We start from the raw sequence: 144179 nt of genomic DNA on the forward strand, positions 1-144179 counted from the left end.
AACTCTGGAGCTCCTGCTTCTTTTTTGAATAGTCAAGCTGATATGATTCTTTTTTCCCCTCAAGTGCCGGGGGGAGAATGAAGATGATATGGTTTGGCTTTGTGTCCCCACCGGAATCTCATCTTGAATTGTAATCCCCACGTGTGGAGGGAGGGTCCTGGCGGGAGGCGATTGGGGGCTATTGGGAGGATCATGAGGACGGTTTCCCCCATGCTGTTCTCGTGATAGTGAGGGAGGGCTCGCGAGATCTGATGGTTTACAAGCGGCAGTTTCTCCTGTGGCTCTTTCTCCTGCTGCCTATGCGAGACGTACCTTGCTTCTCCTTTGCATTCTGCCACAATTGTAAGTTTCCAGAGGCCTCCCAGCCATGTGGAACTGTGGGTCAATTAAACCTTTTTTTCTTCATAAGTTACTCAGTCTCGGGTGTGTCTTCATAGCAGTGTGAGGGCAGGCTAATACAGGAGACAATGATGATATTATCCTTTCTGATTCCCTCTGTGTTGATGCTGATGTGGCTCTGGTCGATTTAGTCCATACCACAGTGATCTTCATAAAACCATCTCTGTGATTTGGGAGCAGTGTCATGTGTTGCTATTATGTGAGAAAATAGCATTTTTACTTCATTTTGGGTAGTCACTGTGGATTGATGTTTCCCCTTAATCTCCTAAAAGGAGAAGGGGGGATTGTAGAGAAGAAGGCTGGGAATGGCTAATCACCCTCCATATAGGCCTGGTGTGATTCAGAACAGAGCTTAGACCAGAGATTCCCAAACCAAAGGGAGCCTCAGCATTCCTGGGAGGGCCTGTTAAAACCTAGGTGGCTGGGCCTCACTCTCTTATTCTGATTCCTTAGGTTTGTACCAAGAGCCCAAGAATGTGCATTTCTAACAAGTTCCCAGGTGATGCTTGTACTGCTGATCCAGGGACCTGCATAAACCTGAAGTGCTGGCTTAGGCAGGTCAGCAGTGGCCTCGGCACTGCCCCACATAAGCAATTTCCCCATCCTAGAGCTTCCTCCACACTGCAGACAGTTTAAGGATAGAGACCATTTCTCATTCATCTTTGAATTTCCAGACTCCAGCACAGTGCTTGACACAGATGTGTTAAATAGTTGTTGAATGAATTAATGACTGAACTCTATCAGCTGATCTTCTTAGAATTTCTTACTTGAAGTGGGTAATCAGAGATGTTTTACTGAAGCTCTGGAATTACCTTAAATAGTATATTGGTTGCATTGAATGTAAATGATGAAATCACTGAAATTAATATTTTAAAAGACAATGGGCTGAGTGCGGTGGCTCACACCTGTGATCCCAGCACTTTGGGAGGTGGGGGAAGGGGGGGCGATGGATCGCGAGGTCAGGAGTTCGAGACCAACCGATATGGTAAAACCCCATCTCTACTAAAAAATACAAGAATTAGCTGGGCATAGTGGTGCACACCTATAGTCCCAGCTACTCAGGAGGCTGAGGCAGGAGAATCACTTGAACCCGGGAGGCAGAGGTTGCAGTGAGCCGAGATTGTGCCACTGAACTCCAGCCTGGGCGACAGAGCGAGACTCCATCTCAAAAAACAAAAAAACTAAAAACAATGGAGTAAGGAGAAATAAGGCAATATGCTCTCCTAAGGGTTGCTCAGGTTGAACAAAAGGAGCTAGGTTTTAGGAAGAAGCTGGGCAGAGGAAAGGTGAGCCTACCAAAGCGAACAAGGTGTTTTACCACCATTTGTAATAAGAGACAGAAACCTTTTGCAAAGAGTGTATTAAGAAGATGACCTGGCACATTTTCCCTGGAGGGTCCCATGCACTGAATCTCACAGGGCAGGGTAAGACATAGTTCTTGTATCAAGGGAGAGTTTTTGGCATGGTTTGTGACTTAGGGACTATGTAATATGTTGGCAACCAGTATGTAAACCCTGGAGATCAGCTCCTAGGACTCCTCTGATATGTGTGTTCATTCTTTTATTTGGATGGGAACAAAGGGAAGAATGGAGTTTGAGTCTGGTTTGGTTGGAACCTTCCATCCCTCATGACCTTATGGCTGTCTTAGCATGTGTCCTCTCCACATGTTGCTGGGCATTTTCTGCCATGCCTCTTTTTTTTTTGTGGCTTTCTTTTTCTCATGCTATCCTTCTGCTTGGAATGTCTGTCTCTAGTGTCCAACCAGCCTAATCCTGGATAATTCAGACTTAACCATTTATAACTTCCCCTAGCAGCTACCTCTCCCAGGAAGTATCTTTAGGTGTCTCTTCTCTGTGTTCTTATAATACCCTATGAATACCTCAATCACTCATTCACTTATTCATTCAACAATTATCTATTGAGTTCCTAATAGGTGCTAGGCATAGTGCTAGTCATTGGGGATATAAAGATGGACATGACATAGTTCTCATCCTTAAGTAGCTCGTTGCCTAGTGAGAGGATATAAATAAACAAGTAATTACAATACAAAATGCAAAGTCCTCAGATAGGAGTAAGCACTGTTGCTATGGAAATACCTAGAAAGGATGCCTAACTCTAAGTTGAGGTGTCAAGGAGCATTTTCTAGATTAGCAGTCCCCAACTTTTTTGGCACCAGGGGCCAATTTTGTGGAAGACAATTTTTCCACTGATAGGCAAGGGGAGGGATGGTTTCAGGATGAAACTGTTCCACCTCAGATCATCAGGCATTAGATTCTCATAAGGAACGTGCAACCTAGACCCCTCGCATGCACAGTTCACGATAGGGTTCATATTCTTGTGAGAATCTAATGCCACTGCTATTCTGACAGGAGGTAGAGCTCAGGTGGTAATGCTCACTGGTCTGCTGCTCACCTCCTGCTGTGCAGCCTGGTTTTTTTTCTTCTCTTTTTTTTTTTTTTTTTTTTTTTTGAGACAGAGTTTTGCTATTGTTGCCCAGGCTGGAGTGCAGTGGCGCAATCTCTGCAACTGCCGCCTCCCGGGTTCAAGTGATTCTCCTGCCTCAGCCTCCCAGGTAGCTAGGATTACAGGCGCCTGCCATCACACTCAGCTAATTTTTGTATTTTTGGTAGAGATGGGGTTTCACCATGTTTGCCAGGCTGGTCTTGAACTCCTGACCTCAGGTGATCCACCTATCTCAGCCTCCTAAAGTGCTGGGATTATAGGCGTGAGCCACCACGCCCGGCCATGCAGCCTGGTTTCTAATAGGACACAGACCGGTACTAGTCCATGGCCTGGGGGTTGGGGACCCTTGTTTTAGATAAAGAAACATCTTACTCAAGATCTAGCAGGTTGAATAGAATTTAGCCAGACAAAGAGATGGGAGAAGAGCATACCAATGAGAGGAGAAGCTTTTGCAAAGCTCATTATTTGTTTATATGATTAGCTGAAGACTGTAGACTTTGGGGGCTGAGACTGTGTTTTATTCCTTAGTCTAGCCCTAACTCATAGCATCGTACCTGGCATACAGTAGATGTCCAAGGAAAAATTTCTTGAATATGTGAATGAATGAATTAGCCTCTACTGCAATGGCTGTTGAGAGTACTAACCAGTAACCTCAGAAGATGATGATTCTTAGAAAGTGAACCTTTGTTGGCTCAATGACTCTCTATTCTAATTCTTGTATGCTCTTCCTATGTGCTTATCAGTTGGTTAGCAGACATTACAATGGCGTGGGCTCTACGTGCAGGTTCATTTCATGTTCTGAGTACGATTGCTGATATGATTTCCATGTAGCAGCAAAATGCTCCAACCCAATGCTTTGAAAACAAATGTGCAAATTCCGAAAAGAGGATTAATGCAAACAAGGTTAGAACTGACTGAGCATTTTAACACTGCAAGAAATATAAACAAATCAAACTGTGTTTTCAGAAACAGACTTCTTTTTTTATGATTGGAAAAATACTGCTTTTGTTGTTATTGTTGCCTCCATTGTCAGTTGCCTCTCAAAGTGTGTTCCGCTGTTAATGGAACAGCGAGGCAGGTCTGTAGGCCCACGCATCTACCCACTCATTGTCAGTGAGCACTGGATTTCTGAATCACCTGGGAAAATGGGAAATGATTAACTCAAAGCAAAAAAGATGACTTACATTTTCTGAATGAATGATAGTGATTGAAGTGCTAACTCCTAAGAGATTTGCAGAGGAGTTCATGCAAGGGGTAGAGAGCGTTCCTGTGTTCTTAGGAGTTGCTTTAATAAAAGGAGCCCTGGCTCGGAGTAGGGGAGGCAAAGCAGGCAAGAAGCAGTGAGTGGGTGAATTGAATAACTTGATTGGAGAATCTTTGTGCTACTCCTCTATGCCCTGATTGTGTGGGCTGACATCTGGCTGCAAATAGATGCTCAGCTAAGGATCATGGCTAACCACAGCTCGTAACAGTGCTTTGAAACTGAGTGCACATTAGAATCACACTGCAGTTTTAAAAAATACCAACCCTAGGGCTTCATCCCAAGAGTTCCCGATTTAGTTGGTGTGGGATAGGACCCAGGCATCAGTAATTTTTTAAAGGCTCCCCCGGTGCTTCTATTTGAAAGCCAGGATTGAGACTAATTGTTGTAGTGGATTAGGAGAGCCTCTTGTCAGCCAAGGAGCGGCTCCTTCACTATGAGCTATCCCTTGTCATGATCTCTCTTCCAGGACAAGAGCAGAGAAGGGAGTACAAGAAAAGAGAAGTAATTAAGGGTTTAGTGTGATCCTTTGAAAAACCCCAGTCCAGAGAGGCTTTAAGAAACATAGGTTAGGCCCACATTGATTGATATTGTTATCCTTGAAATTGAAAAGAGAATGTGGAGAATAATGAAGAGTTGGCAATAATGATGTGGCAATGGGTTATTGGCAAGGTACTTCCAGAAGGTCTTGAAATATATATGTTTGGCAAGAAACTCACTGATCAGATGAAGGGACCTGTAAAGTGAAATTTGAAGGGAAATAAAGATACTGAGGGAAGTGGGGAGAGGAACTGTGGAACTAGAGATCAAGGAATAAACTGCTATATGATTCATTTGAAAAACAAGGGAGGCCTCTCCAAGATCCCCAGGACAGACAAGGAAAAGGCACATGGATAATGCTCACAGGTATGGATGGTGACATATGTTTCGCAATTTCAGTTTAGAGAACTTAATATAATTTTTTTCAATTTATTATTTTAAGTACCACCAACACTGTTAGGGTGAGACTTACAAGTAGAACCCTCCACCAGAATTCTGCCCTCCAGTTACAGATTTCCAGAAGGTGTAAAGCATTGCAACATTCACATACTATGTTCCATCCCAAGCCTTATGAGGTCTTCAAAACCATACCACAGTATTCTTGGGGGAAAGTGTCTTCATAGAGAATATTTCAGCACTCATTTTAATAATACACCCTTAAGCTGTTCTAATTTGTGCCCATCTCAGTGCAAAATTCAAATTTACTTGAAAAAACAAAAACAAAAACCACTAGTCTAGTTCAACCTCAGAGGTCCTAGGTTTCTTTCCTTGATCATGTCCTATGCTAAGCTTCCATCTCGTCCCTCCTGGCTGGAGCAGTTAGGTTTACCAGAGCCACATAAGTGAGAGCTACCATTGGCCTTATCTTGGAAAGCCCAAGCTTTCTGGCATAAATGAACTCAGACCCCTTAGGACCCTAGGAATCTCACATGCCTCTGACTCCTTCAAGAGATGCAGCATCTGTATAACCAAAACGACCACCCTCTATTTTCCTGTCATGTCTTGCTTGGCCCTGGAGAGCACAGAGGGGAGGCTTCTGTGGATCACCCCTCTACCTTGTATACACACCTCCTAGAATTGGTGTCTCACTGCCTAACTATGGGCCAATGGCTCTGATCTGTAAACAGGATGTTGATACTGGATCTCACATAGTTTAAGCTTCTGCCAGTAGAATTTAGCTACCTTCCCGATATCTTCCTGCTATGTCAGAAAGCACAGCTCCTGAGCGCTCAGTACAGGAGTCCATGTGTTTAAACTGAGGGAAAGGACTTGATTAGCTGATACTAGTGCAAGAACCTGGCTGAAAGGGGTCATGAAGGCCCTGAGCATCTGCTTACAGTCTTTCCCTTTTCAGTTTTCAAAGTGTTCAAAAGGGTGGAGGGCCATGGCTTCTCTTTTATCCATGGAATGCCTTTTCTGGTGCCTTTTCTTACTGTCTCTGGCCTGACATGCTTGGGTCAGGTCAGAGAAGGGCTTTGCCTTAATGGCATGGTTATCCTCAAATCTCTCTTAGTATCCACTAAGCCTATAGGTCTTTGATTCTCTAAGGTTCATGGGAAATGGCTAAGGGGTGCTAGGAAAGATCTACTCAGGATCTGCTCTTACCCCATTATGATGCTAGCCATTTAGCAGAACTTGTACAGTATTTAAAAATGAACAATGTCAACTCTGATTCTTCCAGGCAGTTCTGAACTTTGAGAATGAAAGTTCACATGCCTCAAAGGTCTTATATAATTTGGTTTCTAAAGAAATTAGCACTCCAGATATTTCATATCATGATCATCCTTTTTATCAATTACTAGATAGTGTCTGGAGCCCCCAAGATCCCTTGTGACCTTTGTCTAAAACTGAGAAAATCTACTGAGTGAGCAGCAAAACTGTCTTTTCCTTGTGCCTCTTAGCATCTGAATCTGATACTTATCACTTTTTAAAACCTGAACCAAAAACCATTGTCTCTGGTAAGCAGTGTTGGGCATTCTGAATCTAGAATTTGGGTTCGAGTTTCCTTTGCTGTCTATTTAAAAAAAACAATTGTTCATGCAAGTCTAAATTTTATCTGAAATTTTATTCTTCACAGTGCAGGTGCTATGGGGCTCAGCGATACTAAGTGCGATGTTTTAAATGGTTACTCTTAGAAAGAGTGACTCATCTCAACTTTCCCTAAGTGGTCATGTATTTTGCATATCTATTCTAGAATGCTCTAGGCCCACGGGCAATGCACATTGCACTCACAGAGGGCATACACTTGGCATCTGGCTTAGAATACTCTCCTTAGCCACATCTTTATCTGCTTGGCTACAAAACCGAAACTTTCCGTGCTCTTGGGGATCTGTTTTAGACACTCTCTGGAGTTAAAATGAATGAGCCAGTGCTTGAATATTTCCTCTTCCTGTTTGTGTAGCCTTCTGCACATAGGTAGCGACGGTAACTGCCCAAATGTGTTGCAATTGCATTTGGACTTGCAGAGCAGGCCCTATGGATCCAGCTCCCTCTCACAGATACCCTGGGTTTGATGTGCTCTTCTCTCCTCTGACTCCCACACCCACCACCAGTTTTTGCCTGACTCTCATTCACATCTGTAGGAGTGGGCGGGAGGCTTTAGCACTTAGGCCACAGAATCTGAAGCCAGGATGAGGGCACAGGTGCTGGCTCTCAAGTGTCCTTAAAGACTCCCTAACCAGCACCACTGAGCTCTAAGTATCTCCTTTCCTTGTGGCTTCTTCCATCCTGGCCTTTCTAGATCCTGTGGGTTGAGGTCTGAAGTTTTTTCCAGCATGATCTACTTCCTGGAAGGCTGGAGACCACACAAATCCTGGGCCGATTCAGCTTCCCAACCTTCTCCAAGTGGCTTCTAACACTGGGATACCAAAAAGGGGTTGTCCACTGAGTTTTGATTGTCAACCAAATTCAACCACCAATTTTGCCTATTCCCTTCCCTTCCACAGCCATAGGATGTTACGGGATGGTGATATAGTTTGCATGCTTGTCCCTGCCCAAATCTCACGTTGAATTGTATCCCCAGTGCTGGAGGTGGGGCCTGGCGGGAGGTGTTTGGGTCATGGGGGTGGATCCTTCATGGCATGGTGCTGTCTTTACCATAGTGAGTGAGTTCTCATGAGATCTGAATGTTTCGAAATAAGTGGTACTCAGCCACTGCAAAAACATGCCAAATTGTAAGGACTATCAAGGCTAGGAAGAAACTGCATCAACTAACGAGCAAAATAACCAGCTAACATCATAATGACAGGATCAAATTCACATATAACAATATTAACCTTAAATTTAAATGGGCTAAATGCTCCAATTAAAAGACACAGACTGGCAAATTGGATAAAGAGTCAAGACCCATCAGTGTGCTATATTCAGGAAACCCATCTAACATGCAGGGACACATATAGGCTCAAAATAAAGGGATGGAGGAAGATCTACCAAGAAAATGGAAGACAAAAAAGGCAGGGGTTGCAATCCTAGTCTCTGATGAAACAGACTTTAAACCAACAAAGATCAAAAGAGACAAAGAAGGCCATTACATAATGGTAAAGGGATCAATTCAACAAGAAGAGCTAATTATCCTAAATATATATGCACCCAATACAGGAAGCACCCAGATTCATAAAGCAAGTCCTTAGTGACCTACAAAGAGACTTAGACTCCCACACAATAATAATGGGAGACTTTAACACCCCACTGTCAACACTAGACGGATCAATGAGACAAAGTTAACAAGGATATCCAGGAATTGAACTCAGCTCTGCACCAAGTGGACCTAATAGACATCTACAGAAATCTCCACCCCAAATCAACAGAATATACATTCTTTTCAGCACCACACCACACTTATTCCAAAATTGACCACATAATTGGAAGTAAAGCACTCCTCAGCAAAGGTAAAAGAACAGAAATTATAACAAACTGTCTCTCAGACCACAGTGCAATCAAACTAGAACTCAGGATTGAGAAACTCACTCAAAACTGCTCAACTACATGGAAACTGAACAACCTGCTCCTGAGTGACTACTGGGTACATAACAAAATGAAGGCAGAAATAAAGATGTTCTTTGAAACCAATGAGAACAAAGACACAACATACCAGAATCTCTGGGACACATTCAAAGCAGTGTGTAGAGGGAAATTTATAGCACTAAATGCCCACAAGAGAAAGCAGGAAAGATCTAAAATTGACATCCTAACATCACAATTAAAAGAACTAGAGAAGCAAGAGCAAACACATTCAAAAGCTAGCAGAAGGCTAGAAATAACTAAAATCAGAGCAGAACTGAAGGAAATAGAGACACAAAAAACCCTTCAAAAATAATTGAATCCAGGAGCTGGTTTTTTGAAAAGATGAACAAAATTGATAGACCACTAGCAAGACTAATAAAGAAGAAAAGAGAGAAGAATCAAATAGACGCAATAAAAAATGATAAAGGGGATATCACCACCGATCCCACAGAAATACAAACTACCATCAGAGAATACTATAAACACCTCTACACAAATAAACTAGAAAATCGAGAAGAAATGGTAAATTCCTCAACACATACACCCTCCCAAGACTAAACCAGAAAGAAGTTGAATCTCTGAATAGACCAATAACAGGCTCTGAAATTGAGGCAATAATTAATAACTTACCAACCAAAAAAAGTCCAGGACCAGATGGATTCACAGCCGAATTCTACCAGAGGTACAAGGAGGAGCTGGTACCATTCCTTCTGAAACTATTCCAATCAATAGAAAAAGAGGGAATCCTCCCTAACTCATTTTAGGAGGCCAGCATCATCCTGATACTAAAGCCTGGCAGAGACACAATAAAAAAAGAGAATTTTAAACCAATATCCTTGATGAACATTGATGCAAAAATCCTCAATAAAATATTGGCAAACCAAATCCAGCAGCACATCAGAAAGCTTATCCACCATGATCAAGTGGGCTTCATCCCTGGGATACAAGGCTGGTTCAACATATGAAAATCAATAAGTTTAATCCATCATATAAACAGAACCAAAAACAAAAACCACATGATTATCTCAATAGATGCAGAAAAAGCCTTTGACAAAATTCAACAACCTTTCATGCTAAAAACTCTCAGTAAATTAGGTATTGATGGGACATACCTCAAAATAATAAGAGCTATCTATGACAAACCCATAGCAAATATCATACTGAATGGGCAAAAACTGGAAGCATTCCCTTTAAAAACGGGCACAAGACAGGGATGCCCTCTCTCACCACTCCTATTCAACATAGTGTTGGAAGTTCTGGCCAGGGAAATCAGGCAGGAGAAGGAAATAAAGGGCATTCAATTAGGAAAAGAGGAAGTCAAATTGTCCCTGTTTGCAGATGACATGATTGTATATCTAGAAAACCCCATTGTCTCAGCCCAAAATCTCCTTAAGCTGTTAAGCAACTTCAGCAAAGTCTCAGGATACAAATCAATGTGCAAAAATCACAAGCATTCTTATACACCAATAACAGACAAACAGAGAGCCAAAGCATGAGTGAACTCCCATTCACAATTGCTTCAAAGAGAATAAAATACCTAGGAATCCAATTTACAAGGGATGTGAAGGACCTCTTCAAGGAGAACTACAAACCACTGCTCAATGAAATAAAAGAGGATACAAACAAATGGGAGAACATTCCATGCTCATGGGTAGGAAGAATCAATATCGTGAAAATGGCCACACTGCCCAAGGTAATTTATGGATTCAATGCCATCCCCATCAAGCTACCAATGACTTTCTTCACAGAATTGGAAAAAACTGCTTTAAAGTTCATATGGAACCAAAAAAGAGCCCACATCACCAAGTCAATCCTAAGCCAAAAGAACAAAGCTGGAGGCCTCGTGCTACCTGACTTCAAATTATACTACAAGGCTACAGTAACCAAAACAGCATGGTACTGGTACCAAAACAGAGATATAGACCAATGGAACAGAACAGAGCCCTCAGAAATAATGCCGCATAGCTACAACTATCTGATCTTTGACAAACCTGACAAAAACAAGAAATGGGGAAAGGATTCCCTATTTAATAAATGGTGCTGGGAAAACTGGCTAGCCATGTGTAGAAAGCTGAAACTGGATCCCTTCCTTACACCTTATACAAAAATTAATTCAAGATGGATTAAAGACTTACATGTTAGACCTAAAACCATAAAAACCCTAGAAGAAAACCTAGGCAATACCATTCAGGACATAGGCATGGGCAAGGACTTCAGTCTAAAACACCAAAAGCAATGGCAACAAAAGCCAAAATTGACAAATGGGATCTAATTAAACTAAAGAGCTTCCGCACAGCAAAAGAAACTACCATCAGAGTGAACAGGCAACCTACAGAATGGGAGAACATTTTTGCAACCTACTCATCTGACAAAGGGCTAATATCCAGAATCTACAATGAACTCAAACAAATTTGCAAGAAAAAAACAACCCCATCAAAAAGTGGGCAAAGGATATGAACAGACACTTCTCAAAAGAAGACATTTATGCAGCCAAAAAACACATGAAAAAATGCTCATCATCACTGGCCATCAGAGAAATGCAAATCAAAACCACAATGAGATACCATCTCATACCAGTTAGAATGGCCATCATTAAAAAGTCAGGAAACAACAGGTGCTGGAGAGGATGTGGAGAAATAGGAACATTTTTACACGTTGGTGGGACTGTAAACTAGTTCAACCATTGTGGAGTCAGTGTGGCAATTCCTCAGGGATCTAGAACTAGAAATACCATTTGACCCAGCCATCCCATTACTGGGTATATACCCAAAGGATTATAAATCATGCTGCTATAAAGACACATGCACACATATGTTTATTGCGGCACTATTCACAATAGCAAAGACTTGGAACCAACCCAAATGTCCAACAATGTTAGACTGCATTAAGAAAACGTGGCACATATACACCATGGAATACTATGCAGCCATAAAAAATGATGAGTTCATGTCCTTTGTAGGGACATGGTTGAAGCTGGAAACCATCATTCTCAGCAAACTATTGCAAGGACAAGAAACCAAACACCGCATGTTCTCACTCATAGGTGGTAACTGAACAATGAGAACACATGGACACAGGAAGGGGAACATCACACACCGGGGACTGTTGTGGGGTGGGGGGAAGGGGGAGGGATAGCATTAGGTATGCTAAATGATGAGTTAATGGGTGTGGCACACCAACATGGCACATGTATACATATGTAACAAACCTGCAAGTTGTGCACATGTACCCTAAAACTTAAAGTATAAGAATAATAAAATAAAAATAAAAATAAAAAAAGAAATATGTGGTACTTCCCCTCACCCTTTCTCTCTCTTGCTCCTGCTTTTGCCATGTGATGTGCCTGCTCCCCCTTCACCATCCGTCATGTTTGTAAGTTTCCTGAAACCTCTTAGAAGCTGAGCAGATGCCAGCACCATGCTTCCTGTAAAGCCTGCAGAATCGTGAGCCAATTAAACCTCTTTTTTTTTTTTTTTTTTAAATAAATCACCCAGTCTCAGGTATTTCTTTATAGCAATGCAAGAATGGCCTAACACAGATAGTCATCTTTTTCCTTCTTTAGGTACCACCTCTCCCCGACCCCCTAACCTCTCCAATGCTAGCAAGTGTGATCCTTAAAGCTTAATTTGCACCATGGGCAAGGTATAGTCCATGCCTATAGGTCTGGTGCAGGATGAGTCCTCCTCTACGCTGGTCCTCAGTGCCCTATTGTGGCCTTGAAGTTCCTGAATTTGCATTCCTTCTTTTCCTGTTTAATGTTATTAAGTGAAAGAAATAAGAGGGTGATCTCTGGTATGTAGCCAGAGTTCCTGCTGCAGCTTCCTTCTTAGAAATTACTTAAGAACCACTTCATATGTTTTTCCCTCTCTCCTGTCTTTTTTTCTACTGCATTCTATAACAAAGTTTCCAGACTCGGTTTATCAGCAGAGATCATTCTCCTTCCCTTCATATCTGATTAGAAATTAGACCTGCACAGTCTTGTGGCTGTTGGCACTCAGGAATGCTGGCTGGAGAGTCTTTACTGTTCTTTTTTTTAATTTTTTTATTATTATTATACTTTAAGTTTTAGGATACATGTGCACAACTTGCAGGTTTTTTACATATGTATACATGTGCCATGTTGGTGTGCTGCACCCATTAACTCATCATTTAGCATTAGGTATATCTCCTAATGCTATCCCTCCCCCCTCCCCCCACCCCACTACAGTCCCCAGTGTGTGATGTTCCCCTTCCTGTGTCCATGTGTTCTCATTGTTCAATTCCCACCTATGAGTGAGAACATGCGGTGTTTGGTTTTTTGTCCTTGCAATAGTTTGCTGAGAATGATGGTTTCCAGTTTCATCCATGTCCCCACAAAGGACATGAACTCATCATTTTTTATGGCTGCATAGTATTCCATGGTGTATATGTGCCACGTTTTCTTAATGCAGTCTATCATTGTTGGACATTTGGGTTAGTTCCAAGTCTTTGCTATTGTGAATAGTGCCACAATAAACATATGTGTGCATGTGTCTTTATAGCAGCATTATTTATAATCCTTTGGGTATATACCCAGTAATGGATTGGCTGGGTCGAATGGTATTTCTAGTTCTAGATCCCTGAGGAGGCAGTGTTTGCCTTGATGCCATCAAAGACCTCAGATACCTCAGAAAGCCCGAGGCTGTCTACCAGCTGCCTTCTTCCATCTACACCTGGCCCCTACCATTCTTCGTTCTTGCAGCATCTCAGAGGTGCAACCCAGCCAGGGTCAGAAGGTTCCCTCCCCACCCCCCACCTCCTCCTCCCACCCACCTCCACCGCAATTACTGGAGCAGTGCATCCTGGAATAGTTTCAGCTTTTTGTAACAAGCAGCTTTAGCAAATGTGCGGCCTGCAACTCCAATTGGTGGTTCTGATACATGGACCTAGTTTTTAAAACATTTATATAGACAGAAATTTTCACATATGCATGTACAACTTGATGGATTATCAAAAACTAAATATTCCTGTGTAACCAGAACCCCAGTAAAGAATCAGAATATTGCTGGGCATGGTGGCTCACGCTTGTAATCCCAGCACTTTGGGAGGCCGAAGCTGGCAGATCACAAGGTCAGGAGATCGAGACCACGGTGAAACCCCGTCTCTACTAAAAATACAAAAAAATTAGCAGGGCGTGATGGCGGGCGCCTGTAGTCCCAGCTACTTGGAAAGGCTGCGGCAGGAGAATGGCGTGAACCCGGGAGGCGGAGCTTGCAGTGAGCCGAGATTGCGCCACTGCACTCCAGTCTGGGCGACAGAGCGAGACTCTGTCTCAAAAAAAAAAAGAAGCAGAATATTACCAGCATCCCAAAGCTTCCTTAATCCTCCTTTCTAGTCACTCTGGATTTCTAACAGCATGGATAGCTTTACCTGTTTATAGATCTTATACTGTTGGAAGCATATTCACAGTTTATACAATTTTGTGTCTGACTTTGGTGCAACATTATGTTTGTTCAATTCATCTATATCATTGCATGTGGTCATAGATCATGCATTTCATATATTGTGTAGCCTATGTGTGAATATACCACATAAAAAATCCATTTTACTATTTTTCTCCATTTTTTGCTCCAGATTTTGGCCATTACAAACAGTGCTGTTGTGAACATTGTGCCTGCCTGTCTTCTGGCTGGACATAGGTAGGTGTTTCTGTTGGGTGGTATGCAGAAGTGAAAATGCTGGGTCATGATATATGCACATGCAGCTTTGGAAGATACTGCCAAATAGTTTTTCAAAGTGTATGAGAGTTTCAGTTCCTCCCCATCCTCGCCCACACTTGGTATTTTCTGCATTTTTATTGTAGCCATACTGGTGGGTGTGTGGTGGTATCTCACTGTGGTTTGATTTTGGATTTCATTTTGAGTGGCTCTGTGGCAGCCTAGGAATGAAGCTAGGGCATCAAATAAAAGATGTTACCGCAGACATATATCTGTTCTCGCTTTTGAGAGATGCGGCTGTATTAGTCTGTTCTCATGTTGCTAATAAAGATATAACTGAGACTGGGTAATTTATAAAGGAGAGAGGTTTAATGGACTCACAGTTCCATATGGCTGGGGAGACCTCACAGTCATGGCAGAAGATGGAGGAAGGAAGAGCAAAGGGACATCTTACATGGCAGCAGGCAAGAGAGCATGTACAAGGGAACTGCCCTTTATAAAACCGTGAAAGGCTTATTCACTATCATGAGAATAGCACAGGAAGACCCCGCCCCACAGGAAAACCCCACCCCCATGATTCAGTTACCTCCCATTGGGTCCCTCCCATGACACGTGGGAATTATGGGAGCTACAATTCAAGATGAGATTTGGGTGGGAACACAGCCAAACCATATCAGTAGCCTTTCTCCCCACTTTAGAGATATCTTATTTGTAGAGGCTAGCTTGAAAATCCAGAGTTCTTTAAGTCAGCCTACATTCTCAGAAAACATGCTATTGTTACTAGGCCTGGACACATCATGAAGTATCATGCAAGTGACTTTACCTGATCGATACACTCATTTTCTCTTCCATCTACAAACAATAGTGGAGTCCTATATATGCCAGGCACTGTTCTAGGTGTTGAGAGTACAGCAGGAAACCAACAGAAGGTAGGCTCTTCGAAGCTCACATTCTAGGGGACAGTGACAATCAACAATACAGTGAAGAAATAGATGGTCAGACAGTGACTGGCACTGTGGAGAAAAATAAGGCAAGAAAGGTTGAGGATCTCCAGGCACAGCTTTCAACAGAGTGGTCAGGGATGGCCTCACTGACAAGGTGACATTGGAACAAAAGCCTTAAGCTTCCATGGGAACAAGCTATGTGGGTATGTGGGGAGGAACATTCTAGAGGAAAAACCATGTGCAAATGTCCTAAAGTGGGAGCATGTTTGAGGAACAGCAAAGAGACCATTATGGTTGGAACCGACTGAGCAAGAGATGATGAGGTGCAGAAAAGGAGAAGGTTGTGCTGGGCCTGACAGGCAACCCAAGGACTCTCAGCTCTGAGTGAAACATCCTCAATGGTGCTCCAGTATCACCTTCATGGAGCCTCCCAGTATCAAATCTTCCTATCAACTGAGACCAGTTGGCTCTCTTTCCATAGCTTAGGATGTGTCAGGTTAGAATCCCCTCTGCCCCCAATCAAATCTTTTCTGGTCATTTAGAGGTCATTTTGACTGGCGCAGCAGAATGAGGAGGGACAAGGTAGAGTATGAGGATCTCACTTTTTCTGTGATTTGGTGAACAACACTGGAGTTTAAATGTTCCTAAGAGAGTCTCCAGGCTGTCCCTCAACACCAGGCCTCAGCAGCACATGGGGATGAACAGGGCACAGTGTCAGTTAAAATTCACAGTCTGTAGGATCCGCATTTCTCACCTGTGTCAGAGACACCTGGATCCCACCCTGCAGGCCCCCCTCCCCTACCAAGGGTCTGTTGGGGCAACTCCCAGAGGGAATCCAACATGTGCCCTTGATTTAGGCAAATGTAGCTGTGAATGTTCTGAAAAGGAATAGGAAAGAAGGGGCCTTGGTATCAGAATAGACTGAGCAGAAGAGAAAGACCCAGAAAAAGAAAGTAATAGTATATGATGAGGGGAGCATTAATCAGTTAATTGCAATGGAAGAATCTGGCTAAGCATTGGGGAAAAGAGAAAATTATTTAGTCCATAGCTCATATCAAAATTAACTTCCATAAAAATATGACAATAAAATAATGGGCAATTTTTTTTTACAACAGAGAAGGGGAGAGACTTTCTAAATAATCCAAAAAGTAAACCACCGTCATCATCATCAACAACATCTAATACTCTGTGCTTTACTTCTATCAAGTAATTTAATCCTCACAATCACTTTGGTAACATTAATTTTTCTCATTTTCTAGATGGTAAAATTGAGGCACGGAGAGGGTAATTTTTCCAAAGGCCCCAACAAGTGGTAGTGCCAGGATTCAAAGCAGACAAGTATGACTTCAGGGTTCCTATTTCTATATTACCACAAAAGAAAATATTGAGAGACTTGAATACACGAATTAAAAGCTGTGTGAAAAAAAATCATGTAGAGGAAAGGACAAATGACTGGCAGAGGAGGGGGAATCACACCACATATGTAACAGATAAAGCATTAATCTCCTTTACAGAACAATTTCTCGAATGTTAGTGCTCAGAACACCAGTGTCCTGAACCATGCCAATGGGTGTTCTGTGAGGAAAAAGAAAAAAGTCCTCATGGTCAATGAAGTTTAGGAAATGATGTGTTAAATCTGACCATGGAAGTCTTTTTTCCCCTCAGTTCACCTATTAACATCTCATGGGACAATAAAGCTTCTGAAATACAGCCCAGAAGATCTCATCTTCGTATGTAATGAGTTTCTACAAATCAGGAAGGAAAATATGAAAAATCACAATAGAAAAATGGACGCGAGAAAAAACAGAGAGTTCAAAAAAGAAAAAATATAAATAGCTGTAAGCATACAGAAGCATATTCAACCTTGTTATTAAAGAAGGAAAATGAAATACGGAGGTACCAATTTTTATCTTTCAATTGGGAAAAAAGGCTTATACCCAGCATTTGTAAGAGTAGGAGGAAAAAACCACACTCTTACAAAATCAGTGAGATTGACTAAACAAGTACAGCTTTTCTATGGGAGGGCAATTTGGCACTGTGTATCAAAGGTCTTAAAATATATATATATATAACTTGATCTAGCAAAATTCGTTCAGAGAAACTTATAAAGAAATATAGTAGGTCCTAGAATAATGTTTTGTCTGTCATTCAACATTATTTTCTTGCAACATTGACAAGAAAAAATACTGATTCCCTGCCGGGGCCACTGTCTGTGTGGAGTGTACACATTCTCCCCATGTCTGCATGGGTTCTGTCCATGCACTCCCGTTGCCTCGCACATTCCGAAGCTGTGCATAATGGGTGAACTGGCTTGTCTCAATGGTCCCGGTCTGAGTGGGTGTGGGCGGGTGTGTGAGTGCACCCTGCGATAGGATGATGTCCTGTCCAGAGTTAGTTCCCACCTTGCACCCTGAGCTGCCAGGACAGGCTCTGGTCACCCAAGACCCTGAACTGGAATAACTGGGTAAAAAATGACCTGACTTATTTTTATTAATCTTTTAAAAATGTATGTACAGCTCACATTTATTTTAATGTTTAATATTACAAGTGTTTGGGGTCTTTATTTAGAAGCTTGATATTTTAGTGACCAGAAATATGCTGTAGGAACTTAACTCTTGTTTATATCAATTAGCCTTTGGTAAAATTGGTTTCCTTATATGTTGTTTTGCTTAAAGTTGTTCCAGTTAAAGTCACAATTTCCAAGAACCTATAGGGGACATTAAGTGAGGACCTGCTGTAATTGGACAAGTGGGCAAGGATGTATGTACAGGGGAGTTCATTGCAGCATGATTTGTATTAGCAAAAATGTCTATTAATATGAGTCAATGAACATTTATACATTGAAGTACTGTGCACCTCTTAAAAACAGTGATATTGATCTGTTGTATTCCCATGGAAATATATCCAATGTATATGTAAAAATTATCAGATTACCAAATAACTTATAACTACCCATGTAAGAAAAATAAAATAAGATGGAAAGCATATATATTTAAATGTTAACGGTGATTAGTTTTCTCCAGTGGTTGAATTTCAGTTGATTTTTACTTTTTTCTTTATACCTTTCTGCATTGTCTAATGTTTTTTACATTGATCACTTGTTACATTGAAACTAAAAATGGCTATTCCTGTTTTGAAACATGACATTTTTACTACTCTGGAAAGGTGAAACACATTAGAGAACTAAGAGGATTTAATTCTTTAACGAATGTGAAGTTTTTTATTATGCTACTGAACTTAGCCTCAGCCTAATAAGCTAAACCCAAAGTGAGGGTGAGTAAGATTCAAGAGGAAGAAGACAAAGAAGCTTAAAAAAATCTGAAGTCTGTAGAAATAATAGATCTTTCTAAAAGGGATATAGAGAAAGAGGGAATTAACCTTCACATGGTTCAACTGCTGCATTGAATCATTGGCTTGTCAGAGGAAAAACCTGGACAGTTAACGGTTCTTCTTGTATCAGGCAGAGAAACAAGCAGATGTCAAATAGTGTTTGGCAAACGGACCTGCAGAGCCACCCTCCAGCAGTTTCTGAAGGAAATCTCAACTCCTTGTTCCTGAATTTGTAGAACAGGATCTGAGCCAACTCCTTCCCCCACCTCCCGCCTTTTTTTTTTTAACTAACCCAAAATGAACTCCTTATGCAAAGTTTGGACGCTTTCCAACCCACCCAGTGCTCAAGGTTGTCAGCCAGCTGTTGGCAGCTCACACTGACTCATTTTCTTTTCTCTTAAATGGTGCAGAAATATGTTGCTTTACATACAGAGGAGAAAAAAAAAAAGCATTGAAGGACCTAATTTGAAAATACCTCACATCTCCTAAAATCAGCCTTAAGACCTAGGTAGTTTATTTCCCCATTCATTCTGTGGTACTAAATGTGTTGAAGTGGGAGGGTCCCACAGAGAACTACCCTTTTTGTGATATGTAAAGGGAATTCCTCAGCAAATTCTCCTGGAAAGGAGAGAACTTGAATACTAATGAAGAATCTATCTCCCTTGCCATTCTCTTGCCACTGCCAACTGAAAATGTAGCATTTTATATTTATTTAAAACAGAATCTATCATAAAATAGATCTATTTTAGGAAATTGAATATTTGAAGAAATGTATCATCCTTACTCTCTATCATCCAGTCTTGTTGGGAGATAATGTAGCCTAGAGGTTAAGATCAGAAGCACTGGAGTCTGTTTCCTCGTCCATAAAATACTATCTACCCCCACTGGGCTGTTGTGAAGATTAAATGAAATGTTTTAGAAGTATGCAGTGCTGGCCTGGCACAGGCCAGTTAATGGAGGCCAGCAATAAACATGACTTTTACCGCTGGATCACAATCAACATAGCAAGCATCTTCACAGAATCCTTAGGTATTTAGAAACACAGGCATCACAAACTTTTTTTGTTGTTTCAAAATGTCTTTCTCGGAAACATCACTGTTTGCTAGGTTAGGAGGTAAGCTCTCCCACCCCCAATCTACCAGCCCCACTCACCAAGTGTTGCTGGATCTCTTACCTCACTACCACCACCCTCTGGGGTCAAGGATTCAGCCTTCTCTTTCCGGGGGTGGGAGTTAGGTTTTGTAAGGGTCGTGGGTTATTGACACAAAGGCCATCCACAAGGGGCGATCAAATGGGCTCAGCATTCTGGAGTCATGGAGGATCATCTGCGGCAATGTGAGAATGGGTCATGGGAGGCCCCTGCCCAGCCCCAAGGAAAAAAACAAGTGAGGGGGCAGAGCCGTGTGCTCGTGACAGGAGCCAGCCAGACTCACAGCAGCCTGCCTGGTAGTGGCCGCCCACAAATCTTTGAGCAGAAACTCTCTGATCTGCCTTTTGTCCTGAGCCTGGGTGGAAACAAAACTTCAAAACAATAACTTTTCCTTTCCCTCGGCCTTCCAGTCATAACAACTCTAATTCTTCTTCAGACCAAGTGGATCCTTCTGCCCACTAGGAGAAAGGGCAGGAAGTGCTGAAAAGGAAGAAAACACGGTGATGAGTATTTCAAGATCTTCTCTTCCACCCTCCCAATGACAGCCTTTTCTTAGTTCTGTGTAGCTGTTGGGAATGCAAGGAAAAAGGGAGAACTGGGAGTGTGGTGCCTCCTTGGGAATTTCTCTGGATGGAGAATACGAAATTGAAAAGCCAAGAGTTCCTGCTTCAGGAGTGGGGAGTAGGGACTCTTTCTCCATGCGTTCCGTGTCTTCAGAATAATTTCATGCTCAGCATTTTTGCCTTTTCTCTGAAGTCCTCCTCAAGTACTGGAAGAACCAAGAAATCACCATGACTCCGACAGAATTTGTTTTAAGCAAGACTCAATTTGTCAGCTGATGCCACAGCGACCTCCTACTAGACTGTGAGTTGCACAGGCTCAGCACTGGTTAGGAACTGCTAGACTTTCAGACAGGGCTGGCTCCAGTTTTTCCCTTTGATTCATGGATTAAAGTGGAATTTTCCAGCGAGGCTTGATCTAGGAGGAATCCTTCTCTTTTGGTCCACAAGTTCTCTTTATTCTGCAGAGGAATCCTACCCTGTGGCCATAGTTGGGCAGTCTCTGTCTATTCCATCAACCACCAGACCTCAGATGAGAAGAGAAATAAGCATCCCTGGCAGAAAGATCTCCAAATACAGAGTGGTTTTCACTCATTCACGCAAGAGTCACAGGCTCATTGATAACAGTGTATCAATTTGGGTTCTCCATTTTTATTAAATAATGTCTTATTACTATGAAAGTTTTCACATCTAAGAAATCAAAGGATTTTACAATTGTAAAAGGGTTGTGCAACTTTTACATCCTTTCTAGCATTAACAGCATTTTTAAAAAAATCAAATTAATAATAACAATATTTTTTATTTTTTAATAGACAGTTTTTTTCTATTTAAAAAAGCTGTAACAGACAAAATTTCAGCTGTTAAAATGTTTATTTCTTGATTTGCTAAGTAACAGTGAGAGTATTATTTGTTAAAAGTTGGACTTACTTGCATTTTGAGTACATGGTAATATTGCCATTGGAATGTAAATCTAAGAAAGTTTGATCCCTAAAATGCTGTTACCAGATGAAATGCTAAGTCAGACTTGAAAGTCAGACCCCAGTAATGATGACTAGTGTGAACATGGGATAATTAATGACTCTTTATTATGTAGGGACAGAGTAGTAGACCTTGAAATAGAACATTGGCATGGCGGCAAGGACACAGCAACATGAGATTTATGAGGACCAAGACTTTCCAGACTATGGGGAGTGAGTGAGCACCAGCCCAGGATGGCAGGCGTCACATTCATTTCCCAACCACTTCTTAAGGGTTATTTCTGTAGACAGGCAATTGCTGCGGTTGGAGTAGGAATGGAGAGAGTAGAGGAAGGATGCCTTGGTGTTTTTTCAAGTGAATACTTAAAAAGGTTCTTGAAAGGAAGGTCATTCTTTATTTTGCTTGGCTTGTTCTTCCTATTTGGAAAACTTCTCAACAGAATCTACTACCCAGTTTCTTCAAGTCATGCAGAGTCAAAGGACAGACGAGATAAAAATGTAGATCTTATTTTGCAGGGGTTTACTGGCCTCCTGTGTTTGCCATCTTACCAATGAGCCTTGTTAGGTAAGACAGCAGTAAGAGGGCAGCCTGTATTTAGAAAGTGCACAGTCACACACCTCACAAGCTGTGACATCAGTAGATCTTGGAAGCAAAAACAACTATGCTCATAGGTCTGATGGTATCGACGGGTTCCTATTGTTCCAACAATATCTGAGACTTAGATGCCAGGGAGTCTGCAGTTAGAATCCCCTTCCTTTTTTTGCATATGTATGTGAATGTTTCTTGCCTTATACTGGAGTACGCTAAAGAAGAACAGAAACTCAACGCCCAGCCTTTCTTTAATCTTACCCTCATGTCAGATATAAGAAAGAACGTTTATATTCCAACCTGGAGTTTTACCTGTAGTTTAGTTTCATTGCAGAGTTCTATTCGTGCTTTCCTCATACCAGCCTTGGGCTCTTTACTATAATGGGCCTATGGAAATTATTTTATATCATCCCCAATAAATAGTTTCCTGTCTTTATTACTAAATTGGGCGCTTGTCCCATTGTCTGGCCTTGAGGATTTTTCTACTAATAGTTGTTGAAAATAAAAGAAAGCCAAGTCTTTTGAAGATTTAATACCATATTATGGCAACTCTTTCAAAACTTTTGATGGAAGTACTTGGTAGAATATTGAAGACATATAATTATCATTATCAAAAATAATAAACACCTCTGAATTGTAAAATGTGAATTATATTTTGCCTGTAGGGAGCTTACAATCTATGCATTCAGCTGTAACACACACAAACACACCTTAAGCCAAATAAATCAATAATCTAGTGCCTAACACTCAGAAGGATTAAATGCTGTCACTGAGACCTTGGGTTTAGGAATAAAGGATGGAATTCTACCTCTGCACACAGTCCATGCATATGAATGTCAACTGCAGAGTTTCCTAGACTATTATCAAATGGAAGCAGTAAAAGTGTACCCCCTAAAAAGAAATCTCATGGGCTGGGCGTGGTGGCTCATTCCTGTAATTCCAGCACTTTGAGAGGCCAAGACAGGCGGATCACTTGAGGTCAGGAGTTCGAGACAAGCCTGGTCAACATGGCGAAACCCTGTCTCCACAAAAAATACAAAAATTAGCCTGGCATGGTGGTGCGTACCTGTAATCCCAGCTACTCAGGATGCTGAGGCTTGAGAATCACTTGAGTTCGGGAGGTGGCGGTTGCAGTGAACAGAGATCACACCACTGCACTCCAGCGTGGATGATAGAGTGAGACCCTGTCTCAAAAAAAAAAAAAGAAAAGAAAGAAAGAAAAAAGAAAAATCATGTTCATTCCCAATTTAGAGAAGTGGCATACTCCCTTTTTATTAAAATTCAAGTTTCAGGATATGAATTCTGGTTTGATAGTTGTGTCTTTTGCAGATAACACTCTTCCCTTAAAGGTTAAGGCTCGTTAGAACCAGGTTACAATAAGCGAGTATTTTTATTTTATTCCTTCTCATAAGAACAACGTGTTCAATCAACTACTTGCATAATTTAAGGCAAATTATTCTTCCAACAAGCCTACAACTACCTCCTCTGAGAGGGCAAGTGCTATACAGACCCATCTCTTGGAGATCTGATGAGCATTATGTATTTATTTGCTTGTGACTTGAATAAGATGCATGACCTAAGCACGAATAAGCATACTGCAAACATATTTAAATAGATCAATTTTTAGAACAGCATTTTCTAAGATTGTCACATTTATATTTGCTCCTCCCTAGTGCCTGGGATTGTTGACTGGCTCTAAGGTCACCAATAGGTATTTATTCTAGGGCTTCTGTTCAGTTTGACACAACAACCTTGCATTCTTTTTCCTACAAACATTCCATCACTTGTCCTAGAAATTATGTAAAAGAGAAACTCTAACTCAGAAACTGAAAAAGCAATTAAAAAAATTTTTAGAAAGGAGAAAAGAAATTTCTGAATGTAAGTGCTGGGGTCTAAAAGTCAGAGTGGATTTTCTGAGGCCTATTTATAATGGTTTAACCCAATCATGGGAATTTAAGACTGTACTTATCGAAAGTGGCTAAAAAATGAAAGAAACACAAAATGTTATTTTTTCCCCCATGGCAGGCAATAAGGCAAATTATTTAACATAAGAAACATACTTCTTTTTTTCTCTGTATGAGATTAGCTAACCGTCTCTCAACTCCGACAATGGCTTGTCAATCTCTCTCTTATGTGACAGTCCAGGAGCTGCCTTCTAGGATACCCACCAAATGGCTAGAGATGTATTAGTTGTATTCTTAAGTTTTACTTGATAATCTATTTTATGTTCATAAAGTTCCCTCAGTTATTTGCCTTTTCTTGTGGTAGTGGTGATGGCTCATCTCATGGTTGCTGTCTTTTTTTTTTTTTTTAAATAATAGAACGCCCAGAAAGAGGCTGAAAGAGAGTACCTAAGTAGCTATACCTATATAAAGGGACAGCTCCATCTGCTTTCTACCTGCTGTGACAAAGTCTTTCTGCCCCCTCCAGGCCTCCTATGTGTGCAGGTCAGGATATGGTTGGTGCCTGAGACCAGAGGCACAGTAGATGAAGGCAGGCACAATTTTGGCACAAGGGGAGGCATTTTCACCACCTATCAAATTCCTTTCCTGTCTCCTTTTTGTCTCCCTTCACTTGTGAGAGCCCTAAAGGGAAGCTGAAGCTGTAGCCCATTATCCACCCAAAGAAAAGCAAGAATCTAAAAAGAACTTGAAGGTCCAAAGGGGATTTTTCTGCAGAGGTAGCAGTAATTTTAATTAAGAGGGGAAAGCTTTGAAATGGGTCAGTTTATTATGGACATCTATTGGCCATTTGCCTAGAAGTTCATTTTCCTTGCCCCACGTTATGGGGTGGCCCCTCCTCAGAGGCAGAGCTGGAACAGTGAGACACAGAGAGGAATCAGTGGCCTGTATGGCTGTTGTGATTATCAGAGCCAGGTGGCCAATGTTTCAAAGTTAGAGAGGTCATTGACTTGGCAGTTGTCTGTGCAAGTTTGTATTCTTAAAGGACTCCAAGACCTTGGACTTATTTTAAGGGAGCAGGTGCCAAACTGCTACCTTGAGAAATTGATGCATACACAGTGAGCACGGGAATGGGCACAGGTTGGCATAGCTTAGTGGGTTGAGATTGCACAGAATAAACTGAGCCAAGTGATTGTAAATTAAAGATAACAAATGCAAAGTATGTGAAAATTTTAAACAAGTTATTGGTTGTTCTAGTTAGCCAGAGATGTTTCTCCAACCCAGCAGTGTAATTCAGGCAAGATTATGCAAATACAAAGACCCCAGATATTAAAAAAAAATTATAGCAACATCGGCCAAACCAGATAGTACAGAAACAAATTAATGCAGGCTTAATGTGAGAAAATACTATAGGCAATACCTTTCTGGATGCAGGGCAGGTGTGTGGTTCAAGGAGCAACTGATAACCAAAGAACAACATACTACAGATGGCATCAATTCTTAGGTGACAGTAACACCGATGTTACACTTCTGTGATTTTATGTGTGTCTAATACATCTGTAGCTTAAAGATGACAGATACATGATCTGTGTCCCACTGCTGCTGCTTTCAGGGCCCTCTATAGGCATTTCTTATAGATCACACCACTTCCAAACTTGGAAATGGTCTCAGAACCATTCTCAACACAGGATTCAGAGTGATCAGGGTTGGCCTGGGAGGTGAAATCTATTTGTAGTCTCCTCAGTGCTTTTTTTTTTTTGTCTTCTCAACGTGTTTGTTTGCAATGTGTCAAATAAGAAAGCTCTATTCAGCGTTGTTAAAATAGAAACACTGGAACTGGGCATTGGGTCACTAGGTTCTGGGACAAAGCTTGATAGCATCTCACCCTTTGATAAAATTATAGCTGATGACCAACTGTCCAACAAGTTCTGTCCCTATGTTGCCCTGGGCTTACAAAATGGCACATAAATGGGACAATCCTGCAATCTTATCAAGAGAGAGTATTACCTTTGTGTGTGTGTGTGAGAGAGAGAGAGAAAGAGAGAGAGAGAGGGAGACCCTAACTATAGAGGATGATGAGATATGCAGAATCTTTGTTAACCCAATTGCAACTCTAATTCCTGCTCTCCTTTTCTTCTGCTATTAATGTTAAAACCAGAGCCCTTTTCTTTGAGGAGTAGAATTGAATGCAGTGTAAGCCCAGATATGGCTCACTCTGGTTCCAAGATCCATGAGCTTATTTTGGGTACTCAGTGACAGCAGAAATGTACATAACTCCTTTCATCTAGGTACTTGTGTAGTTGTATAGCTGGGAAATGCCTGCCTCAAGTTATTCCTGTGGAGAGCGTGCCAAGAGAAGATATTCTTGCTTAAGCTTGTGGTTAAAATCTGTAATATGGCTATATTTTACAAGTTCTTATAATGGGGATTTTGCTTTTACCTTATTTCCCTTAACATATTCCATTTTTTTTTCTGACCTCTCTCTTCTCCCCACCCTTTTTAAAAAAGTTAAAATTTTTTATTTTTACTTTTTGTGGGTACATGGTAGGTGTATATGTTTAAATGTTTTGATACAGGCAATGAAATGTGAAATAAGCACATCATGGAGAATAGGGTATCCATCCCCTCAAGCATTTATCCTTTGAGTTACAAACAATCCAATTACACTCTTTATTTTAAAATATGTAATTATTGTTGACTATAGTTACCCTGTTATGCTATCAAATAGGAGGCATATTCATTCTTTCTATTTTTTGGTACCCATTAATCATCCCTACCTCCCCCACAACCCCCTACCACCCTTCCCAGCCTCTGGTAACCATCCTTCTACCCTCCATCTTCATGAGTTCAATTTTTTTGATTTTTATCCCACAGATAAGTGAGAACATGCAATGTTTGTCTTTCTGTGCCTGCCCCATTTCACTTAACATAATGATCTCCAGTTCCATCATGTTGTTGCAAATAACTGGATCTTTTATGGCTGAATAGTACTCCATTGTGTATAAGTACCACATTTCTTTATCCACTCATCTGTTGATGGCCACTTAGGTTGCCTACAAATCTTAGCTATTGTAAACAGTGTTGCAACAAACATAGGAGTGTGTATCTCTTGGATATACTGATTTCCTTTCTTTTGGTATATACCCAGCAGTGGGATTGCTGAATCACATAGTAGTTCAATTTTTAGTTTTTAAAGGAATCTCAAAATCATTCTCCATAATGATTGTACTAATTTACACTCTCACCAACAGTGTACAAGAGTTCCCTTTTCTCCACATCCTCACCAGCATTTATTGCTTTTGTCTAAAAGCCATTTTAACCCGGGTGAGATGATATCTCACTGTAATTTTGATTTGCATTTCTCTGATGTTCAATCACGCTGAGCGCCTTTCCATATGCCTGTCTGACATTTGTATGTCTTCTTTTGAGAAATGTCTATTCAAATATTTTTCCCATTTTTGAATCTAATTATTAGTTTTTTTCCTATAGAGTTGTTTGACCTCTTCATATATTCTAGTTATTAATTCCTTGTCAGATGGGTAGTTTGAAAATATTTTCTCCCATTCTGTGGGTTGTCTTTTCACTTGGTTGACTGTATCCATTGCTGTGCAGAAGCTTTTTAACCTGATGTGATCTCATCTGTCCATTTGTGCTTTGGTTGCCTGTGCTTGTGGGATATTGCTCAAGACATTTTTGCCCAGACCAACGTCCTGGAGATTTTCCCCAATGTTTTCCCGTAGTATTTTCAAGTTTGAGGTTTAGATTCAAGTCTTTAATCCATTTTGATTTGATTTTTGTATATGGTAAGAGATAGGGCTCTAGCTTCATTCTTCTGCTATGGACATCCAGTTTTCCCAGCACCATTTATTGAAGAGACCGTCTTTTCCCCAGTGTATGTTCTTGGCACGTTTGTCATTATAGAGATCTTTCACTTTGATTAATTCCTAGGTATTTAATTTGATGTGTGGCTATTGTAAATGGGATTACTTAAAAAACATTTTTCACCTTGATCACTGTTGGTATATAAAAATGCTACTGATTTTTGTATGTTGATTTTTTTGTCCTCCAACTTTGCTGAATATGTTTATCAGTTCTAATCATTTTCCTGCGGATACTTTAGTTTTTCCAAATAGAAGATCATATCAACTGCAAACCAGGATAAACTGATTTCTTTCTTCTCAATTTGGATGCCTTTTATATCTTCCTATTGTGTGATTGCTCTAGCTAGGCATATTGTGCTTCCATTATCGTTTGTTTCAAGAATTTTTTAAATTTTCTTCTTAATTTCTTCATTGATCCACTGGTCATTCAGGAGCATATTGTTTAATTTCTATGTATTTGAAGAATTTCCAAAATTCCTCGTTATTAATTTCCAATTTTATTCCATTGTGGTCAGAGAAGATGCTTTATATTATTTCCATTTTTTTGAATGTTTTAAGACTTGTTTTGTGATGTAACATATGGTCTACCCTTTAGAATAATCCATGTGCTGAGGAAAAGAATGTGAATTCTGCAGCTCTCGGATGACATGTTCTGTAAATATCTATTAGGTCCATTTGGTCTATAGTGCAGATTAAGCAACATGTTTCTTTGTTGATTTTTTGTCTGGAAGCTGTGTCCAATGCTGGAAGTGGGGTATTGAAGTCTCCAGCAATTATTGTATTCTGGCCTATCTCTCTTTAGCTCTAATACTATTTTCAGGGTGCTCCATTGTTGGGTGCATATATATTTAAAATTGTTTTATCCTCTTGCTGAATTCACCCCTTTATCATTATATAGTGACTTTCTTAGTGTCTTTTTATAGTTTTTGTCTTGAAATCTATTTTTTCTGATATGAATATAGCAACTCCTGCTCTTTTTTGGTTTCCACTGGTGTGGAATATCATTTTCCATCCATTTATTTTCAGTCTGTGTATATCATTATGGGTGAAGTGTGTTTCTTGTAGGCAACAGATCAGTGGGTCTTGATTTTTTCAATCTGTCTTCTGATTGGAGAGTTTAGTCCATTTACACTCAATATTACTATGATAAGTAAGGACTTACTCCTGCCATTTTGTTATTTGTTTTCTTGTTGTTTTGTAGTCTTCTCTTCCTTTTTTCTTTCCTTCCTGTCTTCCTCTAGTGAAAGTGCTTTTTCTGGTGATATGATTTAATTTCTTGCATTTTAATTTTTGTGTGTCCATGGTGTGTTTTCTGACTTGGGCTACCATGAGGCTTGCAAATACTGTCTTATAACTCATTATTTTAACCTGATAAGAATTTAACACTATTTGCATAAACAAACAAATAAGTGAAAAGAAAACTAATAAAAATTCTATGCCTTAACTTCATCCCCCCACTTTTTAACTTTTTGTTGTTTCTATTTGTATCTAATTATACTGACTCTGTCTTGACAAGTTTTGTAGTTATTATTTTTGATTGGCTCATCATTTAGTCTTTCTACTTAGGATAAGAGTAGTTTACATACCACAGTTACAGTGTTATAATATTCTGCGTTTTTCTGTGTACTTACTATTACTAGTGAGTTTTGTATCTTCAGGTGATTATTTATTGCTCATCAATGTCCTTTTCTTTCTGACTGATTTACTCCCTTTAGCATTTCTTGCAGAACAGATCTGGTATTGATGAAATCCCTCAGTTGCTGTCTGGGAAGGTCTATTTCTCCTTGATGTTTGAAGGATATTTTTGCCAGATATACTGTTACAGGGTAAAAGTTGTTTTGTTTTGTTTTTTTCCTTCATCATTTTAAATATGTCATGCTACTCTCTCCTGGCCTGTAAGATTTCCACTGAAAAGTCTGCTGCCAGATGTATCAGAGCTCCATTGTCAGTTATTTGTTTCTATTCTCTTGCTGCTTTTAGGATCCTTTCTTTATCCTTAACCTTTGGGAGTTTGATTATTAAATGCCTTGAGGTAGTCCTCTTTGGGTGAAATCTGCTTGGTGTTCCATAACCCTCTTGTACTTGGATATTTATATTTTTCCCTACGTTTGGGAAGTTCTCTATTATTATCTCTTTGAATAAACTTTCTACCCTTGTCTCTTTCTCTACCTCCTGTTTCAGGCCAACAACTCTTAAATTTGCCCTTCTGAGGCAATTTTCTAGATCCTGTAGGTGTGTTTCATTGTTTTTCATCCTTTTTTTCTTTTGTCCCCTTTTTTTATTTTCAAATAGCCTGTCTTTAAGCTCACTAATTATTTATTCTGCTTGATCCATTTTGCTATTAAAGAACTCTGATGCATTCTTCAGTATGCCAATTGCATTTTTCAGCTCCAGAATTTCTGCTTGATTCTTTTTAATTATTTAAATCTCTTTGTTAAATTTATTTGGTAGAATCCTGAATTCCTTCTCTGTGTTGACTCTCTTTGAGTTTCCTCAATACAGCGATCGTTTTTATTTTAAAATTTTTAATTATATAGAAATGGAGGTCTTACTATGTTGCCCAGGCTGGCTTCATACTCCTGGGCTCAAGTGATGCTAACACTTCAGCCTCCCAAAATGCTGAGATTATAGGCCCCACACCTGGCCAGCACAGCTAATTTGAATTCTCTGTCTGAAACGTCACTATCTCTGTTTCTCCAGGATTGGTACCTGATGCCTTATTTAGTTCATTTGGTGAGGTCATGTTTTCCTGGATGGTGTTTGTGCTAATAGATGTTCTTTGGTATCTAGGCATTGAAGAGTTAGGTATTTATAGTAGCCTTCACTGTCTGGGCTTATTTGTAAATAATCCTTCTTGGGAAGACTTTCCAGATATTTGAAAGCACTTGGGTGTTGTGATCTAAGCTGTATGTACTTTAGGTGACACCCCAAGCCCAGTAACACTGCAGTTCTTGCAGACTTGTAGAAGTACCACCTTGATGGTCTTGGACAAGATACGGGAGAATCCTCTGGATTACTAGGCAAAGACTCTTGTTCTCTTCCCTTACTTTCTCCCAAACAAACAGAGTCTCTCTCTTTCTCTGTTCTGAGCCACCTAAAGCTGGGGGTGGAGTGACACAAGCACCCCTGTGGCCACAACCACTATGACTGCACTGGGTCAGACCTGAAGGCAACACAGCACTGGGTCTTGCCCAAGGCCTGCTGTGACCACACCTAGCTACTGCCTATGTGTGCTCGAGGCCCTGGAGATCTATAATCAGCAGGTGGCAAAGCCAGTCAGGCCTGTGTCCTTCCCTTTAGAGTAGTGAGGTCCCCTAAGCCCTGGGTGGGTCCAGAGGTAATGTCCAGGGGTCAGGGACTGGAGTCAAAAACTTTAGAAGTCTACCTGGCGATCTATTATATTGCAGCTGAGCTGGCACTCAAACCACAAGATGTGGCCCTTCCCACTCTTCCCTTCCCTTTCCACAGGCAGAGGGGCCTCATCCCAGAGTCACCCCCACCCCAAACCACGAAAAGTACTGCCAGACTACTGCCCATGTTCCCTTAAGGCCCAAGGTCTCTTAAATCAGCTTGTGATGAATGCTGCCTGGCCTGTGACTCACCCTTCAGGGCAGTGGGCTCCTCTCTGGCCCGGGGCAGGTCCAAAAATGCCAGCAAAGGGTCAAGTCCTGGAACCAGGGACCCTGAGGGCCTGCTTGGTGCTCTACCCCTCTGTGACCATGCTGTCTCAGAGCTAAGCCAGCATGTCTCAGAGACTCGTCCAAGGTCCTCGATGTAGTACTTGGGTATCACTACTGGTTGTTCAGGGTCCAAGGGCTCTTCAGTTAGCAGGTGACTGATGCTGCGAGGACTGGGTCTTTCCTTCAAGACAGCAGGTTCCCTTCTGACCCAGGGTGTGTCTAGAAATGTTCTCCGTGAGCAAGGGCCTGGAACAGAGGCCTCACGGCTCTGTCTGGTGCCCTATCCTGCTGTAGCTGAGCTGGTATCTAAGATGCAAGACAGTCTCCCCTACTCTTTCCTCTCTTCTCTTCAAGCAGAGGAAGGAGTCTCTTTTGGAGCGCGGAGCTGAGCAGTATGGGATTAGGGGAGGGGTGATGCCACACTCCCTTGGCTGCCCCAGCTGATGTCTCAGTATGCACCCTGAGTCCACTGTCTCTGGGCCTAGTTCAGCATTAGGTCTCTCCTAAGAGTTGCAGACTTTACGGCCTAGACTGCCTTTCATGTTTACTTGGAGACACAGGGTGCTGTAGCCTTCTGTGGTGAGGTTTGCAGGCACTCAGTTCAGACTGCTGGGATCAGTGATTCCCCTCTAGCTAGGCCTGGTTAAAATGCTTCCTCCATTGGCAGGCATCGGCTGAGTTTGGTCGGGTTTTCCTTTTTGCTCTAACAGAACAGCTTTGAGTTGAGTGCCTCACAATTGCTGTGTTCTCCCTCCCCCAGCTCCCAGAGACACTCTGCACCACCCTGCTGCAGCCAGGGGTGGGGGAGGGGTAGTATCAGCAATTCAGGACTATTTTTTCTAGCTCTTCAGTGCCTCTTTCAGCGATATGAAGTTAAAACCAGATACTATGAGTGCTCACCTGATTTTTTGTTCTCATGAAGGGGTTTTTTCTCTGTAGATAGTTATTAACTCAGTGTCCTTGCGGGGGTGGGTTGAGGGGGCAATGATGGAAACTCTTATTCCATCTTCTTCCTTTTCCGCCTTTCCCCCTCTCTAAACAGACCAGAATGTGGCTCTGAACACTATCTTATTTTTTATTACATAAAATTAAGATGTGAAAGTTATGATTTATTACTTGGTAGGCCTCAATATGTTCTTTTTCCCATTCTCATTATTAGTTAATAAAGATGCCAACCCTTAACTAAACTGATAGAAAATTTACCAAACTGCATAATAGTTAAACTTAGTTGCTTTGATTTGCTTTGTTTTTTAGCTTTCTTTTATCCCTTTGCATTTTTAATAAGGCATTTTTAATAATGCAAAGGAACAAAAGGAAGCTAAACAAGGGCATTGAAATAATGAGCATTAAAATAATAATCCTCATATGACTTCAAGCAATGCATTCAAAGTGCAGTCCATGGCTTATTTATTGTCATGTCCTGAGCATCCTTCCAGTGAACCACACCTATGCACACTTTTAACAGTGACTGAGGTAGGCATTTAGTTCTTGAGCAAGAAAGAACACTTTAGCAAGTTTGGGAAGAAAGAAGCATTCTATTTCTACAAATGTATGCAACAATTGTTAACACAACAGCTATAACTACCATTTTAAAACATCTACTATGTGTCAGCACTATGCTAAGTGTAATATGGCTTATTTAAAATTCCTGCAACAGGCCGAGCACAGTGGCTCATGCTTGTAATCCCAGCACTTTGGGAGGCCGAGGTGGGCGGATCACCTGAGGTCAGGAGTTCAAGACCAGCCTGGCCAACATGGCAAAACCCCATCTCTACTAAAAATACAAAAATTAGCCGGGCGTGGTGGTGTGCACTTCTAGTCCCAGGTACCCAGGAGGCTAAGGCAGAAGCATCATTTGAACCTAGGAGGGTGGAGGTTGCAGTGAGCCAAAATTGCACCACTGCACTCCAGCCTGGGTGACAGAGTGAGAGTCTGTCTCAAAATAAATAAATAAATAAATAAATAAATAAAATTCCTACAACAGCCTCGTAAAAATAGGTATTATTTTCCTAATTCTATAAATAAGAAAATTAAGCCTCTAAGAAGTTAATTAACTTGCTTAGAAGTTCACACAGCTAGAAAACAGCTAAGAGTGCACATTCTCAGAATCTGCTTCTGATATCAGTGAGTAAACTTGGCTATTGATGAATAGATCTTATTAATAATGACTTATTTGATGTTAAGTCATTTCAGCTTCCAAAGCACTATCACATATACTGTTTCTTCTCATTCAGTCTTCATAACAATTCTGTGAGTAGGTCACTGTAGTCCCACTCCACAGATGAAGAAACTGAGACCCCAAGTAATGCAAGTATGAAATAAGTCAATTCTGGAGGCACGCGTGAAAGCACTCTAACTGAAGACCAATGTTACATTTCTGAATGGAAAATTAACTGCGCTTCTTTCCAGAGAAGACTGACTCACCAGAAAAGAGCAAAATCAAAATAAGCATAATAATCTCCTCAACCTGTGGGCCCAGTGAGAAGGGAGGAGAGGTCCCCAGCACAGAGGAGAGCAAGGATTACTGCTTTTACCAACCTGAGTCGGTGCACACTAAAGGCTGGTGTATGTGCACACATGTGTGTGCATGCACACTGGTAGCCTGCAGGTGCCCGAGGATTGCTGAGGTCTTCTGCATTCCCCTGGGGCAAGGAAAGGAAACTCTACCAGTGTGTTCTAGCCAGGACCACAGTGTGTGCCTTGTTGCCTCAGATTGTGCTGGAGAGAGGCCCAGAGGGATCCTCCTCTTATGGGGCTGATTTGGCTCTTGCCAAGAACTGCCAGGCATTTAAGATACGGTCTTCACCTACACACATTTCCAGCAAACCCTTCAGATTTGTAGCCCCCACAGCCTTCACACTTTCTCAACTCAAGCATGGCATTGTGCCTACCTTCAAACTCTGCATTGTAACAAAATTGAAGCCTCTTTTTGGATTATAGGGCCTGCAGGCTACAGCTACTTTAGAGAACTGACTGCTGGCCAAATTGAGAAATATTTGTTAAAAGGGGGCTTTTGCCAGGATATTTTCTCTGGAGACCGTTATCAATAAATCTGAAGAAAGAGGCCACACCTGAAAAGCTCATAGCATTAAGATGCCCACTGTTCTCTTTCCTTTTGGGAATTACTGACTCTGGATAATCTCTTCAAATCTTTGGGTCATATTTGTTTCATTATTTAATATCACAAGAACTCACTGACACAATAGAAAATATCCACAAATCTGCATTTATGTCAAGGGCTAAAAGGGGTCCACAGTAATGTAGCTTTGGGGTTGTGCTTAAAATAAAATAATAATCAAACTTTACTATTTCTTTCCTAGCATCTGTCCCTACCCAATTACTCTACTCAATTATTTTTAGGAATTGGCTCCTGGCATTGATTCTTGAAGCCAGAGGTATTGTCTGTGCTGCCTCTTGGAATCATTTTTCCACTTGACACACCCAGAGTTGGAGAGAGGAGTAGGCTGGATGGGTCTGTTGGAGTGTTACTGTTCATACAGTCTGTGTCAGCAAGGGCTGCAATCAGCTTGTTTGTCACATGTCTCTGAGCCTCACTCAGGCAGCCATGGGGATAATAGCCACTAATCCAGCTACACAGGGAAAGCTGGAGCCCTATGGGCGCTGAGCACCTTTTCTGTATCCTGTCCCTTGAACTAGAACCCCAGGTTTATATCCCAAGTCATCTTTTACCTAAATACACTATTTTTCAAAAAAGAAGAAGAAAGCTACCTTTGAAGGGTTAACATCAACGAATAGTTGGAAACTTGTTAAGAAATTTTTTTCCCTAACACATTTTAAAGTTTAGGAAAACCTAGAAATGCAATGCCTAAAAAAAGCCAGCTTCTCTCTATATTTCTAAATCATTTTTGTATCTTTAAAAAGATGTGTGTGCAATCTTCAGGGAGGAAGGGAAGGAATATATATGCCATTGCTGACTTCCTACTTCTAAAGATAGTACTTTAATATCTATAAATCAGACTCACTACTTTGGTATTATATATCAAAAGACATAGAGTTTCAAAATAATGCAATTCTGGGACCCTCATCACCCTCCGCTTCTCACCTATTTTTATCTTTCCTAAAGTACAAGGACCTTCAGAATCCTGAAAGGGATTCAAACAATTCAACATTTTTTTCCTGAGGCTAGATTAAAATTTACCTTTGCCTTATCTATATGTAGCAAGTAGAATTTGCTAAACAAAGAAGTAATATAAACTCATACTCAGGATTGTTGCTCCATTTACTTAAGAAAGGGGTTTCATCACCTTTAAAAATATTTTAACATCATTTGAAGGCAAATAATGAGTGAACAAATTACAAAGTATTAGTTCAGACAGGAAAGATATTTTTAGGGCTTACCTGAAAGCACAAAAACTTCTTTTAAAATGATACAGTTTCTCCGTAATTCACAGTAGGCTTCCCTCCATTTATTTCAAATGGATGAAATTTTATTGACCATGAAAATGGTATACTACTGGGAGGAGAATTCCCAATGAGGGTTGAGTCTTGACTAACTAGTTGGGTTAGCCAGGCAGCATAGTGGAGGTAGATTCGGCATTTGTGTCGTCATTCATTTACTCTAAAAATGTGTATGTGTATATGTATTTTAGCCTCTCTCAGCACTATGCCACACACTAAAGATAACAGGATAAAATCTGTGGGCTTGACCTCACAGAACTTACAGTCAAATGGGGAATAGAGGAGTTATCATCCAGTAAGTGCTTTGACAAGGGAAGAGCAGGATTCTTTGGAAGATCATGGATGGAGCCCCTCAAACAGATCTACAGAAGTGGCGTCTAAGCTGATACCTGGAGGAGCAGTAGGAGTTGGAGAGGGGAGATATACAAAGGAATGTTTTAGATTACAATGTAGGTGAAACCACAGAGGCAAAGGAGAGCCTGGCCAGGAGATGTGAGAGAGGAAAAGATAGTTCTGTAAGTTGGAGCTTAGAGGGCAAAAGTGCTGATTCTGGCAAGACAGGAAGCTCTACAGGTACAAAAATGCTGTAAAGCCTGACTTCTTAGAGGTATCAAACACAGTTTAACCCACCTTCTCTCTCAAAGTACCTGCTTCCTCTTTTAGGCTTCCATATCACCACAGTCTCTTTGTTTTCCTCCCACTTCATAGGCCTAGGTTAGTATGATTCCTCTTAGCTCTGACCTAACCTCCCTTTATAATTCTATTCACCATAAGAGTCAAATTAAAGTCAAGAGATATTTCTGACCTTTTGTAGTGCCTATTGTAGTATAGACAGTATATATTTTGATGTATTATAATGCCTACCATGGGGTAATTCTTGTGGTGAACTTCAGATCTGGGGTATTGATTGATAGCATAAATAGTCCGCTTTAATGGCCTCCTGTATCCCTGCCTTTCCCCTGAAACTTTTTGTTCCTGCCAAGTTTGACCTTGAACTCATCTATGAGACTTGCTTAGGCCAATGGAGTGTCAGCAAATGTGACACAACCAGAGGCTTTAAAAGTCTCTGTTTATTAAGAACAAACCTAGGCTAGCTTGTTAGAGGAGAGGGGACCACATGGGGCAGAGATGAGCTGTCCCAAATGAGGCCATTCTAGATGAGGTGGCCTCCAGACAGTTGCCCAGCTAACCACAAATGCATGAACATGTCCAGCCAAGACCAGTGTCCTTTGATGTCTCCTTTTACCTTGCTCAATCTCTAAATATTAGAGTTCTTTAAGACTTAGCCCTGAGCACTCTTCTCTGCTCTATTTACCTCCTATATACATTTACCAAGTGATTTCATCCAGTCATGTGACTTTAAATAGAATCTAGGCCTATGACCTCCAAATCTCTATCCCCTGCCCTGATCTCTTCCCCCAAATCCAGATTTATGTCTATTCGCTTCCTTGACCACTCTCTTTAGCTATTCAATAGGCAACTCAGACACAATACTCAATTAGTTAGAATGTGCTTGGCTTTAAGCAACAGAAAACTTCAACTCAAATGGCTTAAATAGTAAGGTCATTCTTACAGTGTTGTTCCTGACCTAGGTAGTTCGTAGGGATGGCATTGTAGGTGAGAAAAAATTTTTCTTGAAAAGTCTTAAGTTTTGTTATTGGGTTCTGCAAATTAAACTGACAAAAGGAAGATTAACAGGAGAAAAAGTTTATTTATGCATGTAATGCTCATGCATGCAGGAATACTCAGTGATGAGTTAGTCAAAGGGATGATTAGAATTTGGGGCTTATAAACCTAACTAGGTAGAAGAAAGGAAAGTGGGAGAAAAGGCTTCTATGGAAAGGACAAATAATTTTTTTAAAAGAAAGGAAAAAGGGGTTTTGGGGAGGACAAATGAGAGAAAGGTTTTGCTAATGTTTGTCTATACAGGTCTGAACCATCTTTCCATCTCCTTCAGGGTCATAAAACCTCCCTGTGGAAAGGATTTATGATAAGTTTACTCAAGGTCTCTCTCCTGGCACCAGATCCACCTCAATGAGGGAATTTATGGTAGCCTCATTTCCCAGAAACAGATTTCTTCTTTTAGTCCGATAAGGGAAGTTCTGAGAAGGCTTCTTTCTGCATCTGCTGAATTTCAAATGCATTTGGCTTATAATAATCCTTATGCCAAAGTCACATATTTTGAAGATGGCATATCCTGATCCCTTTAAGTGCTGCATTCTTTTAGTTGAACAAAATTGTACAAGGGATTTCAGTGTCATGAATTGGGTTTTGGGCTAATTCTGAAACTGCGAATCACTGAAGGGCCTAGGTTAGTATGATTCCTCTTAGCTCTGACCTAACCTCCCTTTATAATTCTATTCACCATAAGAGTCAAATTAAAGTCAAGAGATATTTCTGACCTTTTGTAGTGCCTATTGTAGTATAGACAGTATATATTTTGATGTATTATAATGCCTACCATGGGGTAATTCTTGTGGTGAACTTCAGATCTGGGGTATTGATTGATAGCATAAATAGTCCGCTTTAATGGCCTCCTGTATCCCTGCCTTTCCCCTGAAACTTTTTGTTCCTGCCAAGTTTGACCTTGAACTCATCTATGAGACTTGCTTAGGCCAATGGAGTGTCAGCAAATGTGACACAACCAGAGGCTTTAAAAGTCTCTGTTTATTAAGAACAAACCTAGGCTAGCTTGTTAGAGGAGAGGGGACCACATGGGGCAGAGATGAGCTGTCCCAAATGAGGCCATTCTAGATGAGGTGGCCTCCAGACAGTTGCCCAGCTAACCACAAATGCATGAACATGTCCAGCCAAGACCAGTTCAGTCTAGTCCAAGTCAGCAGAACTGCCTAGCTGGTCTGCAGACTCATCATAAATAATAAATAGTAGTTAACTTAAGTCACTAGTATTGGGGTGGATTGTTATGTAATAAAAGCTAACATACATGTGGATAATTCCTAACTTTTTTGAATGGAGAGGCTGAGAGAACACCTTAACAGAGGAGCTTATAGGAGTAGGGTTACTTCAAACTGTATCTTTCAGGTGTGGAATTTTTTATTCTGGGATTTCTCAAGATAGAAAAATTCTCAACTAGGCATGCTTCTCACAAAACATGTTGTCATACCTTGGCTGAGTAAGATGGTAACTCTAAGTTAGTTCTGCTAATAGGCCATCCTCCCTTGACATGGAAAATTTTATCATGGTAAGCTTCTCCTCTCTATGTGCAGAAGGTTGTGGTGCAACAGCGCTGGAGGAAGGCTGGTTACTGGACAGAGACCTGTGGAAGCTGTTAAGAGGTAGCACAATGCTGTCTCATGAGTACAGGAGATGTAATCCCTAAGTAGGAACCATCACAGCAGTATATGGAATGGTCCCTGTGGAGATGAATTTCCAGCAAATTATTTAGCACTAGCTCTTTAAATCCTCTGAGGTCATGACAAGCCTCTGGCCAGAGTTTCACACAGTGGCTGGTCACTTCTCTCAGGCTACAGTGATGCCCTTCATTTGCCAAAGGGTTGCTACCAACCTCTAATTACCTGCTAATCTTTATCCTTCATTTCCTCCACTCAACGGGTGCTATCAAACTTGCAGTTTAACATTCAGCTTGCTGTCCTTTGTTGTGCCTTTGCAGAAGGTCTGGCACCGTCACTTAGACACTTCTTGACACACTTTTATGTCAGAAAGAGAAGCTGCAAGGAAAAAACAACATGCATGACCACATGTGCTCAATTCAGCTCTCACTGGTCGGTAGTGGCTGCTACACGGTGTGGCTATGCTTGCCGGCAGAATGATCTGCTGGGCTGGCTCTCAGGGAATGAGAGGATATGATTGTTCCAAGTATGTGTTGACAATAGAATACGATGTATCATTTAATAAGATAAATACAGTTGGTCTTGAACCTGCCGATATGGAGGGCCTCGAGCTTCTGCAGATTTTGGTATCTGCACAGGGTCCTGGAACCAGTCCCCTGTGGATACTAAGGGGAGAACGTACTTCAAATTACAGTAAAGCTATAAAAATTGTAGCTTACTGATTAAGCACGTAGACTTTAGAATCAGACAGGCCTGGGTGCAAATTAAGATTTATGATTTACTAGCGCTCTCATTGTGAGCTTATTACTTAACCTCTTATGCCACTGTGCAATGAAGACAGTAATTCCCACTTCCTAGGGATGTTGCATGGATTAAATGAGACATAGCATGTAAAATGCCTGACACAGTACTTAATACCTAGTAGGCACTCTGTAATTACAGGTGATGATTATAATGATGATTACCTAAGATAATTTTCTCCCAAGTATATTCTACCCAACAATGGTGTATTTGGAAATATTAGTAGGTGTACTGTGAAATAAAGGTTTCAGAGGTCACAGAGAACATCAATATGTAGTGAAGAAACTAGTTGAGTTTTATTTAACCCAGCTTTTCCCACAATTGATTTGAAGACAGAATCTTTTTTTTCTTGGAAGGCCTATTGACATCTGTGGCACAGCAGTGTCCTCCCAGGCCCCTGTTTGGACAATGCTGGCTCATGAAAATAATTTTCAGTTGTTTGACTATTGAAAAATCCCTTACCAGAAAGCAAAATTAGAATTGAATATAAAGAAGCATTACGTGTACAAACCTGGCCTCCGTGGGTATGGGAGCAATGTTGCAGTTGGCTTGCAGCCTCTCTGGAGTCTGGGAACACAGGAGATCATCATCTCAGCCATCTGCTGTGAAGGGGCAGCGTGTCGTGCAGTGGGGCAGAGTCAGAATTGGCTGTTCCATCTGCCAGCCTCACTTTGAAACAGAAGCCACCGAGGGCTTTTTCTCAGTGGCAGCTCAGTCCCCTGAAGACAAGCCCTGAACTCTGGACTGTCCTCATTAAGACCACCCAAGGCCAAAACTGGACTTTTTCTTCAGCCAGAAGTTGCCACAAATGTTTTTGGATTTTTGTTTCTTTGAATTTGTTTTGTAGGCAACCACATGAAGCACAGACCCAGGAGGCCTAAGCTGGCCTCGGTGTAGGAGAAGCCGGGCACGGGGATGTTTTTGAAGAAGAAAGTGACCACTTGTCAAAGAATTCAGGATTGATTCCTAACACAGAGTGACTCATCAAGAGACCCAGGTTCTATTGGCCACCCCTCTTCAGCTGGTTATTCAGGCTAGGGAAAGTGTTTTTGTTTTTTAAGGGAAAGTTTATAGAAAGTGAGAGAAGGTAGATACGAGATCCAAAAGACAAAGTAGAAAGAAATGTGTGTTCTTTAAGGTAAGAGTAGGTACTTTTTAAGCATAATATTGAATTAACATTTGGTGTAACATTGAATTTATATAATGTCAATGTTGAATTGATGAAGGGAAATCTGCAAGCGAAGGAGACACCAAACTGCTTTTGTGATCAGATAGTCTGTATATCTTGCTACTGAGAATATGTTTAATCCCATGCTTCATAAATAGCTACATGGCACAGAGAAAGATGGAATACTTACCAATTCACTTATGAAGTGAGCAAAACTAAAATCATCTCATAACATTTTAACAACAACCATCAAACAAACTCTCCACCAAAATGATTAAAAACAAAACTCTTCAGATGCAACTGACTTGGGAAGACAAATTTAAAATGAGCGGAAATACTATGAAATTAAATTCTTAATACCTTACATTAAATTAAATAATTAAATTGAAATCTTAAAGACTATCATCAGACCAAATAAGGTTTACCATAGAAATGTAAGGAATGGTTTATTAATGGGAAATCTATAAAGAAAATACATCATTTCAAAATGACAAAAGAAAAAAATTATATAATCATCTTAGCAGATGATACCCATTTGTGATTAAAAATATTGTAAAGTAGGAAAGAGAGTAGTTCCTTAACAGTACTTATACGAATAGTCACTGGAGACATACTGTAGTAGAGTGTTCCCATTAGAACTGGAAATATGATAAGAATATATTACCTTCACTATTTAGTATTATTTGATAGTATTATCTTCACTTTTAAATATTTTCCTGGAAGTTGTAGCCATTGAAATAAGATAGGAAACAAACAAAAGACAGTGTGGTAATTAATTTTAGGTGTCAACTTGGCTGGGCTATGGTGCTGAGATGTTTGGTCAAACACCAGCGTAGATGTTGCTGTGAAAATATTTTTTAGATGTGAATTTAAATTAGTAGACTTTGAGGAAAACAGATTATCCCTCATAATGTGGGTGGGCTTCAGCCAATCAGGCTTTAGGAGAAAAGACCTAGTTCCCTCGAGAGAGAAGAAATTCTGCCTCCACACTGCCTTTGGACTTGAGACTGCAATATCAGCTCCTTCCTGGGTCTCTAGCCTGCTAGCCTATCCTGCGTATGTTGAATTTGCCAGCTCCAGAATTATGTGAGCCAATTTCTTAAAATACAGTCTCTGTACACACACACACACACACACACACACACACACACACAGCCCCTATTGGTTCTGTTTTTCTCTGGAGAACTCTAATACATAGCAACAATAGCTAACACCTACTGAATGCTTTCTATGTGCCAGGCAATGTTTTGAGGGCTATACATGTGTGTATTAACTCATTTAATCCTCACAATAACCCTAAAAAGTGGTGCTATTTTTGTCCTTATTAAAAACTAATTAGAATGAAATATTCTGAGGATTCGTAAGAGTATCTGGGCAAATTAAAGGAGAAGAACCAAAAGTCCCCAGTTCCTACCCCATACCCTTTTACTTTTAGGCAGCAACTCCAACTCTCTCATTCTGGTTAAGGTTTACCAGTTCTCTGGGACCTTGCATTGATGATGAAATTAATCCTGCCATCCTGGTGGTAGTCAGTTGAATTGGACACAGGCTGGGAAGAAATCATTTTCAGGAACTTCTGTAGAGATTGAACTTGTACTCTGATGATGCTGTATTAGTTTCCTATTGTGTTTGTAACAAATTACAGTACCACAAACTTAGAGGCTTACCATTCTGGAGGTCAGACGTCCTAAAACCGAGGTGTCAGCAGGGCTGAGTTTTAGGGAAGAGTCTGTTTCCTTCCAGCTTCCAGAGGCTACCTGTATTCCTTGGCCCATAGCCCTTTCTCCACCTTGAAAGTGAGTAGTAGGCCATCTTCAAATTTCTCTGACCTCGGCTTTCATTGTCCATGACCTCTCTCTCTCTGATTCTGACCCTCTTCCTTCCCTATTATAGGAGCCATTATGATGTCTTTGAACTCACCTGGATATTCCACAATAATCTCTCTTCTCAAGATCTATAACTTCATCACATCTGCAAAGTTCCTTTTGCCAGGGAAGGTAATGTATTCACAGGTTTCAGGGATTAGCCTCTGGACATCTTTGGAGGGATCATTATTCTGTCTATCACACATACCAAGCATAGGTGAAAGACCCCAGCATCTCCTTCCTATAGAGAAGTATGCATGTAATGGATCAAAAAAAAAAGCTGGCTTCTCAAACTTATATTATTATCCTGAAAAATATGTCAACTTTCAGTGTTTTCCTGTTCCTGGTTTTCTGGGGGCAAACCTGCAGCACAACCCAGTTTTAGAAAACTGTACCACTGGAAAGAAGAATTTTCTTACAACCCTGCCTTCTACCCTTTCCATATATGCATCTTGTAACAAAACTAGGAAGAAACATAGATCCATATTATTCTCATCTGGTTGCAGGGAAGTCTATGTCTAATACAGAAACAAAAGACAAATTCACAGTGGACAAGATCAATAGCTATGGCCTACCTAAAACTTCAAAACTCTGTAGAATTTTAAAAAACAGAAACAAAATTAAAAGACACACAGCAAAGTAGAAAACTACTTAAAAAATGTATAACAAATGGTTAATATATTTAATTCGTAAGAGCAGTTATAAATTAATAGGAGGAAAACACTCCCAAGGCAGCATGGGCAAAAGAAACAGATACTTCACAAAGGAAAATATCAAATGGCTTATATATACAGGAAAATACTTAACCTCATAAACAGAAAGGGAATGTAAACAAAAATAATCTGACAAATGTAAAAACACATAATGACCAATGCTGGTGAAGATGTGGTGAAGTTTTTCAGGCTCCTTCCTGATTGCTGATAAGAGCATGAATGGGTACGACATTTCTAGGGTCCCATTTGACGATATGTGTTAAAAGCTTACACACCCTATGACCCAGAAATTTCACTTACGGACATTTATTTGAAGGAAATAATCAGAAGACTATGCAAAAATTGGGCTGCAAGGATTTTCCACATAGTCTGCATATTTAAAACATACATGTGTATATAAGAACAAAAGAAAGAATCTAAATGTCTGAAGGAAAGATTGGTTAACTTTATTATAATCAGCTGTAAAATAGAATATTATACAGTCCTTCAAAATGAGAATTTTATCCATTCAATCTTATTTATTACCTGATTTTATATTTGCTGTTTTCTTTCACTAAAAACAAGGGCAGGAACTCTTTCTATAACTCCTGTGCTCTGGGGGACTGAATGTATGGCATGATACGAACCATATTTTTCAAATAACATAACAACATGTGAATCATCTACAATTTAAGAAGAAACAATATCAAGATAGAAAAATTATGGAGAGTAAGATGCAAAAGTAAAAGGGATTAGAAGGAAACACATCAAAATATTTATACAGATTATCTCTGGATGTTGAGATTGAAGATGATTTAATATTTTTTCACGGTATGTTTTACAGTTCCCAAATTCACCATAATGACCATTAATTTCACAGTCTGAAAATATTTAATAAATAAATACAATTTTAAAAGAAGAATAATAGTGCCTTCTGTCAAAATCACAACTTTTTCTCCTGACCTTTTAGTAGGGGCTACTCAAAGTGAGATCTATGGACCAATGGAACCTTGGAACTTGTGTGAAATACAGAATCACAACCCACTATTAAGTCAGAATTTGAATTTTATCAAGATGCCTAGGTAATTCATTTATACATTAACATTTGAGAATGTTTTAGGGTATTTGCAACTGATAATGTCATAACTGTATTGAGTTTGCTAATTACTATCAAGATGTAGTATTCAGCATTCTGTACAAATGAGTTAATATAATTTTAAATATCTTTGTGGCATTGAAATAACTTCCACACGATTTCAGTAAATTGCCTCATCATTTGGATGCAAATAATTCAGAAACACTAGGGTGAAACCTGCCCTGATATTTGCCTCTGCCCTAGCCCTTGCTGCTGGCCGTTTTAACCTCTGAGTCAGTGGCTGTGAAGACACCCTGCCCTGTTTCCCTCACCTCACTGCCTCCATTAACTCATCCTTGCATTAACTACTAATGTTGCTTTTGCTCACCTGCTCTCCCACGTGGATCTGCATGCTCCTGTTCCATATAGTCAAATATACTGTCACTTCTGAGATTACTCAGATTTTTAAAAGCCTATTGATCACTTGGTGTTAGGTAGACAACAGTTGCTTTTCCAAGCAAAAAAATTTTCAGAGATTTATTTATTTCAATTATTGAACATATGCCAGATAATTGATTCATAGGACAGTCCATGATCTTGAAGACCTCTTAATAAAATGGCAAGGGTGAGGGGGATGGGAGGCAGGCAACGTGTAGAAATATCACACAGTGAGCAGACGGGATATGCGCCTTTGACAAAACACAAGAAGGGAGCAATCATAGTGCCCAGGGAAAGCCAGGAAGGATTTGGGGAGAAGTGAAATCCTTCTGTCACCTTCTAACTCCTACTCAGATGAAGTTACTGCCATAGCAGATACATCTGTAGGCTGTACACATATCACTTTTGTCATCTTCCCTGGCAGACTGATAGTTCAATGATGACACAGAGCACGTCTCTCAGGCTCACAAAGGGAGTGCTTAATCTATATTCGTTAAATGAAGAGATCTGATCTGAATTTTAGAGAGAGAGTTGGACTTGGCCTTGAGGATGGGTGGATGTTCCTTGGGGCAGAGGATGTAGCCTGCACCAAGGCAAGAGGAATAGAACACCACAGCGTGCTTTAACTGGCATCAGCACACCGTCTCCAAACTGCCTATCAGTGGATCAGGGAGACATTTCCATTTTGAAAAGGCTTGTCTGCCAAACTTGGGGGCTACAGAGAATGAAACCTTTTGGCCAGCTACTGGTGACAGATTTAAAGTTAAACCATCAGCCACAGGCACATTTCAGAATATGGTTCCCTCTTTCAAAGGAAGGGCTGTGATTATGCTAAGCCTGCCCAGGAATCCCCAGCCTGTGCTTTATTTATGGCTGGCCCCTTCAAAGCAGAGTGCAAACGTGCTCGGAATGAGCAGACAGGCAGCACAGCTTTGTAGCCTGGGTACCTAGAGCTTCTAGAAAAGGAAGCAGAGTTGGAGGGCTGCCAAGACAGTAAGCTGTCTGCAGCATGACCAGGAAGAGGAGAAGCTAGGCTTTTTTGTCTTCAGTGCCTCCTCATCATTTTCTCAATATCCTGTGGCATTTGAACAGGCCGCCGTTGGTTTTCGGCAGGGTGATGTGCATGGTGACATTTGTATTAGTGGCTTCCTGATGACTGCCTTTTGTTTACCAAACCATAACAAAAGATGGAGCTACTCCAGAAAATTGAAAGTCTGTGTGTACCAAGGGCAAAAACCCCATCAAATTTGGGACGTGTGTCCTTTGGCTGCTGGAAAGGGGCCTGTAACATAGCCCTTGGTCACCCACTTGCCCTATGCTTGGGGCACTGTGCAGGTTTGGCCGGCAGAGGGGCTCTCTCTGTCAGTAAATACTGTGCTATAGGACACAGAAGCTGGAGGTGAGCAGGCCAAAGGGATGCCTGGAGGATCCTGAAATGCTGGTTTTAGAAACCTACTTTTTAGTGAAGGTAGCCACTCCCCAGGGCTGTATCACCCTGCCCTGCAGCTCTTGAGGCATTGCCAGGCATGCACTCCATGTCACCCGAGAGAAATTACACCTTCAGGTTCAGTAGAGGCCATTGCCCCAGAAGAAGGGTGTGGAAAGAATATTTGAGATGTGAGACTGCGCTGAACTCAGTATGACCTTGCATAGCCGTTTGCTTCAGTCCCAAACCAGCTTCCTTTAACCTCTAGTGAAAATGTTTCCCACACGTGTCAAGTTAGACTTATCAGCAAAATCTGATGGGACTAAGATGTATAGCAACCAAGGTAGGGAGGAAGAACTTTCTCACTGACTTTTCACCCAGAGCAGAAACTACCTTTTCTCATTTCTCTTTAGTACACTGGAGTGGTCTGACTGTTCGAATATTTTTGGAGCTTGGCTCCAAAAATGCAGTCCCTGACCACAGGGAGCTGAATACAAAGGCTCCGTCTTAGAGAACATGTTTTATGTGCTCCTGAGTGCTTTCACATATCTGTAGTCCCCATGAAAAGACACAGCCCATCTTGTGAGGTGCCTGAGGTCCATGCTAGGTTCCTTTGATGCATGCAGACATGAAGGAAGCTAACAAGGGTCTGCCCTGCAAGGGACCCAGGACTCCGGACTCTGGGGCCTACTGCAGCACCATGGACACTTGTCTTCACCCCTTCATCACAGGCCTGCAATGGTACTGTCTCTGGTGGAGGAATAGACAGCCTAGTTTGGCAAATTTACTTTCTTCTACCTCTGAGACTTGTAGCTCAGGCTTTTTGTGAGATCTTCAGTGCAATATCTCTCTTGGTTTAGTCTAAATATAGTTTTCAGTAGGCAGGAGAGTAATGCTTAGAAAGTATACAACTTGCTGATGTCAGGGGGAGAGAGATCTATTTCTATTATATCAGGGTTCCCCAACCCCCGGGCCACAGACCTGTACTGGTCCGTGGCCTATTAGGAACCTGGCCATACAGCAGGAAGTGAGCAGCAGGTGAGCAAGCATTACTGCCTGAGCTCCACCTCCTGTCAGATCAGCAGCAGCATTAGATTCTCATAGGCATGCAAACCCTAATGTGAACTGTGCATCTGAGGGATCTAGGTTGCATGCTCCTTTTGAGAATCTAATAAGGCCTGATGATCTGAGGTGGAACACTTTTACTCCAAAACCACCACCCTCCTTGATCTGTGAAAAAACTGTCTCCCATGAAACCGGTCCCTGGTGCCAAAAAAGATTGGGGGCCACTGTATCATGCCATATAATTCAGCTTTTATATGACTCATATTTGTTTATTCAACTGTCATTGTCCTAATTATTATCTGCATACTGCCTGAAGTAGTTAATCTTTGGGTCTACAATAGCTGCCTTCTTGGCAATTCTGCCAACATATTCCTCGAATAATCCTATATTCACCAGCCTCCAGTGGAAGACATCAAGGCTCTGAACAGAGCTCCAAAGGAAATGTCTGCATTCTAGGAAGGGCATACCTCAAGAGGGGCTACTTTTCCCAATTTGCACGAAAACCCCCAGAGGGCTAATGATGTCTCTGGGAGAAACAGAACTCTGGCAGGTTATTTAGATACATTATCCCTTTTTTTTTGAGCATGGAGTTTTGGGACGGCCATTCTCTCCCCAACCCTTTGCCACTTTTAACTATTAAAAGATTGTAAACATTCCAGGCCAGGCACAGTGACTCTTGCCTGTAATCCCAGCACTTTGGGAGACTGAGGCAGGAGGATCACCTGAGGCCAGGAGTTTGAGACCAGCCTGGCCAACATGGCCAGTTCTCTACTAAAAATACAAAAAATTAGCCAGGCGTGGTGGCAGGTGCCTGTGATCTCAGCAACTCGGAAGGCTGAGGCAGGAGAATAGCTTGAACCCGGGAGGCAGAGGTATATATATGTACATATATTTACTTATATTAGTACTTATATATGTTCTAGTATATATATAAAATAAGCACTCCAAACAGTTTTGAAAAACTTCAGTAATTCTACTTATTCTTGTGTATTCTATAGTTCCTGTTCATATATAATTTATAAATCATATCAGAATGTGCTCTCAATTTTCTATGCTACCTTTTTTGCTGAAACTTATGCCATAAACACTTCACATTTCTAGTGGTTTCTGTTTTCATAAGAATTGTGATAGTGCATAACTTCCTCTGAGGAAATGAATGACAACTTGTTTAATTATTCCTGTATTCCTGGACTTTTGATGTTGCTTGTGGTGTTTTGCCTTCATAGATAGCACATCCATGAGCATCTCTGTGTCCACAGCTGTGCTTCTTTTGTACAGTTGACCCTTGAACGACACGGATTTGAACTGCACAGGTCCACTTATTTGTGAATTTTCTTCAGTTTCCGGCACCCTAGACAGCAAAACCAATCCCTCCTGTTCCTCTTCCTCCTCAGCCTACTTAATCTGAAGAAGACAGGGATGAAAAGCTTTATGATGATCCACTTCTACTTAATGAATAGTAAATATATTTTCTCAACAGCATTTACTTACTAGCTTACTGTATTGTAAGGATACAGTATATACTACTCATAGCATATAAAATATGTACTAATTAACTGTTTATATTATTGGTAAGGCTTCCAATCAACAGTGTGCTATTAGTAGTTAAGTTTTTGAGGAGTCAAGAGTTATACATTGGGGAGCTGGCGAAGATGGTGGACTAGAAGCAGCTACTGTGCCCTGCTCTCATGGAGAGAAATAGAAGGGGCAAATCAATACAACACCTTCATGAAGCACTCCTGAACATGCATTGGGGTTCATCAAGAAAACAACTTGACCCATGGAGAATGGAGAAGAGTAAGGCAGGACAATCACGCACCCAGGAGTGATGTGGAGCCAGGGGAATCTCCCCTGCCCAGGGAAGCAGTGATTGAGTGAGCAACCCCAGGGACCTAGGCTTCTCCCATGGATCTTTTCAATCCTCAGGTCACTCCAGCAGGGCCTTCAGTCTGATACAGAGAGCTATGTAGGGGCTTGTCAGATAAACTACTCAGGCACACTCAAAGCTCCAGGGGCTTTAGATACCCACGCTTCACAGCAAAAGCAGCTGCAACTCTGGCAAAGCAGGAGGTTAGACCTCTACATATATCCCTAGGAAAGGGGCTGAATCCAGGGTGCTGAGCAGTGATGGTGTGCAGGCCCTGCTTACACAGATCCTGCTTCCACAGCACCTCACATGATAAGACCCACTGGCTTGGAACTCCAGCCAGCCACAAGTAGCAATGTTACACCTCCCCGAGAGGGAACATCCAGAGGGAGGGGTGGCCCACCATCTTTGCTGTTTCACAGTTTTAACCATTGATACCTTTGGGCTCCAGGGAATCCGAGGTGATTAGGGACTGGAGCAGTCCCCCAGCACAGTGCAGCAGCTCTATCAAGAGGCTGCCAGATTGCTCTTTCACACAGGTACCAGATCTTGTTTCTCTTCACTGGGAAAAATCTCCCAACCAAGGTTTACAACCGCCCTGCCAGTGTTTCCCAGCTGTATTAGTCCATTCTCATGCACTATAAAGAATTCCCTGAGACTGGGTAGTTTATAAAGGAAAGAGGTTTAACTGACTCACAGTTCTGCAGGGATGGGGAAACCTCAGGAAACTTACAATCATGGCAGAAAGGGAAGCAAACATGTCCTTCTTCACATGGTGGCAGGAAGGAGTAGTGCCGAGCAAAAGGAGAAAAGCCCTTTATAAAACCATCAGATCTCACGAGAACTCCTCACTATCACAAGAACAGCATGGAGGTACTCACCCCCATGATTCAATTATGTCCTGCCAGGTCCCTCTCATGACACATGGGGTTTAGGAGAACTATAATTCAAGATGAGATTTGGGTGAGGACACAGCCAAACCATATCATTCCCCCACTGGCCCCTCCCAAATCTCATGTCTTTACATTTCAAAACATAATCACGCCTTTCCAACAGTCCCTCACATTCTTAGCTCATTCCAGCATTAACCAAAAAGTCCAAGTCCAAAGTCTCATCTGAGATGAAGCAAGTTCCTTCTGTCTATGAGCCTGTAAAATCAAAAGCAAGTGAGTTACTTCCTAGATAAAGTGGGGGTACAGGCATTGGATAAATATACCCTTTCCAAATGGGAGAAATTGGCCAAAATGAAGGGACTACAGGCCCCATGCAAGTCTGAAATCCAGCGGGGCAGTCAAATCTTAAAGCTTCGAAATGGTCTCCTTTGACTCCATGTCTCACATCCAGGTCATGCTGATGCAAGAGGTGGGCTCCCACAGCCTTGGCAGCTCTTCCCCTATAACTTTGCAGGATTCAGCCCCACTCCCAGCTGCTTTCATGGGCTGGCATTGAGTATCTGCAGCTTTTCCAGGTGCATGGCGCAAGCTGTTGGCAGATCTACCATTCTGGGGTCTGGAGGACAGTGGCCTTCTTCTCACAGCTCCACTAGGCAGTGCCCCAGTGGAGACTATGTGTGGTGACTCCAACCCCACATTTCCCTTCCACACTTGACCCATGGAGAATGGAGAAGAGTAAGGCAGGACAATTGCCCTAGCAGAGGTTCTCCATATGGGCTCCAACCCTGCAGCAAACTTCTGCATGGACATCCAGGCATTTCCATACATACTCTGAAATCTAGGTGATGTTCCCGAACCTCAATTCTTGACTTCTGTGCACCTGAAGGCTCAACACCATGTGGAAGCTGCATCAGCTTGGGGCTTGAATCTCTCCCCAGCAAATGGGTTTTTCTTTTCTATTGCATCATCAGGCTGCACATTTTCCAAACTTTTATGCTCTGCTTCATGTTTTGTTTTGTTTTTTTTGGCATTGTCTCATCCTGTCACCACCCAGGCTTGAGTGCAGTGGTGTGATCTCATTGCAACCTCCACCTCCCAGGTTCAGTCAATTCTTGTGCCTCAGCCTCCCAAGTAGCAGGGATTACAGGCATGTGCCACCATGCCTGGCTAATTTTTGTATTTTTCGTAGAGACTGAGTTTTGCCATGTTGACCAGGCTGGTCTCGAACTCCCGACCTCAAGTGATCCACCCACCTTGGCCTCCCAAGGTGCTGGGATTACAGGCATGAGCCACTGCACACAGCCACCCTGCTTCATCTTGAATGCTTTGCTGCTTAGAAATTTCCTCGCCAGTTACCCTAAACAATTGATCTCAAGTTCAAATTTCCACACATCTCTAGGGCAGAGACAAAATGTCACCAGTCTCTTTGCTAAATCATAACAAGAGTCACCTTTGCTCCAGTTCCCAACAAGTTCCTCATCTCCATCTCAGGCCACTTCAGCCTGGACTTTATTGTCCATATCACTGTCAGCATTTTGGTCAAAGCCATTCAACAAGTCTCCAGGAAGCTGTAAACTTTCCTACATCTTCCTGTCTTCTGAGCCCTCCAAGTCTGTAGGAAGTTCCAAGCTTTCCCACATTTTTCTATCTTCTTCTGAGCCCTCCAAACTGTTCCAACCTCTGTCTGTTACCCAGTTACAAAGTTGCTTCCACATTTTTGAGTATCTTTATAGCAGCACCCCACTTTCTGTGGTACTAATTTACTATATTAGTCTGTTGTCACACTGTTATAAAGAACTCCCCAAGATTGAGTAGTTTATAAAGAAAAGAGGTTTAATTGACTAATAGTTCTGCAGGTATGGGGAAACCTCAGGAAACTTACAATCATGGCAGAAGGGGAAGCAAACATGTCCTTCTTCCCATGGTGGCAGGAAGGAGAAGTGTCAAGCAAAAGAGGGAAAAGCCTCTTATAAAACTATCAGATCTCATAAGAACTCCCTCACTATTATGAGAGTAGCATGGAGGTAATTGCACCTATGATTCAATTACCTCTCACTGGGTCCCTCTCACGACATGTGGGGATTATGGGAACTACCATACAAGATGAGACTTGGGTAGGGACACAGCCAAACCATATCACCAGCTAACAACAGTTCCAAACCTCCCTGGGATGGAGCTCCCAGAGGGAGGGATGGACCACCATCTTTGCTGTTTTGAAGGCTTAGCCATTATTGCCTTTGGGATTTGGAGAGTCTGAGGTAACTTGGGGTTGGAGCAGACCCCCAGCATAGCACAGCTGCTTTTTAATGCAGGCCCCGATCCTGCTTTTCCTCACTGGGTGGGACCTTCTAACCGGGGTCCCCAGCCACCCCTACCAGTGTGTTTGATGTGGCAACAGGGCTGTACCTTCCTGGGATGGAGGAGCAGGCTGCCATCTTGCTGTTTCGTAGCCTTCACCACTGATATCTTCAGGTATGGGAAAATTTGAGGTAACTAGGAACTGGAGTGAACCCCCAGCATACTGCAGCAGTACTATGGAACAGTGGCCAGACTGTTTGTTATGTGGGTCCCTGGTCCCATATCTCCTCACTGGGCAGGTCCTCCTGGCCTGGGTCTCCAGCAACCCCCCTGCTGCAACAATTGAGCCTATAGTAGCTCTGTGACTCCCTGGGACAGAGCTCCCAGTGAGAGGGGCAGGTTGCTGTCTTTGCAGTCTCTAGGCTCCAGAGAATCCATGGGACCAAGGGCTGGTCCAGACCCCTAGCACAGAGCACTCACCTCACAGAAAAGTGGCCAGACTTTTCTCTATGCAGGTCCCAGTCCTCAATTCTCCTCACTGGGCAGGGTCACCTGACATGGAACTCCAGCTCAACCATCCTGCCCGTCTTACCACTTCAATCAGAAGCAGCCCAGCAGTTAAAAGTACACTCACAGGTAGAGATGAGGAAGAACCAATACAAGAATGGCAACTCAAATGGCTAGAGTGTCTTATGTCCTTGAAACAGCCAGTCTAGTCCTTCAGCAAAGGTTCTTAACCAGGCTGTGTTGGTTGAAATGATAGAAATAGAATTTGGAATATGGATAGGAATGACGATCACTGAGATTCAGGAGAATGGCAAAACACATTCCAAGAAAATAAAGAATCACAACAAAATGATACAGATGTTGACAGATGAAGTGGCCAGTATAAAAAATATCCTAACTGATCTAATAGAGCTGAAAAAACACATAAGATTTCACAATGCAAATGCAAGTATTAACAGCAGAATAGAACAAGCTAAGGAAAGAATCTCAGATTTTGAAGACTGGTTCTCAAATAAGACAGATAAAAATTAAAAAGAATGAAAAGAAACAAAACCTTTGAGAAATACGGGATTGTAAAGAGGCCAAATTTGTAAATCAATGGCATCACTTGAGAGAAAAGGGGAGAAAGCAAACGAGTTGGAAAAGATATTTTGGGATATGGTCCGTGAAAATTTCCACAACCTTGCTAGAAATGTCAACAGTCAAATTCAGGAAATACTGAGAACCACTGCAAGATTCTACATAAGAAGATTATCACCAAGACACATAATCATCCAATTTTCCAAGGCTGAAATAAAAGAAAGAATGTTAAAGGCAGCTAGAGAGAAAGGGCAGGTTACCTACAAAGGGAATCCCATTAGACTAACAGCAGATGTCTCAGCAGAAATTCTCCAAGCCAGAAGAGATTGGGGTCCAATATTCAACATTCTTAAAGAAAAAATACCTTCAACCAATAATTTCATATCTAGCCAAACTAAGCTTCCTAAGTGAAGGAGAAATAAGATTATTTCAGATAAGAAAATGCTGAGTGAATTCATTACCACCAGACTTGCCTTATAAGAGATCTTGAAAGGAGCGCTAAATATAGAAAAGACTGTTATGAGCCAATACAAAAACACACTGAAGTACACAGACCAGTGACAATATAAAGCAACCACACAAACAAGCCAGCATAATACCCAGCTAAAAATGTAATTACAGGGTCAAATCAATACATATCAATACTAACATTGACTGTAATGTGCTAAATGCCCCATTTGAAAGGGACAGAGTAGCAAGCTGGATAAAAAAGAAAGACCCAATAGTATGCTGTCTTCAAGAGACCCATCTCACATGCAGTGACACCCATAGGCTCAAAATAAAAGGGTAGAGGAAAATCTGCCAAGCAAATGGAAATCAGAAAAAAAGCAGGGGTTGTAATCCTAATTTCAGACAAGCAGACTTTAAGCCAACAATGATTTAAAAAAGACAAAGAAAGGCATTACATAATGGTAAAAGGCTCAATTTAACAAGAAGACCTGACTATTCTAAATATACATGCACTCAACACAGGAGCACCAGATTCATAAAGCAAGTTCTTAGAGACCTACAAAGAGACTGAGACTCCCACACAGTAATAGTGGGAGACTTTAACACTCCACTGACAGTATTAGACAGATCATCAAGGCAGAAAATTAACAAAGATATTCAGTACCTGAACTCAACATTGGACTAAATGGATCTAATAGACCTCTACAGAACTCTTCACCCAAAAACAGCAGAATATACCTCCTTCTCATTGCTATAGGTCACATACTACAAAATCAACCACGCAATTGAACATAAAACAATCCTCAGCAAATGCAAAAGAGCTGATATCATACCAAACACACCCTTGGACCACAATGCAATAAAAATAGAAATCAAGACTGAAAAAATTTCTCAAAATCATGTAATTACAAGGAAATTAAACAGTCTGCTCCTTAATGACTTTTGGGTAAATAATGAAATTAAGGCAGAAATCAAGAAGTTCTTTGAAACTAATAAGAACAAAGATACAACATACCAGAATCTCTGGGACACAGCTAAGGCAATGGTAAAAGAGAAATTTATAGCACTAAATGCCCACATCAAAAAGTTAGAAAGATCTGAATTTAACAACCTAACATCACAACTGAAAGAACTAGAGGAGCAAGAGCAAACCAACCCCGATCTAGCAGAAGACAAGAAGTAACCAAAATCAGAGCTGAATTGAAGGATAGTGAGACATGAAAACCTTTCAAAAGATTGATAAATCTAGAAATTGATTTTTTGAAAAAATTGATGATTGGTAGGTCACTAGCTAGATTAATAAAGAAGAAAATAGAGAAGATCCAAATAAACACAATCAGAAATGACAAAGAGGATGTTACCACTGACCACACAAAATACAAATAACCATCAGAGACTACTATGAAGACCCCTATGCACACAAACTAGAAAATTTGGAAATGACAAATACATTCCTGGATACATACACCCTCCCAAGATGGAACCAGAAATAAATTGATTCCCTGAACAGATCAATAATGAGCTTCAAAATTGAATCAGTAATAAATAGCCTAACAATAAAAAAAAGTCCCAGGACCAGATGGATTCAGAGCCTAATTCGACCAGATATACAAAGAAAGCTGGTACCATTCCTACTAAAACTACTTTTAAAAGGTTGAGGAGGATGGACTCCTCCCCAACTCACTCTGTGAGGCCAGCATCACCCTGATACCAAAACGTGGCAGAGACACAACAAAAAATGAAAACTTCAGGCCAGTATCCTTGATGAACATCAATGCAAAAATCCTCAACAAAATACTTGCACACCAAATCCAGCAGTGCATCAAAAAGCTAATCCACCATGACCAAGTAGGCTTCATCCCTGGGATGCAAGGTTGGTTCAACATATGAAAATCAATAAATGTGATTCATCACATAAACAGAACCAAACACAAAAATCACATAATTATCTCAATAGATACAGAAAAAGCTTTCAATGAAATTCAACATTTCTTAATGTTAAAAACTCTTAATAAACTAGGACCTAAAGGAACATACCTTAAAATAATTAGAGCCATCTATGACAAACCCACAGCCAACATCATAAATAATGGTCAAAAGCTGGAAGCATTCTCCTTGAAACCAGCACAAAGCAAGGATGCCCTCTCTCGTCATTCCTGTTCAACAGAGTATTGGAAGTTCTTGCCAGAGCAATCAGTCAAGGGAAAGAAATAAACAGTCAAATAGGAAGAAAGGAAGTCAAACTACCCCTGTTTGCATATGACATGATTCTATATCTAGAAAAACCCCATAGTTTTGTCTCAAAAGCTCCTTCAGCTGATAAACAACTTCAGCAAAGTTGCAGGATACAAAATCAACATACAAAAATTACTAGCATTCCTATACACCGATAATAGCCAAACCAAAAGCCAAATCAGAAAGGCAATCCCATTCACAATTGCCATAAAAAGAACAAAATAGCCAGGCGCGGTGGCTCATGCTTGTAATACCAGCACTTTGGGAGGCCGAGGCGGGCGGATCACGAGGTCAGGAGATTGAGATGACAGTGAAACCCTGTCTCTACTAAAAATACAAAAAAATTAGCCAGGCGTGGTGGCAGGCGCCTGTAGTCCCAGCTACTCGGAGAGGCTGAGGCAGGAGAATGGTGTGAACCCGGGAGGTGGAGCTTGCAGTGAGCCGAGATTGCGCCACTGCACTCCAGCCTGGGCGACAAAGCGAGACTCCGTCTCAAAAAAAAAAAAAAAAAAAAAAAAAGAACAAAATACCTAGGAATACAGCTAACCAGGGAGGTGAAAGATCTCAACAATGAGGATCACAAAACACTTCTCAAAGAAATCAGAGATGACTTAAATGGAAAAACATTTCATGCTCATGGATAGGAAGAATCAATATCATAAAAATGGCCATACTGTCCAAAGCATTTTACAGATTCAATGCTTTTCCTATCAAACTACCAGTGACATTCTTCACAAAACTAGAAAAAACTATTTTAAAATTCATATGGAACCACAAAACACCCAAATAGCCAAGGTAGTCCTAAGCAAACAGAACAAAGCTGGAGGCATCATGTTACCTGACTTCAAACTATATTACAGGGCTATGGTAGCCAAAATGGTATGGTACTGGTACAAAAACAGACACATAGACCAATGGTACAGAATAGAGAGCCCAGAAACAAGGCCACACACCTACAACCATCTGATCTTTGACAAAGCTGACAAAAACAAGCAATTGGGAAAGGACTCCCTATTCAATAAATGGTGCTGAGATAACTACTTAACCATATGTAGAAGATTAAAGCTGAACCCGTTCCTTACAAAATAAGGAGCTGGACCCCTTATACAAAAATCAACTCAAGATGGATTAAAGCCTTAAATGTAAAACTATAAAAACCCTGGAAGACAACCTAGGCGATTCCATTCTAGACATCAGAACTGGCAAAGAGTTCATGAGGAAGACACCAAAAGCAATTGCAACAAAAGCAAAAATTGACAAATGGGATATAATTAAATTTAAGAGCTTCTGCACAGCAAAAGAGAGACTATCAGCGAGTAAACAGACCACCTACGGAATGGGAGAAAATATTTGCAAACTATGCATGTGACAAAGGTCTAATATCTAGCATCTATAAGGAACTTAAACAAATTCACAAGAGAAAACCAAACAACCCCATTAAAAAGTGGGCAAAGGACATGAACAGATGCTTTTCAAAAGAAGACATACATGCATCTAACAAATATATGAAACAAAGCTTAATCACCGATCATTAGAGAAATACAAATCAAAACCACAATGAGATACTATCCCATACCAGTCAGAATGGCTATTATTAAAAAGTTAAAAAAATAACAGATGCTGGTGAGGTTGCGGAGAAAAGGGAACACTTACACACTGTTGGTGGGAGTGCAAATTAGTTCAACCATTGTGAAAAGCAGTGTAGTGATTCTTCAAGGAGCTAAAAACAGAACTGCTGTTTGACCCAGCAATCCCATTACTGGGTATATACCCAAAGGAATAGAAATCATTCTGTCATAAAGACAAATACAAGTTTATGTCTATTGCAGCACTATTCGCAATAGCGAAGACATGGAATCAACTTAAATGCCCATCAGTGGTAGACTGAATAAAGAAAATATGGTACATATGCACTATGGAATACTATGCATCCATAAAAAAGAACAAGATCATGTCCTCTGCAGGAACATGAATGGACCTGGAGGCCATCATCCTTAGCAAACTAACTCAGGAACAGAGAACCAAATACTGCATAGTCCTACTTATAAGTGGAGCTAAATGAAAACACATGGACACAAAGAGAGGAACAATAGACACTGGGGCCTACGAGGGGGTGAAGGGTAGAAGGGAGAGGAGCAGGAAAAATAACTAACTAATAATAACTTTTAGTTATTATTATAACTAATAAAATAACCAGGTGTAATAATTAGGCTTACACCTGGGTGATGAAATAATCTGTACAACAAACCCCTATGATTTGAGTTTACCTATATAACAAACCTGTACGTGTACCCCTGAACCTAAAATAAAAGTTAAGAAAAAGTTATACTTGGTTTGGTGACAGTTACGCTTCCAAGGAAAAAAAAAGTTACATGAAGATCTTCAACTGTGTGGGGGTTATCAACCCCGTATTCAATTGTATTTGAATAAATTCCCAGGAGTGGGATACAGTGGTTACAGCTATACAATATAGCCTTTGATATGTGTCACCGTATTGATTTCTTAAAGGATTGTAAGATTTACATCCTGTGGATTCTCTGTGGTTTAATAATTCAAAAGCCAAGGCAGGAGTGATAGTCATAATTTATTAACTAGGTGGGGCTTCGACCCATCTAAACCCAGGCCAGCTAGTCAGCCTGCCTGGGTGCACTGCCTGAATATCGTTGTGACTTAGCAAACTTTCAGTAGCCTCTAAGGCTCCCTTTCCCTCTTATTTTCTGTTCTTTCGATCTGCTTTCTTTTTACCTCTAGCTCTCTTCTGCTACTTTAGCAAGATAGTAATAGTAAAGCAATAGCTGACATTTTATTGAGTATTTACTCTGCCTTCATATATATTAGCCCACTTAACTCTTGCAACAACCCTATCGGGTGGCTTAGTCCCATTTTCTAGCCATGAGCACCAAGGCTTGGAAGGCTAAGACACTTGCCCAGGCACACAGAGATGAACCTTGACAGAGCTGAGATTCAAATCCAGGCTGTCTGGCTCCACAGGTTTTAGCTAGAAGGCTTCCCAAACTGTGGGGTGTTGGGGTGCTGGGGGGTGCTACTACAGGTAGCACCAGAGAGGGAGAGAGGCTAGAAGCCTAAAGGGGCTGAAGATGTGGTGTTTCAGTTTCTTTTTTGCTCTTTTGTTTCCTGCATTATTAAACTTTTTGATTAGCTTCTCCCAGTGTCGTATTTATTTGCAGCTGTTAAACATTAGAAGACTTCAGAGGGGAATTTATTTAAAGCATAGTTATTAAAATGTCTATTTTGATTTAAGGATTTCTTCTGCTTTGTATTACTCACTTGTCTCATATCTCTTTAATCTACAGTCATTTCTAATAAAGAACGTTCAGAACCTACCAGCCAATGCACTTTAAGTGATTCTTGCCAAGTCGCATTGAACTATATTATCTCTTAGCTGAATTATCACTTAGCTGCATCTCTGTCTTTTTATTGTTTATAAACTCTGCAATGTGTCCATTCAGGTCCATTACAAAGTCATCTATGGATTTGGAGACTATACCTTGTTTATAGTATCCTATATTCTCCTGCCTGGAAGATGTCTCTGATTATTTTCCCCTTTAATGCTCAATTGGTTTTCAATTGAATTTTCACAAACTAGGCTGTAGATGTCGATCTTTGAAGTGGGGATGGATGATGGCTATTTTGGAGAATTTGAGGGTTGGAAGGTCTGTTTCTGGTTGTAAACCCCATAGATCCTTGAAAGAAAATGATAGACCGGATGTTTTCCCCGGATGTGTTTCCTGGAAGTTTTCCTCAACAACCTTGGGCATAAAGAGATAACTATTGGAAGTAAGGAATAGGTAGAGTGGGAAATGCCCTATCTTTGTTGAGTTCCTTCAAACCAGAGACTCAGGCAAGAAATTGAGTGAGGATAGTGGGAGAGAGTCAGGAGAGTGAAACAGGGAAGGCGGACAAGTCAACATGAGGGGGTGTGTCCAAGGTCACCGATGTAGGCTGGATCTTTGAGAAGTATATAGAATGCCTTCTAGAATCTTCCACCTGAAAGATAGGAGGTTGGAACATTCAGCCCTGTAGCTCCAGTCCCCTGTTGGGCAAGGGTTGTTCCTGGCATAAAAATGCCTCCAGCCTGTACTCTTGGCTGTGCCTGCCTGCAGGACAAGGAGGCTACTTTAGTGTTGGAGAGAGAGCCAGGTGAAGGTGAGCTCCTGGAAACTATCCATCTCAGTTGCATGGCTGACATCACAGGTGAGCCAGTGGCAAGTAACACAGTCAGGGGTTTCCTTGACACAGCCACAAAATGAGATGAAGGCTCTAAATTTCAAAATCTATCTACAGCCTGCCCACTCCTCCCACCTCCACCACTATCACTCTGGTCCAGGCACCTTCATCTCTCCCCTAGATCAACTGGTCTCCTTGATCCCTCACTTGCCTGCTTACATTCTTTCTGCCTTAATCACCTCTTAAAATACGAATCACTTCATATCATTTTTCTGCACAAAAATCCGCCAATAGCTTCCCATCATCCTAAAAATACATATAATACAAAATTCTTATTGAGCCCATGGTTCCTTCACCAGCTTCATTGCCTGTAACTCTTTTGCTTGTTCATTCTATTCCAGCCACACAGTCTTTCTTATCCTCAAACATGCCAAAAATGATCATCTCCTGTTTTTCCCCTTCAGCTGGGGTATAATGTTCCCTCCAATTTCACTTGGCTTGCTGCTGCCTCTACTTCCTCAGTGAAGACTTCCCTGACAACTCTTCCTAAATTAGCAATCCCTTCCTCTTTAACTACCCTTATCTAGATTTATTTTTCTTTATAGCACTTTTTATCATAGGTCATGAGCTTTTATATTTATTACTTTGTTTATTTATTTATTCCACTAGAATAAAATTCCATGAAAATAGCAGTTCACTATTTTATCTCTATCACCAAGAATAGTCCCTGGTGGCTGGGCGCGGTGACTTGTGCCTATAATCGTAGCACTTTGGGAGGCTGAGGCGGGTGGATCACTTGAGGTCAGGAGTTCAAAGCCAGCCTAGCCAACATGGTGAAACCCTGTCTCTACTAAAAATAAAAAAAAAATTAGCTGAGTGTGATGGCACGTGCCTGTAATCCCAGCTGCTTTGGAGGCTGAGGCAGGAGAATTGCTGGAACCAGGGAGGTGGAGGTTGCAGTGATCCGAGATCATGCCATTGCACTCCACCAACCTGGGTGACAGAGCGAGACTCCATCTCAAAAAAAAAAAAAAAAATAGTCCCTGGTACATCATAGATTCTCAATAAATATTTGTTTAACGAAATGAATAAAAGAGTGATTCAGAAAGCATGATGCTTCTTCATTCAAATTCTCTCCTGAAATTCTCCCATTAATGTGATCACCTGGGTCACCCAAGGAGCATTACTTCTGTGTATAATTAATCATTTATGTCAATGCAATGATACCCCCATTGGAGCTGGTAGCCTGAGGTAGGTAGGAAGTAGGTGGTACCTGCAGGGGCACCAGAGAGGCATGGGCCTGGGGCTACTTCAAACACTTACAAATCTACTGCCAGTTTGGCATCAGCCACGCTGGATGGGTGGGTGAGAGCCAGGGTTAGTACTGGCAAATTCTATGCTTCTTGCCTCTTTTCTAACTCTTTCCTTTCTCCCACCTGCTCAGGAAATGAGAGGGAGGGAGAAGCTACACCATCTGGGGCTGTGGGAAGGTCTGGCAGAGAGAAGGAACTTGACAGTGACAGTACTTGGGAGGCTCGACTTCTTCTTGCTGTATCCAAGGACTGACTGAAACAACACAGGCAAGGGCCATTTATGGAAGTATGCACAGCATTGCAAGAATGTGCTTTTGGGAATTTTGACAGAAATCTGCATTTTGAAGGAGACATGATATTCATGTTAGGAAACAAATTCTCTCTCTGTGCCCCTTTTTTCTTTAACCCTACACCAGGTGCCCTTTTGCCAACACCAGGGAGATTCAGTATTTCCCTGAGTAGTGCCCCAATATCCTAATTCCTCCACATTTTTCTCTTTAAAACTTACCTGTGCCCAGGCAGCGGATCACATGGTCAAGAGATCGAGACCATCCTGGCCAACATGGTGAAACCCTGTCTCTACTAAAAATACAAAAATTAACTGGGTATGGTGGTGGGCACCTGTAATCCCAGCTACTTGGGAGGCTGAGGCAGGAGAATTCCTTGAACCCGGGAGGCAGAGGTTGCAGTGAGCCGAGATTGTGCCACTGCACTCCAGACTGGCAACAGAGCAAGACTCCATCTCAAAAAAAAAAAAAAAAAAAAAAAAAAAAACCCACAAAACTTACCTGTGCCCTTTAAGGCTCTGTCGATGTTTCAATGGGAAAAGGCCAGGCCCTATTCTCCTACTCAAGTAACAATATAACAAGGACATTCTAGAAACAACACTCCCAAATACCTTTCCTAAGTCAAATAAATGATTCTAAATATGGACATCCAGGTTAGTGAGGAGAAAGGATGGGCCACTGGAGAAGGAAATTTGGAGCTTGCAAAACTTCATGATGTTGGCACTTGTCTTTTTTGTGGACAGGATCTGGGACCTGACTCCCAGGGTTGAAATCCTGGTTCTGCCATTTGATTAGTTGTGAGACATTGGGGATTTGTTAACCTGCTTGTGCCTCAATTTTGTGCCTGTGCCTCTCTGGTGCCCCTGCAGATACCACCTACTTCCTACTCACCTCAGACTACCAGCTCCAGTAATAGGGGGTCTCATTGCATTCTCATCACATTGACATAAATGAATAATTATACACAGAAGTAATGCTCCTCTGGGTTACCCAAGTGATCACGGTTAATGGGAGCATTTCAGGAGAGAATTTGAAGGAAGAGACATCATGCTGCCTGAACCACTCATTTATTCATTTCACTAAACAAATATTTATTGAGAACCTGTAATGTCCCAGGAACTATTCTTGATGGTGGAGATAAAATAGTGAACTGCTATTTGCAGTTCACTGTTTTGAAATTTTATTCTAGAGGAAAAAATGAACAAAATTTTCTGTAAAATGGGGATAATAACTGGACCGTCCTCATAGAGTTGGTGTGAGTGTTAAATGAGAGTAACTGAACTTGTCTTGTGGGGTTGGCATGAGTATCAAATGAGTTAATGTGTGTGAAGTGCTTAGAACAATGCCTATGGCACAGTAAGCTTCCAAAATGATGACAATGGTGAGTCCATGAACTCACAAAGGGAACTCACAAAGAGCCACAATTCCTACCATTGACCTTGCCTTTGTAAAAATGTTTTACCCAGTTTCCTGCCTATGACATTGCCTTCAAACTGTTTTTGGTGTGGAGAATCAAAATCTATTACTTTCCCAAAATCTCCTGTGACTCTACTTATTGTTGACGAGAGAATGAAGTTCCTTGATGGGGCACTCAAGACTCTCTCCAATTTGTCCTCAGCTATGAATTGATGATTTTTATGGTTACAAGTGACAGAAAGCAATTTGGACTGGCTAAACATTGAGAGGATATGTTGTCTCTTCCATCATGGCAACATCTAAGTGTATAAATGTGCTGGTCTCTCTCGGTGGCGAGCAGTCTCCTCAGAGAGACTCAGAAATTACAGGCTTACGTTATCCTCACAGCTAGTGATCTCATGGAAAGCGATTGATTCTTTCCTAAAATTCCAACAAAATTCTTGGGATTTAGTCTTGGCACATTGGTTGACTTGAGTTCTGTGCTCAGCTCTGAACAAATCATTCCATCCAAGAAGATGAAGGTGGTGATTGGTCAAGTCATGATCACAGGCCCCACTCTGAATCCAGCAGTGGGGTCAACTCTACTTTTCAGATACTAAGAATAGATGGGCTTCCCTAGGGGAAAAGAGTTACTATGACAAAGAGAATAGAGAGTGAATACTGAGTAAGCAAAAGTAACAGATGTCCACCACAACCTAGCCTTCCTGCATTACTTGTTCTTTGAACACATGCTGCAATTTTCTATTTCCTGCCCTTGTACATGATGTTTTCCTTTGCTTAAAATATCTATCTGACACCTCCACCTATCAAATGTTCAAAGTCCATTTTAAACAATACTCCCTTTATGTAACCTATTTTTAGACAATCGTAAATTATTACCTTTATTACAGCCCTTATCATCATCCAACTTGTATTATATTACATTGTGTATGTCCCTTTCTTCTCTTATTGGATTGTAAACTCCTTAAGGGAGATAATCATGGCTCATGCAGCATTGTACACTTGTACATTATTTGGAGATCAGTGAATATCCTCCACCATGTGAAAAGCTTTGAGTCGGCTGTAAGGTATCATAATAAAGTTAGTTGTGGTTATCATCATTATTTTCTAGTACCATGTCTTCCACAGTGCAATTTTTAAATAAATATTTGAGTGGTTTCCCAGAATATCTAAGTATAATCAGAAATGATTTTGAGCAGTCTCCATATTCACTCTACCTCTTTCTAAACCCAAGATTAACATTATTCAGGTGCAGAAATGTGCCTTCTTTCAAGATGCTCCAGGCATCTGGGCCAAGCAAACAGAGCTGTGAGTTTATTTTTTGTCTGCATTTAGATTAGGCTCTTTGGCATTGCTTTAGTTTTATTCCTTAGCAACCTTTTACATTTTAATAATCTCTTATATCTTATCGACCTAAATCAAAGGCAGAGCTTCAAGTTTTTAGAGTCTTTCTAAGGCCAGTGAGTACATATTTACTTGCCCCTGGATGGTTTGACAGCCTCTAGTAAGCATACCTGGTACTAGCCAGCACTGGTCCCCCAGTGCTAACCAGGCCTGTGAGCTCAGCTAGACCCTGGTGGCTTTGTCTTCCCTCATTTATCTATTCAGAGACTGTAGTCCATTCACCAACCTTGCAAACGAGTGTCACTGCAGACAGAAATGTTGGCCTCTGGCAAAGCTTGATGTGGGCTACCACTCTTCCCCGTCTTCCATTTTCCTCCATTTTATATACTCCCTTCCTTTCCCAAGGGATGCACACAGTATACTACCCTCTGGCTGCCTGGGGCTTCATTCTGGGAATCCCATGTGGATCTACATTTTCTTCCCTCTCTTTGTTTCCTCCTCTTCTGTTCATAACAATGCCACTTGGTGACCCTTTGGGGTCAATCATCTTTTATTAGATTAGTTATTAGTTATAATCAATGAGCTATAGTTATTCATGACTTGATGCATCAACCCTTCTAGATCACACATTTAATTCACACTTCTTAGCGGGATGGCTAGAAACAATTCTCAGCTCAAAGAAAAGGCAACCGCAGAACGAGTCTCAGGCTGCAGAGTAGCTGTGGGAAAGGCCTGGGGAAGACTGAGAGTTGGAGGAGGACAGGGTGAGGCATACTTTTAGCAGTGCTTTATGGTAAATAGAACACCCTTGAAAACAGCAGGCAAAAAATATTGAGAGACTGAAGCAGAAGCAGAATATACCCATCAATACTCACACAGGGAACTCCTTGAAATCATGGGCTTCTAGCTCCTGGTAAGGTAATGGTACTGCCCCTATTTATATTTTAAGAGGTAGAAACCTGGGGTTTGTTGACAAAATTCAACAGGGGATAATACATTTGGCCAATTTTGACTTTTCAGGATCTTTATTGCTGGCCTTTTTTTTTTTTTTTTTTGAGACACGGTGCCTCTCTCTCTGTCACCCAGGCTGGAGTGCAGTGGTGCGATCATAGGTCACTGGAGCCTCAATCTCCCAGGCTCAACCAATCCTCCTTCCTCAGCCTCCTAAGTAGCTAGGACTATAGGCATGCGCCACCATACTTGATTAATTTTTTTTTACATTTTTTTGTAGAGACAAGGTCTTACTATGTTGCCCAGGCTGGTCTTGAATTCTTTGCTAGCCTTAATCACTACCACTTTAAACCATGTGCTTGTGTGCTTTGCATTTATCATCCCATCTGGTCCACATCAGTGCTCTGAGGAAGTCAGTGACAGAGATGACCCCATTTTGCAGATGAGAAGGCTGAGACTCAAAGGTTGGCTTATATTTCCCAAGGTTTCCTAACAAGCACATTGTAGAGTTAATATTCAAATCAAAGTGTCCGACTCCCAAGCCTTTGCTATAATCTCATTCAATCCTGTCAAAACAGGCAACTGAAGCAGTTTGCAACTTCTTATATACAGCTCTCTCCATAACTGACTTATCTGCAAACACATTTTTGAGCATGTTCAATGTGTAATCTTTGTTCATTGTTGAGGATACTAAAATATGTAGCAAGTGCCCTGGGACTAGTATGATGAAGCGGTGAGCCCTGGCTGGGGAAATGAAAGTGTTTCACAGACATTGGTACATTTGAGCCTAGTGATAAAGGCTGAGCAGGAGTTTGGTGGGCAAAAAAAGAAAAAGATGCTTTGTTTCTCTTTTAGACTCTATAAACATACCCAGTATAGGAAGGGGAGCATATGGGATGCCAAATGGCGCTATTCTTTTGGTCTACCCGGTTTGATGTCCCTAGAAGGGGCTTGTGAGCTCTATGGTGGGGTGGGTTGTGGGGAGTAACAAATAGATCCACGGTGACACACACAGCAAGGAACAGAACGGGGAGCCTGGAATCTGCAAAGGGAGAATAAGAAACAATAATGGAGCTGTGGTTTTTTATCTAGACTTTGGGGAACAGAGATATGGGGAAATAGATTATGAGGAAGGTAATTTAGGTCAAAACAGCAGTGGAGGAGGGCTAAACTAAAGCAAAGACACTTAGGCAGAAGTTTGGGGGAGATTGCCCTGGTCTATCGGTTTTAATGGGGAAAAAGCTCACTAGCTTGCACAAAGTGATATTAATCAGTAACAAATCCCCAAAGTCCAGATATCAAACCATAGGAGGACTGTTAGGTAAAAGGTGGCGTATGATATGATTTGAATGTATGTCCCTGCCCAAATCTCATGTGGAATTGTAATCCCCAGTGTTGGAGGTTGGGCTTGGTGGGAGGTGTTTGGATCATGGGGGCAGATCCCTCATGAATGGCTTGGGCCATCCCTTTGGTGATAAGTGAGCTCTCGCTTTTGAGTTCTCACAAGATTTGGTCATTTAACAGTGTGTAGCACCTCCCTGCCACTCTCTCTGTCTCTTGCTCCATTCTTGCCATGTGATGTGTCTGTTCCTCCTCTGCCTTCTGCCCTGATTGGAAGCTTCCTCAGGCCTCCCCAGAAGGAGATGCCAACATGCTTTCTGTACAGCCTGCAGAACCATAAGCCAACTAAATCTCTTTTCTTATAAATTACCCAGTCTCAGGTATTTCTTTATAGCAATGCAAGAATGACCTAACACAGTATAGTAACTTAATTGAATTTAATACAGCTGTTAAGAACAACCGCTTGGGAACATAAAAACTGCCAACATTCAAATGGCACAGTACATTATATTCATATGCCAGGTAGATATCCACAGGAACTAGAATATATAAAATTGGAAGTGATTGTGTTGGTTGGGATAACTGTTTTTATTTTTCACAATTTAAAAGGAAGAGGTTATCTCAAAGTGATTTTTCTGAGGGCCTGTCATTACACTGAGAGTAATAATAACCACCATTTGTTGAAAGCAGCCTGTGTGTCAGACACTGTTCTGTTTCATGGATTATCTCATTCAGTCTTCATAGCAGCCACATCAGGTGAGTATGGTTATTGGGTGACGGTTGCTGAGGTCTCTTGCCCAAGATCCCATGGGTAGAATTAGGATGTAAACCCAGGAAGCTGGACGTCAGAGTTCATGCTTTTTACTACTGTGCTATATACTGCCTCACCTTAACCATATTGAAAAGTCATTTTGATATGAACAGTCTTACTAGGTTCAAAGTGGCCTAATGTCATTCTGAATTCTTCTCTAAGGGAACAATGTTGTAGAAGTGTCCCCTGAAGAAAGCATGGGGCCAGCGGGCATAACACAAGCCTGCGCCTGAGGAAAGCTAGATTCACCACGTAGTTTCACTATGGAATGGCCCAGCTAATTTGAGAAATTTCATGGAGCTCTTGCCTCCAAGAAATTATTTAATCTCTCTGCATACTGCAGTAGCTCCTTTTATATGCAAACCCCATGTATCGAGTAATTCTTAACAAGATGGACTTTTCTGTGTTAGTTGAGGTAAAACAATCAATTACTGGCAATAGATTTAGAACCAAACAGAAAGCACGCACTTTAAAGAGTCCCTGGACAAACTCTGCTCAATGTTGTTCCAAAAAGCTGTCTCAGGTGCACAGGCTGTATGCTCCAATGAAGTGTTACTAGATGCTTTAAGATGTGGTCATTTGTGACAAAAGCAGAATCTTATATTCTGTAACTCTTTACAGGAATCTAACAGCATTTTCATAGATATGATTTCAATTGGTCTTTGTTATGGGCTGAATTGTGTCCCCTGAAAGTTCAAATGTTGAAGTCCTAACCCCTAGCACCTCAGAATGTGTGTGGCCTTATTTAGAAATAGAGCCGTTGCAGACATATTTAGTGAAGATGAGGTCATACTGGAGTAGGGTGGGCCCCAAATCCAATAGAGCTGGTGTTCTTATTTAAAAAGGGAAATTTGGAGACAGACATGCAGGGAGAGCGCCATGTGGAGATGAAGGCAGAGATCAGGTGGTGCAGCAGAAGTCAAGGAACACCAAAGGCTGCCAACAAGCCTCCCGGAGCTGGGGAAGAGGCTGGGAACAGATTCTTCCTCACAGCCCTCAGAGGGAACCGATCCTGATCTCGGACTTCCAGCCTCTAGAACTGTGAGAAAAATACATTCCTGTTGCTTAAGCCACTCAGTTTGTTGTGGCAGCCCTGGGAAATTAATGGAGTCTCCAAAAGCAGACACTTGGGGTAGGTAAACTATTACTTTCTCTCTATTATATAAATCTAGTCAACACTTTGTAAGTTCATAAAAAGTTTAAAGCACTATGTAGGTATGAACTCAATACTCACAACTCTCCTATGGGGTAAATGATTTAATTCTTCTCTCCCTTTTGTAGACAGAAACCAAGGCACAGAGAAATTAAATAACCCACCCTGGGTGCCCCAGCTAAGAAGCACTGAGGCCAGGATTGCTCACAGATTTATAGCTGAGTGCTCTTTTCACGGCGCCATTTTGCCTTCGTGAAAGACAAAAGCCTGGGAAAGCTATGCTTGTTGAAAGATGGAAACGAAATGACAAAGACATGAGGCTTGATAAGGAAGTGGAATTTGTGGGCAGGATGAGACGTGGGGATAGAGGCTGGTGACAGGAAAATGAAACGTCTGGGGGCACTTTTTCCAAAATGTGTTTCATGGAAAACCCTTGCCCTGAGATGCCGCATGAAAAAATGGTTCCGGACTTAAAGGGGAGAAACACTGCTGACTCTCTCTCCTACTCAGAGATTCACAGTGCCATTAGCATTTCAAAGACTCTGACAAGTATTGCAGAAAAGAGCGCATATTTAGCTTTGTTTTACCCAGCATTCCTCAAACTTACTTAACCATTCTTTTAAACCTATTTATCTTTAATGTTTCCAAACAAGTCATGTGGATTAGAGAGAGGAGCTGGAGTAAGGAGACCCAGAGATGCCTATAGACAGGTGTTAACATTCTAACGTTATTTAGGTTCTTCTTTCAGCCCCATTGTTTCTTTCTTTTTCAAAGCAAGACTCTTAAATATTCACTTATTTTTAAAAATTAACCATCAGACATACAAATAGCATATGGAGACTAATATCAGAAAAGCACTTATGTTATATCACCCAGCTTAGGAAATATAACATTATGGATACAGTCGAGGCCTCCTGCAGACCTTTCCCAATTACCTTCTCTTCTTTATAACCTGACCTCTTCCCTAGAGGTGATTTGCAGTATTATCCTGAATTTTTACTTTATCATCCTATGTATATCTTTATGCTTTTATTATACATGTGTGTATTCTTAAGCAATATGGTGTGGTTTAATAGGGTCTTAAACTGTTATCATATTGCATATGCCTTCTGTAACTTGCTTTTTATCCAACATTATACTTGTGAGTGTTTTTCATGTGTGGCTATGTTAGCTCTAGTTCATTCATTTTTACTGTAGTGTAATATTCCCCTGTATGACTATGCCAGTGTTATTTATCCATACTATGTATAGACATTTAGGATGTTTACCATTTTTCTATTACAAATAACACTGCAATATATATTCTCATGCATGGATTGAGAAAAATATGTAACACTTTCTCTAAGATATAGACATGGAATGGCTGGGTTATAGGGTATGTGCATATTCAACTTTCCTAGATTCCTAGATATTACCAAATTGTTCTCCAAAGTAGTTTTGCTAATTTCAGTTCCTACCCACTGTGTATGAGAGTTCCAGTGGCTCCACATTAATTCTTGATATTGCCAACCTGCATAATCCTTGGCAAATTAAAAGATGTGAAATTATGTTTTATTATGTTTTTTTTTTTTTTTTTTTTTTTTTTTTCCGAGACGGGGTCTCACTCTGTTGCCCAGGCTGGAGTGCAGTGGTGTGATCTTGGCTCACTGCAGCCTCCACCTCCTGGGTTCAAGCGATTCTCCTGCCTCAGCCTCTGGAGTAGCTGGGATTACAGGTGACCTCCACCATGCCTGGCTAATTTTTGTATTTTTAGTAGAGACAGGGGTTTCACCATGTTAGCTAGGCTGGTCTGGAACTCCTGACCTCAAGTGATCCACCTGCCTTGGCCTCCCAATGTGCTGTGATTACAGGCCTGAGCCACCATGCAGGGCCTATTACGGTTTTAATTTGCATTTGCCCAATAACTAACTAATGAGATTGATCATTATATTATGTGCTTATTGGCCATTTAGGTTTCCTCTTCTGTGTACTTCCTCTTCGTTTGCACATTTATTTTTGTTTATTTTTTCTAGTAACTTATCTTTTTCTCATTAACTTTTGAAAGTTCTTTGTTAGTTCTCAATACTACCTTTTCTCAATTACTTGCTTTATAAATATCTTCCTGAAGACTGGAGCTCTCTTTTCACTTTAAGGAAATTTTTTGCATAAAAGTTTTAAATTACAATTTAATTCAATGTATCTATGTTTTAATTATAGTTTACACCTTTTGTATCTTGTTTAAGAAATCTTTCCCCACAGTCAAGCTGTAGAGATACTCTAGTATATTGTCTTCTAAAAGTTTTAAAGCTTTGCCTTTTACATTTAGATCTTATAAACTTGAGATTAATTTTTGTGCATGATGTGAGGGAAGGAACCATTTCCCCCACCACCCCTCCAATATGGAGAGCCTCTTGTTATAGAACCATTTGTTAAATAGTCTACCATTTTCCCCACAGAGACTTTGCAACACTCTCTTTGTCATTATGATATTTTATTATCATATGAGTCTCTTTTGGGTCATAATACCATATCCTTATTCTACTTATCTATTTCTACACCAATATCATACTGAATTAGTTACTATAGCTTTATAATAAGTTGATTTCTGGTATGGTTGGTTAATTGCACTGACAGATAAAATTAATGGCCCACTTGGATCTATGCCCTTAGCAATATAACTTTACAGCTCATACTATGAAGAAGTTGAGTCTCTTTCTCCATCCTTTGAATCAGGGCTGAATTTGCTACAAAGAATGTGATGGAAATGACAGTGTGCCTGTTCCAGACATAGGCCTCAAGGCCCTACATGTTCCCACCTCTTTTGGAACTCTGCCTCCACTATGAGAATAAGCCCAGGTTAGTAGGCTGAAGTGTGCTGAAAGAACACATGAAGCAGGGTGGAGCCCATCCATGCTAAGACCATCCTAGACTGGCCAGTGCCCACCCAACCTACCAGCTGCTTATGTGAGTGACCAGAGTCAAAATAGCCACACTTGATTCAGAACACCATAACTGCAATACCAACCTTATACTCATGGCTGGGCACAGTGGCTCATGCCTGTAATCCCAGCACTTTGGGAGGCCAAGGTGGGCAGATCACGAGGTCAAGAGATTGAGACGATCCTGGCGAACATGGTGAAACCCCATCTCTACTAAAAATACAAAAATTAGCTGGGCGTAGTGGCGTGTGCCTGTAGTCCCAGCTACTTGGGAGGCTGAGGCAGGAGAATCACTTGAACTCGGGAGGTGGAGGTTGCAATGAGTCGAGATCGCGTCACTGTACTCAAGCCTGGCAACAGAGCGAGACTCCATCTAAAAAAAAGAAAAAGAAAAAATAAGCCAAAATAAATGCTTATTGTGCTATGCTACTGGGGCTTTGTGGTTGTTTGTTCCACAGCATAATGATGTTAAAAGATGACAGAAATATAGGGCAAGTCCCATAACTTATTCTGTTATTCAAAACCATCATAGTTGATCATGGCCTTATGTGTTTCCACATATGCATTTTAGATTTTGTTTGTCAAATTCCATGGCCTGGTTTAACCCTTTTATACATAACTCAAGTCCTAGGATGCATTCTTTGCAGCATAGAACCCCTTCTAAGATTCCACCTTACATTATCCTCAAAGGTGAAGTTAACTAGACCATTTGTGGCTCCATTTTTGATAAGGTGTTTATTTATTTGTATTTGCTTCATCATATTATAATATCATTATCATGAGATGAAGGTTCTGTTGCCAAGGCAACCAAAAGTGATACATGAGCTTTCAGCTTTATCTAAAACCTTAACTATCTTTGGCCGTATTCCATGTACTTTCTTGGCTCTCTTGCCTTCATTCCTGAAGTTGAAAGAATGGACTATTCTACAATTCTGTCAGTGTCTTATGTTATATATCTGTTCCCACCTCTACACACATCAGCATGCTCATCAATCTCTAAATTTACTAACTTAATTCACTTCTTTTCTACTATTTATCCTTGAAAGCGCCTCTCCTTCTGTACAATGCTGAACAACATTCATTCAACATACATATAATGATTACCTAACATGGGCCTGGGACTCAGGTTACAAAAGTAAATGAGACAGATGGAGCCTCTACCCTTCCATAAATAAGAAAAATAAGATGGTGTTAGCTGGAGCTGGGGAAGGGCACATCAGACAAAGAAAACAATATGTGATAAAACCCTGAGGTTTCTAGCAGGACAAGGAGTTTAAAAGGAGGCGATGTGGCTGAATATGAGTGTGTGAGAGTGAGAGGCACTTGAGATGCATCTGGAGAAGCAGGCAAGGGGAAAATCACAATGGGCTTCGCAAGGTATCTGCACCATCTGTTAAGGAACCGAGTTGTAAAGGTCTGAAATGGGTAAGTCATCCAATAAAAGCTCATTTCTCTCCCTAGCCATGTGCTCCAATTAGTAGTAGAGGAAACCCACCATCATGGGTGTCTCTGGGTGCTGCACTCACACCAGGGAAATCAGAAGTCTATCTTGGTAGCATGTCAGCCAACAAGCCTTACCTCCTTAGCCAAAGAGGGGCTGGGGGTCTAAGCTGAGCCGAACAGAGTTCCTCTGGGGAAATCCTGATGGTCTAACAGCCAGAGGAAAACATGACTTGGTCAGATTCATTTCACTGACAGCACAGTTACTGAACACAGTGTGTTCATTGGTCCTTGGAGCATACCTCCCAGGCCACTTCAGATCTAGATCCATGTGACATCTTGCTGAGATGGGGAAGAGACTCTCTCTCCCCTACCATCATGGGTTTCTCTGGATGCTGCACTCACACCAGGGAAATCAGAAGTCAAGCCCAGGGGCATGGTTTTGTAGCATCACTGGCATTCCAGTCCTAAAGAAGATGATTAAGGGAGACCTACTGTGTGTGGAATAATCCCCCAGATTGAGTGATGCTACAGATTTTCTAATAACAAGCATACTCTCAGGAAATAGGATATGTTGTGTAGAGCATTTAAATATTGGTCATAGGGTGTAGCTAATCAGTGGCTTTTTGACCCCAGTTTTTAGAGCTGGGGTTTCTGATTCCCCCGCTTACCTAATATGCAGAATTCTGAGTGAGCGAGTGTGCTTATTGGGCATTTATTGTTTTGCCTGCCCGGCATCATTTCCTTCTCTCCTGGTAATGCCAGGACCCTGATTTCTCCTTTAGGGGCTGGCTCCTCTCCATATCTTATTCTATCTTGGTGGCATGTCAGCCAACAAGCCTTACCTCCTTAGCCATGGAGGGGCTGGGGGTCTAAGCTGAGCCAGAGTTCCTCTGGGGAAATCTTGATGGTCTAACAGCCAGAGGAAAACATAGCTTGGTCAGATTCATTTCACTGACAGCACACAAAGAAAGTATGCCCACTAGGAACTAGTTCCTGCTATCTAGTGCCTAAAGCAGCTCCATTTCCTCTCCCACTCAATTTTCTTCCATTAAATCCCCTGTTTGCTTAAATTAGTCAGAGTTAGCTTCTGTTGTTTGCAATGGGAGAAAAGTTCAACTCATAATGTTCATGTGTGCATTTTTCTGGGGTATGGAATTCTTCAAGTTCTCAAAGGCATCCATAATCCAGAAGGGTTAAGAATCACTAGATGATCACATCTGCCTTTGAGGAAGAATTGAATACGTGCACCCTTGCAAATTAACAGGTGCTTGAGTCACTGAACTAAAAATTGTGGAATTTCTGGCATCCTCTGGCAAAGCAGAGTTATTTTTGGCAGAATGGGTCTTTCTCAGGAACTTACAACATAATTGTAGAAATCCCCTAAATGAAAAGGCTAGTCCTGCCTTTACCCACAGTTGAGGTTTGCTTTCTGATCAAAGATACTCCTTTGCCACCACCTCAACCCATACTTGTTCTCACAGCATTTTTGTCTCCAGTCAAAAGAGCTCTTTCAATGCACAAAAAAGTTAACAGCAACTATGGGAGTTAGGGTGGAATAAGTTAAGTCTGTCTCTAGGTCAGCATTTTCCCAGGTACCAAGTAGGATGCCCGAAGGGGTATGGGAAGGTTGGGGCTCCAGAAACTCGGTCCAGCTTAGAAAATCAAAAGCACTTTTTCTATCTTTCCCTAGCTTTTGAAGTTATTAGAAGCCAAGTCTACTATTAAGTAAAATTGGATGGTTTTTTTTTTGTTACAATTCTAAAATTAAAGGCTTTCAAAAAGAAAAAAGGAAAGAACAGGCAAGTAGAACCACTTTTGTGTCCAAACCACTAAAACAGGAAGCAGTTCCAACGTATACCCAACTTTTTGTTCCTATCTCATCCCAGTGTGCCTTTTCTCACCAGAAAAATTATTTCAGCTTTATGCGAGGAACATCATTTTAAATTTTGGGTAGCTGTTTTTCATATTGCTATTTAATCATGGGCACACCCCGCCCCCCCACACACACACACATACAAGAGAGAGAGACTTTCACTCGCTCTCCAAAGTTCTCCTTCTGTATTTGCTTCCTTATCACTTGAAGTGAGGTGAATTCAAAAAACTTAAGTTTCTTTGTCTTAGTCTGCATCCAGAATCAAACTGCTGGCAACAATAGTGACATCATAAACCGATCTTGGTTCCTCGAAGAAAATGCTGCTGGGATGTCATAGAAGGCAGAGTGGGCAAATCTGACTGGTAACAGTGAGAGTTGAGTTTGAATAAGGACTTAGAAGCAGAATAAAGCAAATGCTCATTTTAAGCTGAACTCACACTGGTCTCTCATGGGAAGGGGAAGTAGCAGCGTTGTGTTCAACTACCATCATTTTCCAGCAATAGGACCCAAGGCCCACTGACTTTCAGAAACAGAGTGTGATGGCAGCAGCCATTTAGTTGCCCTCATCATCTCTTCTAACTCAGAAGGTTAATCATTAATTGTTTTAAAAAGCCATCTCACATTTCATCAGAATATTTTCCTTAATATAAATTTGTCATTTAATGCTGAGTATCAAGCAGTGCTGGAGAGTCTACTGCACACTATTAGATGATAGCAATAAAAGAATACACATTCTGGTTGGTTGAGTAAAACCTTACCCAAGAAGTAATTTTCATCCATAGATTCTATTAATAGTAACAAAGCCAGTTATTACTTGCTGGGCAACTGGTACATTCTACAGACTATGAAGGTGCTGCACATATGTGAGCTTAAATCCTCCCAGCAACCTAGGATGCCAACTAGGCATGACACAGAACAGCTTGGCTTCCATGAAAAACCATGCATTGTTCAGCACTCACCTTTCCCGTTTATCTCATTCTGATTCTACAGGGGACTTGGTGCCTTTCATTACCTTTGATGGTTATAGATAACCTACATGAAAATGATTCTCATCTGTAATATATATAAATATATAGTATCCAAATGGAGTTAAATTTAATTCTCCACCCCTTAACCCTCGCAATAGAAAAAGCCAGTTTCTGCCTATTTGTAAACTCATTTCAACATTCCTTTCTATAAATTTGTGTTTCTTTTTACTTCTTCTTTGAACCAAATTTAACATTTGCCTGTTAAACAATATCTTTAGCATGTGCTCATTTTATATCTGTAGGAGGATCAGGATTTTGCATTTATATATAGGGACTTTAACAATATTATTAGCTCCATTTTACAGATGAAGATATTGAGGCTTAGAGTAAGATGACTTGCTGGGAACCATTAATGATGAAATGACCTGGCCAGAGTGAAACCCCTGTATGTTCTGACCCTACAGCCTATGTGCTTTCTTCTAATTGTGCATCTGCTCTATGCCAGGCATGTGCTAAGTGTGTGGGAATATTATTTTAAGTCATTTAGATATTAGTGGCCTTTACTATACTGAAATTATAGAGTTATAAAATGTCCATGATAATTTTATATCCATGTGTGAGATAAAAATCAAGGCAAGAAAAAAAAAGGCAGAAGAAAAATCCCTAATAGTTGGAGAAAGGAGGATGATGGAGTGGTAAGAATACAATGGAATTAATCTTGGAAAGCTTTTTGGAAATTTCTTAATTTACATTGTCTAAATGGAAAAGGCATAAAAAAGAAGCCTGAAGACTAAAGCCAACAACTTGTAAACTTATGTCCTGAAGCTTCGAGTACTGTCACTTAAGAAATAAGCAAGGAAATAGGATTATACCACTGCTTGTACATCTGTTATCTAACAGTGTAAAGAAAAAGTGACAAATGAGACAAGAACCTAGTCTAATCTCTTAATCATTCCCATATATAACTATTTTCCATGAAGTTTCCATGGGTCCTAAATATGATAGTGTCGTTCTTAAAACTGCTTAAAACTGTCACTAGATTCACTATGTTTGTAGGCTAAACTCTAAACTCATTTTTTATCATACATTTTTTATCTGGTTCTTGCTATTTCTCATCTCTTCTGGTATCCAGCAGCATTTCTCTCTCTTTTTCTTTATTTCTTCCTCCTCCTCTCCTCCTCTCTGTCTCCCTCTCTCTTTCACACACACACACACACACACACACACACACACACACACACACACACACGCCCCTCACAATCTAGGCTCCTGACTCTTCAGAGAGTCCTGCAATTCTCCAGCCCACCAAGCTGCGTTGCAACTCAGCCTTTGTTGAACCTTTCTTTTGCCTTTAACACCGCCCTTTCCACCCCACCCTGCCTCAGCAAGTACTTATTCATTACGCGACACTCAACTTAAGAATCACCTTCTTTATAAAAAATTCTTGATCCTGATTTGTGAAAACCAGCCACCCCTATACATACATTCTGCCAGCATGTGTTTATGAATCCCTTGGTTGTGCTTATTTGTTTACATACTTGCTTCCAGGGACCGTGTCTGCTTCATCTCCCTTCTCTCCCAGAAATTCCCACGACGCCTGTTGCATGGTTTGTGCTCAGTAATTGAACACATTGTGCATCAGGGAGATGGCACATTGGCCTGTGTGATGGGCAAGGGGGTGGAGTACCAGAAGGGACCATAAAGTTTAGCGCATTCAAACCCTTCCCTTCATGGTGCAGAGAGAGCTGGAAGTATTCACAGAACATAGGAGGAAAATGAGGCATTGAAAGAGCTGAAAGTATCAATAGGACTCTTGCCCCTGAGTTTAGTACCAATTCCAACATGCCACACTACTTTCTGGGATGGTTGAGTGTGGGTAAGAGAGAGAGAGTTCATTTTCTGTTTTGTTTTTGTGGTGCTTTCATAATTTTGGTAAAGATATTTTTAAGTCAGAGCACAGGGCGGTTCAGTTTTCATTACCCAACTTGACATTTTCCTCTTGTCCACAGAGCAGCTCTGAGCCCTTATCATAGCCCTGTAACCACATCCTCTGCTGGGTCCAATGCTAAATCAACACTGTCAGTGAAAAACAAACACTAACAGGTGTGCAGCACATTGAGCGAGGGAGGGCGTTTATTCTACAGCAAGGGTTACTAAACTGGAGGGAAGGAAAAAGCCAGTCCAGGTATGAGCAAACCCCCTGGGTCCCACAGCCCCCTCGGGGACAGGGAGAGGGTGCCAAAGGCTTCAAACAGCTGCCATGGGCCTGCAACAACCAGGCCCACCTGTGAGCAAGCTGCAGAAATGGATTTTGGTAATTACATTCAAAGCTTCTGTCAGAGTCACATGTTAAAGCTTCTGGGATCTCTTAGATGAGATCCAGGCAAGTGTTGCTGAAATGCACACACTGATGATGATGCAGCAGACACTCCCCGGGTGTCCTCAGCTGCAGCACCTGGTAGGGACTGGGGAGCAGCAATGGTCACGTTTAGGACACGACATCTTTCATTGGATCTTGTTTCAGGGGAAACAAGACCTTTACAAAGTCTGCCCTGAGAGGAAATCTCCTGTTCTGTATTCCTGAAGCTGCCACTCTGGTGTTCTTCCTGAACCAGGTGACTATATGATGCTGAGTAAAAATAATTACCAATAAGAGAGAGGAACCAGTCTGTATGGAGCTCTGTACTAGGCTATTCTTTATTTTGTTTATTTTTGAGACAGAGTCTTACTCTGTCACCCAGACTGGTGTGCAGTGGTGCGATCTCGGCTCACTACAACCTCCGCCTGCACAGTTCAAGTAATTCCCCTGCCTCGGCCTCCCGAGCAACTGGGATTACAGGCACATCCCACCATACCTGGCTAATTTTTGTATTTTTAGTAGAGATGGGGTTTCACCATGTTGGTCAGGCTGGTCTCGAACTCCTGACCTCAAGCAGTCTGCCTGCCTTGGCCTCCCAAAGTGCTGGGATTACAGGCGTGGGCCACTGTGCCCCGCCACGCTAGGCTCTTCTAAGTATGTATTGTCTTATCTAATCCTCACATCAACACTATGGGGAGATATTGTTATCAGCATCCTCTCTACTTTACAAATAAGGAAACAGAGGGAACAGGGTGAATTAAACTGCCCAAGGTTATGCAGCTAGCAGATTTGTGGTAGAGCCAGGATTTAATTCCAGGTCGTTGGTTTCAGAGTGTGCGTTCTCAGGCCTCCAGGATGCTGCGATTGCGATTGACCTGACAGTTCACAGCCTTGGCTGTACATTAGAATCACCTGGGGAACTTTTAAAAATGCCAATACCAGGGCTCACCTCCAAAGATACAGATTTATATGGTTTAGGGTAGGCTGAGTACTAAAATGTGTGTGCCTGTGTGTGTATGTAATGTATGATTGTGTGTGTGTGTGTGTGTGTGTGTGTGTAATATGTCTTGTGCAACCAGATTAGCCTTAGTCACTTAAAGAGTGCAGCTGGCACAGGTCGGTGTTTCCCATCGCATCATCCAAGGAAAGTATTGAGGGGTGGCAGACAACATCGGAAGCCCAGCCACAGAAGGTCTGGCACGGGCATGGTGCCATGACTAAGGCTTGGGGGAAGAATGCCAGAAAGAAGGCAGAGGCGGCCAAAAAAGGTGCTGTGCTATAGAGACAAGAAAACCAACAGAGCCCCATTGCACCGTTTGCCAAAGGTGGCCGTGGAGAACTGCCAAGGGGGAAGACCACAGAGGTGACCACCTTCACTGCCACGCAGAGCGTTCCTGGAACTCCCCAGTACCAACAAGAATCAGGGTTCCCGGAAAAGCGTTTGAAGACAGAAACTTGCCTTATAAATCACATCTGTTGGAGGTACCAGGGGAGTATTTTGGGATCTGAAGTGTTCAGGGCAGGAGCCTCTTGAAACCAGGGACTGAGGCCGCAGAGATGTGAGGGCTAGGATGTCAGGGCTTCCCCAGCCCAGCAGTTGTGGGTCAGGAATCAGCTCGGTTCAGTTGCAAGTTACACTCTCACTCTGCTTACACCCTAGACATATGTTTTAGAATTATAAAATTTGTGTCCGTTAAAGCCAAGTTAAAATAGAAAAAAAAACCACTCAGTTTTATCACCCAAGTGTAACAGCTATTATTCAGTATATTCCTTTATATTGTTGTCATTTTTTCTGGACATAATTTTCCAACACAGTGTTAATTATAATGCATATGCAAATATTATAGCCTGCTTTTACAGTCAAAATAATATGACCATTTATTCCTTAAGGAATATCGTTTCCTTCATAATAATTACACCAACAGTGACCAGTTATTGCTGGGTTTCTGAAAATTGAATAATCTATGAACTCATTCTATAGAAAACAATTTGCATGAACATCTACTGTTAAAAATTGTTTTTATCTTTACTTAAATATACAGGACCTAAAACAAGTACTTTATAACATAAAGATTTACATCTATATGTTATATATCTACATCTGTCTCTCCTTTTTTATAAGGCCTAAAAACAAATGCTTTATTACTTGCAGACCACAACATAGAAATAATTTTATATGTTAAAAATAAGACAACAGGGAGGCCGAGGCGGGCACATCACGAGGTCAAGAGATCAAGATGATCTTGTCCAACATGGTGAAACCCCGTCTCTACTAAAAATACAAAAATTAGCTGGGCGTGGTGGTGTGTGCCAGTAGTAGTCCCAGCTACTCGGGAGGCTGAGGCAGGAGAATCGCTTGAACCCGGGAGGTGAAGGTTGCAGTGAGCCGAGATCATGCCACTGCACTCCAACCTGGCAACAGCGAGACTTCATCTCAAAAAAAAAAAAAAAAAACAAAACCAATAAAATTCACAATTATATATTGATGAAATGTGACAAGCATTGTTTAGTGTATTTAATTATTGCTCATTGCTATGGTGCAGACATGTTGCCTTCTTGGTGCCAGTAGGACCAGTGCTGTGAGCTCACTCAGTTCCTATACCACTTTTCTCTGTTCTAAAGTCTTAGAACATTTATGTGCACAACCTGAAGCATCCTGGGCTTTCACTTGGCATAAACACTTCCTTTATATCAACTCTGATTTCCTTCTATTTTCTCTGGCTCATGACACTTCAAGTAGTACCATCTGGTACCAATGTAATCATAAACACAGGTTACGAATTGAGTTCCCAAACTGAATCCAAATGGATCTTTCAGCTGATCCAGAATATGGCTATATTAATTTTTAAATTGATTGAAAGGTAAACATAAATGTAAAAATGTTCCATAGAGAACTTCCAAATCTAGAAGATTTATCATCACACCCACGTCGTTTTGAGAAACATTGATTTATTGAACGCCTCACTTGTACCAGGTAACTGAGCTGGAGCCACTTACTCCCTGTAACAACATACCATTCCCATTTCTCAGATGAGGTAACCGAGGTTTGTAGAGGTTATGAAACTTGATGAAGAACATGGAGCTGTCAGGTGAAGGAGCTGTGATTCTAATCCTGGTCTCTGCCATTCCAAAGCCAGTGTCCTTGGACCATGATCTCACATGGCCTTCCACAACTTCTTACAAAGTGTTCTTCTCCCTTGTGGGGTTTGGCATGTTTATACTGACTGAGACCAGGGTTAGAAATAAATGATTGTTTTTTTTCCTTTAGAGAAAGCCTAGCATTTGTCATTTATGGTGTATTTATTTGCTTATGAAAATAACCTAATGAGGATGGACCCTTTAAGATATTTCAGTAGATTTGGCAGTAGCCCAGGTGATTGGCAGTAGCTCGCCAGCTATTAAATCATTCTGAATATATGAAGAATTGTCATTTCCTTCTCAAAAGGGCTTTGCCACGTGGTGTAATCCCTGCACACACATTGGCATAAGCAGGAGCTATCTTTGTGCAAATCCATTCTTGGAACCAATCATATTAACTTGATATTTCATGTTTTGGCCCAATACCATAAACTGGCACAAATAACACTAACCTTGCCATGCACTAAAGATTGGAATAATAAATCAACCAGCCTGTAATTACACTGGGAGAGCCAGCTTTATTCTTTAGTGAGCAGATTGATGTATCTGTTTAGACTGGTTGCCCTTAGGGCTCTCTGGAAACCTGGTCTGACTTTCTAGTGCCCAGGCAGGCACTGCCCCAGATCACTGCATATATAGGTGAGTTCCCGCTGTGCAGGTCTGTCAGGACCAAACTGGTTTCCAAACCTGGCTGGCTTCTCTGCAAGGTCCATAGTTGTCAAAACTGAAACAAAGCGAAGGGCTTGGGATGCCAGAAAGACACAAGCTCATCCATCAGGCTCAGCAGGAAAGGCAGGGGAGGCAGCGGCAGGAAGCCTTCCTTAGCTGTGTGATCCTAGGTGGCTGTTAACTTAGCATTTGAGGACTCTCAGATAGACAAAATTGGACCAGGTAATTCCTTTGTCTGAATTCATGTCATTTCTTCAGCAATGGCAGAAAGGACTTGAAGCAGCAGGTCTAAGTGGGCAAAATAAGACAAAATAAGTGGGCAAAATACTGACTGGGACCAGGGCTAGAGATAAATGATTTATTTTTCCTTTAGAGAAAACCTAGCATTTGTCATTTATGATGTATTTATTTGCTTATGAAAATAACCTGATGAGGATGGACCCTTTAAGATAGTACAGTGGATTTGGCAGTAGGCCAGGTGGTTGACACCTGGTATGACAAAATAGTGTAGCAAAAACATTTCATATAGGGGGAAATATTCCCTGTCCGTTGTCTTGCTTGCTTCTAAGACAGTATAAAGAAGATTATATGAAATATTAATGAGGAGATGGGTAAGTCGGTGAAAGAAGGGGCCTACTCCTGAATCCTGCCATTACAATTTGCAGATTAATTCCATTGGAATTTAAATATATCGTTGCATTGTGGCATCAAGTGTGAAGAGGTCCTGCCTGGATGTATGTTCCTTGCCTGATTCCTGAATGGCTTAATTTGGCTCTGCCTGTCTGACTCATATGCCTTCCCCACATTAAATTGGATGGTTTATTTTCTGAGATCAAGTGGGCTATTTTGGCTTCATGTCTGTATCTCTTTGCTTTTGTGGTTTTCTCTGCTGGGAATCCTCTAACTCTGAGTCCTCACATGCCTGGTGCATTTGGGTGCTCTGGTCCCAGTGTTCAAATTGCCTCTTCTCAGAGAAAGGCTTTTTCCCACCTCTCTCCGCTCCTAATCACTCTCTGTTGCATGTCTTTGTTTAATACTTAACATACTCTAGGATTATATCATTTATTTCCTTGTCTGTTTTCTATCCCCACCTTCACATGTATGGGTCTTGTTTTCCACTGTATCTTCAGTGCTTAGGACAGTATCAAGTACACAGTGGGCATCCACTAAATATGTCCTCTTATGTAGTGAGCCCTCCTAGAGCACTAACCATGTTGCCAGACACCATCCTGAAAGCTTTATGAATATTAACTCATTTAATCCTTGCAACAAGCCTAGGAGGTAAGTCTTATGTTTGTCTCTATTTTATAGATGGAGAAACTGTTAAGTGACTAGAGTCCATTCTCTGAATTTCTACCTTAGGCTGCCTCTCTATTATTTTTGTGGAATAAGTGAATGAATGTCTGTCATCATCATTACCTAAGAACTCTTAGAATAATATAAGTTCTAAGTTCAATAGACATAAATATCATGATTCTAAAAATAGAAGTCTTAAATATATGAAAGATATCATGCAAGGTTAAGAGTCACTAGATTCAAGACATCACAGTTATAACGGGTATTGTGTATGCAGTCTCATTCTTGATTTCTAATTCTCCAGAGCTTGTAGACAGACAGTAGGTTAAATCCTGGGATGATACTGACCATGAAAGGCAAATATTTTTCTTTTTAATTTTCCACAGGCACCGAAAGATTAATCAAACAGCTGGAGAATGCAGGGAAACTCAACAGTGTTTAAGAAACTTGGTGGGCTTTATAACTTCAGTATTTTGAAATATATTATTATTTGTAGACTTCTACTTCATATGTTTTGGTTTGATCGATTTGTTTAAACTCATACATTTTAAATCATTATAATAAATATGTATACTTTTTTTAAAAAAAATCAATATACTTAGTTTGCGTACACACTTGGGAAGTTCTTGAGAATCTTGGAGACATAGAATGATTTTTAACTTTATCAAAGGATTTCACATTTGTCTTCTCATTTTATTTCAAAGCACCACTGAAGTAGCAGAGCTGGAATAATGTTATTTTTCTCCAGGCTAGTCGGCTCCCAGGTCAGTGGTCTGGACTCTTGCGGTTTTCTTTTTGTCTCCGTAGCTGCTCCCTCATCCTCTTTGCTGGTTCCTCTTCATCTTCCAATCTTGAAACGTTGACGTGACCTAAGACTCAGCCTTTGGGCATCTTCTCTTCTCTACACTCAGCTCCCTGGTGGTCTCTTTCATTCCCTCGGATTTAAATGCCATCTCTATGCAAACGACACTCAAATGTTATTTCTAGCTCTGCTCTGTCTCTTTATCTCAGGACTGTTCATCTCTGACATTTCCCTTTGGTTGTCTAATGGGTATTTAAAACTTAAATGCCTCAACGTGGGCTTCCAAGGTTGCTGTGCTTTGTCCTCTCCATGTCAGTAAGACTACTCCATGCTTCTAGTTGCCAGACCGAAGGCCTGGGGCCATCGTTGACCCCAGTCTTTCTCTGACCCTCCACATATGATCTGTGACAAATCCTGCTGTTTCCACCTTTAAGATTAGACATATCCAGGACCTGGCCTTTCCTTTACATGGCCACTGCTGCCAGCCTGGGACAGACCTGTATCTCTTTTGCCTGGCTGATGGCAATGGCTCCCTAACTAGTCTCCCTGCTTTTCCTTTGCTGCCCTTCAGTCTACAGTAGGCCCATCTTCCCTGCATGGGCAGATTCAACCAACTGCCAGATGGAAAATATTGGGGAGAAAATGGATAGTTGCACCAGTACTGAACATGTGCAGAATTCATTTCATGGTCCTCATACTCTAAACAATAAAATATGACTATTATTTACACAGCATTTATGTTGTATTAGGTATTATAAGTAATCTAGAGATGATGTAAGGTATAAAGGAGGATGTATATAGGTTACCTGCAAATACTATGCATTTTATATAAAGGGTTGAGCATCCGTGGATTTTGTTATCTGAGGGGGATCCTAGAACCAGTCCCCCACAGATACTGAGGGATGACTGTATTCTCAACACAGCAGCCAGGGTGATTCTGCTGTCCTCAGATCATGATCCTCCTCTGCTGAAAATGCTCTGAGGACCTCCCCTATCACTTAGAGAAAAAGCAGTAGTCCTTCAACAATCTACATGGCCCCACTCCTTCTGCTTTCATGGATTCCCTGTGACTTGACTTCTCCGCTCCAGCTGCAAGACCTCCTTACTGTGCCTTTCACACTTTCCCACCTCAAGGCCTTTGAATTTATGCATTCTTGTCTCTGCCTGCAATGCCGTTCCTTCAGAGATCTCTGAGGCTTTCTCCTCAATTCTTTTAGGTCTTTATTCACATTACTTTTTAGTGAGGCCTTCCCTGGCTACACTATTTGAAATGGCCGTAATCATCCCAGCACTTCCTACTCTCCTCCCATGCTTTATTTTCTTTGTGAACACTTAAATCACTGTATCCATTCTAGATGTGTTAGCATAATAAGCCTTAGTTTCCTGCCTGATCCAAAAATACTGATAATAATGGCACCGACCTCTTAGAGTTGTTGCCAGGATTCACTGATATAGTACAGGTGCTTAGCACTGTGCCGAATGTGGAGTAAGCTTTCAGTGGGTGTTAATGTGCTTATAATGTGCATGCCCCTAGCATCCAGCTCAACACCATATGTGCAGTAGATGTCCCCTACATTGCTTTTAAATAAATAAATGACCTAATTGGCAGAGTCAACATTTCCATACTTGTCTTGGTTCTGGGGAATCCATACATGTGAGGTGCAGCATGGTACTGAAGCTGATGCCTACATAAAGAGTCTGAACTCAGCCCCGGAGCATTATCGCTACTAAGCTAGGCCTTGCTATAGAACACTGAGCTGAGTCCATCCGATTCCAGCACAGGTTCTGAAAAATAGGAGAGTTTTTCCCCTAAAGAAAAAGCTGTTACATGAGAGCATAACCTTTAAGGTGTACTCAGTAATAATGCCTTCTGAAGCATTTGTGCAATTAGATGTATTTCATTAACTGTGTTTTCTGAGCAGAGCAATTTGAAAGAACACGGTCCCTTCTGTCTCACTCTGTCTTGTTCTCATCAGCCCTTTCACAAATTAATCTGAATAAAAGCAACTTCCCCTCAGCGGTGAGTTAAAATAAGACACTGTTCACATGATTATTACTTCATTGTGCTTTTACGCACATTCCTCTGTGCTTTTTAATTATATATAATTACCAGGAAACAGGGAATAAAATCTGTTTAATCTACAATGAAACATGCTAAATAGATAATGTTTCCAGTTCCTGTTTTTGTTTGCTTATTTGTTTAGGTATAATTCTAAAGCAGGGAGAGCAGTTTCAGATCTTGCAGATAATACAGTTTATAGGATTAAGCATTATTTATTTCATGTGTGAGCTCTTACCTTTTAAAAATTGTCATGCAACTTAGTGACTCAAGTAATGACATCTGGGGTGCAATTATTTCAAATGCCATTTTTTTCTTCCTTGTAAAAAAGTTGCAATTAACTGTAAACAAGAGTTAAACTTGATGGTAGCATATGGTGACTTTGATATGATGATATGTTTTTACTAGTTTCTGATGTGTATGTTTCTGATGATGAGCAATTTTATTAAAGCCTGTCACAGTGATCATATTAAAATGCATGATACTACTCAAGAGGCAGCACAGCTCAGTTTAAATCTCAGGCCCTGGAGACAGGCTTCCTGCACCTGAATCTAGTTTTACCTTCTGTATTAGCTATGCCATCTTAAGCAATTTACGTAACTCCTTTCTGCCTCAATGTCTTCATCTAGTAGCTATCTCAAAGGGTTATTGATAGAATTAAATTGGCGTATATAAAGTGCTTGGAAAAGAGCACTGGATGAAAGTTAATTGTTATCTGTCACAAAAGGCAAGGTCATTACAAACAACTGCAAAATCTCAGTGACTTGAAATAATAATGGTTTATTTCTTGCTCAAGCTATATGTTCCTCGAAGAGTAGTTGTTTCAAACGCTGCCAGTTGCTGCGGCAGAAGTAAAGATAACTCTGGACCGTCTTGCCCTAGCAATTAAGTGCTCCTGGCTGGAAGTGGCACTGCAACTCTGCTCCTAATTCATTGGCCAGAATTAGTTCCATGGACACACTCAATCACCCGGAGGCCAGGAGGTGCAATCCACCTTGTGCCTGGAAGGCAGACAGCAAGCATCTTTGGCAAACAGCACTCATAGTATCCACAGTTTCTGTTGCTGTTATGCCTCTGCAGTAAAAGCATCTGGCATTCTTGGTTTGAGTAGCCTTAACCTTTCGGGGTGCTGGCTGTTGCTGTTGGTGATGGAGAACTGCAGGCCTCTGCGATGGGCTTTAGGAGGACAGAGTGTGGGGGTGTCTTGGAGTACAGCAGGCTGAACAGAAGGCTCTATTTAGCTGTCGCATGCCAATCAGAGCCGCTGAACCGTCTGTGATATAAATGACTTAAAAATGTTCTCCATTGAAAAAAAGGACTAGTTCTAACACTTTAAACATGTCAGCTCCAAGATAACATTGGAAATGATGTACATGCCTCTCCCCGCCACCCCCATCGGTGTCTACCTCCTCTATTCAAAGCTCTACATTGTTTCCCAAGGCCTGGTAGCTCTTGCAGGTGGTTTTATTTAGAGATCCCCAGACTTATATTTGTTTGTTTGCCTGGAATTCCTCTAGGGCCATCCAAACAAAACCAAATGGCTTAGAGTTCACTCTTGATTACCTATGCAAATGGTTGGGAATCTTGAATAATGTGTGTTTGCCTTTATTTATGCTTCTCTATCTGTTTCTTGGCCAGGAACCCTGCCCCTCACCTTTCCAATTCTCCTCTAGGCTCCTCTTACATAGGCAGGGTCACCCATTTGATTGCCCTTTGACCTCTATTTAGTCCAGTCCTCCTTCAGTTAAGCTGGGCTCCTGCTCCAGGGTGGGGTCGATGGTGGGTAAAGCCTGGGCTTTTGGTTTCCCTGTAATCTCTAAATATGTTGATAATTTATTCTAGCCTTTCTCATTGCTGTCACATGGCTGGAGAAAAGAGCAGTGCACTGCAGATTTCAGAAGTCAAGACTGGGTTGAATAAGGGGACAGCGAAGGGAACTCTTTTTTTATAACACTGTCACTGGAAAGGTCCCACAGCTACTGCCACTCCCAACCCCCACCTGCCATGATAACACATACTTCCACTCCTTTCCTCACACAATCCCCCAGCAGCCTGCAATGTTCTCTGTGCACAAGCTTTGGAGGCAGAAATTCCTGTGTTCAGATTATTAGCCTACCATTTATTAGCTGTGTAACTTAGGGGAAATTACCCAACCGCTCTGAAGGTTGATCTTCGTCTGCAAAGTAGCGTTTAATGACACTTAATGCAAAGAGCTGTCATGACAGTGCAGTGAGAAAATTTGTGTCACTTCCTGGCATAGTTCCTGGCACATTCAGACTCTAAATTAATTGTGGTTGTTATTAATTAAGACCCAGATTAGGTTTTATCTTTTCTGTGAACTCTAACCCAACTACTTTATATCCTCCTAAACAATATATGGGTTTTCAACTTTAACAAAACTCCTATAACTAATAGACCCAAAGCCTATTAGGTTAAATGGAACAGAAGGTTGTTTCTCAAATTATAGTCCAGGGAAGAAGTTCCAGGTTATGGGCAGGGGAAGATGGTAAGGGACAGTCCTTTATAAATTCAGGGTGATGTCTGCTCTTCTGTCCTCGACCAGTGGCTTCCAATGTCACTCTATTCATTGTCTGCCATTTTACCCTGAGGGATGGGCAGGAACGTGGAGGTGCAAACGTGGGATGTTGTATGACCCAGATACATTGACCCTGTCACTGTCCACTGGGAGAAGTTTATCACAGGGCCACAGGCTGCTTCAAGGGACGCTGAGAATGTGGTGCCATGGGGCTTCCAATTCCCCGCTGCAGTGAGGAAGAGGAGAGGGGATTCTGGTGATCAGCTACTTATCTCAGACTCAAAACCTTTTTATATGTGTTAGGAACGTCTTTTCCATTAGACTGTTGGCTCCTTGAATCAGAGACCTTGTTGTAGCCTTAAGCTTCAAAGTTATGTTAAGTAACAGACATGCAATAGCATCCTAAGAATACTTTGGGAATTGAGCTAAATGAACAGAAGTTCTATTCTTTGGGCAAATATCTTAGATTTGGTCTCCCTTGAATCTCAGTGTTACTTTTGAGTAAAATGGACAAGCTTTAACAGATTGTATTAGGGATTTCCAGTATTGGACAATTTATTCTTTGTAACAATTCAAAGATAATAACAAAAGCACTGAGAGTTTCCCAGTGATATGTGGATTCCATGAGCAATTCCCATAACTAAAGTTACTAAATATAATTATTTACTGATATATTATAGGGTACGTTATGCTCTTAGTATTATCTTTCAATCATCTCCTAAAATTACAGATTCATACAGTCTTTTCTCAAAGATAAATAGCATTTCTGGAAATAAGTAGAGTGGACAAATCATACTTTTGTAGGGTTTCAGGGTGAAAAAGAAAATCTGGTGTTACACTTTTTAAAAACCCGTAATTTTAACCTAAAAGTCTAATAAAAACATATGTTTGGATTGGTAAGACAATTTTCTTACCTCAATTATGATAGAAAATATGCAAATAGGAGCCAAGTAAACTATAAGAGACAGATCACTAGATTGGGTATAAATAAAATAAAGCAAAACAAAATATTTTAAAGTTCCCCTCCTCTAGACACTTGTGCCAGTTAAGCTACTGTCTCTGAGCCTCCAGCTCACTTTTTTCTTCACTACTTTGTGATGTCAACAAGCTTGACTCTGCAACGTACTGTTGTGCTTTGCCACCTGCTTCCTTAGTCTACCTCTGCCACTGCATGGCTGCAGACTGTAGGGCAGGCCAAGGGCAAAGGGTCTTCCTTCTTTCCTTTTGTTTTGCGTTCTTGTCGTATAGCCCTCGGAAAGCTTCTTCCTCCCACATTCAAAACAGTTCCATTCAGTAGAAGCGGTTGAATCCAGGTTGCAGTTTTCTAGCACTCATGGAATCAGCCTCCTCACATCCTTTAGATATGCCAGCAGCAGTCAGTTGATATCTTTTTTTTCAGGGTCTTGGGGGACCTCTTGAGCCCGTGGAGCTCATCCTCCAATCTCAAAGGAACCAGTGCCAGCCAAACAGCTGCCCCTTCCGAGGGGTATGAGTTTCAGTCCATGGTGCCTCAATGCTGAGCTTTTAAGTTTTCATAAATCTGATTTCTTCTCTCTGTTCCTCCTAGGATTGGTAGCTGCTTCCTGCACCTGCTAACTTCCTGCTAACTTCTCTTTCTGTCTTTTTTTTTTCAATACCTTAGTTAACAATTTTTATTATCTTCTCTCTGTTAAAATAACTGGTGGTGGCCGGGTGCGGTGGCTCACGTCTGTAATCCCAGCACCTTGGGAGGCCGAGGCAGGCAGATCACGAGGTCAGGAGATTGAGACCATGCTGGCTAACATGGCGAAACCCTGTCTCTACTAAAAATACAAAAAATTAGCCAGGCATGGTGGTGGGCGCCTGTAGTCCCAGCTACTTGGGAGGCTGAGGCAGGAAAATGGTGTGAACCTGGGAGGCGGAGCTTGCAGTGAGCTGAGATTGTGCCACTGCACTCCAGCCTGGGCAACAGAGCAAGACTCTGTCTCAGAATAATAATAATAATAATAATAAAACTGGTGGTTTCTGGCTTCTGACTGAGCTCTGATTAATAGAATATGTGAAGTTCTTTCTTTCAACAAGCAAGTGGACCAAAATGCTATATATTTGAGTCACATCATCATACTTGGTTTTAGATTTGAATTTTTAAAAGTTCAGTTTAATGATATGTCCTTTTACTAAAAGTTATACTTAAATAGCTGAATGAGATTTGTTTCTGCATTTGGTATTTGGATGCAACTTTGAGAATGAACGCTTTTTTTGGACAGGCTTTTCTTACTAATTCTATTATCTTCGAGGCAAATGTTTCTCTGTGCCTCGTTTTCTTGTCACTGTACTGGGGGGAAATAGTGTTTACCATCAGGTGACCTTTACCACACCTTCAGACAGGTGAACTGTAGGTCATATTATCATCTGGCTAGGGACAAAATGACTCATAGATGGGAACTTTTCTGAAGTCTGACATTTTAAAATGTTTGTTTGATGGACAAGTTTGGCTAAAATACCAAACTTACCTCCTTGAATTCTTAAGCAGAATATGCTAAGTATATTTATAATTTTTACTAACTCGGGATTATAATTTTACCCTTAAAGTCTGTTCAGCATTAAATACTTCTTTCTCGTTAGGGGTCATTGGCAGGTGGAGGGATATTTCCCTAAAAACAAAATTGCCCCAGACTAATCATAATAACGTGGAAGGTAATGAGACAACAGCATCAACTAAGGTTTACAGTTATTGAACTCTTACTAAATGCCAGGTGCTTTTTCAGGTCCTTTATACACATCATCTCATTTATTGCTACAGTAACTGTAAAATTGAGGTACTCCTATGATATGGTTTTGCTCTGTGTCTCCAGACACAGAGTAATGTAGAATTGTAATCCCATGTAAATCTCATATAGAATTGTAATCCCCACATGTCAAGGGAGGGGCCTGGTGGGGGGGACTGGATCATGTGGGCAGTTTCCCCCATGCTGTTTCCATGGTAGTGAGTGAGTTCTCACGAGATCTGATGGTTTAAAAGTGTTTGGCAGTTCCCCACTCCCTCTCTCCTGCTGCCATGTGAAGAAGGTCCTTGCTTCCCCTTCACCTTCCTCCATGATTGTAAGCTTCCTGAGGCCTCCCCAGCCATGTGGAACTGTGAATCCATTAGACCTTCTTTCTTTATAAATTACCCAGTCTCAGGCAGTCCTTTATAGCCTTGTGAAAATGGACTAATACATATGGTTATCTCCACTTTACCAATGAGGAGATGAGAAACCGAATTACTTCCAAAGGTTCTACAGCAAAAATTGACAGAGCCAGAATTAAAGTCAGCCCAGTTCCAAAACCCACTTTCCAATTCACTGTTTTTGCATTTTTTTTCTTTTTTTGCTTTTAATATATACATTCATTTAGGAAACAAGTTCAGGACTGACCATGTGAAAGTCATTGTACTCAGAACAGTGGGAATTACCAAAAGGACTGAGACACAGCCTTACCTTCAAGGAATTTATAATCCAGTAAAGCTAGATTTTAAAAAATACTAAAGTACTGACTATAATACTAAGTGGTAGGTAAAAAGTGTCTTGAGGGGGTAAAGTGCCTCTCAGGAGCACCCCAAAGAGCGGGCAATGCAGTCTGGTGAGATCAGGGAAGTCTATAATGGGCAGGTAGAAGTTGGCCACAATCCTAAAAGAATGTGGGGCTGGGGTTGGAAAGAAGGGCAGGAGGAGAGGGGCAGGCTGGGGGTGGGTACACTTGGGAGAGCTGGGAGCAGAGAGGTAGGTAAGGTAAGTTGGAGCCAGGTTGCTTGGAAACAAACTGATTCTTCAGAGACCCTTCCTATTCACCCTATTCACGTCACATTCTTTGTCATGTCCAAGAGCACTGAAGTCATCAAAACCCTGACCTTTAAATGGGCAAGACATTAAAACCTAAAATACTGAAGATGAATAAGAATCTGTAACCAGCCTTTACTATGTGCCAGACACTGGTCTAAGCACTTTAATCTAACAACTCTAGAAAACAGGTTGATATAGTTTGGCTGTGCCCCACCCAAATCTCATCTTGAATTGTAGCTCCCATAATCCCCACGTGTCATGGGAGGGACCTGGTGGGAAGTAATTGAATCATGAGGGTGGGTTTTTTCCATGCTGTTCTGATGCTACTGAATAAGTCTCACAAGATCTGATGGTTTGATAAAGGGGAGTTCTCCTGCACAAGCTTTCTTGCCTGCCACCATGTAAGACGTAACTTTGCTCTTCCTCTGCCTTCCGCCATGATTGTGAGGCCTCTGCAGCCATGTGAAACTCTGAGTCCATTAAATCTCTTTCCTTTATAAATTTCCCAGTCTTGGGAATGTCTTTATTAGCAGCATGAGAACAGGCTAATACACAGGTACTATTATTATCTCCATTTACAATAGGGAAAGTGAGGCACAGAGAGATTAAATAACTTGCCTGGGGTCACTCAGCTATTATGTGGCTAAGCCAGGATTTAAGCTCAGCCTGTCTGGCTCTGGAATCTGATGGTCTTAGTCACTATTATACAATGCTTTAAAAAAGAAAAAGAATGAAAAGGAAAAGTAAATACCATCTGAAATTTTCCCCTGAAGCAAATGGTGCTTAGAAGGCTCTTCCTCTGAGCACTGCCCCTACCTCAGCCCTGCCCAGGCTGTGAGGTCTCTTCTCTCTGGCGAGCTCAGCCAGGGCTTTGCCAGGTGTGGACTTGCCTATCTCCCCAGAGGGACTGCATGACCTTGAAGGTGGGACAGTGTCTTACCCTTGGTGAGCACATGCACACCAGGCATCTTTAGAACAACTGTGTTCTTTCTAAGAAGAGACAAACATCTCTTGGTCGCACTCAGCTCTCTATTAGAAAACAAAAGATGTTTCCTCTAATATGATTTTGGAATTTTCACCCAAGTTGGGTCAGTCCTTTCAAGATCCAAAGCTGTCTGTGACTCTTTTCTTTATGTTAGCTGGTCTGGCAAGATTCTGATTTTAGTTTAAAAAAAAAAAAAAATCAGTTCGCCTTTTCTGGATGCCAAGAATAACTGATGGAAATGAGGCAAGTGCAAATGAAAGAAGATTTACTTACAAGGAAAAAGGAATCAATGCAAACCACAGCCTCATTATTGAGGTTTAGAGACTCTGGTGGAACAACGGAGGATGTTTAGTCTTTTCTGAACAACTCAGACTTGTTTCTCATTTCCTGAGATGTCTCTGGAATAGAATTAAAATACAGCATACTTCATAAGCCAAACTGAACAGAAATTAATCTTTTCTTTATGATTCTGAAGGTAATTTAGGATTTATACAACAACACGGTGCCCATATTATGAAAATCATATAGTTTAACAAAAACTAGTCTGATTATTTGAACTTTTTGGGTGTTTAGATTCTAGATAAATAAGAGTATATCATGTTCAGATTTTGCACGGAACTTGTGGAATTAAAATCTAAATTTTAGGATAATAAGAATAAAAAAGAAAATCGTCCTTCATAAGCATTATATAGACTTGGACGGAAATCTAGAGATCGCCTAGACTCGGAATCCTTTATCTTCTAGGCTCACACAGGAAACAGTGTTTGACTAAGCCTGAGGGACCTGAGTCTTAGGACTCCCAGCTTAGTGCTCTTCCTGGGGATCTAAATATATCCGACTGAGAATATATAAGGGTAAGGATAAGATCCAGCCTCATCTGGTTGGCTTTGGTATTGGCTCATTCTAAATGGGATGGTTGACCTGTCTGAGGCAACTAATGATTGAGAGTCCAAATATACTCTATGTCCTTCACTCTTGCATCTTTCCCCCCGCAAATATCTTACTGAAAAGGTAAAAAAAAAAAGTGTTGGTGTCAGACACGATAGTACTTATATTCAAATCAGGAATTACAAAGACATTTGCATTTTGCTGTGCCCATATGTTATGGTAAAAATGTGAAGGTTTTAGTGCTTATTTTGCATCTGTACCTCGACTCTAAATCTAAATTTAATTTTCCCTCATTGAACTAAGTAAGCAATATTTTTTGGTAAAGTTAATTTAATGCATCTTAATAAAAAAGCAATTAAGAGCACCGTTAGCCATGCTGATGTAGACACTAGAGGCTCTTAAAATACACTGTTGGTTATCCATGCTTGGTATTACCTGGAGATGAGAAGGCAGCACATGAAGTGTTTTAGGCACTTGTGCAAATCATTTGCCTTCACCAGTGTCCATAATAGATCTGCTTTTCCCATTATCCTGCTGAGCAGTCAATAAAGCTACCAGGAGGAACCAGGGCAATGCAAATGCTGCCTCCCAGCACTATTTGTTATTTCCTAATTTATAGCCACTGCTCTCAGTCTTATCAAGTGGAAGAACAGCCAAAAGGGTCTTCCTTTTCTCTCTCAGTTCAAGCAAAGACAGCACTAATGTTCACAGTGAGAATTTTTATTTTATGTTATAACTCTGCTTGAAGCTTGGATCTCATAATACTCTTCTTCTGGGTGTTATTTTACCTACCAGCCTGCTGATCTGTTATTATATGAATTGCAAGCTCTAGTCAAAAGGGAGGTGATTTAAGGAGACTGAACTGATTTGACCTGCAATATGAGTCAATTAGTTGGTTCTGGTGGGCTTGAGACAGACTTTTAGTACCTTCTTAGTCCTCAGAGGAACTGAGGCAATTTGAGAAGTTTATTAATGTAATAGCAATGTCACCATTCCTTTGGCTTTAGGCCAGTCCATTCATCCCTCTTAAGTACTTAAGTGTGGTTTTTCTCTCCAGCATCTAATTGTTGCATGGTCATCTGAGAAGGTCAATAGCTGGTGAGTCCAAGGAAAATGTGGTCAAGATTAAAGTGCTCCAACTTTGCCATTGTTAATTGAGGGAAGAAAGCAGCAGAGAAAATGATCAATGAAAAGAGAACTGCATTTGGATAAAAGTAAGGCAAGAAGTATCATATGAAAAGGCAAGTTCAAGACCCAGAGTAGGATTGACTGAGAAAATTGGATTGTATCAGTTACAGTTATTTGGTTGCAAGTAGCAGGAAGTGATTAGTTAGTTAAGCAAAAATAAACAAAAAAAAAACTTTAATTTAAAAATATTAATTGGATACTGGAGTATCTCATTTGCATTCAAGAAGAATTGCTTGAGAGAGTTGCCGCTGGCTCCCGTGACTCTCTATTTCTCAGTATTTTTTTTATTTGTGATACGTTCTGAATGGGTTAAATTGGGGCAGATGACCACCCAATGGTCAGGTGACCCATCATCCATGGCAAGGGTCCAGTAAGATCTCACAATTTAGATTTGACTGTGGAGGGACCACCTCTGGACTCAGGGTAGATGCCAGAGAATCGAGGAAACTGTCCTCCAAAGTGTTTAAGACAGGTCTTTCTTTGTGGCCTTGAACAATAAGTATTCACAGCATCTTTCTGGGAAAGTCTTCCATTAGGGCAGCAGGGGCTGGAAGAAAAGGCCCGAGAGTCAGTTTCCATGATAAAACATTGTCATTTGCCAGCTTTGTAACTCTGGCTTTACTGTGCCTCAATTTCCTTATCTGTAAAGGCATTGTGAGGATGAAAGGAGGTTATCGGTGTGAAGTGTAACTTGTAGCACGCTCAGACAGGCCTAAGCCTTGTTATGATGCAATTCTGTAAGGACTGCCACTTAACTAGGCTGTCCTGTCTGGGCACGTGAATTCTGCCTTCACTTGGCAGTGGGGTCCACCTAATTGAGATACTTGTCCGGAAAAAGCCCGAAAGGATGCCTTAATTTGAGAATTTATGAAGAGAAAATATTTTTATCAGCTCAGAATGATTGAACCTAAGCTATGGAGCGAGAACCATATCGAGTTTACTAACCAGTATCTTCAGTGTGACAGTAACCTGTAACCACTACCATGTGCAGTAGATTTCTTCCCATTAAGGAGGTGATGCAGATATCTTTGATTTGGTCCAGTTTGTGTCTTTTTCTGCTTTCCTTCGCCTGATTTACTGGTGCTCTCTTCTTGTATCCGATGTCATTTTTGAGTGACCTTTTTTCACAGTAGGGCTTCCAATTACAGCTACACAGAATTTTCAATTTCTTCATTTCACTCTTCAAAGTGTGGCCTTGCGGTAGACTCTTTACCAACTTTTTCTATTTTTCCAGCTGCTTCTGTTCTTAACTGCACTGGACTTTGGAGATTCTTGCTTCTGTGATGTGCTGTATGGAATGTGTGTTGCTGATGACTAATTGTTCTGGGTGTAACTTCTCTGGGCGACGTCCAGTTCTCCATCCCCCTGCAAAATAAGCCAACTCTGATTTATATGTCTGCGAATCTCTGCTGAGCCATGGAGGTGGTTGTGGAGGGGAGTTGGAGTAGAAATGCTGTTGGAAACAGTACAGTTTGCTATGGCTTCCAGCTCAAGAGCAAGTCAAATGTTGGCTGCTGCTCAAGGTCAAAATTTGGGCAGAGGAGCAGAATTAGGTCTTGTCCTATACAAATGTGATTCTAATGAGAATCCATCCATTCTTATTACTGGCTAAGTGGAAGGCCATGAAGATAGTTTCAAAGTTGGGAAGATGCAACCCTGAACCTTCTCCAGGGTTTCAATGCCGTCTCTTGGAGTTGCTGGTGCAGGGATTCACACTCTGCCCTTTTGGGGGTGGACAAGTCACCTCTAGATGGAGGCACAGCATTTAGAAGACACTTCCTTTGAAAATCCCTCCTGGCTTTTGCATTTAATTGTTTCTGACCCAGTGTCATTTAAATCACAATGCCACCTTTGAGAGCTTTCCCTTACAGAAGGACTGTGGTGCAGCAGGCTGCCCAACCATGCTCGCATGCATGAGGAATAAACAGCATTGACAGGCGAAAGAAACGGGATGATGGCACATTTTTTTACTGGCTTCCTGCTTCACTACCTTTCAGCATTTCCCTAGGTAAATTCCATTCTTCACTTTCCCACACCACTTCCGGTGACCAAATGTTGTCACTTGACGTGGAGCTCCAAGTCAGGCCCAAACCCAGGAAGTGACAGAGAGAGAATGGCATAGGTGCAATGGTGATGCAGGCAACAGCCTGAGAAGCCATTCTGTTACCAGGACTCTTGTCTTAGTGGAAAAAAGATCACATTAAAATCCTTAAATGGAATGTTTTCAAGACAGTTTTAATGCCACTTCCTCCCAAGTACTTCCTTCCTTTTCAATCCCTACAGGTTGCCACTCTGCATTCTGGAAGGCTGAATGTAGGAAGAAAATAGCAAACATGGAAACCCTTGCAAGGAATGATTTGAGTATATTTATTTTTTGATTTGTTTTCCAAAGACTTTCAGATTAGGGGTTATGCATATTTTAGTCTTAGGTGGGTAAGGTGTAGCATTTAAGAATCATCTCTGTGTTTCTAGAACAAAAGTAGACATAAGAGAGAGGCGAGAAACACATCCTAATCAGGATAGACTAGGTTATGCTGTGAGAACAAAGTCTCTCGAATATCAGCAGCTTGCTAGAACAAAGGTCTATATTTTGTCCAAGCTATATATTTGTCATGGGTCAGCTGAACTCACTTCCACGTTGCCTTCCTGCTGGGACCTAGGCTAATGGAGCAGCATCTATTGGAAACATTCGTGGTATTGTTACAGAGGAAAAAGAAGCATGGAAAACCACTCACTGGTTCTTAATGCGTCTGGTCATAAGTGACATATGTCCTTCCTGCTTGAATTCCATTGGCTAACACAAGCCATATGGCCACACCTGAGTAAAACAGGACATGTTTTATCCTCTTGCAGGAGAACTACCACAGAGAAGGCCTCTGGAATATTTGGCGAGATCATAGTAATACAATCTGCTACACCCAAGTTTACAAAATATTTAGCATGTGATAAAGATACATTCCAAATTATTGAAAGAAAGGATAAAACAAGTGGTCCTGGGGAAATTGGTAGCTTGGAAAAATGAAATAAAATGAGGTTATTATTGCATGTCATGCTTAAAAATAGAATGGATTCAAGCTAAAAAAATAAGAAGAAATATAGATCAGTAACTTACAATATTGGATGTCAAATGCTTCTTTATGTATAAAACCAAGGGTGGAAACTATAAAGACCAAGACTAGTTAGAGCTTATTATAGAAAAATAAAATCCTTTAGTAAGTAAAAAAAAAAAAAAAAAACAAACAACAACAACAACAAAAAAATCATAAACAGAACTAAAAGCCAGCAACAAAAGGGATAAAAATATTTCCAATTTAAATAGCAAACAATCAATGCTTTTACTGATAGAGGAGTTCTTTCTCATCAGGAAGACAAAGAGGTTGAGTTGAATAGGTTTTTGCTTTTTGGATCAGATTTCCTTTTAACCATGCAGAGTCCAGGTGGGACCTTCTCTCATTTTGATTCATTTGGTGCATTTGGCTTCATTCTCTCATTTTAGTGAAGATCCTCTGCTTCACCCTGGGTTCAGGTTGCATTTTGCAGGCTTCCCACGTGACATCCTATGTGGTCAGAATCAAGAGACCATTATCTCAGCCCCTATCCCGCATAGGTGAGGTTGGATTTCTACAGGCTTCTGCAGGAGCAGGCCAAGGACTTCCAAAATCTAATCTCCATCTACTCACATCTCACCACCTTCTCCATTGCCACCATCATCCCCCTTGAGCCATTGCAGCCCCTTCCAAACAGCTTTTCTATTCCTGTTCCTGCCTCCCAGAATGCAACCTCTTTATAACAGTAAATCAACTCCTAGCTTAAAACTCCTGCTGAAAACTCTCCAGTGGCTTTCAGGTGCACCTAGAATAAAATCTGACCCTTACCTTGGTTTACGAGGTCCTGTGTGAGCAGGCCCCTCCTAACTCTCTGATTCGTGGCACCCTCTGTGCACTCTTTAGGCTTCAGCCCTGCGGACCTTCTCCCCCTTGCATCAAATGCAACATGCTTGTTCCTGCCTCTGGGGCACTGGCCTTTCTCTCCTCGGTCCCCTCTGCCCAGGAGGCTCCTCCCTGCGTCCTCACATGGCTGGCTCCGTTCTCACATTTCCACACTTAGAATCCTTCTCTGACCATATAATTTGAGCACCAGCCTCTACCCCCATCACTCTTGAGCTCCTTGTACTATTTTGTATTGTTTATAGCAGTTACTACTTATTCAGTATTATTTGTTTGTGGTTTGTTGTCATTCTCCTCCTACTAGAAGGAAAACTTTGTGACAACAGGACCTTGTCCAACCCCATGTTCACCACTGCATTTCCAGTTCCTGGGACATAGAAGGTGCTCAATAAATATTCATGGAATGGATGCATTCCTTAGAGGATGGCATCTGTTTAACAAATTTTCTTTTGCTATTATTGACAGCACAACTTTGATGGATTATTGTGCTACACAACCTCCTTCCTGGCAGGGAGAGAGGGGGCAGGGGGAGAATGAGGCAGACAAGTACATCTTTGCTAGAGCCAGAAACTGATGCTTCTATTTATTGTCTTATGGTATCAGCCTCTAAAAAAGATGTTTTATAGGGCATGATACTGTATCTCCAACAAGAATGCAAGTTCTATTTTACAGATGCCCGAGACACAAAGGGCCTGGGTCACTTTTCCAAGGTGTCATGTTTTCTTTTGGCTCAAGCTCATACCCAGAAACCTGGATAAAATTCTGTACTGGACAACCTGGGAGTTGTCAAAACTCCCTAACTTGTAAGCAAGCCGACCACAACACATTAGAAGGAAGAAAAACTAAACATCTAATAGATAAACTCCAATAAGCTAAAATTCCACAATCTCACACCATCCCAAATAAGGCATCTGTTTAGCATAATGAGAAAAATATGGAATATGTGTCCAAATAACCTGGATTTGAATCATAGTTTTACCACCAAGAAAAGCTGGGTGAATAGAAAAAAAATCGTTTCAGGCCAGGCATAGTGGCTCACGCCTCTAATCCCAGCACTTTGGGAGGCCGAGGTGGGTGGATCATGAGGTCAGGAGATCAAGACCATCCTGGCTAACACGGTGAAACCCCGTCTCTACTAAAAGTACAAAACATTAGCCAGGCGTGGTGGCACGTACCTGTAGTCCCAGCTACTTGGGAGGCTGAGGCAGGAGAATCATTTGAACCCAGGAGGTGGAGGTTGCAGTGAGCCGAGATCATGCCACTGCACTCCAACCTGGGCAATGGAGTGAGACTCCATCTCAAAAAGAAAAATTTGTCTTCCCAATCATCATAAAACTGTATTGTTGTTAGGATTAGAAAAGGAAGTCTGCAAAATTGCTGAATGTGGCATTGGGCATATAGCTGGCAGTCAATAAGGGATAGCTGGATCTGAATAAATGTCCAGGCAAGTTGCTATATGAGGAGAGCCTTCTCTGCCTTGAGATACTGTGTCATTCTAAAGGCAGACCAAACGTGTGGATGTTTAGGTACTATCAAGCCAGAGGCACTGTATTTTTTTCTTTTCAAATTATTTGATATTATAGGGGAAAAATCAGAACTTCTTGGACGTTTTTAGACTTGTTTTACAGCTAAGCACTAACTGTGTAGAGGAAAGAGCTCTGTATCATTTTTGATGCTTAGAGCTTCAACAGGTATTAATGGTCCCTGTCCTTCCTCTTCCTGTGATTGATCCCTTGGCTACCATGACCAGCTGTCTCTGATCTTCTGCTGCATCAGCTGCCTATCGCCTTGTGCCTTCTCACTGCGGGTACTTTTGATAGTATTGGGCAGATGAGGGGGCGAGTCTCAAAGTCTCACCGTGGCTGCAGCCATGATCAGAATGTTTCTAAGGGAGCCCCAACTCTGCCACTGAGACGTGTGAGCAGAGCCCATGCTTCTTTTGCATTTATCCTCTCTGTTTTCATTCAGTGCCTCTGCAGACCCTAATGTCCTAGGGCGTGGGGTGGATGGTACTCCTCAGAGAATGGCTCTGAGTAACCTCATCTCTGATGTCAGACAGCAGCCACGGGGGATGTCTGAATCCTGATCTCCGCCTCCCCTCCAGACATTGCCTGAGCACACCCTTCGTCAGGGGAGCAGTCCCTATTTTCCACAGTCTAGGAGGGTGTTGACAAAACCTCTGATTCATTCCTCAGGCAATAGATGAAATCTGTCACCTCAATTAATGCAATGCTTGGTGACAAGCACAGCATCAAGAGTTCTGTCCTAATATAAGTGAAATTCTATATACATTTTAGGTATCTTTGAGCCTTTTTTCATTGAACTTTAATGGAATTAGAAGCACTCCTGCCCTTTTCAAAAAATAGTTATTCTTAATAAGAACATATGAACATATGCTTATTATTCTTAATAACTATTTTTTGAAAAGGGACAGGAGCATTGCAAACAGGAAAGAAAATAAAGGGATAGCAGAGAAACAGAAATTTTGCATGGCAGTTTTGGAAAAGTAAAGGAGATATAGCAGGAGAAAAAACTCCAAGACTTACAAAGACACTTCCTGTAGAAGGCAGGAGACCAGCCGGGAGGGAGGCTGCTATGATAATCCAGGAAAGAGATAGGAGACCAGGGTGGCAGCAGCAGTGGCAGTGATGAGCAGTGGTAAAATTTGAAATCCAACAGCATTGTTCACAGATCGGACGTGAGTTGTGATGAAAACAGAGGCGCCAAGGATGACTCAAACAATTTTGGCCTATGCAACAGAAAGGATGGGATTGCCATTTCCTGAGACAGGAAGGTGGAGCAGGATAGTGGGGACAAGGGAGCATAAAGAGTTGGGTTTTGTAGGTGTTCAGTTTGAGTTTGAGATGCCCACTTATAGAAATCTCAGTGGAAGTGTTGAGAAGGCAGTCACATATGTGAAAATATATATCATTCATATGCAGTTTGAGAGAAAAAGCCAGCCTTAAGGTATATATTTCAGAACCGCAGCAGAGCATATAGATGGTGTTTAAATCTATCTATCTATCTATCTATCTATCTATCTATCTATCTATCTAATCTATCTAGAGGGAGAGAGATTACTTTAAGAAATCCTGGGTGTCTAGACTGGGCAACTGGAGGGATAGTGGCCGCACACCTCTGTTTACCTTTCATCTCGCTTTTCAGAGTGTGTTCTGTTCTGTTTGCTTTTAATGTTCAGAGAGTTTTGTTTTAGTATTCCAAGTGGCCCTACACCCATCATTTAGTGTATGTTATGTTATGAATGTGTTAGCTCTGAGCACCATTCCCAGGACCATTCTCTGGTCGGGATACATACAGTAGAGGCTGAGCCAGGGGTCAGTTGTACTTTGACTAGCATTCCTCAGCATTTTAAAAACAGGGCTATTAACATATAGTTCACATACCATGTAATTCACTCAAAGTGTACAGTTTATGGTTTTTTGTATATTCAGACTGTGCAAACATTCCCACAGCCAATTTTAGAACACTTCCATCATCTCCAAAAGAAACCCAATGGCCTTTAGCTATCACTCCCTATCCCCTACCCTGCCCTCAGCCATAGGCAACCATTAGTCTACTCTCTGCCTCATGGAGTTTCCTGTTCTGGACATTTTATAGAAAGGGAATCATGCAACACGTGGTACTTTGTGACTGTTTCTTTCATCCACGTGTTTTCACATTCTTTCATGTCAGAGCAGGTATTATTACTTCAACCATTTCTTATAGCTGAATATTCCAATGTACGGATATACCACATTTTATTGATCCACTCATCATGTGGTGGACATTTTGGCTTTTGTATGGTAATGCTGCTATCAACGTGGTGTGTGAGTTTTTGTGTGGACATATCCCTCAATGTGTTTAGAATCTGCCTGAAAACCCTGACCACGTCAGGGGCAGAATAAGCAGAAGGGTATTGGATGTTGTCCAATAACCTCACATTTACCTTGTGAAGGAAAGGAGTTTCAGTTCGCATAGGAACCACAGTCTCTTGTTTGTTTTACCAGAAAGACATTCTTTGTTTCACTCCTACTCTGTACCCACCATTTTCTCTCAGCTGCTAAGAAAAAGGAAGAAGACAGGGCAAAATTCAAGAACCTACATAATTTAACCATCACAAATATTCAACCTAAACCTCCCTCTAAACACTGAACCCTTCACTCACTCCCATTTATACCTTCCGTATCATATTAATGCTCCCCTTTCTCCTGGCTTCTTATGAGTATTTCAGATAAGTGTAACTGATCACCTAATCTTTCTGCTTCCTCCTTCCCTGCTAGAGACTTGGCCACCTGCCAATCACAGCAGAACACCTTAATTCCTTCAGCACATGCTCAAGGGGTCCCCTGTGTGTGCAGCTCCAGGCGTAACTCTGCTGCCAAAGCAAAAAGAGCACAGCTGCTTCTCAGCTTTCCAGGCCATCGGGAGGGGGCTAATGACAACTGGGCCTCTAAGATGCTCTTTGAGAGTCTAGCCTTGATAACCTTTGGGGAGTCATGCAAACAGCTTGACTTAGGCCATCCCATGTGTCCCAATAACACTGTCTCATGTGAATTAAATAGTTTATTTTTTAAAATTCTCTCTCACTAAATTGTCATCTTCTTGTGGGCAAGGACTGTGTCTTGTTCATCCTTGCAGCCTCAACACCGTGTCTGGCATCCATGGACAATGCATTTTGCTCAATTGAACTGAATGTTCAAGATCCTCAAGAAAGGGAGAAGAGAAATTACATTTACAAAGCACCTACTGTGTGCCAATCACTATACTAGGCCACTTTATGTTTTATTAAACTCAATCCTTTGAGCTAGAATCAGCTGCAAGGGAAGATGATGACCACTATTTTACTGATGAAGAAACTAGACTCCTTCCCTCAGAGGTTGAGGAGTGTGCTAGAAGTCACACAACCACCAAATGGCAACATTAAATTCAAACCTGGTGACTCCAAAGCCTATACTCTCCACATCATAACAGAGCCTCCAAGTCTGGTTGTAAGAAAGCATCAGATAGCAGGCATCCATTTCTTCATGCGTTCTTCAGTTCACATAGGTAAGTACTGAGTGTTAATTATGCATTATATACTGTGCTAAGTTCTAGAAGCACAAAAATAAATAGGACATGGCTCAGTCTAGGAAGGGAGATAAGTGAAAACAATAATTAAATCAGAATGTCAGGTGTGGCACTGTGAAGGATCTGATAGGAGAACAACCAACCTCAGCTTCTGGGCCACAGGAACTGCCACCAAAAATTAGTGACAGGAGACTGTTTCTGGGGACCTACAGGAGTCAGCCAGGTGAGTCAGAGGGGTAGAGTAAAGGGATGGGCTTAGAGCCTCATTGGTAACATGGGGACAATGATACTCTCTACCCCATAGGATTTTTGTGAGGATTAAATGAGTTAATTCAAGAGCATAAAATAGTGCCTGACACACAACATATTCTCAGTGTATTCGCAGCTGTTATCATTATTTATCTCAGATGAGCCAATAATTTGATGAAAAGTATCATAGAACTATTCAGAATAAAGCAGAGATGAGAACATGACTCCAGAGTGCATTTGCCCAGAATCCTGAATCCTGAATCCTCCTGACTTGCTGGCTGTCTGACTTGAGCTGTTGAACCGTTCTGGCCTCCAGTTTCTCCTCTGTACCTTCTCAGGGTTATTGTAAGGACTGAGATAAAACAGGTCATGTGCTTAGATCAGCACTTGGCAAACAGTAAATACCATCAGCCTGTGGGCTGTTGCAAGGTGCTGTGGAAACACCGAGAAGGGTTACATGAACTAGGCTGTCAGGGAAAGCTTCCCCCAGGAGCCAAAGCTTGCCTGGGTATGGAAAGTGCCACAAGGTGAGCCAAAGCTCACCTGGGTGTGGAAAGTTAATGGGTAGGTTAACCAGTCTCGGGAAGCAAGGACAGTAACCTGGTCAGAATGACACTGTTAAAACTCAGAAATGTGGGGTGGCTCAGTGAGTCCTGAGAACTGGAAGCAGTTGAAAGATGTTGGAACACAGAGGGTGATGGCCACGGTGTCAGCACGTCTGGAGAATGGGGGTGCATATTGCAGAGTAAGCAAAAGAGTTGGAACTCTGTGCTGGAAACTGCCTGGCTCTGTATCACGCATCTGAAGGGGGTGCTCTCAACTTCTTTCTTTGTGGGAATTCCCCAGAACATTACTAGTATGCTGTTGTTTACCAACATATGCCATCCATTTTGAGTTACACCATTTTTTTTTTCCTCTATTTCTAAGTCTCTGAGATGGGGGCGCACCTTCCAGTTGATGTTGGTACAATTCCTGCCCACCTGGACTGAAGGTGAGGTCTTTCAGAGAGGGTTTGCCTTTGCTTTGGCCATTCATCAAGGACACTATTTTAAGTTCTCTGGTTAGGGGTTTTGGAGTTACACTGGCAGTGTCAATTCCAACAACAAAGCTGCATGAACAGCTTGTAGTTCAAATTCTCCAGGGAGATTTGCTCCTTCCCCCATCAGCAACGTTCAGACATACAAACAAGTTTTCTTGCTATCTTTTTTTTGTAAGTTGTGTTCATTTCTCATTTAAACTTGCACTGAAGAATAGCTGCTTCCTATTCCAGCTTTATGTAGGGCTTCCTATTAGACTACCCATTTGGAGCATATTTTTTCTTTCTTATTAGTCACTTTTGTGTCATAATCCATAGCACTTCAGGTTCAGTGGAAAAGAGTACTTAATTCCATGAATGGATGGTCTCCTTAATACCTACTGATTTCCAAAAGGAAAGTCAATGCTGAGGTGATGTTTATTTAGTGTGTGCGAATCTATCCTTTACCCATGCGATACAGGATGTAGTCCTAAACTCAGAAGCCACTCTACATATTTCAGACATAAAGCATTTAGCATAGAATTGAGAATTTTCATGGAAGAGCTGAGGATGCAGATGTAAGGGCAGGTGCTTGCTGGAGACCAGGGTTGATGATGATGGTGATCTTAGCCAGGACACCGGAGAAGGATGCTCCCAAATGCTTGTGGAAATGGCTGCAATTCTCAGGAATCTTAGAGACGCTTCATCAACTGCCTCAATCTGCTGAGGCGAAGCAGGTGGTTCGTAGAGTTCTTCAGGAGCCACTGGGAATCTCCCTTCTGCTTCCACATCTGTCTGCAACCACCTCTGGAAAATAATGGTTTCTGCATTCCAAATCTCCAGGGGGTTTCTTTCATTGGCAAATTCTAACCTGGATCCATGCTGGGAAGAAAATTCAAAAAATCTGGTTGCCAAACTTAGAGTGGCAGCAGTGCTGAGTTGACAATGGATCAACCAACACACAGGGGAACCAATGCCTTTTTCCAAGAGCAGTTTATTACTATACTTTTTTTTTTTTTTAAAAGACCACTGGTGAAGAGGAACATGGGGCGTGTGACATTTAAAGACTCCAACACCACGTTTCTCCCATTTCAATTTTTGGCTCTTCCACCATCAATGATAGTTAATAGGGACCCACTGGGTCTGATTTAATGCTAATGAATTATAAAATTCATCTGTGTATGTCCCTAAAAGCAAAATTCTGAGATTCTCCAAGATGTATTAAAGTCTCTCACCTTTGGGCTTAGTCCCCAGCTGGCATGTGAGGGGTTGCGTGAGGAGGTGGGAAAGGGGACAGAGAAGGGTGCTGATACTGGGACCTCACATGGCCCTTGAGTGACCAACAGGCAAACGTCAGCACTGTCTTAGCATCTCCCTTCAATCAGCATTCATAAAGCAACCTCTATGAAAGACATGACCACATGACCTTGACTTTCTGAGAATTCATAATTGACTTGGGCAGATATATGAAGCAGTCCTGTCTCCATCTCCTGTGTCTTTTTCGAGGAGGATGCTCCTGGAAATCTGGGCCAGCCATAGAACCCTGTTTGTGCTGCGGACGCTGTGTGGAGACGTTTTGCAATGCCCGAGGGAGGCTGGCACACCAGGGATGGAGAGACAGTCAGCCAGAGCCCAGTGAGAGCTGGCAAGTTTCTCCTGCCCCAGGCAGGAAACTCTGCACTATTTAGAAGTGTCAGAGCAACCCCTGAAAATGTTAATCAGATTTTACACACAACAAAGGAGGGAGGGGGAATATGACTGATCAGAAACACCTCTTTTTTTTTGGAAATGTATAATAGTTAACTGTTGTAATTCCTTTATACCGTGTGTTGGACAACTTAGCTAATACGTTAATTGATTTATACAATTCCTTTCAATTTTCAAATGGAATCTTATGTAAGAAACACCTCATAATAAGACAGCTGTAATGTCCTATTGCAAAAGCAGCTGGTCCCTGCCATGTTCAGGCATAAATATATTTCACATCATTTTAAGACCATAGAGGTAATCTGTACTAAGCCACACTTATTATTTCTATTTGGTATTTATTTTAGTCAGTTGGGGTTTTTTGACAATTACATTTAATTTGGATATTTATGAATAGAGGTTCAAAGAAACAAACTCTGCTACTTTTCTGCCTCCCTACCTGTTTTCTTAAGCACTTGTAGAAATAAATGACCAAATTACTCCTATAGGTGGAGTTCGGCAAGCTACATCCTTTGGGTCAAATCTGGTTTGCTACCTGTTCTGTAAATAAAGTCTTATTTACAAATAAGACTTCATTTGTAAATAAAGTCTTATTTACAAGCCATGCTTATTTGTAAGCCATGCTTATTCATTTGCATATTGTCGATAACTACTTGCATGCTAAGTTGTGCGGTTGGAAAAAAGACTTGTATGGCCTACAAAGCTTAAATATATTCACTATGTAACCATTTCAAGAAAAAATAAAGCTTTCCAGACACTGCTGTTTAAGAATATAATTTCTTAGTGTAATAACTCAACTCCAGTTCAAAACAAATTTCCCTTTTAAATGTTACCTTCCTAAACCTTCACTATTCCTTGGCAAAAAGCATCTTTCGACATTGATTTTGACCAGACTTGTGTTCTAATCCCAAACTTTCACAGACCTCTAACAACAGCCAAACAGAATTAAAAATAAATTTTATGCATAAACTCCACAATGCTGCTTCCTCCAATGCATACAAGGTATTAAGAGTTACGCATGTTGAATTTTAACAGAAATTCACAAGGAGGGGAATCAGAGCAGTTCTAAACCAAAATCAGGGTAGCAACACCACATGTAAATCTCATGCACATCACCTAGTCAGGGCAGTGAGAATGCATTTCACGATAGGGAACATGGCTCCAAGTTATAATTAAGCTAATTGATCATTTCAAATGTTTAGTCTTCCCTGCTTGGTAAAAGCAATAATGGGAGAGCTTATCAAGCAAATGTGTAAGTTAATCATAAACTTCTTCTGGCTTCCCATTTCCCAAGGACCAAGTGTATCTTTCTCTTTGAGTACAGCAAGCCTGTGTGATTGCAGTCTGCAGTCCTATTGTGCAGCTCTCTTCTGAGAACACAAGAGCATATAATGCCCTTCTGCTCAAAGGTCAGCTCAGTGCTGTCTCGTAGACAATGGCACCAAAAGGTATTTTGTTCAAGCATGGTAGATGGATGATTTCCCCACAGGTACTGGGCTCTCCTGTTTCTCTGACCCCATTTTCCACCTCTGACTCTGGCCCCCTGCTTTCTACTTTCTTCCTAAATATCAACTTGGCTCCCTAACCTGCCTCAGGTATCTGCTTAAATGTCTCCTTAACACAGAAGCCTTCCTTGATTGCAGTTTCTAACAGAGAACCCTGGCCCTTTACAGGCAAAAAGCTTTTCCAGCCCCTGCTGTTTAGGAACATAACCTCTCCAACACTCTCTATTCTCCTGAAATGTCTTTTATATTTTTCACAGGATGTATTGCCATCTGGCATGTTATGTGCTTATTCATTTGTTTTCTGCTGCTTGTTTCCCACATTGAGGGCAGACACTTTGACACTTAGATTTATTAACTGATGAATAACCAGCTCTCAGATCACCTACCTGGCATATAGCAGGTATTTGTTAAAAGTTTTTGAATGGATAAATGTGCGTTTCTATATGTAGTGAAGTTCGCTTTTCATTTAGAAGGGGGGAAGCAAAAGAGGTATTTTGTCTTATGCTTATTAAGCCTTCCATTTTATTAGCGGCAGTGCAATGCGGTCACTGAGAAAACATATTTTATTCACAAACAGACCCGAGTTCAAGTCTTTACTCCACCATTTAACAACTACGTCTGTAACTTAACCTCTCCAACCCTCAATTTCTTAACCTGTAAAATGAATATAATAATACTTATTTCATAGATTTGTTGGGATTACATGAGACGATAAATATAAAGTATTTACTGTGACATATAATTTGTATTTTAAAACATTATCTGCTAGGCAAGGTGGCTCACGCCTGTAATCCCAGCACTTTGGGAAGCAAAGGCGGGAGGATTGTTTGACTTCAGGAGTTTGAGACCAGCCCAGGCAACATGGTGAGACCCTATCTCTACAAAAAATTTTTAAAATTAGCCAGGCATGGGTCGGGCACGGTGGCTCACGTCTGTAATCCCAGCACTTTGGGAGGCAGAGGAGGGAGGATCACGAGGTCAGGAGATCAAGACCATCTTGGCTAACACGGTGAAACCCCGTCTCTACTAATACAAAAAATTAGCCGGAGTGGTGGCGGGCACCTGTAGTCCCAGCTACTCAGAGAGGCTGAGGCAGAAGAATGGCGTGAACCCGGGAGGTGGAGCTTGCAGTGAGCCGAGATTGCACCACTGCACTCTAGCCTGGGTGACAGAGCGAGACTCCGTCTCAAAAAACAAAAACAAAAAAACAACAAAACAAAACAACAACAACAAAAAATTAGCCAGGCTGGTGGTCTGTGCCTGTAGCGCCAGCTACTCAGGTGGCTGAGATGGGAGGATCGCTTGAGCTTGGCAGATAGAGGATGCAGTGAGCTGTGTTTGCACCACTGCACTCCACCTGGGCAACAGAGCGAGACCCTATCTCAAAGAAGAACAAAAACAGAAACAAAAACACATTGTGACTAATGCCTGTAATCCCAGCACTTTGGGGCTCTGAGGAAGGCGGATTGCTTGAACTCTGGAGCTCTGCAGCTAGGCAACATGGCAAAACCCTGTCTCTACAAAAAATACAAAAATTATTCAGGTGTGGTGGCGCATGCCTGTGGTTCCAGGTACTTGTGGGAATGAGGTGGGAGAATTACCTGAGCCTGGGAGACGGAGGTTGCAGTGAGCTGAGATCACGCCACTGCATTCCAGCCTGGGTGACAGAGGGAGACCCCCTCTCAAACAAAAACAAAAACAAAAACAAAAACAAAACAAAACACATTATCTTCGTTATTTCACAGAATTCAATAATGCACAAATTTCAGTTCAAGTTGACTGTCACCTGATTCCTGAATCTGGACTGATATTGGATAACGAACTGCTAAAACGGAACCTTTACTGTGATTTCAGGAAAAATGCTTAACATGATTATATGATAGATTGAAAGTGATGTTATTAAAGGATAGAAGAAAACTGAAAATGAGTTCAATTGAGGGGTCATGTGTTTGGTATTTTTGTTCTATATAAACCTTTTAAAGTGTATTTAGTCAAATTAATCTGTCTTTTTCTTTATGACTTTTAGGTTTTGTACCATAGAAAAAAGGCTTTCCCTACTCAAACATCGTAAGTACATTAATACAGTATTTTCTTCTAAAACTGTTATGGCTATTTTTTTACATTTAAATCTTAGATATGTCTAGCATTTATTTTGATATATGATTTTTTTTAAAATAGCTCTCCATGTATCCATAATGAAATAATTCACTTTCCCAGTACTGCAGTGTTGATAATTTATACTATCATTAATACTCTTAAATAGCTAGTAGAGTTAATCTGTTTCTTTTAGGGTTTCTCAGAAATTTCATGATTTTTCTCAGATGTCAATTTCAGCTGTAAACAAGTCTTTTGATAGTTTGTTCACTATCATACAAAGTTTATTAAAAATCTTCTTATCATTACAATATTGAATCTTTCTATGAACAAGAAAACTACTTTTTATTTGGCTACTTTTATGCTCTTTGGTCAAATTTTAAAGTTCTAAAAATATATATGTTATTAAGTTTGTTCTTAGATATTTTATAATGTTTTCAGATATTATTATAAATGAGGCATTGTCTTCCATTATATTTTTATAACTGGTTATTATTTGACATAGAAAAACTTTTTAAAATTTTTTTCTTTTTTATTATTATACTTTAAGTTCTGGGGTACATATGCAGAATGTGCAGGTTTGTTATATAGGTATACACGTGCCATGGTGGTTTGCTGCACCCATCCACCCGTCATCTATGTTAGGTATTTCTCCTAATGCTGTCTCTCCCCTAGCCCCCCACCCCCCGATTGGCCCCAGTGTGTGATGTTCCCCTCCCTCTGCCATGTGTTCTCCTTGTTCACCTCCCATTTATGAGTGACAACATGTGGTGTTTGGTTTTCTGTTCTTGTTTTAGTTTGCTGAGAATGATGGTTTCCAGCTTCATCCATGTCCCTGCAAAGGACATGAACTCATCCCTTTTTATGGCTGCATAGTATTCTGCAGTATATATGTGCCACATTTTCTTTATCCAGTCTATCATTGATGGCATTTGGGTTAGTTCCAAGTCTTTGCTAATGTGAACAGTGCTGCAATAAACATATGTGTGCATGTGTCCTTATAGTAGCATGATTTATAATCCTTTGGGTATATACCCAGTAATGGGATGGCTGGGTCAAATGGTATTTCTGGTTCTAGATACTTGAGGAATCGCCACACTGTCTTCCACAATGGTTGAACTAATTTACACTCCACCAACAGCATAAAAGCGTTCCTATTTCTCCACTTCCTCTCCAGCATCTGTTGTTTCCTGACTTTTTAATGATAGCCCTTCTAACTGGTGTGAGATGGTATCTCATTGTGGTTTTGATTTGCATTTTTCTGATGATCAGTGATGATGGGCATTTTTTCATATGTCTGTTGGCTGCATAAATGTCTTCTTTTGAGAAGTGTCTGTTCATATCCTTCGCCCACTTTTTGATGGGGTTGTTTTTTTCTTGTAAATTTAAGTACTTTGTAGATTCTGGATATTAGCCTTTTGTCAGATGGATAGATTGCAAAAATTTTCTCCCATTCTGTAGGTTGCCTGTTCACTCTGATGATAGTTTCTTTTGCTGTGCAGAAGCTCTTTAGTTTAATTAGATCCCATTTGCCAATTTTGGCTTTTGTTGCTATTGCTTTTGGTGTTTTAGTTATGAAGTCTTTGCCCATGCCTATGTCCTGAATGGTATTGCCTAGGTTTTCTTCTAGGGTTTTTATGGTTTTAGGTCTTATGTTTAAATCTTTAATCCATCTTGAGTTAATTTTTGTATAAGGTGTAAGGAAGGGGTCCAGTTTCAGTTTTCTGCATATGGCTAGTCAGTTTTCCCAGCACCATTTATTCAATAGAGAATCCTTTCCACATTGCTTGTTTTTGTCAGGTTTGTCAAAGATCAGATGTGTGGTGTTATTTCTGAGGCCTCTGTTCTGTCCCATTGGTCTATACATTTTTTTGGTAACAGTACCATGCTGTTTTGGTTACTGTAGCCTTGTAGTATAGTTTGAAGTCAGGTAGCATGATGGCTCCAGCTTTGTTCTTTTTGTTTATGATTGCTTTGGTAATGTGGGGTCTTTTTTGGTTCCATATGAACTTTAAAGTAGTTTTTTCCAATTCAGTGAAGAAAGTCAATTGTAGCTTGATGGGGGAGGGCATTGAATCTGTAAATTACTTTGGGCAGTATGGCCATTTTCATGATATTGATTCTTCCTATCCATGAGCATGGAATGTTTTTCCGTTTATTTGTGTCCTCTCTTATTTCCTTGAGCAATGGTTTGTAGTTCTCCTTGCAGAGGTCCTAAGTTGTATTGCTAGGTATTTTTTTTTTTTTTTTTTTTTAGCAATTGTGAAAAGGAGTTCACTCATGATTTGGCTCTCTGTTTGTTATTAGTCTATAAGAATGCTTGTGACTTTTCCACATTGATTTTGTATCCTGAGACTTTGCTGAAGTTGCTAATCAGCTTGAGGAGATTTGGGGCTGAGACAATGGGGTTTTCTAAACATACAATCACGTCATCTGCAAAAAGGGACAATTTTACTTCCTCTTTTCCTAATTGAATACCCTTTATTTCTTTCTCTTGCCTGATTGCCCTGGCCAGAACTTCCAATATTATGTTGAATAGGAGTGGTGAGAGAGGGTGTCCTTGTCTTGTGCTGGTTTTCAAAGGAAATGCTTCCAGTTTTTGCCCATTCAGTGTGATATTCACTGTGGGTTTGTCATAAATAGCTCTTATTATTTTGAGATACTTTCTATCAATACCTAGTTTATTGAGAGTTTTTAGCATGAAAGGGTGTTGAATTTTGTCGAAGGTCCTTTCTGCATCTATTGAGATAATCATGTGGTTTTTGTCATTGGTTCTGTTTATATGATGGATTACATTTATTGATTTGCATATGTTGAACCAGCCTTGCATCCCAGGGATGAAGCTAACCTGATTGTGGTGGATAAGCTTTTTGATGTGCTGCTGGATTCAGTTTGCCAGTATTTTACTGAGGATTTTTGCATCAATGTCCATCAGGGATATTGGCCTAAAATTTTCTTTTTTGGTTGTTGTCTCTGCCAGATTTTCGTATCAGGATGATGTTGGCCTCATAAAATGAGTTAGGGAGGAGTCCCTCTTTTTCCATTGTTTGAAATAGTTTCAGAAGGAATGGTACCAGCTCCTCTTTGTACCTCTGGTAGAATTTGGCTGTGAATCCATCTTGTCCTGGACTTTTTTTGGTTGGTAGGCTATTAATTGCTGCCTCAATTTCAGAACTTGTTATTGGTCCATTCAGGGATTTGACTTCTTTCTGGTTTAGACTTGGGAGGGTGTACGTGTCCATTAATTTATCCATTTCTTCTAGATTTTCTAATTTCTTTGCATAGAGGTGTTTATAGTATTCTCTGATGGTAGTTTGTATTTCTTTGGGTCAATGGTGATATCCCCTTTATCAGTTTTTATTGTGTCTATTTGATTCTTCTCTCTTTTGTTCTTTATTAGTCTGGCTAGTGGTCTATTTTGTTGATCTTTTCAAAAAACCAGCTCCTGGATTCATTGATTTTTTGAAGGGTTTTTTGTATTTCTGTCTCCTTCAGTTCTGCTCTGATCTTAATTATTTCTTGTCTTCTGCTAGCTTTTGAATTTGTTTGCTTTTGCTTCTCTAGTTCTTTTCATTGTGATGCTAGGCTGTCGATTTTAGATCTTTCCTGCTTTCTCTTGTGGGCATTTAGTGTTATAAATTTCCGTCTAAACACTGCCTTAAATGTGTCTCAGAGATTCTGGTACATTGTGTCTTTGTTCTCATTGGTTTCAAAGAACATCTTTATTTCTGTCTTCATTTTGTTATTTACACAGTAGTCATTCAGGAGCAGGTTGTTCAGTTTCCATGTAGTTGTGTGGTTTTGAGTGAGTTTCTTAATCCTGAGGTCTAACTTGATTGCACTGTGATCTGAGAGACTGTTATGATTTCCGTTCTTTTGCATTTGCTGAGGAGTGTTTTACTTCCAATTATGTGGTCAATTTTAGAACAAGTGTGATGTGGTGCTGAGAAGAATGTATATTCTGTTGATTTGGGGTGGAGAGTTATGAAGCTGTCTATTAGTTCCGCTTGGTGCAGAGCTGAGTTCAAGTCCTAGATATCCTTGTTAATGTTCTGTCTCATTGATCTTTCTAATATTGACAGTGGGGTGTTAAAGTCTCCCACTATTATTGTGTGGGAATCTAAATCTCTTTGTAGGTCTCTAAGAACTTGGTTTATTAAAAAATAATAAAATAATAAACTGGGTGCTCCTGTATTGGGTGCATATATATTCAGGATAGTTAGCTCTTCTTGTTGCATTGATCCCTTTACCATTATGTAATGCCCTTCTTTGTCTCTTTTGATCTTTGTTGGTTTAAAGTCTGTTTTATTAGAGACTAGGATTGCAACCCCTGCCTTTTTTTTTTTGCTTTCCATTTGCTTGGTAAATATTCCTCTATCCCTTTATTTTGAGCCTATGTGTGTCTTTGCACGTGAGATGGGTCTCCTGAATACAGTACACTGATGGGTCTTGATTCTTTATCCAATTTGCCAGTCTGTGTCTTTTAATTGGGGCATTTAGCCTGTTTACATTTAAGGTTAATATCGTTATGTGTCAATTTGATCCTGTCATTATGATGCTAGCTGATTGTTTTGCCCGTTAATTGATGCAGTTTCTTCATAGTGTTGATGGTCTTTACAATTTGGTATGTTTTTACAGTGGCTGATACCGGTTGTTCCTTTCCATGTTTAGTGCTTCCTTCAGGAGCTCTTATAAGGCAGGGCAGGTGGTGACAAAATCTCTCAGCATTTGCTTGTCTGTAAAGGATTTTATTTTTCCTTTGCTTATGAAGGTTAGTTTGGCTGGATATGAAATTTTGGGTTGAAAATTCTTTTCTTTATGAATGTTGAATATTGGCCCCTACTCTCTTCTGGCGTGTAGGGTTCCTGCCGAGAGATCTGCTGTTAGTCTGATGGGCTTCCCTTTGTGGGTAACCCAACCTTTCTCTCTGGCTGCACTTAACCTTTTTTCCTTCATTTCAAACTTGGTCAATCTGATGATTATGTGTCTTGGGGTTGTTCTTCTCAAGGAGTATCTTTGTGGTGTTCTCTGTATTTCCTGAACTTGAATGTTGGCCTGCCTTCCTAGGTTGGGGAAGTTCTGAATAATATCCCGAAGAGTGTTTTCCAACTCAGTTCCATTCTTCTGGTCACTTTCAGTTACACCAATCAAACATAGATTTGGTCTTTTCACATAGTCCCATATTTCTTGGAGGCTTTGTTTGTTTCTTTTCATTTTTTTTCTCTAATCTTGTCTTTTTACTTTCTTTCATTAAGTTGATCTTCAATCTCTGGTATCCTTTCTTCTGCTCGATTGATTTGGCTATTGATACTTGTGGATGCTTCACAACGTTCTTGTGCTGTGTTTTTCAGCTCCATCAGGTCATTTATGTTCTTCTCTAAACTGGTCATTCTAGTCAGCAATTCCTCTAACCTTTTTTCAAGGTTCTTAGTTTCCTTGCATTGGGTTATAACATGCTCCTTTAGCTCAGAGGAATTTGTTATTACCCACCTTCTGAAGCCTACTTCTGTCAATTCGTCAAACTCATTCTCCATCCAGTTTTGTTCCCTTGCTCGTGAGGAGTTGTGATTCTTTGGAGGAGATGAGGCATTCTGGTTTTTGGAATTTTCAGCATTTTTGCGCTGGTTTCTCCCCATCTTCATGGATTTATCTACCTTTGGTCTTTGATGTTGGTGACCTTCGGATAGGGTCTCTGAGTGGATGTCCCTTTTGTTGATGTTGATGCTATTCCTTTCTGTTTGTTAGTTTTCCTTCTAACAGTCAGGCCCCTCTGCTGCAGGTCTGCTGGAGTTTGCTGGAGGTCCACTCCAAACCCTGTTTGCCTGGGTATCACCAGCAGAGGCTGCAGAACAGTAAAGATTGCTGCCAGTTCCTTCCTCTGGAAGCTTCGTCCCAGAGGGGTGCCTCCCAGATGCTAGCAAGAGCTCTCCTGTATGAGGTGTCTGTTGGCCCCTACTGGGAGGTGTCTCCCAGTCAGGATACATGGGGGCCAGGGACCCACATGAGGAGGCAGGCTGACCCTTAGCAGAGCTTGAGCACTGTGCTGGGAGATCTGCTGCTCTCTTCTTAGCCATCAGGCAGGGATGTTTAAGTCTGCTGAAGCTGCACCCACACCCGCCCCTTCCCCCAGGTACTCTGTCACAGGGAGATGGGGGTTTTATCTGTAAGTACCTGACTGGTGCTGCTGCCTTTTTTTCAGAGATGCCCTGCCCAGAGTGGAGGAATCTAGAGAGACAGTCTGGCTGCAGTGGCCTTGCTGAGCTGCAATGGGCTCCACCCAGTTTGAACTTCCTGGTGGCTTTGTTTACACTGTGGGGGTAGAACTGCCTGCTCAAGCCTCCTCAATGGCAGAAGCCCCTCCCCCCAGCAAGCTCTAGCATCCTAGGTTGACCTCAGACTGCGTGCTGGCAGCCGGAATTTCAAGCCAGTGGATCTTAGCTTGCTGGCCTCCATGGTGGTGGGACCCACTGAGCCAGACCACTTGGCTCCCTGGCTTCAGCCCCCTTTCCAGGGAAGTGAACGATTCTGTCTTGCTGGCATTCCAGGTGGCACTGGGGTATAAAAAAAAAAAAAACTCCTGCACCTAGCTCAGTGTCTGCCCATATGGCAGCCCAGTTTTGTGCCTAAAACCCAGGGCCCTGGTGGCATAGGCCCTGGAGGGAATCTCCTGGTCTGCAGGTTGTGAAGACCGTGGGAAAAATGCAGTATCCGGGCCAGAGTGCACTGTTCCTCATGGCAAAGTCCCTCAGGGCTTCCCTTGGCTGGGGGTGGGGGGAATCCCCCTACCCCTTTTGCTTCCCAGATAAGGCAATGCCCCACCCTGCTTTGGCTCACTCTCCATGGGCTGCACCCACTGTCCACCCAGTCCCAATGAGATGAACTGGGTACCTCACTTGGAAATGCAGAAATCACCTGCCTTCTGTATCAATCTCACCGGGAGCTGCAGACCCAAGCTGTTCCTATTTGGCCATGTTGCCAGCAAATATAGAAAAACTTTTGATAAACTTACTAAGTTCTCTTTTTGCCAATAATATACTTCTTTTCATTTATTCTTTATTTTAATTTGTTTTTAGAGATTGGGACCCCCTGTGTTACTCAGGCTGGTCTCAAATTCCTGGCCTTAAACGATCCTCCCACCTTGGCCTCCCAAAGTGCTGGAATTGCAGGTGTGAGCCAATCATTTGTTCTTTTGAGTTCTCTAGGTATGGGAAAAATAATTTTTCTACTTCTTTTCCATTTCTATACTGGATAGTATTTTCTGAAAAGCTGAATAATACTGGAGATACTGGGTATCCTTATCATGTTCCCAATGGTAATGAGAATTTTTCTACCATCTCATCATTAGGCATGAGGTTCTTTATGCCTACTTTACTAAGATTTTGTATCTTAAAAAGTCGGGTATGGCTGGGTGCGGTGGCTCATGCCTGTAATCCCAGCACTTTGGGAGGCCGAGGCAGGTGGATCATGAGGTCAGGAGTTCAATACCAGCGTGGCCATGATGGTGAAGCCCCATCTCTACTAAAAATACAAAAATTAGCCGGGCGTGGTGGTGGGCGCCTGTAATACCAGTGAATAGTTTCTACTCAGGAGACTGAGGCAGAGAATTGCTTGAACCCAGGAGGTGGAGGTTGCAGTGAGCTGAGATTGCACCACTGCACCCCAGCCTGGGTGACAGAGTAAGACTCCGTCTCAAAAAACAAAAAAGTCAAGTATATATATGTATATAATTAATTAATTTATTTTTAAGAGACAAGGTCTTGCTCTCTTAATAATAAATTAAATTACACCACTGCTGGAGTGCAGTGGTGTAATCACAGCTCATTGCAATCTGGAACTCCCATGCTCAAGGGATTCTCCCGCCTCAGCTTCCTGAGTAGCTAGAACTACAGGCATGGGTCACCAGGCCTGTCCAATTTTTTCAATTTTTTGTGAAGACAGGGTCTCATTATGTTGCTCAGGCTGGTTTCAAACTCCTGGCCTCAAGTGATCCTCCTGCCTTGGCCTCCCAAAGGGCTGGGATTATAGGTGTGTGCCACCACACCCAGCCAGGAATAAATTTTTTATCTTGTCAAATGCTTTTATAGCATGTAGGGCCTTGAACTTTTTATTATTTTCTTACTTGACTCACAAATATAAATTATATAAACATTTATTAACTTTGAACCATTTTTGCATTCTAGAATCTCTTGACTTGGTTATGGTGTAATACTCTTTAATATATTATCCAATTATAGTTGCTAAAATCACACTTAAGATTTTAATGCCAACATTCATAAATGAGCTTGGTTTTTTCTTTTTAGACTCTATTTAGGTCAGATTTATGTATAAGTATTATGCTGACTTTGCAGAACAAGCCTTTCTTTTCACAGCCCTTTTTTCCCCCATGCACTCTTGGAAAGTTTAAATAGTATTGAATTAATTTTTCCTCAAAAGTTTTAAGGATTTCCCTTATGAAACATGGTACTTTTAGGCAATTTAGGATTTTGGTAAATTTCTCAATTTATTCCATAGTTATCAGTCTGTGTTTTCTGTCTCTTCACGGTTCAGCTTTGGTGATTTTTTTTTTCCAAACTAAATTACTTGTTTTCAGATTTATTTGCTTTCAACGTTGCAGAGACTTCGTTAGGAGCCTTCCTATTTCCCATTCCTCAGATTTCTATTGATGGAAGAGAATGTATGAGTATGATATTTCTGACTACTCTGTCACCCCTGCTGCCTCTCCCCAAAGGAGGGAGAGTGACTTCTCTGACTGTGAAACTGGGAGCTTAGCTGAACACGAGTGGCTTGGCTTTATCTCTTTCAAAGGAGCTGCTCCTCAGAATTCACATGCTCCCTTTGGTTCGAGGAGAGTGGCCTGGCCCTGCAGGGCCTGACAGTGGATTGGACGGTTTTTTATCCAAGTTCTCTGGAGTGTTTGGAAGCTCACCGGGTTGCGATTCTAAGCCTTATATTCTAATCAGCTTAACAACAACATGTCTGACTTTTGATCTTTATTGATTTAATGCCTCTCTCTTAGTTCTCCCTATTTTCTCGCTTGGGAGGAGGAAAGAGTGGTTTTATTCGTTAGGACCTTCAAACCCTTAATATTGATTTTAATAGATGGCTAAGGACTAGAATTTAGGGGATAAAATAATACATAGAAATGGAAACTTCTTTGGGTAGTTTGGGACTATGTCAGGACACTAGGTATTTGAGAAGTGGTTTATAACCGCTATTGTCCTGTACCTGATCTTCACCTGGCATGGGCCTTAGTGTGGGGAGAGAGAGAGGGCAGCTCTGTAGCTCATTGACACCAAATGCTGCACCTTTGCTTTCACCAAAGCAAACAGCTAGGACAAGGATTAAATGATCAGAAAAGAATCTTTTAGTTTCAGTTAAAGCAGATTGAGATTCAGTGTGCAGATTTTGTAAGTACTGTGGGTGCAATGAATTTCTCTCTGTAACTTTTTATTCTCAGCAAGGACTGCAGAGAGCTAAGTTACATAAGATCTCTCAAACTTAGATGTGCAAACAAATCTCTCAGGGGGTCTTGTTAAAATGCAGATTTGGATTCTGTAATTCTGGATTAGAACCCAAGATTTTGCATTTCTAGCAAGTTTCAGGTGATGCTGCTACTGTTGATCTGAGAGATGCACATTAGTGAGGTGTTAGACTTTGCTTAGCAGACCCCAGACTGATTTCTTGTTATCTTGTTTTGAATAGCATTCAAGGTGAAAGAGGCCATTTTGGACTCATGCAGCTTGTCCTAGGCTTTGGGTTCAGATCAACCTCCGCCATGTGGCCTCCAGCTGGCGCTGCATGTGCTAATCACATAAATTCTGATCTGGCTTCAACTGTCAGTGACCTAGGCTATCTCTTTACTATGCAGAAGTGGTAGATTTCATTAATTAAAAAATAAACAAATAAATGGAACTTTTGTTGTATAGCAAATATGTCACCTTCTTGGTTTGAAATGGAGAAACAATTCAGTGAACTTATTTCAAATTTGCAGGCTAAAGCAGGCGATTTTAGAAGGCTTGTGCCTGGAATACTCTGAGAATCATGTTTCCTGGGGAAATCAAGGAGGAACTAGATTGGTATTTAAAAATATGCTTTCCACTACCATTGGTATTTAAAAATATGCATGCCCACTACCATTAAAACAGGGATTATGGGCAAATGAAAGAAAAATTAAGGAAGACAGACTTAAGAAGAGAGAGAGTTTCCCTCTGAGAAAAAGTGAGACCTTACAGGATAGACTAGCTACATATATAGAAAATATATATACTCATATCCAACTGCTTTTAAATATAGGCTTGCAAAAGGAAAGATATTTTGGTATTTATCTGAATAGAGAGGGGTTGCTAGAGAATAGAGAAATCTAGACAAGAAATAGAAGAAGCAATGCTCAGATACTAAGAGCAAAGAAGGCCCAAGAGTGCTAGCATTATACAAGATTGAGAAAGAAAGGAAGCCCCTTAAGAAGGAGGTTAAGCAGTTAAAAACCTTAGCTAGGCCTTCCTGAAATGAGGGAACCCCAGCGGGGAAGAACACAGTCCACTGCAGGAAAAGCTGCGGCAGAATGATCATCACTGTAAGCCCAGAAGATTCAGAAGCACAGGAAAGAAAGGGCCTTCAGGAGATCAGGACAGTTATTAGCCCTCATGAAAGCCCTCAGGGCACAGGCTTCAGACAGCCTCATAGGCATTCCTGCTCAGAAATTTGCTGAGAGATCCTCTAGCAGAAACACATGTGAAGACAAGGAGAAAAAAAACAAAACAAAAAAAAACCAAAAAAAAAAAAAAAAAAAAAAAAAAAAAAAAAAAAAACTGTTCCTTGGAGCCAGGTGTCATGGGCTCCAGCGATCACATTGCAAGAGACAGCAGTAGCTGCCACAGTGTTGCTGACAGGTGCTGCTAAGTCTCTGGGATGTGATAGACCCCAGTGGCATGTATCAGGTTCTACTAAGAACTAGTTCTGAGAATGTTATTTTGTTACATTAACTGCTCTAGGGGCTGTGGATTTCCTTGAATTGTTTTAAACTTTGGCAGGTGTGAGGCTGGTGCATCATATTTGAGATCTTTTAGTCCTTTGAACTTTCCACTTTTAATCAAAGAGAAAACAAAATCCCATAAAAGAAAACCAGCACACAGGGAAAATGTGTTGTAACAAATGTGACAAAGGCTAATTTTCTTAATGCAAAAAATCCTAAAATGCAGTAGAAAAAAATGGGCAACAAATATGAACAAGCAATTTACAGACGAGATAATATGAAAGCCTCTTAAGCAAATGAAAACACTCAACCTCATCTGTAATTTTTAAAATGCAAATTAAAACAAAGTCCTTTTTTATCTACTAGATTGGCAACAAAGTTTTAAATGTGAAAATGCACCATGCTGAAGATGTGAGAACACAGGCATCTACGCATTTCTGGCAGAGTGTAAATTGAAAAACTTTCTTTGAGGCGGGGCGCAGTGGCTCACGCCTGTAATCACAGCACTTTGGGAGGCTGAGGTGGGCGAATCACAAGGTCAGGAGTTCGAGACAAGCCTGGCCAACACAGTGAACCCTCGTCTGTACTAAAACTACAAAAATGGTGGGGCGTGCCTGTAGTCCCAGCTACTCGGGAGGTTGAGGCAGAAGAATTGCTTGAAGCCGGGAGGCAGAGGTTGCAGTGAGCCGAGATTGCGCCACTACACTCCAGCCTGGGTGACACAGCGAGACTCTATCTCAAAAAAAAGAAAAAAGAAAAAACCTTTGGAGAGCAACTTATCAATATTACTAAAAATGTTTTAAGCCCATAGTCTTTGACCTAGCGATCCAACTTGTAGAAAATATTTCTACAGAAAAAAATTACATGTATGCACAAAGATACGATGACTGTGTGTCTGTGAGAGTATATTTCCCAAAGCATTGTTTGTAGCCTGAGAGCAATTTCAATATTCATTAACTGGAAAGTGGTTCAATATATTATGATGCATTCGTATAATGAAATGCTATGTAGTCATTAAATGAGTAAGATTTATGCTGATGTGGCTATAGTCTGCAAGATAGATTGCTAATCAGTTAGAACAATGTACAGAACATTGTGAATAGGATGCCATGGTTTGTAGGGAAATGTGGGGTAGTATATTTATGTGCATAAATGCATTGGATATGTTTTATTCTCTGTTTCAATGCAATCGACACTTACCCCTAACTCCAGCCACTGCTGTGATGACCAATTCTTTGCAGGCTTCAACAAGCTTCACACTGGTGCACCGTGACAGTGTCTCTTCTCAGGCCTGCAGTGTGTACTATTTGCTCCTGCCTGTCTTAGTCAGCTCAGGCCAGCGTAACAAGTACCATAGACTGGGGTGGCTTAGAAAATCCAAGATCATGGTGCTGTCCATTCAGATCCTGGTAAGGGCTTTCTTCCCGGTTTTCAAAAGGCTGTCTTCCCTCTGTGTTCTCACATGGCAGAGAGAGTGAACTTCAGTCTCTTCCTTTTCTTATAAGGACACTAACTCCATCATGGGGCCTCCACCCTCATGACCTCATTAAAACCTAATTACCAACAAAGACTCCACTTCCAAATAATATCACTTGAGGCGTTAGGGCTTCAACACAGGAATTATGGAGGGACACAAACCTTCAGTCTATGACACTGTCCCAGGGCTTCTCTGAAGCTGCAGAGAGAGAGAGACTCTCACACAAACCCATTCAACATTCATGCACTTGCAGTGTAGAAGTGCAAGGGAATTAACTGTTTGGATACCCTCCATCAATAAAGCACAGGAAACACTAGATAAATGCCTCTTCTTTCACACTCAGGTGGACAGTTGAGAGTCACAGTTTATGAAGCTTTCCAGAAGCCCCATCAGAATCCAGCTCTTGTTGCTCACAGTAGTGGCCAATTCAATGCTGCTCTTCTTTATCGCCTTTTTCTCTTAACTTGTTTAACTCCCCCTGATTGCTACTCCTCCTCCTTGGGATCATGTTGTCAGACTACCTACAAAAAAAGCTTTGTATCAGCTCTGATTTCAGGAGAACCCAAGCTAAGAAAATATATATGCTTGCATATGTATAAAATAGTTCTAAAAAATAAAATATGTAACCAATAACCATTACTTACCTCTTTGATGGAGACAGAGCTATGAGAAGAAAGTCCTTATTTTTAGTATATGTCTTTCTGTACTTTTGAATTTTTAAAAAGGTGTACATGAATTACGTACTAAAGAGTTTTTTTAAAGTGTGACATTTTGGGTCACACCTTCACTCAAAATTTTCAGACTTTGCTGCATTATTTTGACATTGATAATTGCTGCGGTAAGATTTGAGGCCAGTCTCGGATATTTTTTTTCCTTATCAGTGACTTACTATTTATGCCTTAATTGGTGAAAAATTTATTCTTGAGTTTATATTTGATATTCAGAAACTTTGCCAGGATATACTTTGTGTCAATATTCTGTATCAACACCTCCCTAAACATATGTACTTTTAGTTTGCACATTTTCTCTTCCATTTTAGAAAATGTTTATTCCATTTTATCTTCAGGTTAGTTTTTTCTCTGTTCCATGAATTGGGTTGTCACCTTCAAAGACTCCAATTATACTTGTGTTGAAATGTCATTGTCTTCCCACTCTGTTGTCTTTTTATTTACTTTATAGATTTCCTTTTCCTTTGCATTTAGTTTGCTTATTTTAAGCAAGTTTTTTCTTTGGTCTGTGTTACCAATGTTCTTAGCCATATATATATATATATATATGTATTTTCAATGCCCTTATGTTTGCAGTACTATGTTAAACATGGAGTAATTGGAACCAGAGAGTCAGATTTGAATCTTAGCTCCAAAGCTTTCCAGTTGTGTGACCTGAAGCAAATTATACAGCTTCTCTCTGAGGAAGTTTCTATTTTTAAGTATTCTTCCGTGACATAATTATCTACATCTCTGAGTAAGAGAACCTTTCAGGGTTTGTATTTCATAATAGGCAGTTGTACAAAGTCCACTTGGCCTCTTGAATTGCTGACAAATGGTTTCTGGTGATTCTCAGTTCTTTGAAAGAGGCTACCCTCACTCTGAGATTCGTTATTTTGGCTCTTCATTCAAGTCCTGCTGAGAGGCAGTATATTGTAATGGCTGAAGAGTAGGGGCTCTGAAATCAATCTGCCAGGTTCAAATCCTGGCTTTGCCCCTTTGGAGCTCTGTGTTCTTTGGAAAGCTACTTAACCATTTGTACTTCAATTTCCTCATCTGTAAAATGAGAAAACAATAACTCCTTACAGTGTTCTTGTGAGGATTATATGCATAATGTACTCAACATATTTTAACAGTGTCTGGCTCATAGTAGGCTCTTTATAATTATTCAGTCTTATAACTACTATTATGTGCTCATTTTATTATTTTTAAAATAGTGTTTTTGAGCCTTAATTTGTTTATGTAGTTCTCCAATTATATTTTTCATCTTATATTGTTCTATCATCTTTTTTTGCCTGTCTTTTTTCAGTTTTCCTATTCCTCTTAAGATTAGAGCACTCATAATGGGAAATTTTCTTCTGATCTATTCAGTTATGTTTTCTCCCAGAAAGGATGGTTTATCTACCATATATATCCTTTTTTTGCCTTTGTAAAAATGATAACATCTTTTGCACAGTTGCCATGCTCTCCCTTTCTCCTTTCCATTTTTCTTGCAGTCAGCTTTATTAAGACCTTGTGTGTCTGTCTCATAAGTTTAGCTTGCTGGTAGGGTGTATTTTGTTTTCTGTATCCTATGGCCCAGAGAATGGATAATCAGCAGTAATTTTGTTTAGACTCACCTGCTAGGGCCCTTTCCACCACTGTGGGGCTTTATCATATGTTAGTGGGTAGCGTCTTTAGACTTCAGATCATTTCCCCAATTCAAGATGGGGCCTTGGAAGCTCTACTTCTGACAAAAATGATTGTCTTAGGTGTTCATTATCTGGCATTGCTGTCCTCCCTCCAGCTGCCATTGCCATACTTAGCTAGTAGAGAAAAAAAGAAATGCAGAACCATGAGTTTGGCAAACACACATATTTTCAAATCAAGTGGCTTCAGACAGGATGACTGTCAGTTGGTAAGTGAAACTCTTTCTCCTGCGTCTCTTATTCCTCAGAAGTTTTCTCCTTACTTACCTGCGGTCTTCTATTCTGCTTCTATTCTATTCTGTTTATTGCTACATGCACTTATCATGTTCCAACTTTGCTTTTGACTTTCTTTCTTGCCAAAAAAAAAAATATATATATATATATACATATGTATATATAGTGTTAAGCTTCGGGAGGTTTTCCTGCTCCGAGGAGGTGTTGTATGTACATGGTGGGGCACAGAGGTGTGCTACTATTTCCACGTGGTTTCCTTCAGGATAATTATACTAAGCCCTCTGTTTAGTTTTCTTCAAATTAGTGGCAGGGGTAGGAAGGGAAGTTTAGGACCTTTGCTGTTTCCTAAAATATTGCTTCCCTTCTTTCTTTGATTATTTCTGGTGGTGTTTTTTGTTGGTTTGTTTTTGCTAAATGCCATGCTTTTTGTCTTATTTGAGAGAGGCAAAGAGTAATGATAGAAGCTATCTTGAGAATGTAAGTTTTAAATAACCATGGTGCCCAATTTTCCACTTCATATATCTGTAAGGTAGACATCAAATTTCTGCTTGAATATCTTTATGATGATCATTTATAATTTCAGTTACAGTCAGACCATTTTACTGGGGAAGGTGAAGTAATTCTAATTAGTAATATTTTGTTTCTCTAAAATTTGACCTGAATACTGCCTTATTTTATCTTCTATGTATTGCACCTAAGTCTGTCATGTGGAATTATACAGTCAATTGAATAATTAAAGAGTTTACACATCTATATTTTCAGTTTTCTCTCCTGTGGGCCAGTGGTTCCTACCTCCTTCAATCCCCCTCATGTGATATGATTTCACAATTGCTAATTGCTCTTCTAGACATATTGGTAAATATCCAGATATTAGATATTGGTAAACATCTAAATATCTAGATAATTGTTAAATATCTTTTAAGATGCTGTGACCATAATGGAATATACCAATCCCGATGACTAGAAGAGGCAAATGACTCTCCTGGTGCTGAACCACGCATATTAGCAGTCCGTGGCAAGCATAGGACTCTCTGATTGTAGGTGGTGTCACCTGAAGAAAAAGGATGAAGAACATGTTTCATTAGTGTTTTGCGGTTGTATGCCTGAGAATCTAACTCTGGCTAATTGAATCAGAAAGGGAATGTATTAGAAGGGTATTGTGGATTTCACATAGTTGAATGAAAAACCAGAGACTCAGACTGGGAAAAAAGACAGAAACCAGGACAAAAACTACCTGTTTGTTAAGGTATTACTGCTGGAAAAATGAACTTCAGCAGTTTCTTCTATCTTCACTGTTTTCAGCAGACAGAGTCCTAAGTGGATGCCTGATTGGCTGATCCTGGGACACATGCCTGCTCGCTGGATGTACTGAGGCCATGAGAAGAAGGATCTGGCAAAACAAACCTCAGGGACCTCATCAAGAAGGCAGAGGAGCTGGACTAACCATGGCATCCAAACTGAACACAATTTTAGAGATAATTCCCACAGAAGAGACAGGATTTCTAGAAAATGGAAATAGCCCGCTCTTGGAAAAGAATGGGCATTTACTGAGATGCAACTATAAGCTGGTGAAATATAATTTTGTTTAAAATCATTTAATTTTATTCCACATCATTTTCCTTTGAAGATATTTGAATTGCCAGGGACATTAATATTATCAAGGAGATTTGCTGTTGCACCCAAATATGAGATGTCTGCTTTGGGATTAGATCCCTGCCTCATTCAATTTCCTTTTCCCTTAGTCTTTTCTTGAGTTATAGACATTTGTTCATTTTCTTCAACTTATTCAACAAGTATTTATTGAACAACTACTGAGTGCCATATACTGTTTTTGGTTTGGTATGGAAAGTCTGTAGGAATCTCTGTTGTAATCTTGGGAATTTGCCCAACCTGCTCTTTAGATGGTGCTATGAACTGACTTGTGTGCTCCCAAAATTTATCTATTGAAGCTCTAAGCTCCAATGTGATGATATTTGAAGATGGGACCTTTGGGAATTAATTAAGGTTAGATGAGGTCATGAGGATGGGGCCCTTATGATGGGATTAGTGCCCTTATAAGAAAACACACCAGAGTGCCTGCTTGCTCTCTCTCTCTCTGCCATGTGAAGAGACAGTATAAAGGCAGCTTATTGCAAGCCTAAGAGAGAACCCTTGCCAGAATTGGACTTCCAGTCTCCAGAACCATGAAAACATAAACTTCTATTGTTTAAGCCACCCAGTCTATGGAATTTTGTTCTGGAAGCCCAAGCTGACTAATATGGTTGGAGTCCAGTGCTTTGCCTGAAGAAGGTACATCTCTAAAACTAAACATTTTGCTCATTGAAGCTTGATCTGAAATAATTAAGACTTTGGTCATGAAAATCTTAGACAGAATCCATTCAGTGACTACCTTTATTCTGAATTGGCAGGCAGTTGTTCTGATAGATCTGAGAAGATTCTTTTGGCAACAATTTCTCCAACTTCAGATATGTTGAAAAACAAAATAAATATGTTAATAATTAACATGATGTATGAACTTCAGTAGTAAATTAAGACTAGAACAGATTAGGGGTACCAGGAACCTTGGTTGTAAAGTGGCATATATAAACATAGTTGCATCAAAACTTGCTAAAGTGGCCAGGTGCGGTGGCTCATGCCTGTAATCCCAGCACTTTGGGAAGCCGAGACAGGTGGATCACCTGAGGTCAGGAGTTTCAGATCAGCCTGGCCAACATGGTGAAACGCTGTCTCTACTAATAATACAAAAATTAGCCAGACATGATGACACACGACTGTAATCCCAGCTACTTAGGAGGCTGAGGCAGGAGAATCGCTTGAACCTGGGAGGCAGAGGTTGCAGTGAGCTGGGATCGCACCACTGCACTCCAGCCTGGGCAACACAAGCAAAACTCTGTCTCAAAAAAACAAAACAAAACAAAAACACACATAAAAAACAAAACAACAACAATAACAAAAACTTGCTAAAGCATTGGAAGTATTGAGGCCATTTATTAAAGAAATGCTATATAAAATAACAGCAGAAGACATGAGAATGGAAAGAGATTTCTGAAAAATAATTATAAGTGACTGTAGGGAAGTGTTAGTTTTGTTACAGGGTAGTCGGGAGGGCAGAATACATAAAAGACTTGATTTTGCCTATAGAGCAGTAGTTTATTAAAGAATATAGCAAGAGGAATAGATTGTTGGAAGGATAGTTTGGTTCATCGTCAGAAACTCACTGCCTTATAGCCTATCCCTCCCTCCTTAAGAGGCATGCTCTACTGGACTTTAAATTTCTTTGGCTCAATGCACAGGAACAGCTTAAGTTGTACCTCTTTTCAGTTGGTTTCCTACCTTTGCAGAGCATCCAAGGGCAACATACATATCACTATTACATTTGGATGGGGGAAGTACTGACTCCGCTTTGCTCGTTTTAATCAATACTAGTCTCTTTTCCTATTTCATACTCGACGTAATTTTGATAATATAAAGAAAAATATGTATAGTTCCTCTATTAGTATATTTATTGCAGGTACTTCAATACATAATTTCTATAAGTAACTTTATTGAATTATGCATGTGGAACCAGATCTTAATGACAACCTCCTCTCTCTAACCTCTAACAAATACGCTGTAATGGGCAGGATGATGCGCCCAGCCACACACATACACACACACAAAGATGCTCACATCCTAATCTCTGGAATCTGGAAATACTTTATGTTTCATGACAAAGGGGAATTAAGATTGTAGCTAAAGTTAAGGTTGCTAATCAGCTGTTGTTAAAATAGGGAGATCATCCTGGATTATCTGAATGAGTCCAGTGTACTCACAAGGATCCTTGCATGTGAAAGATGGAGGCAAATGAGTTTGTGTCAAAATGTGTGGGAAGGATGTGATCTGTCATGGCTGGCTTTGAAGATGAAGGGAGCCATGAGCCAAGGAAGGTAGGCAGCCTTTAGAAGCTTGAAAAGTTGAGGAAACAGATTTACACCTAGACCTCCAGAAAGGAACACACCCCTGCTGACACTTTGAAATCAGCTCAGTAACACCCATGTTGGACTTCTGATCCCTAGGGCTATAAGATAGTAAAGGTTGATTGTTTTAAGCCACTACATTTGTGGTAATTTGTGACAGCAGCCACAGGAAACATATACTTGCTATACAGTAATCCCTTGGTATCCATGGGGAATTGGTTCCAGGACAACCCCCTCTCCCATGGATACCAAAATCTGTGGATGCTCAAGTTCCTTATATAAAATGGTGTAGTATTTGCACATAACCTATGCACATCCTCTTGTATACTTTAAATCACCTCTAGATTACTTATAATACGCATAATACAATGTAAATGTTATGTAAATACTTGCTATACTGTATTTTTAAAATTTCTATTGTTTTTTATTATTGTATTGCTATTTTTTATTTTTCAAATATTTTTGATCCTTGGTTGAATAAATGAGCGCAGAACCTGCTGATACAGAGAGCTATTGTATGTATTTTGTCTCATACCTCAAAGGCAAAGTAGGTATTTGTTTAGAGAGATCAGGCAATTTAAGAACATGGCTATCTACCTTCTAGAATTCTGGTTAAAGACATTCAGGAATACGATATAAAAAGGTGGACCTCTCCAAATACTGACATTTGCATCAGAAGAGATTTTGGTTATTCATATAATGATTGAAATGAAAACCACAAAGGCTAGTGAAGAAAGTACCTTTTTCTTCAAATGTAGAACAGCTTTATGGAAGGTTTAAAATTAATTTTAAATTTCAGTTTCTTCTGAATAAATGGATCCTTGGAACCCTTTTGTTGTTTATCAGATTGGAGGACATCTAAAATGAAGCATGATGAAAATTCCATCCATGAAAATAGATCTTTGCAAAATGTCACAGTAATTATTCCCAGCCTCAAGTCCATATGCAAAAATCCAATATAGGGTTTTTTTTTGGCAACTGTAACAATAATATTTCCCATGTACCCAAATTGTGAGTCCTGCTTATTAGAAATAATTAAGATAATAATGCATTGCTCCTCACTCTGTCTGGTGTCTTTAGATGGACCTGGCTGTCCACACACTAGTGTACCTGGAATGTGCAAAATCTGCTGCCGGAGTTAATGTCTTATCTCTGACTATTCTGATCTGACCTGTTGCTGTTACTTCTTTATTTCCTCAGTTCCTTCTTAGGTTCTCAGACTCAGCTTTGATAATTCGCCCTTGTTCCCCACACCTTTGTTCCCCATGCCATTGACTGATCTATTTGGGACACACTTTCCTGTTTTCCCTTGGGACTTTAGGACCCCATTTTTGTATTTGCGTTTACCTTAGTCGGCTTGAGCTGCCATAACAAAATACCATAGACTTGGTGGTTTAAAAAAACAGATTTATTTTCTCACACTTCTGGAAGCTAGAAGTCCATGATCAGGGTGCCAACTAAGTACAGTTCTGGTAAGCGTTCTCTTCCTGGCTTACAGATGGCCGCCATCTCCCTGTGTGCTCACATGATTTCTTCTTTGCATGAGCATGCACAGAAAGAGAGAGAGCAAACAAGCAAGCTCTCTGGTGTATCTTCTTATAAAGGCACCAATCCCACCAGGAGGACCTCATCTTCATGACTTCATCTAAACCAAATTTTCTGCAAAAGGCCACATCTTCAAATACTATCTCATTGGGGGTTGGGTCTTCAACACATGAATGGGAGGTTGGGAACAATTCAGTTCATCACAGCCTTTTTTGTCTCATGAAGCTTGATTCAAGGTAAAAGACAACCAGAAGATGACTTTCAAATGGTAAAAACTTAATCTCATTGATTCTGTCTTTAAGGCATACGCTGCCTTCATTGTTTTCTTCAAATTGATAGCAATGTATATTTTTAAATTATTATTTAATTGCAATAACACTTAATACGAGATCTATCCTCTTAACAAATTTTAAGTGTACAGTGCATTATTGTTGACTATACATACGATGTACAACAAACCTCAGAAGCTTATTCATCTTACTTAAGTGAAACTCTACACCTGTTGATTAATAACTCCCATCTCCTCCTAATTCCAGCTCCTGGTAACCACCATTCCAGTCTTTGTTTTCTAAGTTTGACTATTTTAGATACATCATCTAAGTGGGATCATGCAGTACTTGCCTTTCTGTGTCTGGTTTTATTTCACCTAACATAATGTCCTCAAGGTCAATCCATGGTGTTGCCTATTACAGAATTTCCTTCTTTCTTAAGGCCGAGCAGTTTTCCACTGCATGTGTATACCACATTTTCTTTATCCATTTATCTGTTGATGGACATTTGTTTTCACATCTTAGCAATTGTGAGTAGTGTTGCAGTGAACACAGTAGTGCTAATATCCCTTGAAGATCCTGATTTCAATTCTTTTGGATACATACTCAGAAGTGAGGCTGCTGGATCATATAATAGAAATATATTTTTAAGGACCTTTTAAGGTTTACCATGAACATTAACTACTAATTTTCTTTTTCTGTAAGATCTTTTATTTCACGAATCTGAATTCTTCTACCAAGGGGATTTTTAGGAATCAAATTCTCATAGTTGGTGAGAAACTGGTATATTGAAAATATAAATTAATTACATTGTACGATATTTGAGATTTTTCATTAGATATCTAAAATATCACATTAATATTCATTCATTGGCTTTTTGGCATAAATCTTACTTTTAAATCAAAGTATAGAAGAGATTTTGAGGGAAATGCTCTCAAATAGCATAGCATAGATGAGACATAATTGATTATTTTATTATGCTTCAGGGTCAATTGTCTTTAAGATCCAGTAGAGAAACAGAGGGTGGCATTAAAAAAGTTTGAGTTGTGATTCAAATACAAGGTCTCCAAATGGAAACCTCTATATTAGAAGCACATTTTTCGTGCACAGTTTTATCTAAGATGGGCTGGAAGGGATCTGGAGACCTGCAGGAATGTGTTTAGGGATGGCAAAGATAAAAGTCTCTGAGTAATATGGGAAGAAGACTGGGTGTTGATGGTGTTTCCTTGACTGCCATGGTCCCAGTAGCCTTCTCCTCTTCAGTCTGGCTGTGTTCATTGTTAATGTCAGGAAATCAGGCAGCATTCTGTGGAATGATGAAGAGGATCTCAGATAAGTGAGAATTAATTACATGAGATAGGCATTGCCTAAAAGCTGTCATTCTTCAGTTGAGTGCCTGCAGGGGACAATCGGAACCTCCTGCAAGTATAATTACCACCTTACAGTGGAGTGACCTGATTTACAAAAATACAGCAATAATAAAATAACATTTACAAAGCAATTTATACTTTACAAAGATATTTCATGATCATTTCTTTATTTTATCCCTGTAAAAACTCTGCAAAGTAGATAGGGCAGGGAGAGCTACTCTTTTACTAAAAGATGAAGAAACAGAGAGAGGTTGACTTGCCCCTAATCATACAACTACTGTGTGGGAGAATCCTGGTCTCCCAGGTGCACTCTTGCCACCACACCTTGCTCCACTGGTGAGTTGGAAAAGCCACCCAACTCTTCAGACCCACAGCAAAAGAGAATGTGCAGCCTGCTGCAAGAGTGTGTGTGCGTGGATATGTGGAAGTTTGCGGTAATGCTACAAACAGGGAGCATCACAGTAAAAGACACTGTTTTATATAAGAGAGGTGGCACAGGGAGAAAGAGAAAGAAGGAGAGCGAGAGAAAATGAGAGTAAAAGTGAGAGTAAGAGGGTGGATCTTGAGGAAAGAAAGAGTGCGATGGAACCTGAAAACCATATACTAAAACTAAAAACCAAAATGTCAAAACTTTTTTTGTTTTTGTTTTTCAAGACAGGGTCTTGCTCTATTGACCAGGCTGGAGTACAGTGGAGTGATCATAGCTCACTGCAACTTCCAGCTCCTGGGCTCAAGCGATCCCCCCCACCTCAGTCTCCCAAGTTGCTGGGACTACAAACACACACAACCATGCCTGGCTAAGTTCTTTAAAATTTATTAATTAAAAAAAGATTGTTTTAAAGATGAGTTCTCGCTATATTGCCCAGACTTGTCTCAAACTCCTGGCCTCAAGTATTCCTCCCACCTCAGCCTCCAGAGTTGCTGGGTTTACTGATGCGAGTCACTGCACCTAGAGTAAACATTTTCTAAGGGAACAAAATAAAAGGGAGAGAACTCACAGAAATGAGACCACTCAAGTCTCAAGCCCTATCTAGCATAAGCAAAACACTACCATTATAAAGAAATGCCTGAATACACGTACAGTCTAAACTCACAGAGCTCCTTATTTGGAAGGAGCGTATCATCTAAAAGGATGAATGATGTCTGTAAAGCTCACTGGAGACAGGCTCAAGGTGGTAGGTAGTTGGATTTTCCAGGATCAATAGATTGCTTGAGGCAAGTACCAACAACGGAGCCAGTGGATGGCCACCTCTAAGAGGCTAGGGTCACGATTCAACTTTTCTTTGTAAGGGAAACTCCCTAGCCCCATGGTTTCCCAGCATTCAGGGCAGCACAAGAACCATTAATGGGAACAGAAGGTAGATGCTGGACTCAAAATCTGTGCTGGATCTCTCTGCCACTCTGACTTGGCCACTCCATTTAGAGGCCTCTTGTTGCAGGGCTTTGGTCAGGAGCTCTTTTATAGGCCTGCCCATGCAAAGGGTATAGTTATCATGTGAAGAAAGTTTTCTCTGACCCCTGAGGGTACAGAAAAGAAAAGGCTTGGGTGAGTAGTGAGTGCCAATGAACCTCTTAAAAAGATGTTCTGTTTAGTGCACCTCCTGGAGCACTTGTTCAATCAGTGCATAGAGCCTGAGTATACTTTGGAACTGGGAGGGAGGGCAAGTGCCCGAGGAGTGCACCTGTCGGACATTGCTTGTTAACCACTGTCTCTTTCCACTAAGCCTGGACATAGCTAGCCAAACCACTATCATCAATAACCAGTCTGAATTGGCATAATAAATAACATCTCTTCGCCAACTTTCTGCTAGACATTTGGGTAACGTTACACACTCGTTACACTTTTGTGATAGGCAATGAACAGTTTGTGGGGGACATGCAACATTATGAGAAGGTGAGACAAGCTTAGGTTCCCCAGGTGAATATTTGGCCCTATTTTACCATGGGGCAGAGTCATTAAACGCTTTAGTCCTTTGAAAGATGTAGCGGCAAGAATAGAAAAGGTAAGGTTATGAGCCACCCAGGTATAGAGCCCTCCAAATGCTATGGGGATATAAGCACTCTTGGAAACATATCTGGCCACTGTGAATGAAAACAAATGGATCAGAACCAACTACTTTTAGGATAAAATATCATCACAATAAAAATATGGTAAAAGAAAATAAATAAGAAAAGGAAAAAAATCCACAGATCACTGGCTGCTTGGATTTTTGAAAGAAAAGTATGTAGCTGGTGCTATTTTTACACATCTCGGGTGTATTTCCAAGGCCACAAAATGAGTTGACAATGATTTACTGACTTTTGAACATAATTTGCAGCTGTTTTGTATCTCAAACTGAGTCTCAATTTAATCGTGAATTGATCGCAGCTATGGTAAAATGCAAACTTCCATTTAGCATTGGGAGAGAGAGTAAAGTCAAAACAACCACTTGTTTCTTGATTCAGCCAAGTAATTGGTTGATCTGGGGAAGAAGAAAACAATTGTTTGAGAGAATTGGTCAGAAAGATCTCGGCAGACTCTCAACACAGGCCCAGCCACTGAGCCTGCGGCCATGTCATTATTGCTCTTTCGCTAATAGACTGTTCCCTCAATGGCACCGACGTTCTGTGATTATCTGATGAGACCACTAGAAACCCTGAATGGCTCAGTTGTCTCTCCTGCCAGTCTCCTTTCCTCATACTAAGGCTTATTATGTGTGAAAGAAATAAATACATGAAGTGGGAAAGTGATAGAATTGAAAAGACAATGAACAGCTGCATTGAAATATATCTTTTCAATTTAGTGCTTTATTTAAGGGTTTCAACTCAGCATAGAGACATTATGTTTTCTTGAGCCATCCAGGAAATCATATCAGTTACAAGAAGGTTGGCTCACTTGAGCGTCTGATTTGCCTGCCCATTTAATGGAGACGATAAAAGGCTGCATTAGGCTCTCTACTTTGTCCTTCATGGGACTCCATCTCAATTCTCTTCAGTCATCCACACTCTTTTTTTTCCAAAGACCTATTGACTTCAGGGAGGGTTATTACTGCAAATGCAATTTGGTTAGATGCTCAAAAGAAAAATGCTTGACTATCAGAAACCACTATCTAAGCTAATTGCCCTTTGAGTGCAAAGTAATAAAGCTGAGAATCCATGGCAAAATTAAAAATGCGTCCAACCTGACAATTTTCACCTTGCGTTAAGGTCAAATTACTTATACTTATTCATAAATGAACTTTCCCGACCTTGTTTTATGATTAAAAAATGTATAGCACATTGAATAATTACATAAATATCCTTAGTATATGTTGGATACATTAATAGTGTTATGGGAATAGGGAAGCTATGCAAGGCCCCAAACTCTACCTCTAAAAATTGTATCCTTTTATCATGTGCACACCCATAGCCCCTTTTACACTTGTTTAGTACTTCCTTCATTATCTTAAAGTTCTATTTTATTTATTTACCTGTTTATTTTACTGGTATGACTTTCCATTTGGATGACTGCTGTTTATACCTGTTGAGAATGCAGACCCCCTGGGGGCAGCTGACCAACCTTAAAGTGAAAACTAGTGTTCACAAGTTTATCACACTGTCCATGCTGAAGTATTTTAAAGTAGATTCTAGTTAACATACAAACCTCTTGTGAGATCAAAGTTAGGAAATATGGTAGAAGTCAAAGGGTGTAATGGTTAATACTGAGTGTCAACTTGATTGAAGGATACAAAATATTGATCCTGGGTGTGTCTGTGAGGGTGCTGCCAAAGGAGATTAACATTTGAGTCAGTGGGCTGGGAAAGGCAGACCCATCCTTAATCTAATCAGCTGCCAGCATGGCTAGAATATAAGCAGGCAGAAAAATGTGAAAACAGAGACTGGCCTAGCCTCCCAGCTGACATCTTTCTCCTGTCCTGGATGCTTCCTACCCTTGAACATCGGACTCCAAGTTCAGTTTGGGGACTAGGACTGGCCCTCCTTGCTCCTCAGCCTGCAGATGGCCTATTGTGGGACCTTGTGAGCATGTGAGTTAATTCTTAATATACATATATGGGTTTATTAAGAAGGTGGGTATAGATAACTCTGCATTTTTGCTAAAAGGGAAATGGATCAGTGGGTTACCAGAAAGTATTTTGTTTAGATGCAAAGCAACGTAGCATGTTTTTAAAGCAATGATATAGCAGAAGGGTAAATAGGTGATTCAAGAGAAGGAATAATTGCAGAGTCAAGTCATATATACCTATAATAAACCCATATGTGTATATATATATATATTCCATTAATTCTGTCCCTCTAGAGAACCCTGACTAATACAAAGGGACTTCAGAAAACTCTATTAGTCCCATCTTTATCTCTCTCTTTTTAATTTCTTCTTCCTTTTTAGCTTCTTCCAACCTTCCTTCAACATTTCCATTTATAATAAACAATCTTAAATACAACTCATTCCTCTGCAAAGATGTGGAATGTTTTTCCTATTTTCCTTACATTAAGTGAGTCATAACTTACTGAAACTTAGTGGAAAACCTACTGACAAAAGAAGAGTATTGACAATATAAAACCACTGGGGAAATGGTGTGAAGCAAGGAGGAGGTCCCTATGCTTCTTGAACAGAGCTGATAGGAGTGAAATAGGTGCTCTTCAGAGTCAATAGAAACAGTAGGGATGGTGGGGTTTATTCTAGGACCACAGAATAAGAGGAATGAAAGTGCTATCTATAGTAATTACATTTTTTACACCTACCATATTGGCAAAAAAATTGATAACATGAAGATGTGTGGAAATGCATCCATAAGTTATTGACAAACATGCATTTTTACATTCTTTATAGATGTCCATTTGCCAGTATCTATTAGAATTACCATTGCATATAAATTTTGACCCCAAAATTTCACTTCTAGGAATTCATTGTTCAGTTCCATGTACATGTGCAAAGACATATGTAGGAAGATATTTCTTGCAGCATTGTTTATAGAAGCAACTAAAATAAACAGTAATAAGGAAATGGTAAAATAAATAAAATATGGCACATACAGCTCGATGCTATATGTAATCATTTATTAAAAAATGAGGCAGCTCCATATGTACCCACAGACATGGAACATTCCTTGCCTCAGTTATCTATTTCTATCATAATGTCATGTAACACATCATCAAAAATTTAGTGGCTTGACACCATAAACATGTATTTAGCTTAATCATCTGTAGGTTGATGATTTAGGCTATGCAGTTCTTCTGGTTTCAGCTGGGCTTGCTTGCATATCTGTGGATCAGCCGGATATTGGCCAAAGTGATCAGAGGAGAATCTTTTCCCCCTCCACCATCAAATGTGCCATCATACCTCCATTGGTGCCCATATATTGTGCCTTCCCTTGTGTCATAGCAGGTGTGCTGTCCTGGCTCCGGTCTGAGGCTCATCCCTCTATGAGGTTATCTACTTATTGACTTGACTCTGCAATTATTCCTTCTCTTGAATCACCTATTTACCCTTCTGCTATATTATTGCTCTAAAAACATGCTACATTGCTTTGCATCTAAACAAAATACTTTCTGGTAACCCACTGATCCATTTCTCTTTTAGCAAAAATGCGGAGTTATCTATACCCACCTTCTTCACTTCCTCACTTTCCATTCTTTCTTGAACCCACTCCTGTCGAGCTATTGTCCCCACCAATCCACTGATACTGCTTTTGCCAGGGTCTTCATCGATTTCCATATTGCCATGTCAAATGATTCCTTCTTCGTCCTCATCTTACTCAACCTCTTGGTAGCAGCTGGCATAGTTGATCACTTTAGCCTTCTTGAAACTCTCTCTTCTTTTGGCTGCAAGGAAACCTCCCTCCTTGTTTCTGCCTATCTCACTGGTCACTACTTCTCATTTTCTTGGGCAGAATCTGTTTTATCTTCCTAACTCTTAAATGTTGGAATGCTCCAGGCTCAGTCCTCAAATCTCTTCTCTCTTCTTTCACAACTCATTTCCTAGATGATTTCATCCAACCCCATAGTTTTAAATACCAACTATATGTTGATAGATCTCAAATATACTTCTCTATTTATCTTATCAGAAATATTATTCCCTTTCTGTGGAAAAATACAATAAATAACCCTATACATATATCTTTCATTAGTATTGATTTTACTTCTTAGAAGTTGATAGTTGTGAGGAATGGTATATTTTTCAATTCTCTTGCTATTATTAAATTGCTCTTAAAAAGACAGCAACATTTCTGTTGCTGTCTTTCTACACATTTCTACCAGAAATAGTGGAGAGTATACTTTTTCTTGCAACTCTGCAAGTAATAGGTATTCTCATTTCATTTTTGTGTCTGATGGGTTCAAGGAGATGCCAACTTTTAGTAAGTGGTAGTAACAGTCTATCTAGTGTAACTGACTGGCTAGAGTAGCAGACTGAGAGGTGGTAGGAGGGTTATTGTTGAAATAACCAATATCCTGTGCTGTGTACTGTAAGAGAAGAAAAGAGAAGAGGACGGGGTTTTCTGTAAAGGTTCTGGTAGAACAGCTGACCAAGCTTCCTAATGTGATGAAGATTGTTGTCCAGAGACTTTTGGAAATCTAATAAGTGTCCACTTTAGGCAATTGTATTGACTAATATCAGGTGCAGCTGAAAGTAACAGAGACAATAACAATACAAAAAACAATATCTCATGTGATAGTCTGGAGGTAGCAATTCAGGATTTCAGGGCTGGTAAGGCCCTGCCCGGTGTCAGCCTTTTCTATCTGTTGAACTGAAATTCGTGGCTTCAGTTCCCAATGTCACCTCATAATCAAGTATGGCTGCTGGATCTCCAGCAACTACATCTACATCAAGTGGAAAAAGGAAGAAATTGAAGAAGAACACATTCCTTCCCTTTAAGGAAATTCCTAGAAACTGCGCACACTAATTCTGCTTATAGCTCATCAGCAAGACCAGGAAATGTCTACTCTGGATGGCCAGCTAAAAATCGAGAGTTCTTTTTCCAGGTTGACTGAGAGAAGTCAAATGTATAATGGAGGAAACTAGAAATTTCTGCCACAGCTATCACTGAGTCTCAAGTAGAAATTGTCTAAGGAAAGGCTTAACTACAATGATGATGACAAGTTCCTGGGTTTGGGTTATTAAACAGAGTGTTAGATAGGAACTGATTATCTTGAACTGAATAGACATGATTGTGTTCATTTCTACAAACTTCCTCACTTGTGGTTCTCAACTAGCATTGATTTTACCCCCCAAGAGACATTTAGCAATTTGAGACATTTTAGTTGGTCCCAATTGGGAGATGGTGGATGCCACTGGCATCAATGGGTAAAGACTAAACATCCTACAATACACAGGACATTCACACAATAAAACTTATCTAGTCCAAAAATGTCATTAGTGCTGAGGTTGGTAAACCTTTCCATAAACAATTCATAAAGGTTTTAGTCAAATGTCAGGGTCTAAGCAGAGAGCTGTGTGCATTGCCAATTTTGAGCAATTAAAATAATTAAATTTCATATTACTCTGGCTTCATTTGGGCCATGGAATTCCTCATTTGATCCACTGGGTGAGAGATTAAGTAATTATTTCCCCAAAACACATGACCTCTTTTTATGTAGACTTTTTATGTTGCTATGTGGCAGTGTGACCTATCGTTATAACATTAGTACGATCATTTCAGAATCATTTTCAACCCTCTAGACCAACCTACTTTTCTATCCTTCCTGAGATGGGTGATGTTTTCCTCTCTTATTTCTTGTTTCTCACTGCACTTACCACATTGCACAGTAATCACATGTTGACACGTCTGAATCCCCTACTGGATCACAAGCTCCTTTAAATCAGGGACAATATTTTATTTATTTTTGTATTTCTAATGCCCAGTGCAGAGTATGCAACTTAGCAGGAGCTCATAAACACACATTGAACTGAACTGAGCTCTTGTTTATCCTTGGGCCTCTCTTCATTCCAGGCCTGCTTGGATATCTTCTGGTTTGGCACTCACAGCAAAGAATCTATCACTAAAATGCTTCCCATTCTGGCACTTCCTCTAAAATCCAGAGGACGGGAAAATTCAGAGAACAGGAACTAAGGTGTTAATAATTTAGTTTCTTCTGTGCCCTCTCTGAGTCAGCTGCCTCTCTGTGGTTACATTTTCTCCCAACCACAGCCAGCTTTCAAATATAAGTATCAACTAAAAACTCATTGAGGTGGTTTTTGATGTAGGCAACAGAAATTGAGTGTGTTCCATTTTAAAATTTTCTTAAGGGAAGGATGATACCACTTGGCCTGAAGTTGGCAGGTTGGTTCCAAGGAGGGTGAGGAACAAAGGTGGAGGAGATAGGAAGCCATAGCAGTGAGAATGTTGGCAGGCCCAGGAGCAGGATGAGAATTACCACAAACTGGCGGGTGGTGTCAATTCTCTATTTTGGTTCGTGGAAGAGGTTAGCTATCATGAGAGTCCACAGGCCTATCCACACATCCTTCAGCAGGCTTCTATTGAAGGATTCTTCTGCCTGGAGACTAGTTAAGGTGGTTTCTCTTTCACTAAGAACATATCATATCCAACAGAATCCAGCACATTCAATTTAGAGATTTTCTTGAGACCAATTTATATAACCTAACAACTATTAGGTAGAAAATATCTTCTCACAGCACCATGAATAGAGACAGCTTTTTCTGACCATCCATCCTCATGTTTTTTTTGGGGGGTGAGACAGGGGGTGATTTGGGGGTTATGGCCTATTTAATGAGATGAATGGCCAATAATCTTTTAAAAATGTCAAGAATACAATATCTTCTGTACTGCTGTGATGCCTCTGTTGAGACTTACTAAATGGCCATGCATGGAACTTGAATTGACCAAGACCATTTATTCATTCATACATTCAGTCATGCATACCTGCATTTAATTTATATTTATTGAGCTTTTACTAGGAGCTAGCTGTTCATGAAGATTGTAAGACACTTTTACTAGGAGCTAGATGTTCATGAAGATTGTAAGACACAGAGCATGGTTCTATCCTGATACAATCCAGGCAAGATAAAGATAAAAGGTGGGATGGTGATAAGAACAATGGTGACTAAGAGCTTAAGAAAATGGTACAGAGTCAGAGTGTCAGTGAGTTCAGAAGAGTAAGCAGTTCTTCAACATAGACTCCAGAGGTCAGGAAAAACTTGATGAGAAGTTGAAAACTGAGCTGAGTCTTGCAGGGCGGGTAGGATCTGGACGCGCCTTAGGGCTCTACACCTGTGGTTCTTTCTTCATAGAATGCTCTAATGCTTGGATAAATCCTCTTAATTTTTTATATCTCAGATTAAAAGTAATTCCCTTAGAGAAGGCTTCCATGACCCACTGGATTAGGTAACCTGACACCTTTATGTGTCATCATAATGCCTTGTACTTCTGTGTAGCACTTATCAAAACTAGAGCTTAAAGCTCCTGAAGGAGGGACTGTGTTTGTCTTGTTCACCTTTGAATCCCCAGAACCTATTAAAGTTTTTGAAACTGAGTAGGTACACCATAAATATTTGTCCAAATAAATAAATGAATAAGTAGGCATAGAGAAACGGTGGGTGTTCCTGAGTAGTATGAGTGGGTGTAGACATGAGTGTGTGCATGGCAGGCTGTGAGGTTCTGTGTAGATTGCATAGTATACCTGTGTGTGGAGCAGTGGAACACGATTGTGAGGGTGGGTTGACTGTCTAATATCAGGGAAGGAGGTTAGTCTTTTTCTATTGGTCATGAGGCTGTGGAAACTGAAATTGATTGTTTTGAAAATTAATCTGTTTATATTACAAGAGTGAATTTGATGAGGAAGAGGATTTGTAGAGCTTTGCATCCTTAATAACTAACAGAAACAGGGCTGCCTTTCAAGAATCTGGAGTAGGAGCTAGTTTATTAAACAGTGACTTAATGTTTTCAAACTAAAGACAATAAGGGTCAAATCCCTACCTCATAGAGACATGGCGATAACAACATATACATGGAAAATGGAAGCTCCTCATTCCTATGATAGGTTGTGTAACCCCCATGCAGGTTTATTCTGTGAGGATGCTAAATATACCAATCAGACTGCTCCTTCATTTAGGAAATTGCACAATGAAGCTTTAAAGATTAAAGTTTAGTTCCTTCCATGAGTTCATCTGAACTGAAATGTCTTTTGAAAACTCAGATTGCAATATCCTCTCCCACTACTCCCCCTGACCTTTCCCTTCCTTGATTCCATTCCTCTTTAATTTCCTGAGCTCTGGCTC

At 40.8% G+C, this 144179-nt stretch overlaps 2 long non-coding RNA genes across 2 annotated transcripts in view; one reads left to right on the forward strand and one right to left on the reverse strand.

Moving 5' to 3' along the window:
• The first annotated feature begins 311 nt into the window (after window positions 1-311).
• LOC129459847 (uncharacterized) lies at window positions 312-69049 on the forward strand. Its single transcript, XR_008650088.2, has 4 exons — window positions 312-342; window positions 14258-14322; window positions 67972-68037; window positions 68938-69049. It is a non-coding gene; the product is annotated as an uncharacterized lncRNA (long non-coding RNA).
• Window positions 69050-133292: 64243 nt separating this feature from the next.
• The window catches only part of LOC129459759 (uncharacterized), a 19284-nt gene continuing 8397 nt past the window's right edge, over window positions 133293-144179 (reverse strand). Inside the window, exon 3 of the long non-coding RNA XR_008650054.1 lies at window positions 133293-133905. This is a non-coding gene — a long non-coding RNA (uncharacterized lncRNA). The remainder of the gene's footprint in view (window positions 133906-144179) is intronic.

The sequence above is a fragment of the Symphalangus syndactylus genome, chromosome 13 (genome assembly GCF_028878055.3).
Source record: "Symphalangus syndactylus isolate Jambi chromosome 13, NHGRI_mSymSyn1-v2.1_pri, whole genome shotgun sequence".
Lineage (NCBI taxonomy): Eukaryota > Metazoa > Chordata > Mammalia > Primates > Hylobatidae > Symphalangus > Symphalangus syndactylus.